Source organism: Salmo trutta, chromosome 19 (genome assembly GCF_901001165.1).
Source record: "Salmo trutta chromosome 19, fSalTru1.1, whole genome shotgun sequence".
In the NCBI taxonomy this organism is placed as follows: Eukaryota; Metazoa; Chordata; class Actinopteri; order Salmoniformes; family Salmonidae; genus Salmo; species Salmo trutta.
Window position 1 is genome coordinate 48,037,254 of NC_042975.1, and position 112,882 is coordinate 48,150,135.

At 42.8% G+C, this 112,882-nt stretch overlaps 6 protein-coding genes across 8 annotated transcripts; 2 read left to right on the forward strand and 4 right to left on the reverse strand.

Moving 5' to 3' along the window:
- The first annotated feature begins 8,022 nt into the window (after positions 1 to 8,022).
- On the forward strand, positions 8,023 to 13,079 carry LOC115154849 (zinc finger protein ZIC 3). 2 transcript variants are annotated; one of them, XM_029701513.1, is made up of 3 exons: positions 8,023 to 9,319; positions 9,552 to 9,715; positions 10,435 to 13,079. In XM_029701513.1, the coding sequence occupies exons 1-3, from the start codon at positions 8,341 to 8,343 to the stop codon at positions 10,630 to 10,632; spliced, it is 1,341 nt and encodes a 446-aa protein (XP_029557373.1). In that variant the 5' UTR covers positions 8,023 to 8,340; the 3' UTR covers positions 10,633 to 13,079. The 2 variants fall into 2 exon arrangements, with proteins under 2 accessions (XP_029557373.1, XP_029557374.1); XM_029701514.1 differs by having other exon boundaries at positions 10,438 to 13,079.
- Positions 13,080 to 13,897: 818 nt separating this feature from the next.
- LOC115154850 (pinopsin-like) lies at positions 13,898 to 21,424 on the reverse strand. Its single transcript, XM_029701515.1, has 4 exons — positions 20,965 to 21,424; positions 19,814 to 20,142; positions 14,984 to 15,217; positions 13,898 to 14,874 (listed from the first exon to the last, which is right to left on the reverse strand). The coding sequence occupies exons 1-4, from the start codon at positions 21,341 to 21,343 to the stop codon at positions 14,641 to 14,643; spliced, it is 1,176 nt and encodes a 391-aa protein (XP_029557375.1). The 5' UTR covers positions 21,344 to 21,424; the 3' UTR covers positions 13,898 to 14,640.
- A 12,901-nt stretch (positions 21,425 to 34,325) lies between these two features.
- Positions 34,326 to 42,436, reverse strand: htatsf1 (HIV-1 Tat specific factor 1). Its single transcript, XM_029701516.1, has 10 exons — positions 42,332 to 42,436; positions 40,670 to 40,834; positions 39,671 to 39,875; positions 39,524 to 39,571; positions 37,988 to 38,142; positions 37,599 to 37,762; positions 37,380 to 37,476; positions 36,468 to 36,557; positions 35,365 to 35,502; positions 34,326 to 35,148 (listed from the first exon to the last, which is right to left on the reverse strand). The coding sequence occupies exons 2-10, from the start codon at positions 40,832 to 40,834 to the stop codon at positions 34,846 to 34,848; spliced, it is 1,365 nt and encodes a 454-aa protein (XP_029557376.1). The 5' UTR covers positions 42,332 to 42,436; the 3' UTR covers positions 34,326 to 34,845.
- Positions 42,437 to 46,359: 3,923 nt separating this feature from the next.
- On the reverse strand, positions 46,360 to 57,039 carry adgrg4b (adhesion G protein-coupled receptor G4b). Its single transcript, XM_029701517.1, has 26 exons — positions 56,943 to 57,039; positions 56,755 to 56,819; positions 56,598 to 56,628; positions 56,413 to 56,450; positions 56,057 to 56,205; positions 55,726 to 55,830; positions 55,500 to 55,576; positions 55,337 to 55,401; positions 54,899 to 54,944; positions 54,699 to 54,721; positions 54,371 to 54,519; positions 54,031 to 54,160; positions 52,343 to 52,443; positions 52,038 to 52,242; positions 51,540 to 51,708; positions 51,246 to 51,386; positions 51,017 to 51,142; positions 50,866 to 50,911; positions 50,609 to 50,712; positions 50,375 to 50,496; positions 49,889 to 50,157; positions 49,643 to 49,748; positions 48,910 to 49,193; positions 48,534 to 48,635; positions 47,030 to 47,185; positions 46,360 to 46,895 (listed from the first exon to the last, which is right to left on the reverse strand). The coding sequence occupies exons 5-26, from the start codon at positions 56,091 to 56,093 to the stop codon at positions 46,741 to 46,743; spliced, it is 2,718 nt and encodes a 905-aa protein (XP_029557377.1). The 5' UTR covers positions 56,094 to 56,205; positions 56,413 to 56,450; positions 56,598 to 56,628; positions 56,755 to 56,819; positions 56,943 to 57,039; the 3' UTR covers positions 46,360 to 46,740.
- Positions 57,040 to 61,437: 4,398 nt separating this feature from the next.
- fhl1b (four and a half LIM domains 1b) lies at positions 61,438 to 82,659 on the reverse strand. The gene is made up of 6 exons (XM_029701518.1): positions 82,509 to 82,659; positions 72,529 to 72,713; positions 64,832 to 65,006; positions 62,510 to 62,679; positions 62,145 to 62,331; positions 61,438 to 62,022 (listed from the first exon to the last, which is right to left on the reverse strand). Exons 1-6 carry the CDS (start codon positions 82,657 to 82,659, stop codon positions 61,871 to 61,873), a joined length of 1,020 nt encoding a protein of 339 aa, XP_029557378.1. The 3' UTR covers positions 61,438 to 61,870.
- A 14,950-nt stretch (positions 82,660 to 97,609) lies between these two features.
- Positions 97,610 to 110,650, forward strand: LOC115154854 (sorting nexin-12). Of its 2 annotated transcripts, XM_029701519.1 has the most exons (6): positions 97,610 to 97,946; positions 98,218 to 98,313; positions 107,040 to 107,164; positions 107,362 to 107,452; positions 108,928 to 108,938; positions 109,726 to 110,650. In XM_029701519.1, exons 1-5 carry the CDS (start codon positions 97,782 to 97,784, stop codon positions 108,931 to 108,933), a joined length of 483 nt encoding a protein of 160 aa, XP_029557379.1. In that variant the 5' UTR covers positions 97,610 to 97,781; the 3' UTR covers positions 108,934 to 108,938; positions 109,726 to 110,650. The 2 variants fall into 2 exon arrangements, with proteins under 2 accessions (XP_029557379.1, XP_029557380.1); XM_029701520.1 differs by lacking the exon at positions 108,928 to 108,938.
- The last annotated feature ends 2,232 nt before the right edge of the window (positions 110,651 to 112,882 follow it).

Sequence of the window (112,882 nt, forward strand, 5' to 3'; positions counted from 1 at the left end):
AACCTAAAATCCAATATCTTTCTCTTCTAATGGCCCATATAATGCAGGTTTAACGTGCCATCCAAATTCTCACCAAGGCTCCTTCGTAGTATCTCATCATAAAGGCTACTGGCCCAAATAGAATCTGTAGTCTTAAGTAAGTTGGCCCATTGTCCTGTATGCTTATATTGGGGATCTTTTCATAGGCACGAGAGCCAGCTGTGAAATATAGAGGTGCTCCTCCAAGGTACTGTACCCTCTTCCCACTTTCTCCTCTGCGATAAATACCTTTTAGAGGGCAAGGGTTTGAGGATGGTTTTAATGTGAAAACATTTGAAATACATGGGCAGATTTTGTGATAATACATTTTTTGGGGTAAGGATTATGTTTAGGACAGGTTACAAGAATGCATGTACAGTGTTTAGTTTCCGTTTTACAAACCTCATCTCGGATTGCAATTGTTCAAATAATAGTCTGTACATTTTGTCGTTGGGTAATGTGATGTTAGCTTGTTCGGGTTTTGTCAATTGTTAGGTTATCGTCAGTACAGGTTTGTCTGTGTTTATGGATTATAGTTTGTGGTATGAATGGCAGGTAATTTGATAAGGGATATTAGAGATAAACTGTATTATTGCTGTCACTGGCAGACAAAGATCTCAGTACTTATACTCAACAAACTGTGAGCAATCACGGGTTGGATGACACATCACTGATAATGTACATGACGGATACAATGTACTTTATTTGACCTCTGAACTGGTGGGTTTGCTGAAATAAAGCGGACATCGACATATTCAAATGCACTGTTTTTTTTATCGAACTATATGTTCGATAAACTACTTTCTCTTCATTGACTTTGTTTTCAAATGAGATTCAATAAAAACACAAGCAATATGTATAGACATATAGTAAATCAATACCTTGTATACTACTGTTGAAGACTCAATAGTAGGGATTTTCCTTTTTTTTTTTTTTTTAAATTAAGTTTCACTATTGACGCTGCTTCTGCTTGTTGCTAATACGAAAACACACAGGGACATGGAAAGTTAACCGTAGTGTCAAATATAATATTTACCCATCAATTATACAATGAGCGTATTGAGACAATGGCGAGTGAGGATCAATTGATACATGTCTCATAAGTAACACAGAAATGAGACATAGTCACAAATATCCTTTGTTCTTACATTGCCACTACTAGTATTGGAATAGTTTCAATTACAAATGTTCTTCCATATCAAAGGCTGTGATAACATTAAACATTACGAAATCAAAGTCACGTCGCGAGTAATATTTCAAATCTTTCTCACGGACAAATATTTGTAATAATATTTCCAACTCATTGAAACATCAGACTCTCACGAAACATGGAGGATCCTGATTAAACAATTCATCCAACCAGGGACAAGAACACCTAAAAATGTCTACCATCCCTGAATCATATTTTGTCTTGACAAATTCATGCAGTGCATGACAGCTCGTAACATAATCTTAGCCTTTATTTACATACACAGACGTCCAAAAAAAGAAAGCCATGTTTTTTGGGGGGTGCGTTTAGGGATGCGTTCGTTAGATCTATTTAATCCGTTGGGCCAGTGAATGACTTTGAACAAATTCTATCTATGCTACTGTATCTGTATTAAAGATCAGGCTCAGAGATGTTTTCAACTTCCTGATGCCTCAACGTCCTTTGTCTCATACTGGTGCCCTTATGATCATGAGAGTGTTTTGAAATTGATTTAATAATGGGACTCGGTTACTATGAACTGAATCGCGTATGCTCGGTACTTGACTTGGACTGAATTAGGTGCTGGTGATGTTTATATTTAGGTGCAGGAGCTCCACAATACTTCTGAGCTAATAATCTATGAGGAACATGAGATCAAGCAGGGGAATATTTGAAGTGCGTGTACTGAGCTCCGGTGAGCTCCTGCCCAAGGCAGGCACTGTGTACGCTGCCTTTTTGAGTTTTGAATTATTAAGGAGCTTGCTATTGAGGCCTGCATTCAATGCTTTGCATTTCGACCAAAGACACAAGGGGTGATCATCACAAGGAATTAATTCACGTTTACTCTGTGGTTGCGGAGAATTCCTTTTCAATGCCAAAGGCCTCTGAATACTAGCTGCGTGAGATTGCCGATGCCTCTGATGCAGAGGCCATTTGAATGAATCTGGATATAACGTCCCGACACGCTAGATTGGTTAGTGCACATGTTTATTGCCTATCACAAACATGATATTACCAATCCAATTGTTTTGTTGTTGTTGCGTGAATTGTATCAATTTTGTTTGCTTATGGGGTTATTGAACACACCCTACTTCTTAAAAATCAGCGAGAGCCCTCGAACCATGGATCACAATAATCACACCGACTCCGCAAAGAGGAAACAGAGCAAGTGGATGAGAAAAACCATCATAACTAGGGGCTGGCATTTCTTAGATGAGAAAGTAGATAGATATCAAAAGGGAGATGCTTCTTGCATCCAAAAAGTAGGTCCATGTTAATGATGGGGAAAAGCTTCAGGATTTCCTCACTTGTGCGCTTTGATCCGCCAGGCCTATAGTTTCCAATGGCTCCAAGCTGTTTTTTTTACAAGAAAATGGGATTACGATTAAAGGCACCATTGGACGTCTTCAAATTTTAGCTCTGTTTTCCCAGAATTAGAAATGTCATAGACCAGGCTACCTGGATAGTTCATTCTTGTATTTGTTTATTCATTTCATTAGAGCTACGGTCTGCCGCACCTGGCACTCTATGTGATAGACTAACTACGGAGGTCCGCCGCAATGCCCCGATCTGATCCGTGACACCGCCTGGACTTTGTTCAACTTTATTGGCACTTAGATTGGAACCGGTGCAATGGTTAAATAATAACATGAAAATAAAGCTATTTGGCCACGCACACCATGTATTTATTATTATTCACTTAACCAGGCAAGACAGATAAGAACAAATTCTTATTAACAATGACAGCCTACCCCGTCCAAACCCTAACCCGGACGACGCTGGGCCAATTGTGTGCCGCCCTATGGGACTCCAGTGGTGGGTTTGGTATTGAAAAACTGAAGCATATGCAGAAAAGTACCTCATACCTACGGTAAAATATTGTGATGGATCTTTGATGTTATTTTAGTCAAAAACTTGGTTGCCTCTGCCAGGAGACTGTCACTTGGCCGCAAGTGGATCTTCCAGCAAGACAATAACCCCAAGCACACATCAAAATCCACAAAGAAATGGTTCATTGACCATACAAATAAACATTTTGCTTTGGCAATCTGTCTCCGGACATGAACCCCATTGAAACCCTGTGGTTTGAATTGAAGAGGGCAGTCCGTAAGCGCAGATGAAGGATATCAAGGATCTGGAAAGATTCTGTATGGAGGAATGGTCTAAGATCCCTCCCAAAGTGTTCTCTAATCTCATAAAACATTTTAGAAAAAGGCTCAGTGCCATTATCCTCGGAAGGGGAGGGCGATGGAGTAGTACTGAAATCAGGGGTGCCAATAATTTTGACCCTTATCTTTTGAAGTTATTATTAAACAACGTCTCTTTTTCTGAGCAATTGTATTAGTATAAAATAATATACACTACCAGTCAACAGTTTGGACACGCCTACTCATTCAAGGGTTTTTCTTTATTTGTACTATATTCTAGATTGTAGAATAATAGTGAAGACATCAAAACTATGAAATAACACATGGAATTATGTAGTAAACAAAAAAATGTTAAACAAATCTAAATATATTTTTTATTTGAGATTCTTCAAAGTAGCCACCCTTTGCCTTGATGACAGCTTTGCACACTCTTGGCATTCCAGCTTCCCCTGGAATGCTTTTCCAACAGTATTGAAGGAGTTCCCACATATGCTGAGCACTTGTTGGCTGCTTTTCCTTCACTCTGTGGTCCAACTCATCCCAAACCATCTCAATTGGGTTAAGGTCGGGTGATTATGGAGGCCAGGTCATCTGATGCAGCACTCCATCACTGTCCTACTTGATCAAATAGCCCTTACACAGCCTGGAGGTGTGTTGGGTCATTGTCCTGTTGAGAAACAAATGATAGTCCCACTAAGCCTAAACCAGATGGGATGGCGTATCGCTGCAGAATGCTGTGGTAGCCATACTGGTTAAGTGTGCCTTGAATTCTAAATAAATCACTCACGGTGTCACCAGCAAAGCACCATCAAACCTCCTTCTCCATGCTTCACGGTGGGAAACACACATGCAGAGATCATCCGATCACCTACTCTGCGTCTAACAAAGACACGGCGGTTGGAACCTAAATTTGGACTCATCAAACCAAAGGACAGATATCCACAGGTCTAATGTCAATTGCTCGTGTTTCTTGGCCAAAGCAAGTCTCTTGTTATTATTGTTGTCCTTTAGTGTTTTTTTTTTGCAGCAATTCAACCATAAAGGCCTGATTCACGCAGTCTCCTCTGCACAGTTGATGTTGAGATGTGTATGTTACTTGAACTCTGTGAAGCATTTATTTGGGCTGCAATTTCTGAGGCTGGTAATTCGAATGAACTTATCCTCTGCAGCAAAAGAACTCTGGGTCTTCCTTTCCTGTGGCGGTCCTCATGAGAGCCAGTTTCATCATAGCGCTTGATGGATTTTGCGACTGAACTTGAAGAAACATTCAAAGTTCTTGACATTTTCCGCATTGACTGACCTTCATGTCTTAAAGTAATGATGGATTGTCGTTTCTGTCCTAGCCATAATACGGACTAGGTCTTTTACTAAATATGGCTATCTTCTGTATACCACCCCTACCTTGTCACAACACAACTAATTGTCTCAAACGCATTAAGAAGGAAATACATTTCACATATTAACTTATAAGAAGGCACACCTGTTCATTGAAAGGCATTCCAGGTGAATACCTCATGAAGCTGGTTGACAGAATGCCAAGAGTGTGCAAAGCAGTCATCAAGGCAAAGGGTGGCTACTTTGAAGAATCTCAAATAAAACATATATTTAGATTTGTTTAACACTTTTTTTGGTTACTACATGATTCCATATGTGTTATTTCATAGTTTTGATGTCTTCACTATTATTCTACAACGTAGAAAATAGTACAAATAAAGAAAAACCCTTGAATGAGTAGGTTTGCCCAAACTTTTAACGGGTAGTCTAATTTTCACACAAAAAATAGCATGCAATATAGCTCAGTGTGTATTATTTACTGTGTAGTATTTTTGCTTATCTTTATCAAGGGTGCCCATAATTATGGACCTGACAGTATATTCCTCAAGAATCAATGGGTATATATCATTAATTTATAAGTCAAAAAAATTGATGTAGCAACTAAGGATTCTAGCTTTTAAAACCTTGAATTAATCACACATGCACCAATGCAAATCGGAATGCTGTCTATTGTTAGGCTATATTTATTGAAATTGTGGTTCAGGTTGATATTGAACTTTATGTAGGTAAAAAACTATGATAATAGGTCAATACAACAGCAAAAAATGTTTTATAGCAACTATAGTCATTCAGCTAACCATAGCCCCTGGGGCATATTTGAATTTTGTTTGTTTGAATTTTTAACTGTTTTGTCACAGTGTTATAGCCTACCACTGTAACCTACACGTGGCAGCAAAACTGGATGAAATTGCTCAATTGCTCTGAAACAGAAGTGATTCTTGGGATAAACAAATATAGTCTAAACCTTAGGCTACATAAAACCTCCCTGAAATGTTCCAATTTTTAGGCCTATGCGCACATAAACAGTCCTTTCAAATGACGTGTAAGTGATTGGTGATAAAATATTCAATAACATATTGTTGCATAAATACACTGAAATGTTTCCTGTGTGTTAAACAGTAGCCTAAGCTAGCAATTATCTCGGTTTTTCGGACATATGGCGATTCGTCTATTGAGGCCTGTCTATAAATTCAGAAAATAACACATATTTACACAATTGATAGGCTACTTGTGTTATGAATTCTGTAGCAAAATATCAGTTGTTTCAAATACACAACTTTTATTTTCAAACATGCATGGGGCCGGACAGGATCAAATGTTCCAGATATTTTTATGTACAGTGAACAAAAACGCAACATGTAAAGTGTTGGTTTCATGAGCTGAAATAAAAGATCCCAGAAATGTTCCAAATGCACAAAAAGCTTATTTCTCTCAAAATTGTGCACAAATTTGTTCACATTCCTGTTAGTGAACATTTCTCCTTTGCCAAGATAATCCATCCACCTGACAGATGTGGCATATCAATAAGCTGATTAAACAGCATGCTCATTACATAGGTGCACCTTGTGCTGGGGACAATAAAAGGCCACTCTAAAATGTGCAGTTTTGTCACACAACACAATGCCACAGATGTCTCAAGTTTTGAGGGAGCGTGCAATTGGCATGCTGACTGCAGGAATGTCCACCAGAGCTGCTGTCAGTGAATTGAATGTTAATTTTTCTACTATAAGAAGCCTCCAATGTTGTTTTAGAGAATTTGTGGCATTACGTCCAACCGGCCTCACAACCGCAGACCACATGTAACCACGCCAGCCCAGGACCTCCACACAAACTGTCAGCAACCGTCTCAGGGAACCTCATGCGCGTCCTCGTCGTCCTCACCAGGGTCTTGACCTGACTGCTGTTTGACGTCGTAACCGACTTCAGTGGGCAAATGTTCACCATGGATGGCCACTGGTACGCTGGAGAAGTGTGATCTTCACGCATGAATCCCGTTTCAACTGTACCGGGCAGATGGCAGACAGCTTGTATGGCGTCGTGTGGGCGAGCGGTTTGCTGATGTCAACGTTGTGAACAGAGTGCCCCATGGTGGAGGTGGGGTGTTGGTATGGGCAGGCATAAGCTATGGACAATGAACACAATAGCATTTTATGGATGGCAATTTGAATGCACAGAGATACTGTGACGAGATCTTGAGTCCTTTTGTAGTGCCATTCATCCGCCGCAATCACCTCATGTTTCAGTTGATAGTGCACAGCCCCATGTTGCAAGGTAGCCTGCATGGCCCCTTGTCAACGTTGTGTACAGAGTGCCCCATGGTGGAGGTGGGGTGTTGGTATGGGCAGGCATAAGCTATGGACAATGAATACAATAGCATTTTATGGATGGCAATTTGAATGCACAGAGATACCGTGACGAGATCCTGAGTCCCATTGTTGTGCCATTCATCCCCAGCCATCAGCTCATGTTTCAGCATGCTAATGCACAGCCCCATGTCGCAAGGATCTGTACACAATTCCTGGAAGCTGAAAATGTCCCAGTTCTTCCATGGTCTGCATAATCACCAGACATGTCACCCACTGAGCATGTTTGGGATGCTCTGGATTGACGTGTACGAAAGTGTGATCCAGGTCCCGCCAATATCCAGCAACTTCGCACAGACTTTGAAGAGGAGTGGGACAACATTCCACAATCAGCCTGATCAACTCTATGCGAAGGAGATGTGTCATGCTGCATTAGGCAAATGGTGGTCACACCAGATACTGACTGGTTTTCTGAATCAAGCCCTTACTTTTTTAAAGGTATCTGTGACCAACAGATGCATATCTGTATTCCCAGTCATGTGAAACCCATAGATAAGGGCCTAATGAATTTATTTTAATTGACTGGTTTCCTTGTATGAACTGTAACTCAGTCACATCTTTGAAATTGTTGCATGTTGCGTTTATATTTTGGTTCAGTGTAATCATTTTGCAACCTGCAGAAATGTAATTTTTATGTGGAGGCATTTTCATGGGCATGGGCTTTAATTAAAGACCTGTCCGGTAACACGTGAGAAGTTACGGTGTAAATACTACAGTGCGGGTTTGGTTGAATTACCCAATACTGAAATTCCATACATTGCCGATCTAAAGCAGCAGCATCATTGCAGGTAGTGGTGGTAATTAGTGTCAAGCGTATAGCAATGACGCGAAGCAGAGTCATGGAAGACATAAAGGTACACTTTCTGATAGACAAGAAATAGGACAGCTTGACGGGTTTGGTGTTACTACAGACGCTTTAGAGGACATGCAGGCTACCAGTTTGCAATGAGGAAATAGCTTGTCAATTAATTCACTGTGCGAAAAATCACGTGCCAAGAGGTTATCTTGGATGTCATTGGTTACTGTATGGGTGCTGTTGTCGTCGTATTTGGGTGGAGTGATTGACTTGATTCGACCAAATACATTTAGGCTACTATAGCCTACGTAATCGAACGTGTTAGGAGTTTAACCCCCGCTCACTTTGTGCCTTCTGAAAACCAACATTTAACAGAATGGAAGCATACATACGATTTTCGCGCAGTATGGCCATGCTGGAGACCATTTGGCTGTTATGAAGCTGTGAAAGGTTTCCGTATTGCTTCATTTGTTTTCCGTCTTCTGCGTTTCAATGACCAAGCTAGTTGACCGTGGTGCGCAATTCTCCGCGCTTGGTGTCGGAGGCGTTGGAATACCAAGACAACATGAACCGGGGGACAACGACCTTCGGTTAGGGATCAGCCCGTATGGAGAGACCTCTCACTTCACAGCCTTCAATCTCATTGCCGCGTGTCAAGACATTGCCCCCGCACAGAAGTCCCAGTTTATTCCCCAAGTCTCTGGATACGCAGCTGCGCTAGGAAGCCACTACGGAGGCCACATCGGCTCACATGGATACAGAGCTATCGATTCCAGGAATTTTACGTTTACCTATCGCACTCCAGACATTGTCGATTCCGCAGCAAGAGATACTCGGCACGGATTTTTCAGCCGCACCGCAACAGGAAGTGTGCGAATTCCCCCAAGGATCTCTGAAAACCGAGCGCACACTCTATTTTCGTCTATAGGTGAACAGAGCGCATCCCCAAATGGATACATGGCGAATAGCAGGGCGCATTTGGGTACACAGGGGGAAATATACGTGGGAGCAGATCCGCATCAACCTGTCTCGGGCCCGCACCCGCATTTCAGTGATACCCAGCGACACTTTGATCACAATGTGGACATGGGCATGAGAGTGACTACACAGACTGGTCACGGTGCTTTCTTTCGATACATGAGACAGCACTCTCAGCAGGATGTCACTTGTAAATGGATAGATGCGAATCAGACGAATCAACTCCAAAAAGCGTGCGGCAAGATGTTTTGCTGTATGTCCGAGCTGGTTACGCACGTCTCCATGGATCACGTCAGCGGTCCAGACCAGAGTCTGCATACTTGCTTTTGGGAGGATTGTCCGAGAGAAGGCAAATCTTTTAAAGCGAAGTATAAATTAGTCAACCACATGCGTGTACACACTGGAGAAAAGCCATTCAATTGTCCCTTTCATGGCTGTGGGAAAATGTTTGCCAGGTCGGAAAATTTGAAAATACATAAAAGGATTCATACGGGTAATGAGCCTGCCATACATGCTATAAAACCAACCTGCATAACACGCAATATTTAATGTTTTATTTGAACTTGGTTGAAGTTACAATGCTCTTTGTTTAAGACTGCTAGGGGTCCAACTTTGGCCAATTACCAGTCAATAGGCCTATCCAACTGCAATTTTGACCTACAACGCATTACAATTTCTGAACTCCACGTCTATGTTAAAATTAGGCTACACATTTTCTTTGGCAGGTGAGAAACCCTTCAAATGCGAATTCGAAGGCTGCGACAGGCGGTTCGCAAATAGCAGCGACAGAAAAAAACACATGCACGTTCATACCTCAGACAAGCCATACATCTGCAAGCTGTGCGACAAAGCCTACACTCATCCCAGCTCTTTGAGGAAACACTCGAAGGTAAGCCATTTTTTTTTCTGGAGAATGAATGCGAATGTACCGGTAACTGCCAAAATAAAGGAAACACCAACATAAAGTGTCAATGGGGCGCTAGGCCATCAGGAGACAGAAGAGCTTCAATTAACCTTGGCATAGAGTGTCTGGGGGTTGCGACACCATTCTTCCACGATAAATTACATCATTTAGTGTTTTGTTGATGGTGGTGGAAAACTCTGTCTCAGGCTCCGCTCCAGAATCTCCCATAAGTGTTCCATTGGATTGAGATCTGGTGACTGAGACGGCCATGGCATATGGTTTACATCGTTTTCATGCTCATCAAACCATTGTGACCGCTCCTGCCTTATGGATGGGAGCATTGTCATCCTATGAGGGCTATCCAAAGTAATGGCCTGCCCAGCATTTTTATACTTTACCCTAAGCACGATGGGACTTTAATTGCTTAATTAACTCAGGAACCACACCTGTGTGGAAGCAACTGCTTTCAATAGACGTTTTATCCCTCATTTACTCAAGTGTTTCCATTATTTTGGCAGTTACCTGTAGGCTTATTTGACCTAGAAATCACGTTTCTGCATTGTTATTTCAATGTTTTTTTTAAACACACAAAAAATATTACAAAAACAACGGAAGGACTACATAGGCATTTTTTTTTATCAATTGGATCAATCAAAAAAATACAGTTTTAAATGATCAAATGTACAATAAATGTTCTCACTTAGCAGGTTCACAAATCTCAACCCTCGGAGAACTCCCCAACGGGAACTTCTGGATATGAGTCGTCCACGCCACCAGCTCCGTGTAGACCTACATCCTCAACCATCGAAGACTCGACAAAAACATCCATGCTGCTGGTCAAGCGTCATAAGTCAATATTCAAAGAGGATCTCTCAACCAATTTGGTTGAATGGTACGTTTGAAAGGTTTAACTGTCCAAGTGTAAACACTAAAACGTCAATAGAATTAGGAACACAGGCCTATAGGCCTACGTTTGCCAAGTTTTCAACAAAGTTACAGAAAACACAGGGTATAGGCCTATGCATTGCCTTAGTGTTACGCTTTAAAGGCGCCGTCATTAAATGGAGTCATTTTGGAGTCATTTTTATTCTGTGTCCTCCCTCCCAAATGTTTGGAAAAGTCTTATCCTTGGAATAGACTACACATTGACTGTATAACAGATGAAAATGTGACCCACACAAAGCCTTTAAATGAATAGACAGGCCTCTATATAAACCTATGGGCTACTGATAAATAGACAAATAAATGAATACACGATGAAAGACAAAAATATACGAAATGAGTAAGCAAAAGCCAAATAGGCCTATAGAAACCAAGTGTATGAAAAAGAAAGAAGGAAAGCAGATGACCGAGGAAGAACAGTCTAGTCTCATTTGCATGTTAATAGGCTAGCCTATTTGAGCTCTTTTGTCAGAATCCGTTTTAAGACAGAAAAAGATAGGTCTACTGTGGTCGACATTCCATGTCGCCTTTAGAAAATAACAACATAAAAATGAATGGCTTTATTTCTCTATCTTGAAATATACAGTTTATAATATCATTTATTTCATTGTATTTTTGTTGGAACGTATTATAATGTTGGTGTATACATTTACGGATATAAATAAATCAATCAAATACAAATTATATTTCTATCACATTCATAAGAGGCAGGCAACTTCAGTCAAAGCTTTAATAAGAAATATGTTTATGAGAATTTTATACGATGTTGAGTCTAATAACATAGATAAGATAACATCCATTTGTGTAGATGTTTAGGCGTTTATTTTTTAGATGTTGGAGGGGTAGCCTACCTTTTGCTAAATGATTCCCATGATCCATTATTTGAGGACAATGCTAAAGTTGACAACCCATTACTGCCCACAAGACACAAAATAATCTGAAAGTATTCAGTTGAACATCAAGGGAAAGATTTTAAACAAGCAATTTAAATACATCTGGTATAGGCCTAGTATGTTGTTCAGCTCGTCAAACTAGCATCAGATTCAGACTCAGGTAGGCATCTGTTGTTTCCGCTGGAATTCAAAAATTAAATGAAAGCTAAATGTAAACTACCATAGAACAAAGCAAAAGTTTAATAAATATCAGGAAGAATAAAATAAATGACATAAATCTGACCTTTAAAAAAAATGGTGGCCTTTAATTTATGGCTCGTTGATTTGTTGGAAAGGATCCCATCCGTGCGGTCTATCCCAAATGGCCAATAAATTGTTTCTACTTTAATTTAGCTTTCCCTGTTTATTTATCATGATGCTGTACATTGTGTAGATCCGTACACTAATCTGCTCTCAATGTAGCCTATGAGATATCTGCTTAGAAAATGAAGAAATTGTGTTGAAATCCCTGGATATCCTTAATCAGATTATTACAATGAATGCACGTTTGACGATGAGCACGGGAGCAGAGAGAACCCATATTTAAATCAATGCACTGCACCGTTCATGTATTATCTATTGCAAGTGTTTCTTTTACTGTTGGCCTTGAACGGGCACACAACACTTACTCACCTCCTCAGCCTACCCTTCATCTCTATTCGTCTAGATCTGCTGGCTTAGCTCGCACTACGTTCTAAGAGGATCAACCGATATAAGCAGTTTCCAACGGCCCTTTGTCACGCAAGTGTCTGTGTCATCGTTGAGGGGGTCTAGTCGTGTTGATTTCTAAAGGATAGCCTGGCTGTGCCAATGTCAACAGACTTCCTGTCGGTTTTGGGGGACAACCTCACAAGTGTCAAATGTATACTCAGTAATATCACCGCAATTTCACAAGCGATTGAGTAATCATGCTTGCCACATATTTGATTTCGATTTTTTTTTATTTCCGAAATTCCCCCATATCTTCATCTTCCCTGTTCTCCTGCTTCCTCTTCACCACAGTCATCCTCATTGCCCTCCACGGCACTGTTCTGAGGAGACTCCTGTCATAGGAGAGGAGCAGTCAGCCATGGTGGTGGTGGTGGTGAAGGTTGTGGTGACAGGCTCGAGCCTGCAGTAATTGCACCCCTGCTGAGGTGCTGGCCTGTCTTGGATCAGGGCCCAGCAGGAGGGGGGCCCCTGACCCTGCAACCATGGAAACAGCCAGGGGAGGAGGATGAGGCGAGGGGCCTAACCAGTAACAGACTAAGACGGGCTCTTCTCTCATACTCACTCAACTGAACAAAAATGAATCTTCCACCTCTTTGGAACATTTGGGAGAGGAGAAACCGATGAGCAAATATTAAATTCCATCTACAGTTGAGGCTGACGAGGAGGGAAGGGAAGTCGAAGAGACCTAGCATTCACAAAACCGTTTATAGTCAACTATTATTTGATTATCTGAAGAAAGAGAAAAATAAACTATTTGTAAAACATTACAGGTCCTCGTCATTCCTCAAAAATGTCGCTCGGCTTTTCTGATTCCAAAGTATTTTATTTTCCTCTCTGTGTGTTCGTGCATGCATTTGTGTCTACTCCTCTTCATTACTTTTAAACTTATTTTCAGAAGTCTCTCCTCTCAGTGGCAGACCAAGGCTCCAGGCTAGTAGGGTACACCTCTACCCCTGACCACCTGATAGGCTCGGTGCACTGGGCCAATCAATGACTCTCTCCCCCCTCCATCACGGCCCCCTCCCTCTACAGACATTTGCTTTGGTCCCTGTTTTTGTCCACTTTCCTATCTTCACATCTGGGTCATTTTGGACAGAGAGATGAGCTATTGCTGTATTATAAAGCCCCCTGGTACAGTAGCTGTATGCAGAAAGAAGAGGAAGAATCAACTTCACAGGACTGTCACATAAAAAAGGGGGCGGATACATCATGAATCACATGGGTTTGAAGTGGGTCACGTCTAGATGGGATTCCAGCTTTTGTCAGCTTGATCTTTAGATGTATATTTTCTTTTTGGCATTTTAGCTAACCCTAACCCTTTCCTAACCCGCCACGTTTATTGTCCTAACCTGCTGCGTAAGTCCTCCTAAACATGCTACGAGAAGTCAATTCTGACAACAGCTGAAACTCTTCTAGCCCCATGACCTTAGAAGTAGTTTACCTCTGCTCGTGGCATTCCATTGTGAGGTGTGGTTCATTGAAGTGATAAAAGCCTATTGGGACTCAGAGTGCCATCTAGTGGTGAAAAGGAGATGTAGCGGGCAGCCTTTCAGCAGGGTGACGGTCCAAATAACACCGAATCTTCCTTTTACACATCATCTTTGTAAAACATCTTTATTAAACAGGTCACCACATCAATGATAACACCAATGTCAAAGTGTAACAATGTTCATCGATAAAGAAAAGGTCAGGAGCCCCCTATCTGAGTCTCTTAATAATAATGTGACAACCATCTTGTAAATGAATGGTGATTCTCGACATGAATACCGGGAGCGTTGGGAACGGTACTGTGTTTGAACATGCGGACACAACAAGGCGTCCGGGTTCTAGTTACACGTGAGAGAGAGAACCCATGATGAACAATGGGGGTTGTCGTCTCGTAATCTACATCGGAAACACTGCCGTCAAGTTCTGCAGACACATCAACTCACCGACCGCTTGGTACAAAGATTATATACGGGAGATTTTACATCTGGTGGTATGTGGGGCTGGGTTTACTAAGACGGGATGGATGTTTTTTTTATCTCTACAGACTCCAACATAGGTCAATGTTACAGCAGGCTGCCACCTTGTGGCCGAACAGCACACATTCAACCGCAGGGTGAAGGAAAAGGTGACTGCGATATAAACGACAGAGCATTTACACATCCAGGTGACAAATAACACCATCTAACGAAAAGAGAGATACTTATGTATCTCCGGATTGCAGCAGAATAGATAACTTCCTCTATCATATCATATTTTGCCGTGTGGGGCATCATGTGTTTTGGCTCTTATGAGCAGGGGAGTGGGCTCTTTCTCCACGGCCCAAAATACCTCTGTTCCTCAAGGGGTGTAGTGCACAACCAGGACCAGGTCAGGTTTCGCTCTCTGCTGACCACATGTCTGAGTCTTCGAGGAGGTCCCACTGCCGTCCAGAGGCTCGCGTGTACCGGGCTCCTCTGGGGCTGGAGAGTTGCCATTAGGGCCAACCACTCGGCTGCTGGGCAGGGTGTGGAGGGTGTGGCTGCCTGCTGGCTCTGACCCACAGCTCACGAAGGCCAGGAAGCACCTGTAGAACTGGCACACATGACATCATCAATGTGTAATAACGAGTAAAAGGTTTCCCCCGTTTCCATATCAAATGAGAAGTAGAAAAATGTCCAGTGTCCCGTTGATAAGCCGTTACCTGGTTATTTAAAAGCCCGTATATGACAGGGTTGAGAAAGGTGCTACTTTTGGCAAGGATGGAGGGGACAATGCTTGTGGTGGGGCTGACCAGGCCAACCTGGCCGAAGGTGGCCAGCAGAGCCACCACCCCGTAGGGCATCCAGCACAGCAGGTAGCAGGACACCATGGAGACAACCATCACCAACACATGGGTCTCCCGCCGCTGTGCAGACGACTGGTTGATTTTGGCCACCTGAGGAGATAACACATTTTATTCCAAGTTACCTTACGAAACCCTGTACCAAAGCCTCAGTACCGTCGGGTCATTAACGTTCTCAGTGGTCAGGTTTAGGTTACAGTGACAGCAGTGTAAAAGGCTGCCTCGTGATTTCAGTATATCAGGGAAGGAACACATAGAACACGCTTATTTAATGTTTACGCAGGGAAATCATATAACCATTACACAGACAGTCATAGGGTGGGAGCTTGAACCTAAAAAAAAAACAGGCATAGAAGCTAGAGGTCATGGTTCATAATGGCTGAAAGGTGGTGGCCAAATCTCCATGGAATAGGCTCGAGACCTGAAATCGAATGGTTAAATGATGGAAAACAACACTGATTCTGAGATGCGCATCAGTCCCCGTTGTGCAGGAAAAACTATATGATCATTTATTTACTCCTTGAAGTCTATACATATTCTGTTTGCCCACTTAAGAAATTATGATGTCATGACCTCTAATGTTTTTCTGCACAAGTATTGTCACGTCCTGACCAGTATAAGGGGTTATTTGTTATTGTAGTTTGGTCAGGACGTGGCAGGGGGTGTTTGTTTAGAGTGTTTCGGGGTTTGTTGGGCTATCTTCTTTGTTAGTCTATTTCTATGTTAGTTCTAGTATGTCTATTTCTATGTGGTGTTTGTTGGGTTGACCTTCAATTGGAAGCAGCTGCTCCTAGTTGCTTCTAATTGAAGGTCCTATTTAAGAGGGGGTGTTTTTCTATGGGATTTGTGGGTAGTTGTTCCTTGTTTAGTGTTTGTTGCACCTGACAGGACTGTTTTGTTTTGTTCTTTTTTTGTATACGTATTTTAGTTGTTTCTCTTTCTTCAAATAAAAAGATGAGTATACATACTCCTGCTGCGTTTTGGTCCAATCCTTACAACCGTGACAAGTATTCCCCATGAAACCCATGAATAATTTGATATGCTGCATATAACTAATAGTTCTCCCTGCATGGTAAACTATAGGTAATGATGAGAATAGTGGGGTGGAGATAGCTTCTTGTTGATGGATGTGGAACAATATTACCCCCCATCAATTACAATTTAGCAACTCAGATGTAGACTACCTGGTAACTAACTTTGTCGCATTTTTCACCAAATAAGAAAACGTGCCTGAAACAGAGAAATCTGGCTAAAAGAAATCTCAACTTGTTTACATGAATGAAAAGTCATCTGTCATCTTAATAATCGAACCACAACAAATATACGGCCCACTGGAGTGGAACAAGCCTTGACAACTGACAGAGGAAATCAAACACAATGGGGGGGTAAATCAACAACCTCGTCAATTTCTGCTGTCGTTCCAACTTGTCAGCCACCTACGGCGCAGTCATTATTGAGTCCTACGGATTTGCTGAGAAAGTCAAGCTGTACTGAAGACTGCCTAATGCATAAAACCACAGTAGGTCTACAGTGTATAAGCGTAGCAAAACTGGTGCTCAAACTCATACCCAAGGGGCATGCATTTGTGGCCCAACGTCAAGAAAACGTGTTCCTAAATGGCCACCGGGAATATCTATCGGAATGAAAGGAGAGTGAACAAAGACTGATACGTTTATGTTAGGATATAGGACAGGCGATCTGGGTGCTCCTCCGAGCGTTTGGTTTCCGAAGGACCTTGAGAAATTCCGGTTACCATCAGAATGTCCTCTACGGCAGTCCGTCTTCTACAAAACACTTCTGATGTTGTCTTGTCCTTGGTCCCGCTGTGTGACACGTGGTATAAAAACAAGGAAGCCAGCGGTACCACAGGTTGTCGTCATTAGTGACCAATGATAGACATATTCAATCTGGATTCCAAATAATCCCCGGGGTGATTCATTCATGAGACCTATACGAGCTCTGGCCACCAAGACGGACGACTTTCAGACAGGTTGCGTCAGCAGCTATCTCAATCAACCTCAGCTCTTCCCGTCTCCCGCCCAACCTTCCGCCGCAAGGCGAAGGACACCACCTCAAAGGGTACCGTGTTGTGGATGAGCCATGTTTTAGTTAAGGCTGACAGCCTGTTGTAAACCTGACTTCTCTAGGTATATTTTTTCCCCCTGGAGGAAAGACATGGTGTCATTGCCACAACCGCTGTTACTCACCTTCTATATATTTTTTCACAAAAATGTGTGAGAGTCAAGCATCCTTTATGTTTTCATTTGTTTATGTCCCAAATGTCTCACTATTGCACTAGTGGAAAGGTGGACTAGCAAGCCTGCCTCGCCTCCAGAGTGAGGACTGCAAGCTGGCAGAACTGAGCATTAATGATGTTGGCCACTAGAATTTCACAGCTGTCCCAACATGACAAATGGTTTCATTGGACTGAACGTGTAGTTCAAGGATTTCTTGCTAATATATTTAACTAAGGTCTGCTATACAAACATTGTGACATTTCCACTTCCTACTTTTTCAATTATTTTCTCTGTCTTTAATATTTCACCGTAACATGTGGAATCTATTCATTCTGCTGTGATCACACAGTCCTAAAGATCACACAGTCCTAAAGATCACACAGTCCTAAAGATCACACAGTCCTAAAGATCACACAGCCCTAAAGATCACACAGTCCTAAAGATCACACAGCCCTAAAGATCACACAGTCCTAAAGATCACACAGTCCTAAAGATCACACAGTCCTAAAGATCCCACAGTCCTAAAGATCACACAGTCCTAAAGATCCCACAGTCCTAAAGATCACACAGTCCTAAAGATCACACAGTCCTAAAGATCCCACAGTCCTAAAGATCCCACAGTCCTAAAGATCCCACAGTCCTAAAGATCACACAGTCCTAAAGATCACACAGTCCTAAAGATCCCACAGTCCTAAAGATCACACAGTCCTAAAGATCACACAGTCCTAAAGATCACACAGTCCTAAAGATCCCACAGTCCTAAAGATCACACAGTCCTAAAGATCACACAGTCCTAAAGATCACACAGTCCTAAAGATCCCACAGTCCTAAAGATCACACAGTCCTAAAGATCCCACAGTCCTAAAGATCCCACAGTCCTAAAGATCACACAGTCCTAAAGATCACACAGTCCTAAAGATCACACAGTCCTAAAGATCCCACAGTCCTAAAGATCACACAGTCCTAAAGATCACACAGCCCTAAAGATCACACAGTCCTAAAGATCACACAGCCATAAAGGTCACACAGTCCTAAAGATCACAGTCCTAAAGATCACAGCCCTAAATGTCACACAGTCCTAAAGATCACACAGTCCTAAAGATCACACAGTTCTAAAGATCCCACAGTCCTAAAGATCACACAGTCCTAAAGATCACACAGTCCTAAAGATCACACAGTCCTAAAGATCCCACAGTCCTAAAGATCACACAGTCCTAAAGATCCCACAGTCCTAAAGATCACACAGTCCTAAAGATCACCCAGTCCTAAAGATCCCACAGTCCTAAAGATCACACAGTCCTAAAGATCACACAGTCCTAAAGATCACACAGTCCTAAAATCACACAGTCCTAAAGATCCCACAGTCCTAAAGATCACACAGTCCTAAAGATCACACAGTCCTAAAGATCCCACAGTCCTAAAGATCACACAGTCCTAAAGATCCCACAGTCCTAAAGATCACACAGTCCTAAAGATCACACAGTCCTAAAGATCCCACAGTCCTAAAGATCACACAGTCCTAAAGATCACACAGCCCTAAAGATCACACAGTCCTAAAGATCACACAGCCATAAAGGTCACACAGTCCTAAAGATCACAGTCCTAAAGATCACAGCCCTAAATGTCACACAGTCCTAAAGATCACACAGTCCTAAAGATCACACAGTTCTAAAGATCCCACAGTCCTAAAGATCACACAGTCCTAAAGATCACACAGTCCTAAAGATCCCACAGTCCTAAAGATCACACAGTCCTAAAGATCACACAGTCCTAAAGATCCCACAGTCCTAAAGATCCCACAGTCCTAAAGATCACACAGTCCTAAAGATCACACAGTCCTAAAGATCCCACAGTCCTAAAGATCACACAGTCCTAAAGATCACACAGTCCTAAAGATCACACAGTCCTAAAGATCACACAGCCATAAAGGCTACATAGTCTATTTAAAAAAAAAAAATTATTAACAAAACACATTAGGAGGTGTGCCCTTCAGTGACACATCAGAGACATGATAGGAAAGAGAGTGTAAGTGCCGCAATTCAAGGGCCGTTTTTAAAAACGTATTTGTGCTGCCTTGATCGTAATCAGTTTTCTACAGGTCAGGCAGCAAGCTGAAGCACTCTGAGCAGACTTTTGGGAGCGGTCTAGGACAAGGCCGTGGCAGATTGATGGCTCTCTGGAGAGGGAGATGAAATATGCTTTTTGAGAGACTGATGCTGCCATCAGAGAGGGGTGAAGGTGTTTACTCGGGGCAAAGCTATTTGAAAACTCCTTCAGCACATCAACGACGTTGTTTGCGTGACAAACAGTCGAAGAGACATAATCAACCTTGACATGATTATCACTTGTGGCCATTGTCATCTTCACATGCAAGCGGTGCCCACCATCATCATCAAAATTCTCACCACGATCAATATAATCCGTACAGCGTTAACCAACGACACTGACTCACCCCACGGACGGCAAAGAGGATCTTCCCATAGCAGAACACCATGAGCAGCAGGGGAAGCAGGAGGCAGAAGATGAAGAGGCAGGTGACATAGGAGATGTTCCGAGAAGAGCGCTGGTGCCACTGCACTGAGCACGTGGTGCCTGGCCCCTCTGGACCGTAGCTGCTCCAGCCAAAGAAAGGTGGCACCGTCCACACCAAAGAGTAGAGCCAGGCGCCCGCGATGGCCAGCCAGGCCTTCTTGTAGTCAGACGGGTCTGCCTTTGTGTAACACAATATCGTGGAGTAGCGCTCGTAGGAGAGGATTGCCAGGGATACTAGAGAAACGATGCCTGCACAGAGAAATGGATGGAGGTAGAGTTGTAGCTGTGGTGAGCATAATGCTACATTCTTGCTGGGGACTTCATCAAACGTAAAGGTTATGCAATAAACTGTCCAGAATGTTTACACGGAGTACATTACTAATTGGCCATTGCAATGCATGTGGCACACACATTCACATGCTTGAGCATAGAGGAAGTAAACGTTTTCACATTGCAGTCCTTAACTCATACCCTTGCGCTCTAAAACCTGTAATATAAATTACACTCTGTCTCCAGATGTCAGAATTTTAAGTCCTGAACGAGCCCAGGTTACTCCACTTGGTATGAAAGGCATGCAGAGCATGCACAAGAGCACAATGTTGATCATTTCCGCTGTGGCAAAAAATCCAGTCTGCTAAGTAACATGTTGGTATGATTCTAACGGTTAGCAGGCGCCTTAACCAAGGTGACAGTTGGTATATTGTTGAGCTATGGACAAAATACAGTGTAAGCTTAGGCCTACATAACAAACAAATACAAACATGTATCAAGAAAGACTGGTTCGACTGGCGAACGTTTGACCCAAAATACAGTATGTCTCTTTACCAGTCAAACTGACTGTGGTGTGTCTCGAAGATCAACACTGTTCGTTGCGTATTTACTGTTATGTTAATTCATCACCCATCACATTCACGACTACATGTAGCATCTCTCACACAGGACAGAGAGCATGGCGTGAGGGGACCTGTTGAATCATGAGATGATGTACTTTTCTCCCTCGGATTCCAGTCTCTCTGAAACGTTACCATTATGAATAGGATAGGAAGCTTACAGATCATCAAGTCAACTCACCGAAAAGCGAGTTGGCGAAACCGTACCATTTGCACCCGTGGGCTCCGATGAGCCATCTGCCATAGAGGCTCGCGGCAAAACTGAAGGGAGTTCCGAAGATACACACCAGCATGTCGCTCACACAGATGTTGAGCAGGATGAGGTTGATGGGCGTCCTCAACACCTGAAACCGCGCAAAGACGAGAAGGACGAATAAGTTGCTGAGGAATCCTAACAGGAAAATGACACCGAGAAACACGGCTACCACTGTGTGCCCTGTCCTGCTGAGTTCGGACTGCTCCCTGGACATGAGAGTGTCGCGGACACTGTCATTCGCGCTGAGGTTCGTCCCCGAGCTGTCCTCGGTGCTAAAATTTAAGTTGCCGCTCTCAACTACCATGGTAGCGCTTGCTGAGTTGGTGGCGCCGGACGAGTAATTTCAAGGGGCTGGGGGAGAGTTGTTCTGGATCTCCCACTCACACCTTGTCAGTGCAAACATGGGCAATAAATATCAGTCGCCTGCAGATTTCAGTTTCTCCTGCTCTCGCTTGCAGCTCTACATATGTAGGCTCTTAATTTGATCACTCTTTTGCTGCTGAGAATGTTCCTGCACAGAAGGAAATACAAATTGATAGTGCATTCGAGGTTTAAAAAGGCTTCTAAAGTTTGTAATATTCACTTTAAAATGTCAGACTTGATTTGCCCTAATGAAAAATGTAACCAGTACAACAAATGTCCATTAGGCCTGATTATAATACTCATAATTCACATTTCCTGTTGCTTTAGGATTACTTTATTGTTGTAGCAAACTGGCTCAAATTAAAATCATACATCTGTAGCTATACACTTCCAAAAGAGTACCAGGCTATCTATCACAAAACGGCCCCAGGCGGCTCAACGCCAACTCTTTATTTATCTCACTGTCCCATTGGCAGTTGTCTTCGTTTTAATTGAATACCATGCTACGCAAAGAACAGGGCATTACTCTAAAATACACTGAACCACAATACAAACACAACATGCAACACTTTCAAAGATTTTATTGAGTTACAGTTCATACAGTATAAGGAAATCAGTCAATTGAAATAAATTCATTAGGCCCTAATCTATGGATTTTACATGACTAGGAATACAGATGTGCATCTGTTGGTCACAGATACCTTAAAATAAAGGTAGGGGCGAGGATCAGAAAATCTGTGTTTTCAAATGGTGTGACATCTGTTGGAACAAATCATGCAATGGAACAAATCTCCTTCGCTAGAGTTGATTGTGGCCTGTGGAATGTTGTCCCACTCCTCTTCAATAGCTGTGCGAAGTTGCTGGATATTGGTGGGAACTGGAACACGCTATCGTATACGGCGATCCAGAGCAAACCAAACATGCTCAATGGGTGACATGTCTGGTGAGTATGAAGGCCATGGAAGAATTGAGACATTTTCAGCTTCCAGGAATTGTGTACAGATCCTTGCGACATGGGGCTGTGCATTAGCATGCTGAAACATGAGCTGACGGCAGCGGATGAACGGCACGACAATGGACCTCAGGATCTCATCACGGTATATTTGTGCATTCAAATTACCATCCGTAAAATGCAATTGTGTTCGTTGTCCGTAGCTTATGCCTGCCAATATCATAACCCCACCTCCACCATGAGGCACTCTGTTCACAACGTTGACATCAGCAAACCATTTGCCCACACGACGCCGTCTGCCCGGGACAGTTGAAACCAGGATTCATCCGTGAAGAGCACACTTCACCAGGGTCCCAATGGCCATCGAAGGTGAGCATTTGCAACGCCGAACTGAAGTCAGGTCAAGACCCTGGTGAGGACGACGAGCATGCAGATATGCTTCCCTGAGATGGTTTCTTACAGTTTGTGAAGAAATTCTTCGGTTGTGCAAATCCACAGTTTCATCAGCTGTCCGGGTGGCTGGTCTCAGACGATCCCGCAGGTGAAGAAGCCGGATGTGGAGGTCCTGGGCTGGCGTGGTTACACGGGGTCTGTGGTTGTGAGACCGGTTGGACGTGCTGCCAAATTCTCTAAAACAACGGTGGAGGCAGCTTATGCTAGAGACATTAACATTAAATTCTCTGGCAACAGCTCTGGTGGACATTCCTGCAGTCAACATGCTAATTGCACGCTGCCTCAAAACTTGAGACATTGTGGCATTGTGGCATTGTGTTGTGTGCACTTTTATTGTCCCCAGCACAAGGTGCACCTGTGTAATGATCATGCTGTTTAATCAGCTTCTTGATATGCTACACCTGTCAGGTGTATGGATTATCTTTGCAAAGGAGAAATGCTCACTAACAGGGATGTAAACCCATTTTATTTAAGCCCATGAAACATGGGACAAGCACTTTACATGTTGCATTTCTATTTTTGTTCAGCGTAGTTGTATTAACCAACGAGGGTAGGCTACGGTTAATAGACTAATGTGATTAGATGAACACCCAAAATCGTTTCTCTTCCATGAAGAAAGCACACTATTGCACTAATGCACAGAGAGTGTATTTTTACCATGAGCCGTGAGTCATGACGGAATACAAGGTGTTCTGTTGAATGGCTAATTCCCTCTTAGTCACAACCTGCACACTTGGATATACCATACTTTTCACAGTCAGATCATGTTACACCTATGTTCCTGTAAATATAAAAATAGCTGCAAGCATGAAGACCTGTGGCCCATGGCTTTTATTTGAATGGAGCTTTTCTTCCTGTGGTTGAAGAAAGAGGCATCTTCTGTCTGAAGTGCCATGATACTGTCCCATCTCATGGGGCATCTCACTTTCCCCATACAGAGACACACTGCTTATCTTTTGACCATGTGGAATCTGATGCCAGCGCTTCCCCCATCAAAACAGAAAGCAAGACAATACACTTGAAATAGTCTGACTATCTCTTTTGGCTGTCAAGTAGAACTGCATTTCAGTGTAAACAATACTATTGTACCTCTAGCTTTGTGCAATGAGGCTGCTCAAAAGCTTTTCAGATTGTTATCCGAGAGAAAGAACTTCTCTGAGCCATAACGCCCACAAGCTTCCAGGGGTCAGGATATAACCCTTTGAGAGAGATACACCCTTGATCTCATCAGTCTCAGCAGTCTATAAGACCAGGTGTCACATCAGTGCAGCTTCCTGATCCCCTCTCTGGTTTGCTCGTCCACAGTGGTAATGAATTGTAAATCCTCAACATCGTCTCAAAAAGTAATCACTTATCCCGGAATAATACAGCAGATCAGTTGATGTAGGAGGTGGGGGCTGAGGCAAGAGGAACGAGGGGCAAATATCAGGGACCTTTAGACCTGTAAAGGCTGAGTGCAGTCAAAAATGTGATTCTCCTGTGTTTTATATATATTTCCACACGACGAGGCTGGAATAATACTGTAGAATTGTGAAAATGATGACAATGCCATTTTAGTGTAAGAGCTGTTTGAAAAGACTGCCTGAAATGTTTGCCTGTTTTGGTGGGACAGAGTTTGGCCTACCTGGTGACATGATTAGGTAATAGACCAATAAGAAAGAGTTCTAAACTTCTGTTCCAATAAGAACTAGTTTTTTTGTTTTCCCCTCCCCACTCAGACTACTCCCAGACAGTCCTAAGCAAAATTCTTGCTTGTGAAATTGCTCTTTCCTAAGGAGCTATTTTTTGTTTCTTATTTACCAATTTAATTTAAAACAATCCCTGTAAGTTACCCAGAAATGATTTTATATTCAGGTAAAAAATGGCTTCATTGGACCTTTAAGAGCAGAGGTCTCATGCCCATAGGATCCCCTCAGTTTTTTTTTTACTTTGTTTGTCATGCCCTGATCTGTTTCACCTGTCCTTGTGATTGTCTCCACCCCCTCCAGGTGTCACTTATTTTCCCCAGTGTATTTATCCCTGTGTTTCCTGTCTCTCTGTGCCAGTTCGTCTTGTATGTTTCCAAGTCAACCAGCGGTTTTCCTGTTCTCCTGCTTTTTGCTATTCTCCTTTCTCTAGTCCTCCCGGTTTTGACCCTTGCCTGTTTCTGGACTTTATACCTGCCTGCCAGACCATTCTGCCTGCCTTGACCGCGAGCCTGTCTGCCACTCTGTAGCAACTGGACTCTGAACTGGTTTTGACCTTTTTACCTGTCTTCGACCATTCTCTTGCCTTCCCCTATTGGATTAATAAACATTGTAAGACTCCAACCATCTGCCTCCTGCGTCTGCATTTGGGTCTCGCCTTGATAGTTGTTCCTCTGTAATACTACTAGCCCCTAAGCAATTTTGTGAAGTTGGCACTAGCTAGCCCAGAAAAGTTTCCAATTCTACAACCTCATAACTAGCTACCAAGAAGCTAGCTGCTTTTAGCAACGCTGAAAGGGTTGGTCCTTATGTGTGGGGGAAATTGAGAATTGAAAACATTAATAGAATGTCATTTAAACAGGCTTTCCAAACGTGGGTCTGTTGTAGACCTACTTCCTCTCCGCTTACCTGCAACAACAAAAAAGCAAGAACTTGTGGGGGACTTATTTTGACATGAGGAAAGCAGAGAGTAACTGACCCCGCTGAGGAACTGCAAAAGAGTGAAATTCTGGAGTCCTATTTTGATATAGCAACAACAGTCTACTTGTCAATCCAAAATTCAGGACAATCTGGTTTAGGTTGCACATAAAAATGTTGAATTATGCATTCCTGCTGATTTGCTATGTGAATGATTTTATAAGATAATTTTTTTCCTATTGTGGGATGCCTTGGCAAAACTTTGGGTCCAACTCATTGGCTGGTACCATCAAAACCTTTCAGCAGGGGAAAAGGTTAGTCTGGAGCCCTGACTTACTATATAATGTAGTATACTGTAGAATACTACTGTATATTACAGGACTGTAGTATCCCTCGATCATGTGTACTCTAGGTAGTACTTACTATAGAATTCTGTGGATAAACTGTAGAAGGCTACACTACACACTGTATTGATATGCCCAAGTTTTAATTTGCATATACCCCGGCCATTCCCGTCCCCCATATCCCAATATGTGCCATCCATGAGTGAGAAACCTATATCCCAAGTATAGACCATGTATTGTGTCCCCTACAGCCATTTAAAACGTGTGTACTTACTTGCAGTGACCTATTATAAAAACAAAAACATGCAGAAAAGCCTTAAACAGGAATACCTATACATCCCAAACTACTTACCTGCGATCCAAACCGCCATGTGCCCAGTGTGTTGCTGCTCTGGAGAAGCCCTGTGTATAATCATCTCAACTAACTACTCCCAATCATAAAGCACCAGGCCTTTCCAGCAACCTGAAGAGCAAGTTTCCATCCCCAATTTTCTTTTCTTCTAATAAAGATATTAAATCCCTCCCCGAACCACTTCCTATTCTCAACCCTACACCCTAAAACTAAACCCTTACCCGAAATCGGGTCTGTATCCCCTACCTAACCCCTCCCTCTTTTTTTTATCTATATTTTTCTTCTTTATGATACAATGAAGTTTGTTATAATTAAAATCAAGCCCCCTTGTCCCTTGGCAAACCTCACCCTTGACTGGACAGACACACTGAGAAGAGGGGTGGAAGCCCTGAGCTATCCCTACAAGCCCCAATTCTCTTTACTTACTTACTACAGCTTATGGAAAATGTGCTCTTTTAGTGTATGTCCAGTGATTTTCCTTAAGGAGAGAGGGCCTAAGGGAAGTGCCAGCCCAGACCTTATGGTCTTGCTCCCTTATGTGCCTGCTTTCTTCTCAGGTTTCCCTTCCTCCCCTCTACAGACCCAGATTCCGACCCAGCATCCAGCCCCGGTTCCTGTTTCCCAGTTCCAGTCCCAGTAACAGCCCTGGACACAGGAGCAGACACCACAACTGCCACCTCCATCCAACCACTGCCAGCCCAGAACCCATCCGCTCCCCCTACACAAGGACACAGACACACCGTCAACCACTCCACCAAACTCATACAAGATTCATTCCTCAACAGACTTTGAAGAGAGAAACAGAAACACGAACAGTGAAAGCGATACTTATCTTACTGATTTTCTTATTTTGCTTTGAAGTTTTTTTTTGTTGCTTTGATGGTGATTCATTGCTTTTTCCTTCTAGGATGACAGTAACCTATGTTGTGTTGATGATTTCAAATCAAATCAAATTGTATTAGTCACATGAGCCGAATACAGACCTTACAGTGAAATGCTTACTTACGAGCCCCTAACCAACAATGCAGTTAAAAAAAAATATGGATAAGAATAATAAATAAAAGTAACAAGTAATTAAAGAGCAGCAGTAAAATAACAATAGCGAGACTATTTTTTTATTTTTTATTTCACCTTTATTTAACCAGATAGGTTAGTTGAGAACAAGTTCTCATTTACAATTGCGACCTGGCCAAGATAAAGCAAAGCAGTTCGACACATACAACAACACAGAGTTACACATGGAGTAAAACAAACATACAGTCAATAATCCAATAGAAAATTAAGTCTATATACAATGTGAGCAAATGAGGTGAGATAAGGGAGGTAAAGGCAAAAAAGGCCATGGTGGCAAAGTAAATACAATATAGCAAGTAAAACACTGGAATGGTAGATTTGTAGTGGAAGAAAGTGTAAAGTAGAAATAGAAATAATGGGGTGCAAAGGAACAAAATAAATAAATACAGTAGGGGAAGAGGTAGTTGTTTGGGCTAAATTATAGATGGGCTATGTACAGGTGCAGTGATCTGTGAGCTGCTCTGACAGCTGGTGCTTAAAGCTAGTGAGGGAGATAAGTGTTTCCAGTTTCAGAGATTTTTGTAGTTCGTTCCAGTCATTGGCAGCAGAGAACTGGAAGGAGAGACGGCCAAAGGAGGAATTGGCTTTGGGGGTGACCAGAGAGATATACCTGCTGGAGCGCGTGCTGCTATGGTGACCAGTGAGCGGAGATAAGGGGGGACTTTACCTAGCAGGGTCTTGTAGATGACCTGGAGCCAGTGGGTTTGGCAACGAGTATGAAGCGAGGGCCAGCCAACGAGAGCGTACAGGTCGCAGTGGTGGGTAGTATATGGGGCTTTGGTGACAAAACGGATGGCACTGTGATAGACTGCATCCAGTTTATTGAGTAGGGTATTGGAGGCTATTTTGTAAATGACATCGCCGAAGTCCAGGATCGGTAGGATGGTCAGTTTTACGAGGGTATGTTTGGCAGCATGAGTGAAGGATGCTTTGTTGCGAAATACAGGGGCACCGGTACAGAGTCAATGTGCGGGGGCACCGGTTAGTTGAGGTAATATGTACATGTAGGTAGAGTTATTAAAGTGACTATGCATAGATAACAACAGAGTAGTGTGGCTGGAGTCTTTGACAATTGTTAGGGCCTTCCTCTGACACCGTCTAGTATAGAGGTCCTGTATGGCAGGAAGCTTGGCCCCAGTGATGTACTGGGATGTACACACTACCCTCTATAGTGCCTTGACGTCGGAGACCGAGTAGTTGCCATACCAGGGAGTGATGCAACTAGTCAGGATGCTCTCGGTGGTGCAGCTGTAGATCCTTTTGAGGATCTGAGGACCCATGCCAAATCTTTTCAGTCTCCTGGGAATAGGTTTTGTCATGCCCTCTTCACGACCGTCTTGGTGTGCTTGGACCATGTTAGTTTGTTGGTGATGTGGACGGTTTAATGTGTTAGAATGTTTGTTAGGCGGTTTAATGTGTTAGAATTTGATTTGTTTATTTTTGACTGTTGATTGATTTGAAACTTAATATTGAATTTGACTATTGCTTTTGATTGAACAGAGAAAAAAACAAAAAGACCCCACTTCAATGTCTAAGATAATAAAACAAAACACTAGAGTAAATACTATATTTTGTTTTTTAACTACAGTATTTATACTATAGTAAACTGTAAATACTATATTATTCTACAGTAATATATCCAACAAAACAAAAATGATGTACTGAGTGTACAAAACATTAGGAACACCTTCCTCATATTGAGTTGTACCCACTTTTGCCCTCAGGGCAGCTTCAATTCGTCGGGGCATGGATTCTACAAGGAGTCGAAAGCGTTCCACCGGGATGCCGGCCCATGTTGACTCCAATGCTTCCCACAGTTGTGTCAAGTTGACTGGATGTCCTTTGGGTGGTGGAACTTTCTTGATACACACGGGAAACTGTTGAGCGTGAAAAACCCAGCAACTTTGCAGTTCTTGACACACTCAAACCAGTGCACCTGGCACCTACTACCATACCCTGTTCAAAGGCACTTAAATATTTTGTCTTGCCCATTCACCCTCTGAATAGCACAAATACACAATCCATGTCTCAATTGTCTCAAGGCTTAAAAATCCTTCTTTAACCTGTCTTCTCCCCTTCATCTACACTGATTGAAGTGGATTTAACAAGTGACATCAATAAGAGATCATAGCTTTCACCTGGTCAGTCAATGTCATGGAAAGAGCAGGTGTTTCTAATGTTTTGTCCACTCAGTGTACAGTGAAAATACTACAGTATACTAGTCATATCAGAAGAAAAAAAAACTTGAATACTACAGTAATGTCCGCATAAACACTGTAATACTACAGTATTTATACTATAGTAAACTATAGTATTTCTTCATGTGGGGCTGGCAGCACCTTGCTCTATAACAAACATAGCCATATTGTACATGTACTATCTACCCCACATTGCCATTTCAGATGAGGCTGGCCTGCGAGCAGGAAAGTAACAGAGCGGCAGGATGCATTGGATAAAACAATACATGCCAGGCTAGCGACTGTCTCTGACGTTCCAGAACACAAAATGGTATAGGGTCAAATTGGTCAGGAGAAATCGGAAGAATTAAATCTTTCATCTTGTCATTGTCCATGTCGATCTAAAAACTTCATCTAGATGAAACAGATGGAGGGAAGTAATTTTAGTGCCAGGGCATCAATAATCTACAAGAAGGCATGTTGAGATGTCTGTCCTTCCATCTGTGGCTCCATTACTGGCAGCCATGCTGGCCAAGCCTATACTGTGTGATGGGGACAGGGGGTCCCATCCAAGCCCAGTCTTGGAGCTTCAGGGTGCAGGGTCATCTGTCGATACAAGGTCATCATCACCGCGGTATCCAGACTGGTCACAGGGTCACGGAGAGGACAATGGCTGGGGCTTCAAGTTCTTCTATTCTACCCCTTTGGTCATTTTAGTGGTTGGTCGTTGGTGTGGCCTATTATTATGGGATGCGGTCCCTTCAAGTAACCATTGCAAATCCAGAATCATTATTTACCTCAGTATATATACAGTGTTCCTGTAAGATTGTTACAGCCCCCCCCCCCCCCCCCCCCATCTACACACAATACCCCATAATGACAAAGGTTTTTAGACATTTTTGCTAATTTATTGAAAATAAATACAGTGGGGCAAAAAAGTATTTAGTCAGCCACCAATTGTGCAAGTTCTCCCACTTAAAAAGATGAGAGAGGCCTGTAATTTTCATCATAGGTACACGTCAACTATGACAGACAAAATGAGAAAAAAAATCCAGAAAATCACATTGTAGGATTTTTTATGAATTTATTTGCAAATTATGGTGGAAAATAAGTATTTGGTCACCTACAAACAAGCAAGATTTCTGGCTCTCACAGACCTGTAACTTCTTCTTTAAGAGGCTCCTCTGTCCTCCTCTCGTTACTTGTATTAATGGCACCTGATTGAACTTGTTATCAGTATAAAAGACACCTGTCCACAACCTCAAACAGTCACACTCCAAACTCCACTATGGCCAAGACCAAAGAGCTGTCAAAGGACACCAGAAACAGAATTGTAGACCTGCACCAGGCTGGGAAGACTGAATCTGCAATAGGTAAGCAGCTTGGTTTGAAGAAATCAACTGTGGGAGCAATTATTAGGAAATGGAAAACATACAAGACCACTGATAATCTCCCTCGATCTGGGGCTCCACGCAAGATCTCACCCTGTGGGGTCAAAATGATCACAAGAACGGTGAGCAAAAATCCCAGAACCACACGGGGGGACCTAGTGAATGACCTGCAGAGAGCTGGGACCAAAGTAACAAAGCCTACCATCAGTAACACACTACGCCGCCAGGGACTCAAATCCTGCAGTGCCAGACGTGTCCCCCTGCTTAAGCCAGTACATGTCCAGGCCCGTCTGAAGTTTGCTAGAGAGCATTTGGATGATCCAGAAGAGGATTGGGAGAATGTCATATGGTCAGATGAAACCAAAATATCGTCGTGTTTGGAGGACAAAGAATGCTGAGTTGCATCCAAAGAACACCATACCTACTGTGAAGCATGGGGGTGGAAACATCATGCTTTGGGGCCGTTTTTCTGCAAAGGGTCCAGGACGACTGATCCGTGTAAAGGAAAGAATGAATGGGGCCATGTATCGTGAGATTTTGAGTGAAAACCTCCTTCCATCAGCAAGGGCATTGAAGATGAAACGTGGCTGGGTCTTTCAGCATGACAATGATCCCAAACACACCACCCGGGCAACGAAGGAGTGGCTTCGTAAGAAGCATTTCAAGGTCCTGGAGTGGCCTAGCCAGTTTCCAGATCTCAACCCATTGAAAATCTTGGAATGGGCCAAAATACCAGCAACAGTGTGTGAAAACCTTGTGAAGACTTACAGAAAACGTTTGACCTGTGTCATTGCCAACAAAGGGTATATAACAAAGTATTGAGATAAACTTTTATTGACCAAATACTTAATTTTCCACCATAATTTGCAAATAAATTCATTAAAAATCCTACAATGTGATTTTCTGGATTTTCTTTTCTCATTTTGTCTGTCATAGTTGAAGTGTACCTATGACAGGCCTCTCATCTTTTTAAGTGGGAGAACTTGCACAATTGGTGGCTGACTAAATACTTTTTGGCCCCACTGTAATTGAAATATCACATTTACAAAAGCATTCAGACTCAGTATTTTGTTGAAGTACCTTTGGCAGCGATTACAGCCTCAAGTCTTCTTGAGTATGATTCTACAAGCTTGGCACACCTGTATATGGGGAGTTTCTCCCATTCTTCTCTGCAGATCCTCTCAACCTCTGCCAGGTTTGATGGGGAGCGTCACTGCACAGCTATTTTCAGGTCTCTCCAGAGATGTTCGACCGGGCTCTGGCTGGGCCACTCAAGGACATTCAGAGACTTGTCCCGAAGCCACTCCTGCATTGTCTTGGCTGTATGCTTAGGGTCATTGTCCTGTTGGAAGGTGAACCTTCGCCCCAGTCTGAGGTCCTGAGCGCTCTGGAGCAGATCATCAAGGATCTCTCTGTACTTTGCTACGTTCATCTTTCCCTCGATCATCCAAGTCCCTTCCGCTGAAAAACATCCCAACAGCATGATGCTGCCACCACTATGCTTCACCGTAGGGATTGTGCCAGGTTTCCTCCAGACATGACGCTTGGCATTCAGGTCAAAGAGTTCAATCTTGGTTTCATCAGACCAGAGTCTTGCTCAGTTTGGCCGGGTGGCCAGCTCTAGTAAGAGTCTTGGTGGTTCCAAACATCTTCCATTTAAGACATTTTTGGTACCCTTCCCCAGATTCGTGCCTCGACGAGGGATTCATATTTTGGGGAATATTCAGAGGTGGAAACTTTCCGTGGGAATTAACGGGAATATATGGGAAATATATGGAAATTAACATTAATACCATTTAAATGTAGATGTTTTTTTGCATTGGATATACACTACCGTTCAAAAGTTTGGGGTCACTTAGAAATCTCCTTGTTTTATAAAGAAAAGCACATTTTTGGTCCATTTAAATAACATCAAATTGATCAGAAATACAGTGTAGACATTGTTAATGTTGTAAATGACTATTTTAGCTGGAAACGGCAGATTTGTAATGGAATATCTACATAGGTGTACAGAGGTCCATTATCAGCAACCATCACTCCTGTGTTCCACTGTCACATTGTGTTAGCTAATCCCAGTTTATCATTTTGAAAGGCTAATTGATTATTAGAAAACTCTTTTGCAATTATGTTAGCACAGCCGCAAACTGTTATGCTGATTAAAGAAGCAATAAAACTGGCCTTCTTTAGACTAGTTGAGTATCTGGAGCATCAGCATTTGTGGGTTCGATTACAGGCTCAAAATGGCCAGAAACAAAGCACTTTCTTCTGAAACTTGTCTATTCTTGTTCTGAGAAATGAAGGCTATTCCATGTGAGAAATTGTCAAGAAACTGAAGATCTCATACAACGCTGTGTATTACTCCCTTCACAGAACAGTGCAAACTGGCTCTAACCAGAATAGAAAGAGGAGTGGGAGGCCCCGGTGCACAACTGAGCAAGAGGACAAGTATATCAGAGTGTCTAGTTTGAGAAACAGATGCCTCACAAGTCCTCAACTGGCAGCTTCATTAAATAGTACCAACAAAACACCAGTCTCAACGTCAACAGTGAAGAGGCGACTCCGGGATGCTGGCCTAGGAGATTTGCAAAATAATCTAAAAACCTGCTTTTGCTTTATCATTATGAGGTATTGTGTGTAGATGGATGAGAACGTTTAAAAAATATATATTTTAGAATAAAGTTGTAACTTAACAAAATGTGGAAAAAGTCAATGGGTCTGAATACTTTCCGAATGCACTGTCGTTCCCGTCCGACAGTCACGAATTCTCCACTTCCATTTCACGTGGACAGAGCACGACGAAATAACTGACAGTTAGGCACCTGCAGGCGTCAGAATTGTCACCCTCCCGACTGGGTCTGAGGGCAGTGTGCGGGAGGAAAAGGAAACCCCGTTTTCCACTTCGTTCCCCTCTCGTTTCTTTACTAAGCTTGTGGGCACACCGCATCTAATCCAGACTATTGAGGCGTTCCCCTCCTCCACGCTAATTGGTCGCCATTCTTAGACTTGAGGGCGTGGATACAAACACACATCCCCTGTTCAGTCTCACCCAACACGCTTCCCATCTACACACAATGGAGGGGCATTATGACGCGGACGTCCGGCTTCTCAGGCTATTTATCCATTTAAGATTTTTGATTTATTTAAAAACATTACTTGGAGATGGACAATCTGTTACAGTTAGAGGATGGGGGCAGCAGCATTTTGTGTGTGAAAGACAATGGGCTATTGGCATGACAGCGCATTAGGGCACATTATTAAGAGGCTGCACGTGAGCTCGTCTGGAAGCTGGAGGTGTTGGTGGCCTTGTACCAAGTGAACCTGCCTTTAGTACAGCCAGCCTGCTACCGGGAGGGTAGACTGATATCTGGCTCTCCCTCCCACAAACGCTGAAACCTCAACACTGCCAGAAACACTTCCACTACTTCCTGCCCTTTCTAACATTCCACAACTCTTACTGTATTTTGATACTTTGTTCATGAGACACACACACACACACACACACACCAAGTCTACTGCCTCATGGCAATAACTACACAGAAATCAATAACATGGGTGAAAGATTACACAGAATGCCATGCATGGTTGCCATTGGTAACGTTGCGTTTATTTTCCATCTCAAAACAAATCATGACAAGACAGGATGGAATTTTAGTTTTAAGGTTGAAATCGAGTTCACTGCTATATTCAAGAGAGACAATGGAAAAACATGGATGTAAATCCTTTCAGTTTAAGACCTCTCCAAAGCTTGCTCCCTAACTGTGTATCCATTCCCAGAGTATTCAAACCAAGACCAAGACCATTTAGTTCATTACACAAATTCCTAGTATAAAAGACATAAAAGTGATGTTGCAAATTATTGAGGTCAATCAATAAAACAGATCATTGTGGAGGGAAAGAATCGAAAATATACAAATAACTTTTTTTTTTATTCATCACTATGTACGCAACAGAGTATTTCCATCCCAATAGCCTTATTCCTCAGTGTGTCACTTTCCACCAATCAAACAAGGTGTGGGGGCAGTTTAGCAGACGTCAGGCAAGACTGTCCTTTTATATGCTGAACACAAGGAGATGTACAGTGATGTCTGTGTGTCTGTCTACGTGTCTTCTTCATCACTTCCTGCCAGGCTGCTGTCAGTGGAACTTACTTCTGCGTCCTCAGAGGTCTTTGGTTCCACCCCAGGGTCTACTGCTGCCTTTGCTCCTGCTTCCTGGCTCTGAGAGTTGGAGGGCTCCGTCACAGGTCCCTCTGCCTTGCTGGATGACTCCTCTGTGGTTGTGGTTGGTCCCTCTGTACTCCCTGGCGGTGCCCCCGGCGGTGCAGGCCCCTTGCTCCCACCCTCTAGGTAGGCTGCCCAGCCTTTCAGTCTCTCCTCTCGCTCCCTCGTGGTTTCCTCCACCTACAGACACGCGTCAACAGTTATTTTCACTCTGGTACATTAACAGAGGTGGTCGCTATGTTCCGGAAACAACTGACGAGGTATTTAAGCCTCTCATAACTTTAATGTGATCGGGACCTAACAACTGTACTACCTGTCGCTGCCTCCTCGTGAGCCCCATCTGTGCTGACATGTGGGCCGTAGCAGCTTCTGATGCTGCATCAGCACGGTTCTTACCTGGTAGTCAGTGGATCCATCCCACAGCTGTGCTGATAACTTCTTGCCGCCAAACCAGCGACCGTCCAGCGCTATTTGACACACATCTGCATCCTCTGGCTCTTTGAAGGCCACCGAGGCCACTCCATCAGGATGTCTCTATGGAAGACATAGGACCATGTCAATAGCTAGGTTTCCCTCCAATTACCAAAAGATTGGAATGCGAAATTTCCCTTACTTCAGTCCGTTCTAACTTACTGGTTGCGAATAAAAAGCGGCACATGTGATGCCACATGTGGCAAAGCACTCTGTCGCATAAAACTTTTATTGATCCATTTAAAAAGTTTGAAGTGTTCCTATTGGATTTTTGACATGGTAGCCTACGTGACAGCGAGGCACCGATCATCATGTCACCATGACTTACTTCAGTCCGTTCAACTCCATAGCCTAATAACCTCCACGGTTATCCATGTCGTAGTAGTGGGAGGAGAACACAACAGAACTAGCTTGACTCCAAGTTTACTTCAGCAAAACATCTCGATTTAGACACACAAAAAAAAAAGCATTTCCACTACCATTTGTTGCATTATCTCAATGACAGAAAACGACCCACCCATATAGAATATATTTTATGTTGTCAACATTCAGGAAAGTTTACCAACAATTTGCTGTTTCCATCAGGCCTGCTGTGAGTTTGTTTTATGCGACAGGTCATTCACTGCATAAAAATGGTTGGATAGAAACATGGCTACTCTCAGAACACTAAAGATATGGTTCCCAATTGACACCTTACGGAGGACATGTTTCGGATTTTGGAGTGTGTTATTTTGCTTTATAAACTGGATGGTTTGAGCCCTGAATGCTGATTGGCTTACAGCCGTGGTTTATCAGCCCGTATACCACAGGTACGACAAAAAATTACGTTGCTAACCAGTTTATGATAGCAATAAGGCACCTCGGGGGTTTGTGATATATAGCCAATATACCACGGCTAAGGGCTGTGCCAAAAAACAGCCCTTAACCGTGGTATATTGGCCATATACCACACCCTCTCGGACCTTCTTGCTTAATTATACCAGAGTGACAGAAATGAAGTGAGCTGATTCTCATCAGTAGGCACTTACATCAAAAATTATGACCTTCTTCACCTGACCAAATTTCTCACATTCAGTCCGGAGGTCGTCTCGGTACTCATTTAACACCAGGGGGTCTTCCTGTGGGACAGAGATACAGTACACAGGTTTACTACAGTGCAGAAAAGGACTGGAGGTGAAGTGTTGGGATGTGAAACTAGAACACAACGATTCCTGATCTCTTACGGAGAAAGACTCAAGCCTGACTCCCTAAAATACCACAGCGCTGTCGATAGGAAGGAGTCTAAATCAGTGTTAGGAGAATTATGTTCTCAATGTTAACTTCAATTAAAAATACTGTCTGCCACCCGGAATGTGTGAGATTCTGGTTGAATGAAACAGACGGAGGCCCAGCTTACAGGACCCAGAAGTGTTTATTCGCGAGGGCGTTCTGAAGTTCATTGTACAGAGACATCATTATATACCAGGCTCCGTATTTACGCACACACATACACACAAACATTAAGGCCCCAGATCCCTTAACACTGTAGATCATTACCCAGCCGACAGTTTCATTCCTCTGAGATTAGGTAAACCTTGAGGGGGACTCCCTCTCATATCTTAAACCCTCAGAGTTCAAGCTAGGTCAGGTCAACCACAGTTGAACAGTTCTTGGTGTTTACTTAAACACACAGTCACCCATTCCTCTCTTACCCTAGTCCAACCTCGTTAGACTTAGGCTTAACCCTTTAGTTACTCATTCTACATGTTATATAGACCATATCCCTAATAGTTAAGTTTCAGGGTAGAATTATTTAATCATTACATTTAAATCCCTTAACAATCAGTTTAAACGACTCATTGCAACTGGGGGTATTTGCTGTCCTCACACCAGTCATCTATATCTATTCACACCAGCTCTTTGTGGTCGTGAGTGAGTGAGTGAGTGAGGTATTTGCTCACCTCAAAGTCACTGGGGTGGAACATGTTCTGGATGATGAGCACGCGTTCATGCCTCTTGCGCGCCTCCCCTTTCTTCTCTGGCCTCCAGTCCAGCTGCCTATCGGTCAGATCAATGGTGAGAGATGAGCCACACAAACGCTAATTAAGGGGACACCTAATGCCCAGAAGCATTGAGCTATTCCAATTCCAGTTACAGAATCTTGGCACGACGGGACATACTTCTGCTGTGCCTTCATCCTCTTGCGATAATCCTTGCTCTTCTTCTTCTTCTTACTGGCGTCGTACTGACCCTTGAGCTCGAACCTGGCAGCCTCCACGTGGAGCTGATACCCCCTGATCTCTGACTCGTCGATCAGTCGCTCAGCCAGGGCAACAGACTCCTTCTGCAAAGGGAGGGGGGAAAAGGAGAAGCACGCTGAATGGAAACGCCACACACGCCACACTACATACACACATCCTCTCATGGAAATAGACGCATAGCAACAGAGATCCACCCACACGTTTCCCCCGCTGACGCTGGGAGAACACTAATCGTCTCGATTACACTCCTCGTAAGACCAAAACACACACACAACGAACCATGACAACGCTAAGCCCAGAGCACTCACCTTTAAGTAACAGCAGAGTCCGTCGCCTTTCTGGTTCCCCTGGCCGTCCCTGTAGAGTTTGACTTTGTACTCCTCAGAGATGGGGTCCCTCATAACAATGCCACACTTAGACATGACCTCAACAAACTCCTCCGTGGTGATGTCCGGTGGAAGACCTGAGGCATAGAAAATAACTTCCCTGACTGAAAGGACAGTAGGAACTTGCCTGAACAATGCATTTCTGCCTAAACAGTGAAATTCAATTGTGTTGGTAGCCATCAGATCTGGGTTCAAAATACACGTGTATTTAAATATTTGTATTTCCTATTTTCGGTGTATTTGAGTATTTTCAAATACACTGGCCAAAGCATAGCCGAAAACAACGACTTATATTTGAAGTAGTTGTAAATACATGCCAATACTTTCAAAACAAGTGTCTTCCTGCCGCTGTATCTGTTTCACTGGGTCCTGATGCTGTGTTGAGCGAGCCACTCTCTCCTTTCCCGGGGGGGAAAAATGCTCCGAGGTAATTTTGTATAAACATTTTAAAAATCCAACTGCGTGTAAAACACAGCTATCCTGTTGTCCCGGTTGAAGAGAGGAGGTTCTCAGATTTCTATAGGTATAAAATGTTTTTTCAACTCTCAATGTTGAGCTCAATAGCAACTATTTTACAACCACATATTTGATATGGCTTTGAGATACGGAGCGCGGAAAACGGGCATCAGCCATTACGATTGCATAGGCCGAATGCATGGCTACTAGCAGCGGGCATTACAATCAGCGCTAGCGATTTCGCTAACGTGTTTTGAGTTTCCATTTACTCAGGTCGTGAATTAGCCTTTGATATTAGTGCACATACACTACCGGTCAAAAGTTTTAGAACACCTACTCATTCAAGGGTGTTTCTTTATTTTCACAATTTTTTTGGGTTTAACACATTTTTGGTTACTACATGATTCCATATGTGTTATTTCATAGTTTTGATGTCTTCACTATTATTCTACAATTTAGAAAATATTAAAAATAAAGAAAAACCCTTGAATGAGTAGGTGTAGATGCAGGCAAATAGATTTCTATAAAACATATTTTTTTTAAAAGAACAATCTGCGGGCCTATTTTAACAGTAAAATATAACAACAAAAGCCTACTGTCAACCCACAATTCATGACATTAACTGGATTAGGTTGCACATCTAAATATTTAGAATCACAACATGTTAAATAAAACAACTTATTTACTGAATACCATCTCATTAGTCTATTACACTTTTTAATAAAGCACTGTGAATAACTTTATACGATGATTACACCTTTTCTAACGCGCGACGCTGCAAAAAACATTGGGGCATGGTGCCACCAAAAACTTAGTGGTACCAGGAGAAAATGTTCATCTGGAGCCCTGCAAATACATTCCAATATTCAACTACTTGTATTTTCAAAAGAAACTTTGTCTAAATAATTGTTTTGAAATGTATTTGAAAGTACTGTATTCAAAATACAGTAAATAGTATTTGAACTTAGGTCTGGTAGCCATATCCAGAGAAGAGAGACTTACCTGACACGTACACATTGGTATTCTTGTCGGTTTCCACATCAAACCAGGCTGCAAAGACAATGATATTTGTTTGAGTATTCCCTTTGAGGGTACATCAAGTCACATATCGATTTCATGCTAAACACATGTCTGTAAAACATCCTGTACCTGCGGTATCTGCCTTCCTTTTCTCTCCTTTCTCCTTCTTGCCGTCTTTCGGCTGCTCCGTGTCAGTGCACTTCTCGGCTTTCTTCCCCTCCTCTAGCTTGGCTGTTGTGCCCGTGTCAGGTGCACACGCAGCATTTGGATCGTGCTCCCCATCCTTTGTGAAGCCGTAGTTAGCTTGATACGCAGCAAGGAAGTCCTCTGTTATCTGGACGAGAAGACCAGAATTAGCCCAACCGCTATTTCACACAACATTATCTCACAACCAAAAGGTGATCAATGAAAACGGACAGGGGGTCGTGGCAATTCTAAAAGGTTCTTGAAATATAACATTAGAACAGGGATGGGCAACTTTGATGGGGGTGGGGGGGCCATCAAAAAATCTGAACTCGTCATGAGGGGCCGCAGTGGCACGGGGGTCATCCCCCATCCTTTCCCGCAATTCTGCACATTTTGCCATGGGGTGTAGAGAAAATGGTGCAGTTTTAAAGCAAGTTTGCGGCAATTCTAAACATTTTGCTATGGGGCGGAGAGAAAAATGTGCTGTTTTACAGCTAATTTCCTGCAATTATACACATTTTGTCATAGAATGGAGGAAAATGTTTGCAGTTTTTTTATATGGAAACTGATGATCAATGGGCCCCACCAAGGTCGGTTATTCGACCATGCTTACAACACGTTAAGATATCTGGCCGCTAGACTAATTAACAAATCTAAAAAATGTTTGCTGACATGGGCTAATTGAATGACTGCTGATGCACAAGCAAATTTCGAAATTGCACCTTGTGAATTCTATTATTCTAACTATCAACTGTCAGTTGAGAACCTGACTGAGTTCCTAAAATATATAATTTTCTGGGGGAGGGGGGGAAATTGGTCCGCAAGCCTACAAAAGACAGGCTGCATCCGTCCGCCAGTTGCCCATCCTTGTACTACAACATCCAGTTGTTGCAGACAGAAATGTAAGGTTTTAGCTAAGCAGAAGACGTGAAGGTAACACACTTTAGGAAACCATGCTTTCTTGTCGTGGTCCCAGTCATACGCGGTCCCATCCTCTGGGTCCACGAAGGTGTTAGGGTCAGCTCCGTCCCCCTGTCTCTGGCCATACAGCTGCTGCAGCCGGAGCTGCTCATGGAACTCCTTATTTCCATCAGTATCACCACTCATCTAAACAACACAGGAAAACACAGGTTGTTACAAGGACATACATTGAAGATCTTGCTTGTTTCGAGGACATGTGTTGTTGTTGAATGGGCCACTACTAGCTAGAATAGTGGGCCAGCCAGCCTGCCAGCTAGAATAGTGGGCCAGTCAGCCAACCGGCCAGCCAGCTAGAATAGTGTGCCAGCCAACCGGCCAGCTAACAATATAAAACAAACGTAAGACTTGTGAACTGTCAAGTCAAGAGTTGCAGCTAGCAAGCTGTCAATAAGCTATGTGGACAGCTAGCTGGTTAGCTAATGTTAGTGAACTAGCTATAAATCTATACTGAACACAAATATAAACGCAACATGCAACAATTTTACTGAGTTACACTTCATATAAGGAAATCAGTCAATTTAAATAAATAAATTAGGCCCTAATCTATCGATTTCACCTGACTAGAGAGGGGTGCAGCCATGGGAGGGCCTGGGAGGACATACGCCCACCCACTTGGAACCAGGACGACCCAACCAGAATGAGTTTGTCCCCACAAAAGGGCTTTATTACAGACAGAAACACTCCTCAGTTTCATCAGCTGTCCAGGTGGCTGGTCTTAGACAATCCCACAGGTGAAGAATCTGGAAGTGGAAGATCAGGGCTGGCGTGGTTATACCTGGTCTGCGGTTGTGAGGCCGGTTGGACGTACTGCCAAATTCTCTAAAATGATGTTGGAGGCGGCTTATGGTAGAGAAATTAACTCTGGTGGACATTTCTGCAGTCAGCATGCCAATTGCACTCCCTCAAAACATCTTTGGCATTGTGCCGTGTGACAAAACTGCCCATTTTAGAGTGGCCTTTTATTGTCCCCAGCACAAGGTGCACCTGTGTAATGATCATGCTGCTTAATCAGCTTCTTGATATGCTAAGCATATCATGTGGATGGATTATCTTTGCAAAAGATAAATGCTCACTAACAGGGAAGTAAACAAATTTGTGCACAAAATTTGACAGAAATACGTTTTTTGTGCGTATGGAACATTTCTGGGATATTTTATTTCAGCTCATGAAATCAAGACTTTACATGTTGCGTTTATATTTTTGTTCAGTATAGCTACAGTAACGTTAGCTAGCTAACGAGTGAGCTACGTTAGCTAGTAGCCCATGGGTGCTGCGTGACAATCTGAAATCAGACAATGAAAAGTATATTATACACATCTTTATAGCACTAACGTTACTAATATCTAGCCAATTGACTGGACCTGGCTAGTTAGCTTTGTTTATTTATAAAAATTGTAGCTACTAAGTTAACGTTAGCTGACAATCAAGCGAGGGTGCCTAGTTAGCTAACTAGCTAACGTTAGCAAGCACTGCTTTGTGTGTTTTGCCAGGAATTCGACTAGAAAATAACGTTACATAACGAGCCAAGGGGCAGCGATGCTTGTCTTTGAAGATCAATTATTTGTATGTGGATTATTGATTAGTTAGCTAATTACACGTTAAAACATTAGCCAGCTCAGCTACCTTTGGCTTTGACGGTCCGCCGCCAACGATGATTGAAGATACACTTCCGGTGTCAAAGAAGAACTTCTGGTAGTAATAAACCCATCGAGTCAAGGTTAGAACGGGTCCAGCTTTTGTCAACTCAAAACGTAAAAAAAAAAAAATGTACATACAAAAATTAAGCATTTTAGCTAACCCTAATCTGCTACGTTAATTCTCCTAACCTCCTATGAAAAGTGAAATTTGACGTAAATTTGACAAAAGCTGGAGGCTTTCTAGCCATGACCTAAACCTGTGTCGTCACCAGGGGAGAACAACTACCTCTCAGTGAAGCCAGAACATATTTGATGAAGCCATGCAATTCAAGGCTGACCGTGGTACTGCAGGCAGGCATTGTTTGCAGAAAACAGGATCCCCCATTATAGGCAACGGGAGAATGGCGATTTTCATGACTTTGTATGGGCAAAGATGGGGGTATGTGTAATCAATAGTCTGTAAAAACAATGGGCAAAGCAATTACTGGTTATGGTCCAAACGCGAAGTAGACAGGCTCCTGAGTGGCACAGCGTCTAAGGCACTGCATCTCAGTGCTAGAGTCGTCACTACAGACCCTGGTTCGTTTCCAGGCTGTATCACAACTGGCTGTGATTGGGAGTCCCATAGGGCGGCGCACAAATGGCCCGGGTTTGGCTGGGGTAGGCTGGTTAACTGACTTGCCTAGTTAAATAAAGGTTAAATAAAAGTTTAAAAAAGACAGCCCTTGAATGACATCGTCACATCCGAATGAGCCTTGATCTGAGAGGCAAAGTCCTTGTTGGAAATCTTGACATTGAGCCTAAAAACAACCAACCTGAAGCTATTGATGTACCTAGCAAGCTATGGTAGCTAGTACTCATGTCAGGTAGCTAGCTACAGTTACCCATAGCTGGCTAGCTAGTTTTATAGTTTGGTTATTAATTCCAAATATATTTTATGTTTATGAAGCTAGCTACGTTTTATAGGTTCCTATGAGTCTGAATGTCATATTCCCATTTGCCTCTGCTAAAAATCAATGCCATCTATATGTATATTTTTAGCTAGCATCATAATTTTGTCTCACATGCCAAAAAAATTTGCGTGTTGATTTAATGCTCCCTCAAAATCAAAATCGAGGACCAAGGGGCAACTTTTATGAATTGGACCGCCACTTAAGATGGCAATCTCACTGCATCCAGTTTCAACACAAATTCCCCCGAGGGAAAGTGGCTAGCATGAGGGCTGAGGGGGTAGAAATAACACGATTGGACCACATCTACTGTATATATGAATGGACAAAGCCATCGATCACTTTACACCATTCATTCAGAGACTCAATAGTGCATTGAAGCCAAATGAAGTCGGTTAAGATGGCGTCTCACGGAGACATGGGGAGCATTCCTCTGCCCGTGTGTTGCTGACGCATGCCAGATCTTACAACGCCTGGATAGGTATTTTAAGTATCAGCTAGCCACAACATATGTTATAGCAATCTGTCAGTCGGTGACACAGTCGTTGACGTGGCACGCAACTATTGGTTGATGCATGCAACGTCTAAGCATTAACTCTAGTTGAAAGCCGACCGGGGTACTGCAGGCTGCCATTTGCAACTAAATTATCCTCATGACTTCTTCTGTGTTAGCAATTTTTTTTATCTGTTCATAATTAAATTGGCAGGTTAAGAGAATGAATGTAGCCGGTTAGGAGAATGAATGTAACCGGTTAAGATAAATTAATGTGGCAGGTTAGGAGAACTTACCTAGCAGGTTAGGAGAATAAGGTTACGGTTAGGAAAAGCTAAAGTGGCAACCAATCTTCACATTTAGCTCTTATGTTTCCATACATACGCCCACTTATGTTGATCCTCCCACTGCTTTCTCAACGCCCACTTTCAGACACACTCCACATATGCAGGTACCCATGACTCTAAACATGCCGCATACCAGAGTGGGAAGAGTCTAAACAGAATCCTTGGGACATCTTGCCAGTGATACTCTAATGACGAGATGATCCAAGTATGGGTAACTGCTTACGAATTCTGCATTCATAACCAAGTAGGAAGGTGGTAATTACCAGTTGTGAAGTCGTAAATACCAGTTGAGTGCATTCACGGGGTGAGTTCTAGTGGTACACCTAACGAAGCCGACTGCAGACGAAAGTCGAGTAAAGTTGGACACTGTGGTGGTTTTCCAACAGCAAGGCTCAGATCAACCAATGCCAATGTCAACATAGCTGCTATTGTTTATAAACGTTTCTGTATAAATGTCGAAATAAACTTTTCTATACCCCCCTATTACACACTCACAAACTGCAAACATAGTGCGTGGAAGATGAATTTGTTAAAGCGAGGTCGCAAATATCACTTTGATGTATATCTCCTGTAGCTTTAGAACCGTGGCAAAGTTGGTTCCTGTTTCAGTCATGTCTTTGGCCACATTCACGTGGGTCAAACAGAAATACCCTAATGATTGGTTGACAAATAGTGCCTCCAACAATGCAGGCGATGGCTGCATTGGGTAGTTGGTGAGAAGCAATTGCAGCTACTTGAAGGCGACTTCATCAAAAACTGCATGTCCTTTGATCACACGATTTTTGTAATGTTCATGCAGTCGTCACGTAGTTGCAAGTCGGACAATTTTTATGCCCATAATGCAACACACTTTTGAAAGGTGGTGACCATTGAGGGTCACCGACTTGACAAAAGTGATCACTCGAACGCGCCCACGTTCTTTGAACTCCTTGAGAAACTCTGATTGGCTAATGGCCAACAAGCTTTGTCAAGCATAAACTCAAAGTGCAGCTATCATGTTTGTAAACAAATCATAGTGTTCAAAAACTATATTAATAGATTGTTTTTTATAAATAATGTTTTGTTGTTGCAGTTAACTGGCGAAAAAACTGTTATCAAGGTAATTTCCTTAGTAGTTGACGTCAGAGGTGGGAGAAGTCAGAGCTCAGGGATGATAGACTAGTAATTATCAGTTGAAGAGTTGTTCAAGTCTATTTTTCCAGTAAATACTACTTTCCCACTTGGTTATGAATGCAGCATTAGAGTGTGTCTGAAAGTGGGCGTGGTGAAAGAAATGGATGGATCAACAGCAATGCGTGTAACATCTGCGCTCCGTTATTTGTTAGACAGTTTTGAGTGAGCAAAGTTTTTTTCTTCTTCTTACCATGCAACTACCATACCACGAGAGTTTGGACTTCTGTTTTGTCTGAGTTGTATTTTACTCTTACAAATAATTGTACATTTTTCAGTTAATAAAACTCACAATTGTTTATATTTGATTAAAAGTACTGATGATGATGGGTGTACTGTTGCTGGTATGTGTGTGAAAGTGATCCCCTCGAACACGCCCATGACACAGATCGTCTTGTCTCGTCCCTCAAAAATAGGAGTCGTTGGGCGCGTTCGAGCGGATCACTTTAATCAAGTCGTGACCATCGTTGGTCACCGCCTTTCAACGTGTGTTGCATTATGGGGATAACAATTGTCTGGGCTCGTTTGAGTGGTCGGGCGTAAGCAACTGACTGTAGACAAGTCGAGGAGTATGTGGATTGGCGGTAATGCACCATAAATAGAAGGCGGAAAGGCAGGCGGCAGGTGGGAGGAGGCAAAATCATGTGGGAACATTCCAGCAAATGAGAGAGCAGATACGCGTGTGCACAGCAGACAACTTTTTGTCAAAGTTGCCGAGGTGCCACGTGCGTCCACTTGTATCAGTGCATTCGTAACTACCTTAACATTACAAAACTATTTGATCAAATCAGATCCAACACTCTCATACAAAGAATCCTTAGTCGGTCTGCTTACCGCTGTATTCTCACATGGACAGATTCTTACAGGTGTGGAGCCTCTCACTTCGCATCATGCTCTCTGCCCGTGCATATAATGCATGGCAGCAGGGGGCAGTAGAGAGCACCATCCGTTAACCCCAGATCAATAAAATCTCCCATCCCAACTTTTCAGGCACATGTCAGCACATACTGGTATTTTTCATCTCACATAAAACTTTGATACACAAATACTGATATTGGAAAAAGATTGCAGTCAATGTCATTTATTGTCTGTATTGCACACATGCATACTAGTCTAATTTGTCACACCTTCAGTACAAAAATAGATCAGTGAAGATGGACAGGACATCATTCATCAGATAGATCATCACAAAGAACTTCATTTTAATTTGCTCCAAGGTAAGTAGAAATTAAAAACACCATTCATATTATGTCCTAAATGTTGCTTTATCATACAAGTGCATTCATGTCCCAGATTGAGTCAAAGCGAAAGCTGCCATGTTACACAGAACCAAGCCTTGTCTGATATTTCAGATTGCACAAGTTACAATCTTTGTTTCTCTATTCATTCATTTAGCACAAATTAAGGTGTTCCTCCTTGCCGTATTTCAAAGGTCTTAAGGAATGGGAAGCCGATGTCTTGGGTGAGATCCGTCTTGCCAAGAGGGCCCCTCGCAGTTCCCCTCCTCTGGGAAAGAGGCACTCTTGTGAGGTAGAGGAGTGAAGTTGCGTTGGACAAGTGGTAGTGCCAAGTTATTCTCATACACAAGGTCTGCCGAAAACAAGCAGAAAATATATTTCTACACCATGCACTCGAGCTCTAACCACTCATTATAACGTCATCATTGGAGTCCTAGAATAATACTAAATCACAACAGTTCTTCCTTCAGAAAAATGGAATCTCACCCAAGTTAGGTCTTCTGATGGAGACCTGTCGTTGACTAGAGTCGGAGGAGGCCGAAGTGCTTTCTGTGGCGCTGGACTTTATGGACCTCACTGAGGGCATGCGCACCAGAGGGTTAGGTCTGGATTTGGCACCAACTGTAAAAGTCTGGCTCCACTCTGAACAACAAGACAAATTACACATTCATAACTAGATTTTCAGATCAACATAATCCATACAGTATCAATCCAAAGTTTCCAAATCCAAATGAGCCGGCTACTCATTTCAGTTTTTATTTTTTATTTTACTATTTTACTATTTTCTACATCAAAACTATGAAATAACACGTGAAATCATGTAGTAACCAAAAATAGATTTTAGATTCTTCAAAGTAGCCACCCTTACTTAGCCTTGATGATGGCTTTGCACACTCTTGGCATTATCTCAACCAGCTTCATGATGTAGTCACCTGGAATGCATTTCAATTAACAGGTGCGCCTTGTTAAAAGTTAAATTGTGGAATTTCTTTCCTTCTTAATGCGTTTGAGCCAATTCGTTGTGTTGTGACAAGGTAGAGGGGGTATACAGAAGACTTGCTAGGGCCAAGAAACATTAGACCGGCGGAAATATGTCTTTGGTCTAATAAAACCAAATTTGAGAGTTTTGTTTCCAACCGCGGTGAGACGCAGAGTAGGTGAACGGATGATCTCCGCATGTGTGGTTCCCACCGTAAAGCATGGAGGAGGAGGTGTGATGGTGTGGGGATGCTTTGCTGGTGACAGTCTGTGATTTATTTAGAATTCAAGGCACACTTAACCAGCATGGCAACCACAGCATTCTGCAGTGATACGCCATCCCATCTGTTTTGGGCTTAGTGGGACTGTCATTTGTTTTCCAACAGGACATTGACCCAACACAGCTCCAGGCTGTGTAAGGGCTATTTGACCAAGAAGGAGAGTGATGGAGTGCTGCATCAGATGACCTGTCCTCCATAATCACCTGACATCAACCCAATTGTGATGGTTTGGGATGAGTTGGACCACAGAGTGAAGGAAAAGCAACCAATAAGTGCTCAGCATATGTGGGATTCCTTCAAGACTGTTGGAAAAGCATTTACAGGTGATGCTGGTTGAGAGAATGCCAAGAGTGTGGAAAGCTGTCATCAAGGCAAATTGTGGCTACTTTTAAGAATCTCAAAAATAAAATATGTTTTGATTTGGTTAACACTTTTTTGGTTACTACATGATTCCATATGTGTTACTTCATAGTTTTGATGTCTTTACTATTATTCTACAGTGTAGAAAATAGTAAAAATAGAGAAAAACCCTTGAATGAGTAGGTTTGTCCTAACTTTTGACTGGTACTGTATGTATGTATATATATATATATATATATATATATATATATATATATATATATATATATATATATAAAATACATTTGTTTTATTCTGATCACGGTCAAACATTCATTGAATTTCTGATTTGAGTGGTTATATTACAGTATATTGATATGTGGTTGCATTACCAGAGTAGTCTTGAAGTCTGAAGCGGCCAAAGCACAAATGGATTCTCCATTGTTTTCTCACATTCTCCTTCATCAGACAATGGAACAGAAATATAAAGAACCCTAAAACACACCAGTGACACTGGCATCAGGTTTATACCCTCTATACATTACACCCTATGATAGGATAGTGCGACATCTTGGCAATTCCATTTTTTCTACTTACCCAGAGTCAGATGAACTCATGGATACCAGTTTTACGTCTCAGCGTGCAGTTTGAAGCAAGCTTAAGGTCATTTCTGGAGCCATTGCTAACTAGCGTTAGCGCAATGACTGGAAGTCTACAAGAACAGCTAGCATGCTTTAAACAAATAAACGCCTGACAGCAGTCACTCACCTTGCAGACTGTTGAGGACACAGAAGAGGTAGAGGAAGGGAACCTTGGCTGGCCCCCAGGCAAAGAAAGCCACAGTCCAGGTGAGACCCAGCAGGAAGGTGAGACTGGAAACCCCCTTCAGGTCCTGCAGAAGGAGGCCGCTGTGGATGCCAGCCGGCTGATTGACCCGCATGTGGCGGATCTGGACCAGGACCACCACGAAGATAGCCATGTTGCACAGCATTACTAGCAGAATGTAGCCCACCACAGACACATAGAAAACCACTTCATCCTGGATCCAGCAGCTGATAATAGGAGAGAGAGGGATTTTATCTACACATCTGAATAACAACCTCAGTCCAGAATCCAGGGGTGTAACTTTCACTGGGGACTGGGGGGGGGACATTCTGAAATTGCATTTTTGTCCCCCGCAGTTTTATCATTGGAATGTGATACAAAACGAGGCGCGGTGTACTTTAGGACCAGGCGAACGCCTCTGAGCTGTTTGGAGTATTTATCTGACTTGAAGAAAAAAAACACACTTCTAAAACCAAAGTTGCCCCCCTGCCAGAATCTACAATACACAGACTCGAGTACCACACAATGATCTACACGTAGCCCAATTTAACAGTAGAAAGTTTTGAGTTGACATTGAGTGTCAGATACATGTCATTCAGTGTCAGAAAACGGTGCTGTTCATCTAATGATAGTGACATGGAACAATAAAGTACAACAGGATGATTCTAATACTTACAACGCCTCGGAGTTATCTAGTGGTTCCATGGACTCACTGCCGAGGGAGCTGCCGTAGGACTCTCTCTTCACAACCAGAACTACGCAGCATATAGCCAGAGGGATTCCTACGAGAGGGGAGGAAGATGGAGAAGGAGAACACGTGATATGGTTCAACTGATAAGAGTGGAAGGGGAAATACGGATAACTGTAGTTTAAAAAAACGTAGCATTTCGCTATTGTTCTAATTGAACAAAGTTGATCTCACCCCATCCTAGGGAGCAGAACTTTAGGATGTATGAGGGCACATAAACATTAAAGACTTTGACCAATGCAAAGTACATGTGCACAGCCTCCAGGCCCATCCAGGTGAAAGAGGCCAGCAGGAAGTAGTGCAGTGTGGAAGCCACTGCCACACAAAGCCCATAGCTGCCAAAGGAGGAGAGCCAGGAGTTGACCAGGAAAACCATGTTGAGACCCAGCAGCGCCAGAGACAAGTTCATGAGGATCTTGGATGGGTAGTCTCTGCGGAGCTTCCTGTGAGGGAAAATGGGGGTATGTGAGATTGAGAGAAAGCTGAGAGGGCAACAATTGAGCAGATGGTGTAAAGTGCATGGAAAAAAGGAGGCTGTGGAAAGAACACTGTAAGTCACTTTACAAAACGCACAAAGGTGATACAGTGTGAAAACAGGAAGAGGGTGCCACTCCAAAAACTGAAGGTGCAGAGCGTAGATGTAACTGAATTGATTCTTACTCAAATGCTGTGTATGTCAATACAGTGATTCCCAGGAAGAGAGAGGATACACCGCAGCCCAGATAAGTGATGATGGTCAGAATTTCCTCGTTTGCTATGTCGATTTGAGTCCTGGATACATCCTACAGTACGAGGGAGGATAGTGGCGTAGAGGAGAACATCGTGGTGAGAACAAAGCTTATGTACCGTTTTGTAAGGTAACCACACTTGGTGCATTTCAAAGAGGGTCATTACCAGAAGTACTCCAAAATGAGTGAGGTGGTCACACAGGCATGTGGTATAGTCAGCACTGGTGTTGTGCTTCCTGCATCCATGCGGTTCCCATCCTCCCTTTCCTTCTGTAGTGAAATACAATATTTATCTACCCCACGCCTCCGCTATACCACACACACACACACACACTACACAGATCAACTCTGAGTACACACTTTCCAAAAATATTAGGATTTCATTTGCTGGATTATTCCTCTGCGGTTTATAATAGGACCTACCATTTTGATTGAAGTCCCAGTAGACACACTGCACCTCCTTGCCAAGCTTCGAGAGAAAATCCAATGAGATCAGGCAGCAAAATATGGGTTTGATTGATCATTTTACAAGTGATTGTTCAGTTGATTTATTGTCAGGAAGTGTTCCACATACTGGATTGGACATCACGTGATGTAGTGTCACCTCAACATCCTCCTCTAGGTCCTTGATGGGGCCACTGGCATTGGTGACACTGGCTGAGACCACATACGTGTTCAGGATCTTCCCATCCGGGTTGTTCTGAAACGTTGAAGTATACAAGATTGCGACTGGACTTCTATCCAATAATACAGTGCCGTTCTGACATAATAAAGACGGCCCTGCAGTGGTGCAACTCTGTTACCATGAAGAGAGTTGGGACTCCATAAAACTGAAACTGAACCCGTGGCTGGGTTCCACTGTGTTGAGGAAATCTGTACTTCAAGGCTGAGGGTAGGGAGATGAAGGCAACCGTCCCTTTGAACGGATCCTTGTTGATATAAATCTACAACACCAAGATTAAGGCCATGATCAGAACAATGCCATCTTAATATCAATGACTGTACAGATGGGTAAAATGGAGGGGTTATATCACCTTGTGTTTAGAAGTATAACTCTGGGGAACCATTTTAATGTTTGGCAATCAATTAGCGCTAACCTCGGGGTTTAGGCCCTCTGCAGCAGACGAGACCCCAAAAGTGAGGACCTGAAACTGGTCCCGGTCTACGTCCACCACGGAGATAGCCATCGCAGAAGCAACCAAAGTGTAATTTGTCTGGTCAAAATAAGACATCTTGTCGCCAACCATCTCTGTAATGTTCAGTATTCTGCAGAGCAAAGAGCAGAGGGCAAAGTTGAGGACACAGTAAATATTGATAGCAGAACGTACAGGAAAATGAGAGCGAGAGAGAGAGAGAAGACGTTATCCATTTGTACAGCTTCAATAGTCCAGGGCTACGTTCCAATATCCATACTAACATTAGCCCAAATATTCCTTCATTCTAATTGGTAGGCTAGTATGGATTCTGGATCGGATCCCAGGCGTATCTCGTACGAGCGTGTGGTTTTGAGGAAGCCTCCTCCTAATCGCCACTCCATTTCTTTAACCACCTAACCTGTGTGGTAGGGATGAGTGCAACAGAGAGAAAACACCCACTGGTTGGTGACATGCTGCAGGTAGCTCTTAGACTCCAACATGTCTGAGATGATGTTGATGATAGCTTTGCCCAGAGGTGGGGTCATACAGCTGATGAATACAATGTTTTTGAGTTTCTTCAGAACGGTGTTAAGTTCAGTGCAGTTGAGGTCTGGATGGTCCTTCAGCAGGCTCTCTATCATCTCCACCACATCCATAGCATTCTCTGAAAACACAAAAAGTACAATGCATTGGTTATTATGGTCACAGACAGTGTGTGTCCCCCAAATGGACGCAGTAGAACTACTCAGGTGAAGTCAACTCACCAGGAGTGACATCAATGTTGTCTAGGTCTGGAATGGTCTCAACCACAAACGGGCATTGGTGCAGATCTGGGATGCCCCAATGGATTGGCAAACCCAACAGACTGTCAGCAGGACAGGTGTGTCAGGCGTCATCCACCCATGGTCAAACAGATGACAGACAGGAATATCAAAGTCAATGAGTATAATATACACTGAACAAAAATCTAAAGACAACATGTAAAGTGTTGGTCCCATGTTTCATGAGCGGAAATAAAAAATCCCAGACATTTTTCATTCGCACAAAAAGCTTATTTCTCTCAAATGTTGTGCACAAATGTGTTATGTCCCTGTTAGTGAGCATTTCTCTTTTGCCAAGATGGGTGTGGCATATCAAGAAGCTGATTAAACAGCATGATCATTACACAGGTGCACCTTGTGCTGGGGACCATAAAAGGCCACTTTAAAATGTGCAGTTTTGTCGCACAATACAATGCCACAGATGTATCAAGGTTTGAGGGAGTGTGCAATTGGCATGCTGGCTGGAGGAGTGTCCACCAGAGTTGTTGCCAGAGAATTGAATGTTCATTTCTCTTCTGTAAGCCACCTCCAACATCATTTTAGAGAATTTGGCTTCACAGCCGCAGACCACTTGTAACCACGCCAGCCCAGGACCTCCACATCTGGCTTCTTCACATTTGGCATCATCTGAGGGGGGATGGGGGGACAGAGGGGTGCTGAGGAGTATATATATATATATATATTTGTTCTTCCAGTTTCGTCGCAGGAGTAAAATAATCCTGCGGCAGGAGGATTTGATTATTCTCAAAGAAGTGCTAATTTGTAACGGGAAATTCATTTTGATAGGCTATGGTAGACTATAGTTTAGGTGTAGCTTACGGCTGCATTTCAGATACACTTGTATGTCGTAGTGGAGACCAATATATATATCTTGTGTTATTAAGCTACAGTATATAAAACAACGTCGTTGATGTGTTTGGAGGCATTTCAGATACATTTTTGTTCATTTGACTTTGGCAGTAGTAGGGTTTACACTAGTAGGACATGTATTCTGTCTGGTGCTTTAGCGTTTGAGCGAGTGAGAGAGAACTGCAGGCTTTCATAAAATGTATGTAAATCACAATTTGAGTTTCCTGTAGCGCAGGAAGATTCTCAGTGACAACGAAGTGATCAAATTAGGATACCACATATGTAGGTTTACAATTTGCAGTGTTTCTTCCCTACACATTTTTATTGTTATGGAGGCGAACAGGTCTCTCAGAGACAAACACTATCACATCCCTCGCAAACAGTATTTAACACCCATAATAAAATTGATCAGGGTTATAATAGAAATATTACCTCTGCTTATTATCTATAACAGATTAATGCTTTTATTGCAGGACATATTCCAGATGTACAGTCATCGATTGATTTAGTCATAATCGTTCAATGCAAATAGCCCTGTTCTAATGTTAAAGAGAGACAGCTTGGTCATTATGTTGCAGACAGCACATAGTTTCTGACAACAAGATGAAATTGGCTATAAAATCAATGAGCCAGAAACGATAAACCTCTACAACTCAGTTGTTCACTGAGAGACACCATTTGAGACCACAAGAGCCCTTTATCATTGGTAATTTGTCATGACCTTGCATAATATACTAACTACATTATGTACTACAATAGTGTAGCTTGACAGCTTGTCTCACCAGAGCCTGCTAGCTGTCTTGCTGGTGTCTCCCTGACATGGCAGCGTGGCAGTCCGGGGGGCCCAGGTGCCTGGCCACACAAACAGGCCCTGTCTGGTCTGGTGTCGGTGCTCAAGACAACTCCCTGGCGCTTGGGGGAACAAGGAAGACAAGGCATCAACTCCTGCACAACTCACAGGGACAAAGGGTGTATTTTCAAATCATTCACATCAAAGGGAATGCAATTTTTGTACTGGTTCTTAAACCCTTAAATCTCTTTTGCGCTTGTCTAGACAGTACCAGAGTCCATTCAATTTCCGTTTTTATGGGTCTCGTTTCAAATCAACAAAGTGAAACTTACGTATATGACGAATGTTAATGTCGTTGGACTTGTTTTCCATGGTTATAGTGCCATTGGTGTATGTCTTCTCCAGGAGGGTACGGATCCTTGTCCTTGTCTCCTCTTGACTTGATGACGTTGTCACCCGCATCTGGAATCGGCAGCCGTGTCTGTGGATGGATGGGGAAACATTGCATACATCTGTGCGACAAACTACTTGCTCCTTAATTTAAATCCTCCAGTGAAGTAGTTACATATGGCTCACTCCATTTAATTATAAATGACATGCGGTGTCTTGTTGTCCTCAGTGTATGTCTGACTTTTGGGGTATTCTTTTGTATGATCATACCTTGATGTTTTGAGCAAGGAAGGCTGTAAGAAAGAATTACACTGTTTAGTGCTTACAAACCTTGAATATTCGAGCAGAAACCGTACGGGTAGGTCAAAGCAGTTTTTCATTTTCGATGGGAATATGTTAACCTCTCACAAATACATGTATTGCTGCCTCAACTACCTGGAGAATAGTTTGTATGTCCTGCCGATACATACCCCATCAGAATCAACCGTGTTTGATCGTGGAGATGGATGCTGCACACTGAAAGATAGAACACCTACTGATTAAACTGATATTCTCTGTGTATCAGTTTTTTCTTAAAAGGCCCAATCCAGCCATTTTTATCTCCAATATCAGATCATGTCTGAGTAACAATTACCTACCGTTCTGTAATAGGTTCCCATTAAAATTGTCAACGGGAAAAAAAACTTTTACAGCGTTAGTTTCATCAGCTCTTTTAGAATATGATACAAAACACAGGAAAGCATCATTTTTACTACACTGGGCCTTTAAGAGGTTAAAATGAAGAGCTCACTATATCCCACAAATGGAATTATGGGAGATTTTATCTTGCTCTTAATTCGAACCTCACAGGCCCAGTGCATTCAAAATGCAGTTTTTCCTGTATTAGTGCGTGTTTTACTGATACATACCTGTATGCCTTTCCCAAAAGCTGGAAGGTCAGAACAGACATCTCATCAGGTAGGGTGACATGCAGCTGAAATTGTCAGAGAACAGGCAGTGTGAGAAGTAACCTGGGTTCATCAGGAAATCAAGGATTTGAATGAAGAAAAGCTGTCCTTTCAGGCTACATACCCAGGTAATGATAGTCAGTTCCGGATGGATACAGAACCCAGTAAGGGTCACGTTCACATCAACCTCAAAATATATGTCTGTGATGAACGACAACATTAAGAAGTTTAACACGGAGAGTGTGAGATATTTGAAACCAATATATTTCAGGCCAGAAATGATATCACATGCTGTAATTAGTTTGGTTGTGGATGGATCATTTCCTGAAACAGATGAGGAAGACACTAACCTGAGAGTTCGCCACCAGTCGTGACACTAAGGTCTGTGGTTGTGTCAGAAGAGGTTCCAGTGGCCATGACAACGGGAGGAATGACTGTGGCAGGGGGGAAGTCCTCTGGGGAAAGAAACAATCCCTCTCATCATCACAGTGGAACCATGGACCCGCATTGGCATCACTCTTCTATATCATATATAGGGCCAGGAATCTGTCCTCCTGACCATGTGACCAGGAAAAACTCTGGACCTAATCATTCAGTAACCTTCCTTCCCCAGTTGGCTACTCTTTAGTTCTGACTTTCTCTCCAGAGGTGGGATTCCTTTTGGAATGGTTTGTGACTTACCTACAGCGTTCACTTGGATGCTCTGGGGGTTAGCCATTAGCGTGAGATATCCGACGTTGTGAGGTGTGTTCAGCAACTGAGAGACCTGTTTCTGCACTCTGCTGACATCAGAGCTGGGGATCACGTTGAGGTGGACCAGGCAGTCAAAGCTGTGTGGTGAATACAGCAATTATCAAACCTCAAGAAGAGCAAGTCCTTTCAGTCCCAAACCTATAGCTTCAATCAGCTCCCGGACATATTAGACAGTGTGTATATTTTTGTTTTCATTTCTGCCAATTGTAGTGTCACAGAGACCATTTAAAAAAAAAAAGGAAACTTGAAACATATGAACCCCACCAGAATAATGTCTTTCTTACCGGTTTGCATAAAATTCAGCCCGCAATATTGGTTTGTCCTGGGGAATTGAAATGGTAGTACATGCTATCATCTGTGCTCTAAACAAGTTGCACTGATTATCGTCAGAGTAAATGTATAACGACGTAACTATCACGTTATTGTGGTTACTGTGTAGTATCGTCGTTCTGTCGAGTTCAACACTTACAGGGGCCTCTTCCTCATATGTCTCACCGGCACTGTCAAAAGTGTGAAAAAGCTTGTGTTGGTGATTGCAATTGAGATGAAAAGATTGTTGATTAGAATATTGCATAAATAAATCCAAGATATACCTGTACTAATTTTGTATTTGGGACTTTCCTTACCTGGTTGACACAGACACAGAGACTCTGTACAAATGATATTTGTTGGATGGTAATATCTGTCTGAGCTGCAAGGACATAAAGGTAATGTAGACATTCAAATTGAGAACATTACATGTGCTGAGTCATCTCGGAACCATTTGAAACACTGTGCAACAAACAGGAAGTGAAATGTGACCACATTAGCTTACCCATTTCTGTGCAAGGTCTCTGGCTTTGTATACGTCTGTACTGTTTCCATCGTAGCAGATGATGGCGATCTTGACTTTAAGTTCGTACAAAGACCAGGCTGACACAAATTAGGAAAATGATGGCATTGATCAGTAGCAATGTATAACAGACAAAGCATTTACCTTGGTGTTTAGCCCATTTACCTTCTGATGTGTAGCTAACGCTACTTAACTTACCTACATATCTACACTGAACAAAAAAGGTAAACGCAACATGCAACAATTTCTAAGATTTTACTGAGTTACAGTTCATATAAGGAAATCAGTCAATTGAAATTGATTAGGTCCTAATCTATGGATTTCACATGACTGAGAATACAGATATGCATCTGTTAGTCACAGATATTTTAAGAAAAATGTAGGATCAGAAAACCTGTCAATATCTGGTGTTACCACCGTTTGCCTCATGCAGTGCAACACAACGCCTTCGCATGTTGATCAGGCTGTTGATTGTGGCCTGGAATGTTGTCCCACTCGTGTTCGTACACGTCGATCCAGAGCATCCAAAACATGCTCATTGGGTGACATGTCTGGTGAGTATGCAGGCCATGTAAGAACTAGGACATTCAGCTTCCAGGAATTGTGTACAGATCCTTGTAACATGGGGCCGTGCATTATCATGCTGAAACATGAGGTGATGGCGGCGGATGAATGGCACCACAATGGGCCTCAGGATCTCGTCAGGGTAACTCTGCATTCAAACTGCCATCGATAAAATGGAATTGTGTTCGTTGTCCGTAGCTTATGCCTGCCCATACCATCACCCCAAATCCACCATAGGGCACTCTGTTCACAACGTTGACATCAGCAAGCCGCATCGCCCACACGCCATACACTCTGTCTGCCATCTGCCTGGTACAGTTGAAACCGGGATTAATCCGTGAAGAGCACACTTCTCCAGCGTGCCAGTGGCTATCAAAGGTGAACATTTGCCCCCTAAAGTTGGTTACGACGGCGAACAACAGTCAGGTCAAGACCCTGGTGAAGACGACGAGCACACAGATGAGCATCACTGAGACGGTTTCTGACAGTTTTGAGCCGCAATTCTTTGGTTGTGCGAACCCACAATTTCATCATGCCGATTGGACATACTGCCAAATTCTCTGAAACGATGTTGGAGGCATTTTATGGAACAGAAATGAACATTAAATTCTCTGGCAACAACACTGGTGGGCATTCCTGCTGTCAGCATGCCAATTGCACGCTCCCTTAAAATTTGAGACATCTATGGCATTGTGTTGTATTACAAAATTGCACAATTTAGAGTGGGGTTTTATTGTTCCCAGCACAAGGTGCATCTGTGTAATGATCATGCTATTTAATCAGCTTCTTGATATGCCACACTTGACGGGTGGATGGATTATCTAGGAAAAGGATACATGCACACTAACAGGGATGTAAACAAATTTGTGCACAACATTTGAGAGAAATAAGCTTTTTGTGCGTATGGAACATTTCTGATGTCTTCTATTTCTCCACATGAAACATGGGAATAACACTTTACATGTTGCCTTTATAGTTTGTTCAGTGTACTTAATACAATGTAAAAGGACCATCTCTAACGACATGAAAACATCTGCAGTTAGCTTTGATGTTTAACAAGTTTAATTATGCACCCTGTGTATGCACCAGTAAAATGAGTACACAAGATCAATATTTTCCAGTCACCTAACAGGAACAGGAGATGAGGCCTCCAGTGGAAACATGACAAAAAGGCTGCTCATTAAAGCGAACACCAATCAGTTTTTCCATAGAGAATGACATTCAACATACATTTATAGACAATCAAAATGGATATAAAATGTTAACGGTCTCCTGCCTCACCACACTGTAGATGTGAGTCTGGGACTGGAGGGCAGCTCAGGGTAAGCCAGTCAACAGCATCCCAGCGCACCTCATCTCCCTCTGTGCAGCTCAGGTCCGACACCTGTTCAGGGGTGCGTGCCTGCCCCCACACGCGGAACAGAGAAACACTCCCATTGAGGTTGGTACCGTTTTCCACATGCATCTCCCCTTGGATGAAGTAGTGGGAGACACCCAGGGTGAGCGTGCCGTGCGGGGCCAGCCTGCAGCAGGACGGGGACAGCGGGGATTCGTTAGCATTGGCTGTAACATCCACACTGGTCCCATTGACATAGAGGGCTGGCTGGTGAGAAGCCCCAGACCAGGTTATACAGATGTAGTGCCAGTGGCCCAGGGGGAGGTGGAGGGGGGCTGACCACCTCATCCCAAACAGCCAGGTGTGGACCAGGCCCTCCTGACCCGCCAGGCCCAGCTCAGCCTGCAGCCCGTCAGGGTGGCGGTACATGAAGGCTGTCCAGGCCGGTGTGCTGATGTGCTGCTGGAGGTGGACGCACACGCTGAGCTCCTCCAGAGCAGGGATGGAGAGGTCGGGACTCAGCTGCCAGTAGCTGCACTCCCCTGTGAAGTCAGCCATCTTCCCCCACAAGCTCACACTGGAACATTCTGGTATACACAGGGCAAATGGACCACTGTCAACAGGCACTTTTGATTTTGTTATCTTCTACACTGAGTGTACAAAACATTAGGAACACCTTCCTAATATTGAGTTGCACCCCCTTTTTGCCCTCAGAATAGTCTAAATTCGTCGGGGCATGGACTCTACAAGGAGTCGAAAGTGTTCCACAGGGATGATGGCCCATGTTGACTCCAATGATTCCCGCAGTTGTGTCAAGTTGGCTGGATGTCCTTTGGGTGGTGGATCATTCTTGATATATACAGGAAACTGTTGAGTGTGAAAAACCCATCAGGGTTGCATTTCTTGACACACTCAAACCAGTGTGCCTGGAACCTACTACCATACCCTGTTCAAAGGCACTTAAATATTGTATCTTGCCCATTCACCCTCTGAATGGCACACATACACAATCCATGTCACAATTGTCTCAAGGCTTAAAAATCCTACTTTTACCTATCTCCTCCCGTTCATCTACACTGATTGAAGTGGATTTAACAAGTGACATCAATAAGGGATCATACTGTAGCGTTCACCTGGATTTACCTGGTCAGTTTATGTCATGGAAAGAGCAGGTGTTCCTAATGTTTTGTCCTTTCATTGTATATCTCCATTATTAACTTACACATCTTACAGATACAGTGTTTCTCAGAGAATTGGCTACGTGTGGCGTGTTATTGATCAGCTGTGTGTGTTATTGAGTGTGAGTAAAGAGTGCTGAGTGCTGTGCAGTGCTGTGGCCAGCTGCTAACCTGGATCCTGGGGAGAGCCACAGCTTAGTAGAGACAGGCTGAGAAGGAGGAGTGTCTTACTAAACTTCATCACGGCTCTGAAATAAACATAAATAAGAATAAGACCCGTTCTCAAGCTTTTACTCGGATGTTTTATCTATCTTTAAAATGTCATCTTTGAAGATCGTATTCTGTAGGACAAAATGTGGTTCTCTGTAGTATTCTATCAATCATTGTATAAGCTTTACATTTGGAGAAGCACTTTACAAAGGGCAGTTATCTAAACTGCTATTATCCGTCACAATACAATATCAAAGCAAAGTAGCTACCCAATTGCACTGTGTAAATGTGTTTGCATATTTTGTCTCTATTGTATTGCTTCCACTGCCGAAGCCTTTCTAGTCCTTTGAGGGACGGTTGAATTTAATTCCAAATGAGACCGACAGTATTTACAGTAATGAACATTTATAATAATCCTAACAGAATTATGGACAATCATAAAAGATGACAATGTATGACATGAATGAGAGATGGCATTAAGATTAAAATGAAATTGAGTTGGAAATTGATATTCTAAACAGAGAATAGAGTTCAAAACATCGCTTTATCGCTGCGTAAACCATTGTCTTAAAGTACATTTTAAAAGGTCAGTAATATAAATGGTAAATTGACTTACCAAATCATTAGGAGGCATACAACAGGCAGCTATCTGACTGCAGAGGGTCCTGACATATAGTAGCCTATTGTATGGTGTTATTAAGCATCGTCTCTATCCCTGAATGGATGGATGAGACCGGTGGTGTTTTCTAGTGTCAGTGAGACCTGTAGGTGTACACACATGGAAAACCCCGACCTGACTGTCGCTCCACCCCCCCCCCCCCCTCACCCCCCGCCTATTCCTTCTTTGCTTTATATGCTGTGACAGTGAATCAGCCTTCAGGGTATGAGCTCTTCTCTTCCCTACATTACTGCTCTCTCCAGACGCTTATAATCAATGGATGTTTGTTACATTTTCAATCTCTTGGTTTTGATGGCACACAAACCGTACAGTTAAATGTCTGTGTTGCTGGATAAATTAGGCATTCGTCCATGGGTCTGAGATTTTGTATTTTGATTTGAATAAGGATGTTATACCTAGTATATACTGAACCCAATATATAACAATTCAATGTAATTACAACGATCACGACAAAAGAAACCAGAGTCCCCTCACAATGCTTGGGAACACAGAAAAAGGAAATCACACAACTTTGTGGAAATATATTTGTTTATTGCTGATTACAGACCCACAAATGGAAGACACCAGACATGCAGTTCATTATATTGGATTTTCATAGATTTTCATTGGCTTTGTGCACGGTAAGTGACAAATGAAAAGTGCTTATAATTACCCATCACATTTACTATTAGCTAAGCAATCTCTCTGGGACACTGTTTTTCCCCTTTAAGACCTTTGAATTAACAGGTATAGTTATGATGTTCCCCAGGGTTGAAACATCTCCTATAGAACATGACTCCAATCTTTAGGAAGATACTAGATTACCCCACTGAATCCACAGATTTCATCAAAATATTTGTATCCCTCGCTATCGCTGTAAAATAAAAAAGTAAAACAATTGCTTTCAGCTTCACACCCTGAAAAGCTGGCATGGCAGACCCACTGTTTCTGTTCCAAGTCCACCTCAGACCTTGGCACAGTCGGAGCAGAAGATGCTCCCTCCGTTGGCCACAAAGCGCTTGTTAGCCAGGCTCAGGGAACACTTCTTGCAGTTGAAGCAGTGCTCGTGCCACGAGCTGCCCTCGTAGTTCACCACATTGGTGGCTTTGCCGAAACCTGGATGGGACGGAGAATAAACAACAAACAATAACAAATGTGTACAATTGTTCAATAGTGGCGTTAGAGAGAGAGAGAGAGTGTGGGTGTGTCTGTCTGTGTGTGTGCGAGTGTGTATTGACCTGTTATGGGGTTCTGGCAGCCGTTGCATTTCTTGGCTACAGTAGTCTTGTAGCAGTCCACACAGAAAGCCTTCTCCTCGTGGGAGGTGAAGCGGGTCCCAGACAGAGGCTTTCGGCAGGAGCTGCAGACAAAACATTCTGAGTGCCATGGCTGCTCCTGGTAGTTCACTCCCCCGGAGGTGATGGTCTAGACAGGGGTCGGCAGAGAGTCAAGTCAGTTTAGAGGAGAATCCTCATGTCATTTATACAGGAGAACCATTGGTTTCAAATCAACCACTTTGGTCCAATTGGCTTATTGAAAATGAACATCCATCAATGATATCCAAGAATTTGGAGGTCATTGAAAAAAATGAAATCTTTGTTACCTGCTTACAGCTGACACAGGTCTTAGCAAACTTCTTCTCATGGCACGGGCCACAGTAGATGTCAGTGCCTTTGGTCAGGAAGCTTTGGGAGCGGATGGGTTTTTTACACTGGTAACAGGTGAAGCAGTCCTCATGCCACACATTGCCTTTATACTCCACATTCTCAGAGCCTTTAGGAAGAAAAAAGCACACATCAGTCTCTATGATGGTTTAAAGGGGCAATCTGCAATTGGTACATACATTTATTGACTATATATTAATGATATATATATATATATATATATATATATATATATATATATATATAGTCGTGGCCAAAAGTTTTGAGAATGACACAAATATACATTTTCACAAAGTCTGCTGCCTCAGTTTGTATGATGGCAATTTACATATACTCCAGAATGTTATGAAGAGTGATCAGATGAATTGCAATAAATTGCAAAGTCCCTCTTTGACATGCAAATGAACTGAATCCCCCAAAAACATTTTCACTGCATTTCAGCCCTGCCACAAAAGGACCAGCTGACATCATGTCAGTGATTCTCTCGTTAACACGGGTGTGAGTGTTGACAAGGACAAGGCTGGAGATCACTCTGTCATGCTGATTGAGTTCGAATAACAGACTGGAAGCTTCAAAAGGAGGGTGGTGCTTGGAATCATTGTTCTTCCTCTGTCAACCATGGTTACCTGCAAGGAAACACGTGCTGTCATCATTGCTTTGCACAAAAAGGGCTTCACAGGCAAGGATATTGCTGCCAGTAAGATTGAACCTAAATCAACCATTTATCGGATCATCAAGAACTTCAAGGAGAGCGGTTCAATTGTTGTGAAGAAGGTTTCAGGGCGCCCAAGAAAGTCCAGCAAGCACCAGGACCGTCTCCTAAAGTTGATTCAGCTGCAGGATCAGGGCACCACCAGTACAGAGCTTGCTCAGGAATGGCAGCAGGCAGGTGTGAGTGCATCTGCACGCACAGTGAGGCAAAGACTTTTGGAGGATGGCCTGGTGTCAAGAAGGGCAGCAAAGAAGCCACTTCTCTCCAGGAAAAACATCAGGGACAGACTGATATTCTGCAAAATGTACAGGGATTGGACTGCTGAGGACCGGGGTAAAGTAATTTTCTCTGATGAATCCCCTTTCCGATTGTTTGGGGCATCTGGAAAAAAGCTTGTCCGGAGAAGACAAGGTGAGCGCTACCATAAGTCCTGTGTCATGCCAACAGTAAAGCATCCTGAGACCATTCATGTGTGGGGTTGCTTCTCAGCCAAGGGAGTGGGCTCACTCACAATTTTGCCTAAGAACACAGCCATGAATAAAGAATGGTACCAACACATCCTCTGAGAGCAACTTCTCCCAACCATCCAGGAACAGTTTGGTGCTGAACAATGCCTTTTCCAGCATGATGGAGCACCTTGCCATAAGGAAAAAGTGATAACTAAGTGGCTCGGGGAACAAAACATCTATATTTTGGGTCCATGGCTAGGAAACTCCCCAGACCTTAATCCCATTGAGAACTTGTGGTCATTCCTTCAAGAGGCGGGTGGACAAACAAAAACCCACAAATTCTGACAAAGTCCAATCATTGATTATGCAAGAATGGACTGCCATCAGTCAGGATGTGGCCCAGAAGTTAATTGACAGCATGCCAGGAAGGATTGCAAAGCTCTTGAAAAAGAAGGGTCAACACTGCAAATATTGACTCTTTGCATCAACTTCATGTAATTGTCAATAAAAGCCTTTGATACTTATGAAATGCTTGTAATTATACTTCAGTATTCCATAGTAACATCTGACAAAAATATCTAAAGACACTGATGCAGCAAACTTTGTGGAACTTAATATTTGTGTCATTCTCAAAACTTTTGGCCACGACTGTACATACCTATTGATTCTTGATGAATATAACGTATAAATGCCTTATGAGTGTAGTTCAACTGTTGTACCCCATCAGAACCCAATATACAAGCTTGTTTGACTCCATTGGTTGACAATAATGTCATTGTAAACAAATACTGAATAGCCTCAAAACATCAATTTTATGGATGGTCAGTCATTCCATCTATAGCTCTGTCTATGCATTTGAAACTGGTTACATTTCTCCAGCCCCAACCCTCAGCTATTTATCAAAACAGTGGTGGGGTGTCCACGTTGTTATTGTTTGAACTGCAGATTGCCACTTAACTGAAATGTAGGAAAATGTTTACTAATCTAAGTTCACGTGATGGAGAGCACCTAAGAAATTAATCATACAGAGGGTATAAATATCACTAGCTTCATTTAATGTCAACGCAAATCAGTGAGTCTTAGCCCATAGTGTCCCTTACCGGCTAGAACGGCTTTGTAGCAGGCGTGACAACGAGGGGCATCCTCCCGGGAGCTGCACTTCCCACACATGATGCGGTCATCCTTAGCACTGAAGGACTCCTTGGCTAACGGCTTGTAGCACTTGTAGCAGCGAAAGCAGTCTGCGTGCCAATAACGGCCTTTATGTTGCAACTCCTGAAGGAAGGAAGGAAGGAAGGAAGGAAGGAAAAAAGGGAGGACGGAAGGCAGCGAGAAGAAGGGAATGGAGGAGGGAAAGAAAGTCAATCTTTTCAAATCAAATCTAATGTTATTGGTTGCGCACACATATTTTGCAGATGTTATCGCGGATGTAGCAAAATGCTTATGTTCCTAGCTCCAACACTGCAGTAATACCTAACAATACAAAACAATACACTCAAATCCCCAAAATTAAAAAGAAACAAATTAAGAAATAGAAAAATATCACAACGAGCAACGTCAGAGTCTGGAATATAAATATATATGTATATGATAGAGTGTATAGACATTATGGAAAGTATATAAATAGAAAAGGTGTGTGAAGCAGTAGATTTATAGGATGAGCCTTGACTAGAAAACAGTATATACAGTTGAAGTTTACATACACTTAGGTTGGAGTCATTAAAACTCGTTTTTCAACCACTCCACAAATTTCTTGTTAACAAACTGTAGTTTTGGCAAGTCGGTTAGGACATGTACTTTGCGCATGACACAAGTCATTTTTCCAACAATTGTTTACAGACAGATTATTTCACTTATAATTAATTCACTGTATCACAATTCCAGTGGGTCAGAAGTTTACATACACTAAGTTGACTGTGCCTTTCAACAGCTTGGAAAATTCCAGAAAATTATGTCATGGCTTTATAAGCTTCTGATAGGCTAATTGACATAATTTGAGTCAATTGGAGGTGTACCTGTGGATGTATTTCAAGGCCTACCTTCAAAGTCACTGCCTCTTTGCTTGACATCATGGGAAAATCAAAAGAAATCAGCCAATATCTCAGAAAAAAATTGTAGACCTCCACAAGTCTGGTTCATCCTTGGGAGCAATTTCCAAACGCCTGAAGGTACCACGTTCATCTGTACAAACAATAGTACGCAAGTATAAACACCATGGGACCACGCAGCCGTCATACCGCTCAGGAAGGAGACGCGTTCTGTCTCCTAGAGATGAACGTACTTTGGTGCGAAAAGTGCAAATCAATCCCAGAACAACAGCAAAGGACCTTGTGAAGATGCTGGAGGAAACAGGTATGAAAGTATCTATATCCACAGTAAAACGAGTCCTATATTGACATAACCTGAAAGGCCGCACAGCAAGGATGAAGCCACTGCTCCAAAACTGACATAAAAAAGCCAGACTACGATTTGCAACTGCACATCGGGACAAATATCACACTTTTTGGAGAAATGTCCTCTGGTCTGATGAAAAAAAAATATAACTTTTTGGCCATAATGACCATCGTTATGTTTGGAGGAAAAAGGGGGAAGCTTGCAAGTCGAAGAACACCATCCCAACCGGGAAGCACGTGGGTGGCAGCATCATGTGTTGGGGGTGTTTTGCTGCAGGAGGGACTGGTGCACTTCACAAAATAGATGGCATCATGAGGGAGCAAAATTATGTGGATATATTGAAGCAACATCTCAAGACATCAGTCAGGAAGTTAAAGCTTGGTCGCAAATGGGTCTTCCAAATGGACAATGACCCCAAGCATACTTCCAAAGTTGTGGCAAAATGGCTTAAGGACAACAAAGTCAAGGTATTGGAGTGGCCATCACAAAGCCCTGACCTCAATCCTATAGTTTACATTTATTTGGCTAAGGTGAATGTAAACTTCCGACTTCAACTGTAGATATAAAGTGGGTAAAACAGTATGTAAACATTGTTGAAGAGACCAGTGTTCAATGCCTATGTACATTGTAACATGACGCCGGAGAAGATGGCTGATGTTTTACGTGCTCCTAACCAACTGTGTTTTTTAGTTAGTTTTTTGTGTGTTGTTTTTAACTTTAAAAAATATATAATTCTGTACATAATGTTGCTGCTACCGTCTCTTATGACCGAAAATAACTTCTGGACATCAGAACAGCGATTACTCACCACAAACTGGGAGAAGCTTTTTTTTCCTTTAACGAGTCAGACGACCCCAACGTGAACGACATACTGCTTTCCCGGGAACACACCCAAATCCCCGTCATTTGGTGAGGAGAATGAAAAAGAGGAAGGAGGTCGGGCTGCCTTCTGAGAATTCGTAGGCGATCGAATAAACCCCCCCTACCTTCCGTTCTACTAGCTAACGTGCAATCATTGGAAAATAAAATCGACAACCTACGAGGAAGATTAAACTACCAACGGGATATTAAAAACTGTAATAGCTTATGCTTCACAGAGTCGTGGCTGAACGACGACATTATCAACACACAGCTGGCTGGTTATACGCTGTATCGGCAGGATAGAACAGCGGCAACTGGTAAGACAAGGAGGGGCGGACTATGTATATTTGTAAACAACAGCTGGTGAACGATATCTAAGGAAGTCTCAAGGTGCTGCTCGCCTGAGGTAGAATATCTCATGATAAGCTGTAGACCACACTATCTACCTAGAGAGTTTTCTTCTGTATTTTTCGTTGCTGTCTACATACCACCACAGATCGATGCTGGAACTAAGACCGCACTCAATGATCTGTATTCCGCAAACAGGAAGACGCTCATCCAGAGACGACACACAATTCATCTTCTCCTTTCCCCTTTCTGATAACCAGGCGGCGAATCGCATCTCTGCATGTCTGGCAGACATATCAGTGTGGATGATGGATCACCACCTCAAGCTGAACCTCGGCAAGACGGAGCTGCTCTTCCTCCCGGGGAAGGACTGCCCGTTCCATGATCTCGCCATCATGGTTGACAACTCCCTTGTGTCCTCCTCCCAGAGTGCTAAGAACCTTGGCGTGATCCTGGACAACACCCTGTCGTTCTCCACTAACATCAAGGCGGTGACCCGATCCTGTAGGTTCATGCTCTACAACATTCGCATAGTACGACCCTGCCTCACACAGGAAGCGACGCAGGTCCTAATCCAGGCACTTGTCATCTCCCGTCTGGATTACTGCAACTCGCTGTTGGCTGGGCTCCCTGCCTGTGCCATTAAACCCCTACAACTCATCCAGAACGCCGCAGCCCGTCTGGTGTTCAACCTTCCCAAGTTCTCTCACGTCACCCCGCTCCTCCGCTCTCTCCACTGGCTTCCAGTTGAAGCTCGCATCCGCTACAAGACCATGGTGCTTGCCTACGGAGCTGTGAGGGGAACGGCACCTCCATACCTTCAGGCTCTGATCAGGCCCTACACCCAAACAAGGGCACTGCGTTCATCCACCTCTGGCCTGCTGGCCCCCCTACCTCTGAGGAAGCACGGTTCCCGCTCAGCCCAGTCCAAACTGTTCGCTGCTCTGGCACCCCAATGGTGGAACAAGCTCCCTCACGACGCCAGGACAGCGGAGTCAATCACCACCTTCCGGAGACACCTGAAACCCCACCTCTTTAAGGAATACCTGGGATAGGATAAAGTAATCCTTCTAACCCCCCCCCCTTAAAAGATTTAGATGCACTATTGTAAAGTGGTTGTTCCACTGGATATCATAACGTGAATGCACCAATTTGTAAGTCGCTCTGGATAAGAGCGTCTGCTAAATGACTTAAATGTAAATGTAAATGTAGTGGCCGGGGACTGTAATGCAGGGAAACTTAAATCCGTTTTACCAAATTTCTATCAGCATGTTAAATGTGCATCCAGAGGGAAAAAAACCCTAGACCACATTTACTCCACACACAGAGAAGCGTACAAAGCTCTCCCTCGCCCTCCATTTGGCAAATCTGACCATAATTCTATCCTCCTGATTCCTGCTTACAAGCAAAAATTAAAGCAGGAAGCACCAGTGACTGAGTCAATAAAAAACTGGTCAGATGAAACAGATGCTAAGCTACAGTTCTGTTTTGCTAGCACAGACTGGAATATGTTCCAGGATTCCTCTGATGGCATCAATGATGTTGTCCCCATAGTGACAACATCACTACACACCCCAACCAGAAGCCATGGATTAGAGGCAACATCCTCATTGAGCTAAAGGTTAGAGCTGCCGCGTTCAAGGAGTGGGACTCTAAACCGGAAACTTAAACGAAATCCCGCTATGCCCTCCGACAAATCATTACAGACTACAAAGGGAAGCACAGCCGAGAGCTGCCCAGTGACACAAGCCTACCAGACGAGCTAAACTACTACTATGCTCGCTTCGAGGCAAATAACACTGAAACATGCATGAGAGCACCAGCTGTTCCAGATGACTGTGTGATCACGCTCTCCGCAGCCGATATGAGTAAGACCTTTAAATAGGTCAACATTCACAAGGTCGCAGAGCCAGATGGGTTACAAGGACATGTACTGCGAGCATGCGCTGACCAACTGGCAAGTGTCTTCACTGACATTTTCAACCTCTCCCTGTCCGAGTCTGTAATACCAACATGTTTTAAGCAGAACACTAAGGTAACCTGCCTAAATGACTACTGACCCGTAGCACTCACGTCTGTTGCCATGAAGTGCTTTGAAAGGCTGGTCATCGCTCACATCAACACCATTATCCCAGAAACCCTATACCCACATCAATTTGCATTCCGCCCCAACAGATCCAATGATGCTATCTCTATTGCTCTCCACACTGCCGTTTCCCACCTGGACAAAAGGAACACCTATGTGAGAATGCTATTCATTGACTACAGCTCAGTGTTCAACATCATAGTGCCCTCAAAGCTCATCAATGAGCGAAGGATCCTGGAACTAAACACCTAAACACTGGATCCTGGACTTCCTGAAGGGCCACCCCCAGGTGGTAAGGGTAGGTAACAACACATCCGCCATGCTGATCCTCAACACAGGGGCCCCTCAGGGGTGCGTGCTCAGCCCCCTCCTGTACTCCCTGTTCACTCATGACTGCATGTCCAGGTACGACTCCAACACCATCATTAAGTTTGCCGATGACATAACAGTGGTAGGCCTGATCACCGACAACAACGAGACAGCCTATAGGGAGGAGGTCAGAGACCTGGCTGTGTGGTGCTAGGACAACAACCTCTCCCTCAACGTGATCAAGACAAAGGAGATGATTGTGGACTACAGGAAAAGGAGGACCGAGCACGCCCCAATTCTCATCAACGGGACTTTAGTGGAGCAGGTTGAGAGCTTCAAATTCCTTGGTGTCCACATCGCCAACAAACTAACATGGTCCAAGCACACCAAGACAGTCGTGAATAGGGCATGACAAAACCTATTTCCCCTATTCCTGCTGGGTCCTCAGATCCTTAAAAGGTTCTACAGCTGCACCATCAAGAGCATCCTGACTGGTTACATCACTGCCTGGTACGGCAACTGCTCAGCCTCCGACCACAAGGCACAACATAGGGTAGTGCGTACGGCTCAGTACATCACTGGGGCCAAGCTTCCTGCCATCCAGGACCTCTATACCAGGCAGTGTCAGAGGAAGGCCCTAAAAATGGTCTGCTACCGCACGGCAAGCGGTACCGGAGTGCCAAGTCTAGTTCCAAGAGGCTTCTAAACAGCATCTACCCCCAAGCCATAAGACTCCTGAACAACTAATCAAATGGCTACCCAGACTATTTGCATTAACACCCCCACCCCCTCGTTTACGCTGCTGCTACTTTCTGTTATTATCTATGCATAGTCACTTTAATAACTCTACCTACATGTACATATTACCTCAATTACCTCGACTAAGCGGTGACTCCATTGACTCTGTACCGGTACCCCCTGTATATAGTCTCGCTATTGTTATTTTACTGCTGCTCTTTAATTACTTGTTCCTTTTATTTCTTATTCTTATTCATATTTTTTCAACTGCATTGTTGGTTAGGGGCTTGAAAGTAAGCATTTCATGTGTGACTAATAACATTTGATTTGATTTGACATAGGTAGCAGTCTTTAAGGTGCAGGGTAGAGTACTGGGTGGTAGTAACAGTGACTAAAGTTGAGGGCAGGGTACTGGGCGAAGGCCGGCTAGTGGTGACTATTTAACCGTCTGATGGCCTGTAGATGGAAGCTGTTTATCAGTCTCTCAGTCCCAGCTTTGATGCGCCTGTGAACAGGCCGTGAACAGGCTGTGGCTTGGTGGCTGAGGACCTTGATCATTTTCTTGGCCTTCCTGGGACACCGGGTGCTGTTGATGTCCTGGAGGGCAGGCAGTGTGCCTCCGGTGATGCGTTGGGCTGACGCACCCCCCTCCGGAGAGCCCTGCGGTTGCGGACAGTGCATTTGCCGTACCAGACGGTGACATGGCACAACAGGATGCTCTCAATGGTGCATCTGTAGAAGTTCATGAGGGTCTTAGGGGCCCTCACCTCCTTCTTGTAGACTGTCTTGTCGTTGTTGGTAATCAGGCCTAGCACTGTTGTGTTGTCTGAAAACTTTATGATTGAGTGGCCACGCAGTCATGGATGAACAGGGAGTACAGGGCTGAGCATGCACCCTTGTGGGGCCCCCGTGTTGAGGATCAGAATAGCGGACGTGTTGTTGCCTACCTTCACCACCTGGGGTTGGCCTGTCAGGAAGTCCAGGACCCAGATGCACAGGGAGGTGTTCAGACCAAGGGCCCCGAGCTTAGTGATGAGGGTACAGAAACTATGGTGAACAGCTTGAAGCAAATTGGGACAGCAGACTGGGATAGGGAGAGATTGAATGTGTCTGTAAACACTCCAGCCAGCTAGTCTGCATATGCTCTGAGGACGTGGCCAGGGATGCCGTCTATGCCGGCAGCCTTGCAAGGGTTAACACATTTAAATATCTTTCTCACGTCGGCCCTGGAGAATGAGAGCTCACAGTCCTCGTGAGCGGCGGTGGCCCACGTCGGTGGCCCGCGTCTGCGGCAATGTGTTTTCCTCGAAGTGGGCAAAGAAGGTGTTTAGCTTGTCCCGGAGAAAGGCGTTGGTGTCCGCGAAGTGGCTGGTTTTCCCTTTATCTTCCGTGATTTTCTGGAGTCCCTGAAACATATGTCTTGTGTCTGAGCCGTTGAATTGTGACTCCACTTTGTCTCTGTACTGATGTTTTGCCTGTTTGATGTCCTTACAGAGGGCATAGTTGGACTGTTTGTACTCGTCCATCATCCCAGTCACCTTGCCGTGGTTAAATGTGATGGTTCGCGCTTTCAGTTCTGCATAAATGCTGCCATCTATCCACGGCTTTTGGTTTGGATAACTTCCTGATGAACACAGTCACAGAGTCAGTGTGGACGTCAATGTTATACTCAGAAGCAACCCGGAACACATCCCAGTCCGCGTGATCCATCTTGAAGCATACATTTCAAGATTGAAAAAACAATCCTTAAGCATAGATTCCGATTGGTCAGACCAAAGTTGAACAGTCCTTACACGGGTACTTCCTGTTTAAGTTTTTATCTTTAGGAAGGGAGGAGCAGAATGGTTTTCTCCCTCACATGCTGTGTAGACAGTGTGCACTCATAAACAAGTCTAGACAGACAGTCTGCAGTCATGAAAACACATGCTGACAGTTTGCAGGTATAGACAAACCCATTTGGAAACACACAAAAAAAACATAACACATGTAATACGTAAAATACATTTCATGCCAGTATATTAGACATGGGAGGTGTCACTGAACACACACACACACACACACCTTGGAGTCGATGCCAATAGGACGGCGGCACTCAGTGCAGTTGTTGGCACAGAACTTGTCATGGCATCGGACACAGACAGGCTTCTCCTCCTGTTTAACGTACTTCTTCCCACTCAGGTCCTCCCGGCAGTATTTGCAGTTCATACTGTCCGTCATGGCAACATCAACAGCAGGGTAGCAAACACCTGGAAAACACACAGGCGTAGAGGACATACTGAGCTGTTGCTCTGTTTATCACAAGTGGTACGTTTCAGGAACTATTGTCAGAATAAAATGGTGTAAGTCCTGCAGAGGTACATCAATACAATTGAAAGCTATCAGATATGGTAATGACTGGGTTTTACATAACTTGGCCACTTGCATTACTTCTTATTGCCACAGAGGGACAGCGTAGCTCTAGTGTGTAGCTCTAACGATATGAGGGAATGAAAGTGAACCGCAAACAAAGAGAGACGGAACACTATTCAATCAAAACCTGCGTCTGGATGTGAACAGGTTAACAACAGCACGAGTGTACTCCGTTCCCAGGGAAACCACGCTGTAATATTTACTGAGGTGTTGATAAGATGCTATTTGTTCAACAATCTTTTAACAAGGAGGAACATTGAACTGGGTTGGAGCCTGGTTGCTTTGTTCTGTAATCACAGCAAACAAAAGGTAGACTGTGCATGTTCCTCACATTATGCTTATCTCCTACTAATATGACTGGCAGGGATGTTGTAAAATGGAGAATTAACTGTGACGGATGGTTGAAAGGGCATAAAAAGGTCTGGAGAAAATCACCATGTGCCCTGCCATAGATCACAAATAGATCACAAATAGATCCTTGATTGTAGGGTTAGGATGACAGAAAATAAATTAAATCCATATGTAAAATGAGTGGAACCTAAACAACGGAGACTGCTGATAGCCTACACACACACCTTTTACTGTATCAGCATGTTCTTGTGCATGTACTAGGTGTGAGCGTGTATGCTTGTGCGTGAACATGCGTTGGTGCGTGTGAACGGTATGTTTGTGCAGGGAGGTGTACACATGATGGAATGCCTGGTATGAATGTGGTGAGATCTGGACTGTTGACACAGCTCTTTGACAGACCCAGCGAGCGTACCCTCCCTTTGGACCCCCTCTGTGAAGCAGAAGAGGTACTAAGGACCCAGAGCATACAAAAACTAGACTCTTCCGTTCATCTATTGCAATGTGTACGGTTATTCCATTGTTGCTATGACAGAAATATGCACGTTTAATACAACAAAATCTATATACTTTGTGCAAACGCTTACAATAAAGAACCGCTGGTGTCTGAAAAAAGAAAATAGTGTTAAAGAGCTTGTTGTTGTAAGGGCAGTGTAAAGCAGTCAGAACCCAGGGAATGTCTGCCACTGCCTTAGACCTGACCACAGACTCAAATAGCTCGTCCCTTTTCACTGCACTAGAATATTTCAGACAGTGGCATTTTACTACAGTCTGAATGCACAAACCAAATTGGAGCTCATTCATGTCACATGTTGTCTCTACCTATCTTCCCTATCATCTCCTCATCTCCCGTAGTAACCTGTAAAAGACTAACGCATCACCTAAGCACACGAGAAAACAAAAGCGAGAGGGGCCAGGGCCCACAGAAAGTTTCCATAATCGAATGTATCTTCTGTTGAGTTGACAGCCGAGGCCAACCCACACATTCTCTGTCTTTTCTCTTCTTCACTTCCTCTGTTGAAATCCTTCTTTTTTTTCTTCTTCTATTCCACCATCGCGCACCCCCCATCTCTTGCTCTCTCTTTCTTTCATAGACACACGTTGATGTTATCCACATTTTCCCCTCCTCTTATGTTGCTTTTACCCCCCCCCCCCCCCCAAAAAAAAGGAGAACTGGCATCTATGTTAAGGTATGACCAAAGAGAACATTCAAATGAAAGAAGTCAATGACTTTTCTTTATCTCTGAGTGAGCCACCACCACCATTATCAGTAGCCCGGGTGGTTTGGCACTCAGAGGTAACTTGAGCTACTCAGAACAATGACCGCCATTCATAGGCCAGCCATTCTGCTCTGTGCTGCATGCTATCATCACTGTTTTCTGGTCATTCCTCGACAAATGCAGACATCTACGCACAGGAACTTAACAATGAGCTCTGACGATGACGTCAGAGGTAATCAAACTTCTTTTATCTGATTTGATCTGATCTCCATGGAAACGATAAGAGTTATTGGGAAACAGAGAAGTCGAGTCTTGCTTCTCTGACATCTCGTGCCAGCATCTGGATCCCAGTTGGGTAATGTGTGAAGGGCTACAGCCAGAGAGGAAACACGACAAAACCAGAGCATCTGTGGCCAGGGCTCTCTCAGCAGAGGATATGCATCAGCCACGGGACTCTACGGAATTCCAGAGTGGTTGGCGAGCCATATACTGCCTTGTGGCCTCTCTCCCCCTCCCTCTCTCTCTATAGTAAAGTTGTTTTTATCCCTCTGGCCATGGAAAAGGGTTTGGTGCTTTACCTCACCCTAACCAGTGGCACAGATGTGGGAGACCTAATTAGAATTGGGACAATGACATCATCTTGTGGTTCAAACAGCTTTTAGGCACATGCACATGCACACATACACACAAACAAACACACACACACACACACACAGAAGACAATTCAGCAGCTGGGGAAGCATTGAAAGGTTCTGGTATGTTGGCATGAGCTTATCACTAAAGAATGTGGAGGAAAGCTGAGAAACAGGACGTCTGGTAGACTGGTGGCACAGTCTGCTTCAAGCTGTCAACAGTCTGCAAAAACTGCTGAACTATTCTCAGAAACTGCTTATAGTCTAGTTCACACACACAAGTACACACTATCCTTCCAGCAATACACTTTTACTAGACATGAGCCAGATATCTATCAGCAGCGGTCTGACACCAACCAACATGGGCATTTTACAACGGTGTGAGTCATACGTTATGATCACTTTCACAGATACTTGTAAAAAGGTTGAAAGTAGGCCAAAACAGGCAATGTATGCCCCCCCCCTCTCTCGGTCTCTCTTGCTCTCTCTCATTACCTCATTCCCTAACGAGCTCACCTGAACTCAGTAACTCATTAACTGAGAAGTTAGGTCGCACAGAAAAGAGCGGACACTAAACAGCTTACAAAACCTTGGGTTGCTTGCATAACCCTGGTTCTGTGATAATATGAGTGAGATGTCTCACAATCGGATTCACTCAGTGGATCACTTATGGCTCGAGTAATGACTCACACAATGTCTGTTGGAGAGGTGAGCCCCTCTCCTCCGAATAAGACGCCACTCGCCCACCCACTGGTCGTTCTCAAGCATGCCTCTGTTCCTTGCACTCTTTCAAGCATGGAAATGCAGTGAGACATCTACTCATATTATCATAGAACCGGGGTTACGGCAATACTCGTTTCCATGTCTCACGATCAAATCAAATCACACTTTATTTGTCTCATGCGCCGAATACAACAGGTGAAATGCTTACTTACAAGCCCTTAACCTGCAATGCAGTTTTAAGAAAAGAGAGTTAAGAAAATATTTACTAAACAGTCCATGACTTGGGTGACTGGAGTCTTTGACAATTCTTTTAGGGCTTTCCTCTGACACCGCCTAGTATATAGGTCCTGGATGGCAGGAAGCTTGGCCCACGTGATGTACTGGCCTGTGTGCACAACCCACTGTAGCTCCTTATGGTCGGATGCCGAGCAGTTGCCATACCAGGCGGTGATGCAACCGGTCAGGATGCACTCGCTGGTGCAGCTGTAGAACTTTTTGAGGATCTGGGGACCCATGCCAAATCTTTTCAGTCTCCTGAGCGGGAAAAGGCGTTGTCGTGCCCTCTTCACGACTGCCTTGGTGTGTTTGGACCATGATAGTTTGTTAGTGATGTGGACACCAAGGAGCTTGAAACTCTCAACCCGCTCCACTACAGCCCCGTCAATGTGAATGGGGGTGTGTTCGGCCCTCCTTTTCCTGTAGTCCACGATCATCTCCTTTGTCTTGCTCACGTTGAGCGAAAGGTTGTTGTCCTGGCACCACACTGCCAGGTCTCTGACCTCCTCCCTATAGGCCGTCTCATCGTTGTATGTGACCACCGTTGTGTTGTCAGCAAACTTAATGATGGTGTTGAAGTTGTGCTTGGCCACGCAGTCGTGGGTGAACAGGGAGTAGAGGAGGGGACTGAGCACGCACCCCTGAGGGGCCCCGTGTTGAGGATCAGCGTGGAAGATGTTTTGTTGCCTACTCTTACCCCCTGGGGACGGCCCGTCAGGAAGTCCAGGATCCAGTTGCAGAGGGAGGTGTTTAGTCCCAGGGTCCTTAGCTTAGTGATGAGCTTTGTGGGCACTATGCTGTTGAACGCCGAGCTGTAGTCAATGAACAGCATTCTCACAATGGGATATGGCTAACTCCCGTATCGCAGACATGTTCTCCGAAGCCAGGGTAGTCCCAACAGCATCACCACTCCTTCTTCTGTAGAAGTCAAGGGCGGTGGGTGGAAATCCATAAGCTCTAAGGCGAGACAATTGCAATTGAAACTGACCTTAGGGGTAATGGCGGGGTTGGGTAACTATGTTACCTTGGATAACCCCGGAGCAAACTTTAGGCACGAGTGGTGGACTGACAGTGCGTGTAGCTTACTCACTCGCTTTGCAGATGTAAGGGCAATCAGCAAAGATGTTTTGAAGGAGAGATATTTCAACTCCAAGCCTTCCAGAGGCTCAAAAGGTTGCTGTGGAATTGCCTCAAGCACAATAGACAGATCCCAAGATGGGGCTAAAGGGCTGGAGAATGGGGGTTAGCGCGATGCGCTCCCGACATGAAACAACATAACAGAAGGTGTTTCCCTATTCTGTTAATGTCGAAGCCTATATGAGATAGCAGCTAGTGTAACGCCCTGGCCATAGAGAGGGGTTTTTGTTCTTTATTTTGGTTAGGCCAGGGTGTTACATTGGGTGGGCGTTCTATGTTCATTTTTCTATGTTTTTGTATTTCTTTGTTTTGGGCCGTGAGGTGGCTCCCAATCAGGCACAGCTGTAGTTCGTTGTTGCTGATTGGGAGTCACACATAAGGAGCCTGTTTTTCCTTTGGGTTTTGTGGGGGATTGTTTCTGTTTCGTGTTTGCACCTGACAGTACTGTTTGGCTGTCGGTTTTCTTGTTTTTGTATAGTGTTCACGTTGTTTAATAAATGCCTGAAGATGAACACTAACTCCGCTGCACCTTGGTCTACTCTCTCTTCCGACGGCCGTTACAGCTAGTTAGACATTAACAATGGAGAAAGCCCTACAAGGTCCTACAAGAAGCATTAAACCTCGGATACAGAGCAATGGTCAGGAATAATCTGTTTTCGGTCCCACAACATGTTTCCATACAGTGAGGGTGTAGAACGGGCTCTGGCACTGTATAGTCTCAATGACTCTGAGAGGCAAGCCTGTTGCATTCCGATTTCTCCTGTCACTGGCGTGGCCCAGAGGGCCATGGTTCCTAGGTGAGGATGGAAAATCTCTCAATTCGCAATGGTAGTTGCCAGGGAATGTCGTAAAGCAGGAGAATGATCTCTGCTAACCAGAGCCTCCCTGGCCATCGAGGGGCTACCAAGATTAGGAATAATCATTGTTCCATCACTCTGTTCAGGGTGGGGAGTATCAAGCATAGAGGAGGAAAAGAGTAGAGCATCACCCTTACCCAAGGGTGATGCCAGCGCGTCCAATCCCAGTGGTGCGTATCCTGCTATTGCAAAGAACAACGGACAGTGCATATCTTTGTGCGATGCGAAGACATCTATGGTGGCTATATCATATCTCTCCCAGATCTGGTTCACCATCTGGGGATGGAGTCTCCAATCCCCGTAAAGGGGATTCCCTCTGGACAACAAGTCCGCTCCTACATTCAGTACACCCAACAAATTTTGGGTGTCAGGGAAAATGTATGGAATAAAAAATACATTATTTTCCTTAGGAATGTCGTGAAGTAAAAGTAAAAGTTGTAAATAATATAAATTGTAAAGTAAAGTACAGATACCCAAAGAAATTACTTAAGTACTTTAAAGTATTTTTACTCAAGTACTTTACACCACTGTACGCAGGAATTGGGGTTAGTGAGTGTTGCATTAGCGTGTCAGTGCTGGGGCAGGAGACCTGCTCGGTTCTCCCTGTGTAAGGGTAGCATCCTCCATGGCTCTAATAAATATTATTCATTGAGCAAAGTGGGATCTAGCTAGTGTTCCAGGTAGGAAAGCTAGACTGATGTAGCTAACCTAGACTGGTGCGTCTGTAACTTTCTCACTCATCATTATTCACGACTCATTCAGGAATATCGGTAATCATGGTAGCATCCACATTAATGTAAAAGTGGTTAGAAACATATTCGATTCTTATTTGCATTAAAAGTGACTCCAAAATGACACAATACACGATTTACCATTCATTTCTATTGGGCACAAAATAATCTGAAACATTTACATTTAAATTTTTGTAATTTAGCGAATGCTTTTATCCAGAGTGATTTACAGTAGTGAGTGGATACATTTTCGTACTTTTTTATACAACCAAAACAAACAGCAAATGCATCCAAAGAGTTGGTAGAGTCACAACCTTGATTTAATCATTGAGTGAAAGGAATATGGGACCAAATACTAACTTTTGACTACTTTAATACACATACAGTAGAAGTGAATTTGTCCCAATACTTCTGGTCCCCTAAAATGGGGGGGACGATGTATAAAAAGTGCTGTAATGTCTAAACGGTTCACCGAATATGGACGAAAATACCCTCAAGTTAAAGCTGACAGTCTGCACTTTAACCCCATAGTCATTGTATCATTTCAAATCCAAAGTGCTGGAGTAGAGAGCCAAAAAAACAACAAATGTGTCCCTGTCCCAATACTTTTGGAGCTCACTGTATGTAAAGATATACAGTACCAGTCAAAAGTTTGGACACACCTACTCATTCCAGGGTTTATCTTTATTTTTACTATTTTTTACATTGTAGAATAATAGTGAAGACATCAAAACTTTGTAATAGCACATATGGAATCATGTAGTAAGCAAAACAGTGTTAAACAAATCAAAATAAATGCTCTAGTTGAGATTCTTCAAAGTAGTCACCCTTAACCTTGATGACAGCTTTGCACACTCTTGGCATTCTCTCAACCACCTTCATGATGTAGTCACCTGGAATGCATTTCAATTAACATGTGTGCCTTGTTAAAAGTTAACGCATTCTTAATGCGTTTGAGCCAATCAGTTGTGTTGTGGCAAGGTAGGGGTGGTACACAGAAGATAGCCCTATTTGGTAAAAGACCATGTCCATATTATGGCAAGAACAGCTCAAATAAGCAAAGAGAAATGACAGTCCATCATTACTTTAAGACATGAAGGTCAGTCAATCAGGAACATTTCAAGAACTTTGAAAGTTTCTTCAAGTACAGTCGCAAAAACAATCAAGCGCTATGATGAAACTGGCTCTCATGAGGACTGCCACAGGAAAGGAAGACCCAGAGTTACCTCTGCTGCAGAGGATAAGTTCATTAGAGTTACCAGCCTCAGAAATTGCAGCCCAAATAAATGCTTCACAGAGTTCAAGTAACAGACACATCTCAACATCAACTGTTCAGAGGAGACTGTGTGAATCAGGCCTTCATGATCGAATTTCTGCAAAGAAACCACTACGAAAGGACACCAATAAGAAGAGACTTGCTTGGGCCAAGAAACACGAGCAATGGACATTAGACCGGTGGAAATCTGACCATTGGTCTGATGAGTCCAAATTTGAGATTTTCGGTTCCAACTGCCATGTCTTTGTGAGACGCAGAGTAGGTGAACGGATGATCTCTGCATGTGTGTTTCCCACTGTGAAGCATGGAGGAGGAGGTGTGGGGGTGCTTTGATGGTGACTGTCAGTGATTTATTTAGAATTCAAGGCACACTTAACCAGCATGAATACCACAGCATTCTGCAGCGATACGCCATCCCATCTGGTTTGCACTTAAGTGGTACTATCATTTATTTTTCAACAGGACAATGATCCAACACAGCTCCAGACTGTGTAAGGGCTATTTGACCAAGAAGGAGAATGATGGAGTGCTGCATCAGATGACCTGGCCTCCACAGTCATCTGACCTCAACCCAATTGAGATGGTTTGGGATGAGTTGGACCGCAGAGTGAAGGAAAAGTGTTCAGCATATGTGGGAAGTCCTTCAAGACTGTTGGAAAAGCATCCCAGTTGAAGCTGGTTGAGAGAATGCCAAGAGTGTGCAAAGCTGCCAAGACAAAGGATGGCTACTTTGAAGAATCTAAACTCTAAATATGTTTTGATTTGTTTAACACTTTTTTGGTTACTACATGATTTCATATGTGTTATTTCATAGTTTTGATGTCTTCAATATTATTCTTCAATGTAGAAAATAGGAAAAATAAAGAAAAACCCTTGAATGAGTAGGTGTGTCCAAACTTTTGACTGGTACTGTAGGTATTTTGGTATTTTATTAGGATCCCCATTAGCTGTTGCAAAAGCAGCAGCTACTCTTCCTGGGGATCCACACAAAACATGAAACATAATACAGAATGACATAAAGCAGAACATCATTAGACAAGAACAGCTCAAGCACAGAACTACATACAATTTTAAAAAGGCACACGTAGCCTACATATCAATGCATACACACAAACATATCAATGCATACACACAAACTATCTAGGTGTCAAGATCTTTGGGGTATACTGCCTACCACTTTACAGGATGGATGAGAGTCAGCTTTATATAGCAGCCATACAGAAATATCAGCAAATTAAGATTTTATGGAGCACTGAGCTCATAGTAATTAATTTTCTGCGAGTGACCTCTGATGTTAGCTCTTTTCTGGGAGCGGGAAAGCTGCTGAAAGAAGCGATCTCTGGGCCAACATCTGTCCAATAACACAATTGGACTTTTAGCCAGACAGACACAGACACACAGAGACGGAGTGTCACGTCCTGACCATAGAGGGCTCTTATTTTCTATGGTAGAGTAGGTCAGGACATGACTGGGGGGTTTATCTAGTTTATTTATTTCTATGTTGTGTTCTAGTTTCTTTTTTCTATGTTGGGTTTTTTGTATGATTCCCAATTAGAGGCAGCTGGTCATCGTTGTCTCTAATTGGGGATCATATTTAAGTAGTTGTTTTTCCCCACCTGTGTTTGTGGGATATTATTTTGAGTTAGTGCATGTTGCACCGCTGTCGTCACAGCTTGGTATTAGTTTATTGTTTCTCTTGTTAAGTTTCACATTCAAATAAAATATGTGGAATGCGGAGAGAATGAGTGCGAGACATAAAGAGAGAGAGAGAGCGATATATAGAGGGATAGGACAGGAATTAACTGAATTGATCTTGGTGATGCATGTTTCTGCCATCACATGCCTCAGTCCCAGAAGTCCATCCCTACACTGAAAAACGTTAATAAGAAACAGATTTTGGAGGAAGATTTTCAGAAGTCAGCATGTTGCATATGATATTTCAGCCAACGCCCCAACCAACTCAACACATTATTGCAAATAGCCTTACAGCATTTATTTAAGTCTAATTGGTTCAAAGGAAATATTATTCGGTGTTTAAAGAAAGATGACGATCTATTAAAGCAGGCATATTCCTATTATTAACGCTGGTGATTTAACTTAAGTCGCCAGAGTTTGCTATGTAATCACCATGGAGCCAATTCATGTGCAGAAAACTATTAATAATAGGCTTGTTAAAATGCGGTATGTATTGCTGATTCTCGAATAAAAGACAGACATGAAATGCAGAAGTCGAAGATGCAAATCAGAAACAATATCAGTCTATGTTGCCATGTTGTATTAGATGGACTGACTAACTGTACATTCGTGTTTACATAGCTTTTACATTCACAATTGAATCGAAAAACATGCCTCGCCAACAGGTCTACAAATAGTTTCTAATGTCCTTGTATTAATCAATAACGACAAGATTCGGATCTGTCCATGCAACTTACCAAATTCAAATAAAGTTATGTGGGACGCGCACGCACTCCCTGATCTTAACAAGCGCCAGTTCTTCTGCACAGGATATAGCCTACTACTGTATAAGGTACCTACAAAAAAATGCAAACCACTCTGGAGGCAGGATATAGGGTAATAAATCATGACAGGATATGACTACCTTCGAATAAACGCATAAGTACTGTATTTCCATGCAGAATATATTGGCCAAGTCTTCAGGAAATGGTTGAATTAACAATACACCTACTTATTGTTCTGAGATGTTGATTGAACTTTGTTTTTAATTGTAGCACTATTCTTTACACAATTGTTTTCAACTGAAAGTGTAGCCTATGTTAGGGGTTTTCAAACTGGGATCTGCGGAGGTACTGCAGGTCTGCGATTTATAAAAATATATAATTGGGAAACTTTTTTTTTTGTGATTTAAAAAACAAAATTATGAATAACGGTAGCTGCAAAAGAATAGCATCATGGATACCATTTGTATGTATTTGCATCCAATATGAAATAAGTTAGAAGTAGTTTCATGAGCCAATGTTAACTAGCGTTAGCGCAATGACTGGAAGTTAGCATGCTAGTGTTCCGTTTCAACGGACTCTGGGGAAGGAGATAAATGGCTTCATTGCCAAAATCTAGAACTATCCCTTTAATATGGAGGAAATTACAGTCATTGGCGCTAATTACTGGGTTGTTTCTGCATAGAAGTGGTAATTCTCGGGATGGAAAAACAGTTAAAACGACCAAAACCAGATAGAAAGCAAGCAGAATTTTTTTTTTATACTATATATATATATATTTAATTATTTAATACCATCTTTGAGAACTAACAATCAAATAAAAGCTAGACAGTCAGGAAGAATCAAAACATGTAAAAAATCAGGCATTCAAGGCACATGGCAATTGATTTTGTTTTGTTTGAGCAGAGGAACATTTAGCCATGGCAAAATGCATTGAGCTAAAATGTCTCAGCTCCATGCCAAACTTGCAGGAAATTAGATTCAAAACTGCAAAATGTTCTCTCAGCTCAATAGAAAAATCTGAAGAATTGCAGAAAATTTGCTTTACAATAGCAACATTTTCTCTACTCCGCCAATATACCTTTAGCTTTCTATCTAGATTACTGAGTTCACACTTGCTCTTCTAATGAACATCGGGGAGTTCAAAATAATGACTGTCTACCAAACCTATTCATTTTAAAATGTTGATTAAAGTTACTTCTACTTTCCATTATCATTCACTTGATGATAAAACAAGACGTGATGTTGTTTTGTTATGCTAACACATGATGGGGTCGCTGATTTGCCTGGGCAGGGGTTTCTGGGCAAGAAATGTTTGAAAACCCCTGGACTATGTGATATACAACAAGTTACAGTTTAACAGTTATAACATACTTGTACATAAATACACACACAGTGAGATGGATTAGCTTTTTTTTGGTAATAGCAACATTTATTTTTATTCACCATTAGATTCACATAAGTATGAAATAATTTAAACTACAATATTTGTTTTTATTGTGCTGTTAGTAACTTTGTCAAGTACAAATGAATAACACAGATCTAAGGTTTTGTTTCTCCCCACATCCACCAATTTAACTTTTATTTTTTGATTTCACATTTCAAGGCAAAAACAAAATATACATCAATATCATGCACCCAAATACGGTTGGAACAAGTAAAGACTGCCTCACCTTTTCAGGTTGAATTTGCTGCTACTTCAACAACTGGCCTTTTATATACTAAATATCTACAACCCCACCTACAACCCTACTTACAGACTAGATTTGTTCCAGGGTAGACTGTGTGAAGCATTCCATTCATATACTGACTACAATACACTGGTACAGTTACCGTACTCATAACATGTGGTTACACTATCTACTGTCTGTGGTAGGGTAGAATTTGTTAGCGCAAGTGGCTTATGTTAAATAAAGATGACAAAAGCTAATGCAAAAACATAATATAGAACAAATGTTAGAATATGTCTATAGTTGTATTCGGCGCATGTGACTAATACGATTTGATTTAGATTTAGTTTCTGCCTACCTGACTAAAAAAGAAAGGGTTTGGCAGGTATAATTCTTTGAAAACACAAACAAATCCTGCATAGCAGAAGCTCGGAGTAAGAGTTCCAGTTTCCTGTCTCGGAGCCCATACACACATTAAGCCAGGGTGTACTCCATAGACAGCAGCTCTGTACAGTATCATACCAAAACCTTCTTCAGGTCAATAGATTCAGTATAAAGGCATCTGCTTATGGATAAGGACATTGTAGTGCACAGAGCAAGACTTGAGTAGACAGGAATCTCCTAACATAAATCTGCTTATGAATAAGTCTACTCTTACACATTATATTCCACAGTGTATTGGTATAACATTGAGCTGGATTTCAAGGTATAATAATCCAAATGATTTCCTGTAAATTATTCATTAATATGTACAAATCACAGTAGGCTCAGCGGGGGGGGGTCGTCCATGGGCAGGACCAGACATGTTCCCTTTACGACCAGTTCATGCTCCCCAAACACCACCACCTGGATCAAGGAGGTCACACCCCTTTTGGAGGCAGATAGGCATTTGTGGTTGGTGGTGCTGGGTGCTTGAGGCATCGGTGCTCATTGTGACGTCACAATACATGGTTGCATTGCCGCCATTCAGTTCGTCAGATACATCATTGTGCAGGAGCCCTTCATTCTGGAGAGTGAACGAATCAAGAACCACTACCATTACATTACCAGTGTGTGTGTGTGGGAGTGTGTTTGCTTGTGAACACTCACCTCATATGCCTGAGGGCTGGTGAGACAACGTGCCAAGGGGCCACAGCAGCCTGGCAGGGTGGCAGTAAGGGATGGGCACCTGTGAGTCAACAGCGGTTTCAGTTAGCTGGAGGAGGCTACACTCAAAGGATCTGATCCTCAAAACGCCACGGATTCCTTTAGCAATTCATTAGGAGATGACTATACATTAGTCTTGGCGTTTTGGCTCTGCTCCTTCGGGGTAGCTCACTGCCAGAGCATATATCATGTAAGATATAATAATAATAACAGGCAGTGAACAATGCATGCTATACCAATCCCCCTGACCGAAACAAAAGCAGAGCCCAAACAGGTGGAGGCTGGGGCGGGTGGTGGGAAAGCAGAAAACGGATATGCATTGCGAGCAACGCATGTTACAGCATTAGAATGTCACCGAGAACACCAGCCATCAGAGAATGTGTGCTCAACCTGGTCGGCTAAATAGACCAGCATATTAAGGGTAGTGTGATGAATCTATTTGATGCGATGCTATCAGCTAATGCAACATTCGGGTTTCCTGTATGAAACTGTTGCGCTTGATTTTATAGTAGTCTGAGCACAATCATCATCAATAAAGGAATAACCTCTATAAAGGCATTCAGTGCCTCGTCATATTTTCATTGATTGTGTATCACATGAACTGACTTTCCTTTACGTTGCAAACGAAATTCAAAGAGTGCCCTCTAGCGTATAATGTTTAACATTGCATCTGCACTATACTGTACATATAATCACCATTGAACAGTGCTTCCTGAATGGTGGGTCCAAGTTGAAGACTGGATTGTTATGGGTAGAACTGTTGTGTTTAGCTAATGAAAAATAAACAATTTAACACCAAAAATCTAAATTCAAATGTCAGGCCAGGCATTGTTTAACAAAAACCAACAGCATGGTTTTAGAGACCAATAGACCGGTATCTGTTCCAGTACCGGTTTGACTCTGTCCTGGGAGTTAGACGAAAGGTCGTTGAAGGTGTAGTGAGCCTGAGTCCTCCTACACAACAACACGGCCGCCGCACCTGCAGGACGAAGCACACACAGACGAGCATGATAGACTCACCTATGAAAGGTAGGCTGAAACCGTGTGCGTACCTGTGGGTAAATATGTGTACCAGTGGAGGCTCTTCAGTCGAGGAAGAGGAGGACTATCCTCCTCAGTGAATTTCATAAAAATAGTGAAAGATTTAAAAAGTTATCCTTTTTAGATAAAACTACACTAAATATCACACATTGTTTCGCAATGAAGGTCTACAGTATCCTCAGCAGCACTCTGTGGGGTAGCACCATGGTGTAGCCGGAGGACAGCTAGTTTCCGTCCCCCTCTGGGTACATTGACTCCAACACAAAACCTAGGAGGCTCTGGTTTCTCACCCCCTTCCACAGAAATTATGACAACTTCCGGAGGATGTCCTTCAACCTATCAGAGCTCTTGAAGCATGAGCTGACATGTTGTCCACCCAATCAAAGGATCAGAGAATGAATCTAGTACTGAAAGCATAAACTATAGCTAGCTAGCACTGCAGTGACTAAAATGTGGTGAGTAGTTGACTCAAAGCGAGAGTCAACGACCAGCATTGTGGAAAAAGTCAATAATTATACCCATTCCTAAAGCATCTAATCCCTCTGTGCTGAATGACTACCGCCCTGTTGCCTTGACATCCTTAGTATTGAAATGCCTTGAGAAAATTGTGAAAAGTCATGTTCTCAGCGCCACCCAGAAGCTCTTCCATCCGTTTCAGTTTGCCTAGCAGCCCAAATGAAATCAAATCAAACTGTATTGGTCACATACGCAGATGTTATTGCGGGTGTAGCGAAATGCTTGTGCTTCTAGCTCCGACAGTGCCATAATACCTATCAAGTAATGTCTAACAGTTTGACAACATATACCCAAAATACACATAAATCTAAGTAAGGAAAGGATTAAGAATATATATATATATATATATATACACACACTGCTCAAAAAAATTAAGGGAACACTAAAATAACACATCCTAGATCTGAATGAATGAAATTATCTTATTAAATACTTTTTTCTTTACATAGTTGAATGTGCTGACAACAAAATCACACAAAAATAATCAATGGAAATCCAATTTATCAACCCATGGAGGTCTGGATTCGGAGTCACACTCAAAATTAAAGTGGAAAACCACACTACAGGCTGATCCAACTTTGATGTACTGTCCTTAAAACAAGTCAAAATGAGGCTCAGTAGTGTGTGTGGCCTCCACGTGCCTGTATGACCTCCCTACAATGCCTGGGCATGCTCCTGATGAGGTGGCGGATGGTCTCCTGAGGGATCTCCTCCCAGACCTGGACTAAAGCATCCGCCAACTCCTGGACAGTCTGTGGTGCAACGTGGTGTTGGTGGATGGAGCGAGACATGATGTCCCAGATGTGCTCAATTGGATTCAGGTTTGGGGAACGGGCGGGCCAGTCCATAGCATCAATGCCTTCCTCTTGCAGGAACTGCTGACACACTCCAGCCACATGAGGTCTAGCATTGTCTTGCATTAGGAGGAACCCAGGGCCAACCGCACCAGCATATGGTCTCACAAGGGGTCTGATCTCATCTCGGTACCTAATGGCAGTCAGGCTACCTCTGGCGAGCACAAAGAAATGCCACCCCACACCATGACTGACCCACCGCCAAACCGGTCATGCTGGAGGATGTTGCAGGCAGCAGAACGTTCTCCCCGGCGTCTCCAGACTCTGTCACGTCTGTCACATGTGCTCAGTGTGAACCTGCTTCATCTATGAAGAGCACAGGGCGCCAGTGGCACATTTGCCAATCTTGGTGTTCTCTGGCAAATGCCAAACGTCCTGCACGGTGTTGGGCTGTAAGCACAACCCCCACCTGTGGACGTCGGGCCCTCATACCACCCTCATGGAGTCTGTTTCTGACCGTTTGAGCAGACACATGCACATTTGTGGCCTGCTGGAGGTCCTTTTGCAGGGCTCTGGCAGTGCTCCTCCTTGCACAAAGGCGGAGGTAGCGGTCCTGCTGCTGGGTTGTTGCCCTCCTACGGCCTCCTCCATGTCTCCTGATGTACTGGCCTGTCTCCTGGTAGTGCCTCCATGCTCTGGACACTACGCTGACAGACACAGCAAACCTTCTTGCCACAGCTCGCATTGATGTGCCATCCTGGATGAGCTGCACTACCTGAGCCACTTGTGTGGGTTGTAGACTCCGTCTCATGCTACTACTAGAGTGAAAGCACCGCCAGCATTCAAAAGTGACCAAACCATCAGCCAGGAAGCATAGGAACTGAGAAGTTGTCTGTGGTTACCACCTGCAGAACCACTCCTTTATTGGGGGTGTCTTGCTAATTGCCTATAATTTCCACCTGTTGTCTATTCCATTTGCACAACAGCATGTGAAATTTATTGTCAATCAGTGTTGCTTCCTAAGTGGACAGTTTGATTTCACAGAAGTGTGATTGACTTGGAGTTACATTGTGTTGTTTAAGTGTTCCCTTTATTTTTTGAGCAGTATATATACATACATATGTCAGAGCGGCATTGGACTAAGATACAGTGGCATAGTATAGAGTACAGTATATACATATGAGATGGGTGATGCAATATTTACAAACAATTAAGGTGACTAAGATACCGTAGAATATGGAGTACAGTTTATACATATGAGATGAGTAATGCAAGATACGGAGACATTATTAAAGTGGCTAGTGATCCATTTCTAAAAGTGGCCAGTGATTCCTAATCTATGTCTATAGGCAGCCACATCTGATGTGCTAGTGATGGCTATTTAACAGTCTGATGGCCTTGAGATAGAAGCTGTTTTTCAGTCTCTTGCTCCCAGCTTTGATGCACCTGTACTGACCTCGCCTTCTGGATGATAGCGGGGTGAACAGGCAGTGACTCGGGTGGTTGATGTCCTTGATGATCTTTTTGGCCTTCCCATGGCATCGGGTGCTGTAGTTGTCCAGGAGGGCGGGAAGTTTGCCCCCAGTAATGCGTTGGGCAGACCTCACCACCCTCTGGAGAGCTTTGCGGTTGTGGGCGGTGCAATTGCCGTACCAGGGGATGATACAGCCCGACAGGATGCTCTCAATTGTGCATCTGTAAAAGTTTGGGAGGGTTTTAGGTGTTAAGACAAATTTCTTTAGCCTCCTGAGGTTGAAGAGGCACTGTTGTGCCTTCTTCACCACACTCTCTGTGTGTGTGGACCATTTCGGTCCCATTGATGTGGATAGGGGGGTGCTTCCTCTGCTATTTCCTGAAGTTCACGATCATCTCCTTAGTTTTGTTGAGGTTGAGTGAGAGGTTATTTTCCAGGCACCATACTGTCTTTGGTTCTAGGTCGATTTTCAACCATTTTGAATGAAGTGCCATTTGAAAGCCAAATGATGCGGCACTTTTAATCAAGTAATCAATCAAATGTATTTATAAAGCCCTTTTTACATCAGCCAATGTCACAAAGTGCTGTTTAGAAACCCAGCCTAAAACCCCAAACAGCAAGCAAGCAAAGCAAATGTAGAAGCACGGTGGCTAGGAAAAACTCCCTAGAAAGGCCGGAACCTAGGAAGAAACCTAGAGAGGAAGCAGGCTCTGAGGGGTGGCCAGTCCTCTTCTGGCTGTGCTGGGTGGAGATTATAACAGTACATGGCCAAGATGTTCAAACGTTCATAGATGACCAGCAGGGTCAGATAATAATAATCACAGTGGTTGCAGAGGGTGCAACAGGTCAGCACCTCAGGGGTTAATGTCAGTTGTCTTTTCATAGCCAATCATTCAGAGTTAGAGACAGCTGGTGCGGTAGAGAGAGAGTCTTAAACAGCAGGTCTGGGACAAGGTAGCACGTCTGGTGAACAGGTCAGGGTTGAAAAGTTTAAACTGGAGGCATGGTCCTAGGGCTTAGGTCCTCCGAGAGAAATAGAGAGAGAAAGAGAGAGAAGGAGAAAGAGAATGAGAATGAGAGAAAGAAAGTGAGAGAATAAGAGGGAGCATACTTAAATTCACACAGGACACCGGATAAGACAGCAGAAATACTCCAGATATAACAGACTGACCCTAGCCCTCCGACACAAACTATTGTAGCATAAATACTGGAGGCTGAGACAGGAGGGGTCGGGAGACAAACGCTGCCAAATGATGCTCCACACCGAAAAGACTCGGATTGAGAATGCTAACTAGCTGGCTAGTAACTTGTGACTCGAGTTCACGCTATTCCGCCAGCCTAACAAACTTCAGAACATCCTGTTGGAATTATTAAATGCATTAAAAAAAGTAGCTCGTCATTAGGCCAAAATAGCGTAACTTATTATTGCAGCTTTACTCATGAACTGCACAAAAATGGGCCTGTTGTTGAGTCGTCAAATGCAAGTGGGACCTGAAACACTTCGGTTGGTGACACCAAAAATACTTTAAAAAATGAAAGTACATTTTTTTTTTTTGCATTTTAGTATCGGCTCGCCAGATATGTCTGGATAAAGATACAGTAGTTCACTCAAGCCCAGGGGCGTAATGTATGGAGATCGATTTCCAGAGGTGTGGACTCGAGTCACATGACTTGGACTCGAGTCACAAATATGATGACTTGCAACTCAACTTTGACTTTAACACCAATGACTCGTGACTTGACTTGGACTTGAGCCTTATATCTCGACCTGACTTGATACCCTCCCCAAGCCCAAATATTAAAAATGATGCTATTAAAAAAAGTGTGCAGTGCATCAACTCTTCATTTAACGGATTACAGTTTGAATCGGACAGCAGCCAATTAAATTGTGCCAGCTGAGAAAAAGTATTATTTTCGGATATAAAGACGATGCTGTATCAACAAAAAACGGATTGCAACTTTCAAAACATGCGGGAAGAAAATTACAGATGGAGGCGCAACAATTTCCAACTTTGTTTGACATTTGAAGCTGCACAAAGAACGGTAAATCGTGGCTAATATAGCCGACAGCTATATATTTTATTACTTGACTAGTGTATCATGTAAGCTACTGTCACGTTAAATCGATGAGCCTCCACACAGTCAGTCAGTGCGGGAACGTGATCATTGCACCCAAGATTGAGCTACAACTGGCTAGGCAGTTGGTAGCCTAAATCCTGCCTGATGTTACTGCTGTTCCTAAAGCCATTGACATACGTTAGCCTACTGTAACCACAGAGAGTGTGTGTGTGTGTGTGTGTTAAGGTTGGGCGATTGTGTACAAGCCTACGTCGCCTGATTGCGCCCCATAGCTATCCTCGATAGTCGATCACTATTGGGGGGTGTCTTTCTCATGGCTACCCATGTATTTCCATGGAAATATAATGTTTATTTGGAAAGTAATAAATATAGAGATATTTTCATCAGCATTCATGATTTGCGTAAATATAATATACTAACTATTACTCTTGTTAAAAATATGAAATGGTATTACATTTGGTGAAGAGCACATTATGACTTGTTTAGGACTCGAAACTCAAAGTTTAGGACTTGAGACTTGACGGTCTTGACTTGAGACTTGACTCGGACTTGCCTGTCTTGACTTGAGACTTGACTTGAGTCTTACTTGTGACTTGTAAAAATATGACTTGGTCCCAGCACGATTTCTATCGAAATGTTTTAAATAGTGAGTCACACACAAACAAAATATATATTGTGCAAATATAGAATGCAACTTTTAAATAAAAATCAGTCTGTAAATGTCGATATACTGTAGTTTCACAAACATGTCACGAACCAAAAGGAACGAGTCATCAGTTCTGGGCCATATAGTGAAAAATGATTGTCAAATAAAAAGGCACAGCCCAGGTCTGGCCTAAATAGGGCACAAAGGTACGGCTGAGTTCCCACCTAGGTCCCTGGTCCACAGGTGGGCCAGATGCAGGATTCCACACAGACCTTAAGGGCTACATTAAACCAGCTATATTCTCCAAATTACATTCAGATACTCTGCTATTAAAATGCTGTATTTAAACAAAAGAGAAGATAAAGAGAAGAGAAGAGCAGTTGCAGATAAGTCAATCAAAAACATCTGGTTTATCACAAGTTGCAACAGGGAACATGCGGTGTAGAAACACAGCACATAAAACCCCATTTAACAAAAATCTAAAATAAGTGCCATTGAATTGGATTTGTGTAACAAATGCTAAAACGTGAGCATTTGAAAACATTGGCCAGGTAAAAAAAAACAAAGCATGGACTGCTGGCATACCTTATCCATAGACAGCTTACAGGGTAAGGACATTTGGGTGAACTATCCATTTAATTACGGTTTACCCTTCCCATGGGAAGCCCTTGGTGTTGATATCCCTGCCCTGGTGGGCTAACATTAGCTAGCATGTCACCACATGGAAAAGTGTGACTACACAAATGGTGAGCTAACACTAACTAGCTGGCTAGCTATCTCACAAAGTACTTGTGGGCTCAATGTTTCCCCATACAAAACACAGAAACGGTTTTGTTTCACGAGTGCATTGGTTGTACATGACTAATCAAATGACCTGTGAAGTCAGTTAGAAATGTCAGAAGGGATTAAAATTAAGCTAGCCCAAGGCTAATACTTTTCAGACTGGGCTAGTAGACAATCTGCCAAACTAGCCTGACACAGCAGTGCAACTTTGCTTTCACAAACATCACATGCCACAGATTTAGGACCTGAATGTTACCCAGGCTAGTAGAAATTGTGATCTGCTGGCCAGTGCCCAAAATCCTTATGTTCCATCTCTGCATGTTAGTCCCTTTCAGACGATCCCTCTACGACTGTTGGTCCTCCTCACGGCTGAGGGTTTTAACTTTCCTCTTGAGAATTAGAATCATAAGAACAGCCGTATAGCCCATCGCAATAATTTACCTCTTTGGGCAATGGTACCCGTCCTGGTCTAGTTGAGCATTCCAGATAATTCCTCCAGCCCAACAGAAATTTCCCATCCAAATGGTAAGATTTTTTATGTGCAGATCGACCAAAGCCCAATCTATTTTACCGTTACTATAGTGAAGTTTGTGGGTTATGGTATTTAAATATAGATGTTACCATTTTAGTAATGAACTCAGCTAGCTAGTAAAATGTAGTTTTTTTCCCCCAGATGGGTGTGCCGGAAACCCAGTGACAACACTCGGGTCTGCAGCTGCCATTTTCCGGTGGGAAAGAGAATTGGTAGCTCATCCACCATGGCAAAAGAGGAAGATCCAGACACATCCACCATGACAGAAGAGGAAGATCCAGACACATCCACCATGGCAAAAGAGGAAGATCCAGACACATCCACCATGACAGAAGAGGAAGATCCAGACACATCCACCATGACAGAAGAGGAAGATCCAGACACATCCACCATGACAGAAGAGGAAGATCCAGACACATCCATCATGACAGAAGATGAAGTTCCAGGCCCCTCGGCAGGCTGAAGAATGTAGGAGGCTGCTGTCTGCACAGTTGCAGAATGTTCTCACTGAGGTGCATCTTGAGGAAACATTAAGTCAGTTGAAGGTTCTACAGGAGAATCAGCTGAATACCCGCAACAGGAATTCAGCATCGCAGCTGTCTGATAAAGTACTTAGGATGGAAACAGGACTTCCAGACAAAGACATTTTCAACATGGTTGTTGATTACTTGGAACATCACAAGGACTGCGTCGTCTACTTTGCAAAGTGGAGTGTCGAGATGCTGTCATTTTAGATCAAGTGCTTATGGCGCTTAGGAAGTTGCGCCACAGCTACACCAACTTGCACCTGACTCAACTATTCCATTGTAGTGCAAGCACTGTCAGCAATGTTACCATCACTTTCATTCATGTCATCCACAATCATTTTACCATTAGCATCATGAAGACTGTTCCAAATCAGGAGAAGAATCAAACGTGCTTGCCTGCATCGTTTCATGGGTCCAGCAGAAACTGCTGGATCGTCATTGACGGTATTGACATAGAAGTTGCTACTCCAAGTCAGATGGATCTACAGAAACAAACCTACTCTGTGTACCGTTCAATGCACTCCTTCAAGCTACTCCTGGGTGTTGCACCTAATGTGATGATAACATACTGCAGTGATCTGTATCCAGGATCTGTGTCGGACGAAGCCATTGTCCAGAAGTTAAGGATTGAGAAGATCTTCATGTCTGGAGACGTGATCTTGGCAGACAAAGACTTCTTGATCCAGAGCTCGATGCCTGCAGGAGTCACTGTAAACATTCCCCCATTCCTGAACCACAGAGGGTTCACAGACAGTGAAATACATCTCTCAAAAGACATGGCGAGAAACAAGATCCATGTTGAGAGGGCAAATGCTTGACAAAAATATTTAAAAATCCTGAGATCCATCCCACCTTATCTATGTTGTTATAGTAATGTGCTGGTGCAGACTTGCTGTGCACTTGTAAACCTCCAAGACCGACTCATCAGAGAAGTAGCTGTTGATTGGGAAACAAGAACAAACAATGAGGCATGAGGATGGGTGTTGAGGGACCACTTGTCACATTGTCCAATGTGGGTTTACGTTATAAACAATGAGTTTTCTGTCCAGATAAAGAAGTTGATACAGCATTGAAAAAGACCCACCACTAACCAAATGTCTGTTTGTTTTCCAGTCCAACAGGAGTGCATCCCTCTGGCCTTCCGGTGCATTGACATCCTGTGCCAGTGTGATCCGAGCACAAGAGTCCAGTTGTAGAGATTACAGCAGAACGAGCCTGTGGATGGACAGGTCAGTATCTCATCAAATGTGATACAATATTGTGTAGAACAGTGAATTTGAAGATATATCTGTGCAGTATGTTTGTCATTAGGGATGCACGATTTATCAGTAAGCATATCAGAATCGGCCGATATTAGCTAAAACTCAACATCGGCCCAATGTCTAGTTTAACGCCGATGTGCAAAACCGATGTCAAAGCTAACGTGCATACCTATATAACGTAGGTAGATGATGTGATGATGCCACAAAAAATACAACGGTACACTTGCAACAAAAAATTATCTAACATAAATCATGTAGCAGATATAGGATATGGTAGAAAAAGTAGGTGGCCTTTTTTGTAACTACAGGCTGGAGATAAAATGTATGACAACGTAATGAGACGGACACTTTTTACATTATGCAGGTTTATCCGATCAAATAGCATAACCTAAATGGCGCCCAATCAAATAAAAGTGCTTTGTCATGTTAACAACAAACAACATATCCTTAAAACAGGACAGGTCAAAGTAAAATGGACAATATGGAATGGACAATCACAACTGTTGTCCAGGAGTTTCACCCCCATTGTCATGATCAGTGCTTTCCATCAAGTTTGTATCCATCCATTTTTGACAAGCTGACCATTGCGAAAAAAAACTACAACTTCTGAATTTCCCGCTGTGTAAACACATTGCAAAGAGGCTCACAATAACTCTTGATGAAGTTGGGTAGCTGATATTCAGAGCTTAAATAGACAAGTTGATCCACATTTTTGCAGACATGGTAGGCTACACCCCAGTAAGCACGAGCCGATGTCTTTTGGACATATTTTTTGGTCCTTGATTTCCACATCCACAGACATTGGTTTTTGGTCTGGTCTAGACAAAATCTGAACCAATCATAGATGTCTATGTTTGGTTCAGATTTTCTCCGGTCTGGACCAGCCTTGATAATGGCCCAAACATAAACGTCTATAAATTACTATAAATTAGTCTTTTCAACTTTTATTCAGAACCAAAAATTAGACTGATTTAAACATCAGGAAAATACGCGAATTCAACGTCCTGGGAAAAAAAAATATTTTAAAGTATGGAAAATACATATTTTCATCTTTCATTCAGAACCTAAATTTAACCTGATTTCAATAACCAGAAATATCATATGACAGAGCCAGGTGCCCCGCTCTGTCAGACGTGAAGTAGTATGATTCTGTGTTGTTTTCCCATGTAAAAGCGATTGCTTTTGATAAAAACGCTTTATCTGCCTTTCCAGTGAAAACTATTTAGAAAATGAAATAATTTATTTTATGGATAATAGATCTTGTATGATTCTGGACAATGCACCATGTAAACAAACTTTTTGCTGCCAGGCAAAAGATACCCTGTGTGTTAAAAAGGTGGATTTTGTGGCGTTCATTGACACAGTTATAAACTGTACGGCACTAGTCTCAAAGAAATCTAAGAAACTGGACATTATTTTGGCTGCTGCAGAAATTCTTTGGGGACTCAGAGGCAGGACTTGCAGCGCGATCTGCGTCACAAATAGAACTGACTTCTATTATACAGGCTGACTACACCGCTCGCATCGCGTGCGCGAGCGTTGCAAAATACATTTAGAAATCTATATTATTCAATTATTGCACCCACACTGCTCGCGTGCGCCAACGAGCGTCTGCGTTGCCAAGGGCTAAAATAGAAGTCAGTTCTATTTGTGACGTAGATCGCACTGCAAGTCCTACCTCTCCCATCTCCTCATTGGTTTATAGAAGCAGGTACCCACGTGCCATCTCCTCATTGGTTATATCCACGTGGGTGACTGAAAAGACGAACAAGGTCAGTAATGCACCGAATTTATGAAAGTTGCCAATCGCAATATAAAGTCAAGAGAAGAAAAAGCCTAGGAGGAGAGATGACTAGAAACGATTCGGTTGACCATTTTATGTGTGGATTAATTGACTGAGTAGAGGACCTTGTGCATAAAATAACTCAATGTTTATATCCCAGGACAAATTAGCTAGCAACAGCAAGCTAGCTAAATTGGACAAATTAGCTAGCAAGTGCAAGCTAGCTAAATTGCCATAAATGTATAATGCTTTTCGACCTGTCCCCAAATTAATGTAATTGGTTCAGAGTTTGTTTTGATATTTTAACCTGCGTTTGGTGTGGGGGGACAAAATAAATTTATGCACGATGGCGCACCCTCGCAGCCGGTTTGGGTTCCATGTTAGCCCTTGGCAACGCATATGCTCTTTGGCGCGCGCGAGCAGTGTGGGTGCAATATTTGAATAATATACATTTCTAAATTTATTTTGCAACGCTCGCGTCGCAGTCAGCCTGTTACAGTCGACTACTCTCTACAATGTCTTCAGCCCAACTCTCCCATATGTCATTGAACTTTTACTTCCCTTGCATCTCGTAATCCAATTACTTCAATGCAAGAACTGAAACCCCATTGTCATTTGTTTAATTAAAATAACTCAACCCCTGCATACAAATCCCATTGGCTATTTGCAACCATTTTAAATCTAAACTCATTAACACATAATACATTTGTCAATACACCACATTTTGGTATTTTGTTCCATTTTTGCGAATCCTGTCTCCATCCCGGACAGTAGGTGGCGGAACGCATATTCCATCGCACAAAAAAAAAATATATAATATAGAAGAAAAAGATTACCGTTCAATTTGAGAGAGCGCTCCTCCCTCCGTTTGTGGTTGCTTACGCCGCGTTAAAATTTGCTGAACACATCAAATTAATAGGGGCGATCTAGCTGAGAATTGTTTCTCACTATTGAGTTTTATAACGTGAACATCCTGCGGGTTGTCGGACAACGAAGATGTCAGATCCCACGGTGGCTGATACTCGCCGGTTAAATTCAAAACCTCAGGACCTGACGGATGCTTATGGTCCCCCCAGCAATTTTCTTGAAATGGATGTTTATGACCCCCAAACTGTTGGAGTCGGGCGGAACCGTTTCACAACGTACGAAGTCCGTATGCGGGTAGGTTATTATAGCTAGAAGTCTGTCGTCACAACATAGTTAGCTAGCTGAACATGTTTGTAGCATTTGCTAAGGTTAGATGGATGAAAATCGAGGCCCAGGACTTGTTCCGGCCTACTAGCTAGTTAGCTTTGTGGGCTAAGGAAGTGTTTAAAATTGCACGTGAGGGAGCCTTTTTAAGCTAAGATGGGTTAGCTAGCTGGCGTTTACTTGTTGGCTGTCTATTGACGAGAATATATAATTGTATTGTTTCTGTTTTCAATAAATGCAGACAAACCTGCCGATTTTCAAGTTGAAGGATTCTATTGTGCGAAGAAGATACAGTGACTTTGAGTGGCTGAAGAATGAGTTGGAGCGAGACAGTAAGGTGAGTGAAAGATTGTAGCTATAGCTTGACTGATTAAATCAGACTGTGATACACAAATTAATTTGAGGGGTGCCCTCCACCAACTTCTGTTTTTAGCTCTTGCCATAGGTTATGGTTGTGATTCAGATCTGGACTTTCCGCTGACTCCTCCAGAATAAGGTGACCAGATTTCTGAAATGAAAACCGGGGACATGTCCAGTTCAGCGGTCAATATATAATTTAAATATCCAATGTTATTAACTATGAAATAAAAAAGGGGGGGACAATTCCGGTTTCATGTATTTAGTCTAACAGGCACACTGTGATAGACAGAAAAAACTATATTACAGAAACACTACAGACAAGATAGAACTGTCCAATCTGAACAGCCATTCAGTGGTCCTGGTAGAATAAGCGCAGAAGAGAACATGAGCAAAATTGAAAAAAACAGACAATAGTATATGTGAAATTCTTACCAATCTCATCAGCATCTTATTTCTTTATTATGTCGTTAACTACATAATATACTTATACCAACCTAATCTGTATATTTCTCAGAAGAATGTATTTTCTTCAGGATTGCTCTGTCTTTGGCCAGCTTCTCCATGAACTCCTGGCAGGGGAGGTTGAGGTTTGTCTTCACAATAAGCATGGCCTTGATGGTAGGAACAGTGAACCTATTTCTTGTTGCTGTCCATATATCATTCATTTGGGAGAACACTCTCTCGACTGGTGCATTACTTCCAGGTAAGCACATAACAGACTAATCTAGCCAGGTTAGTGTGTGGGATGTCATTCTCTTTGAAGTGGGTAACCACCGTGCTCCATCTCTGACTAAGCGGTGTCTCGATGTTTTCCATTCTTCAAGCGATCCCCCCTTTAGAAACTCTTGCAGGCCAGTAACCTCGTCACACAATGCATCCTCATTGATGGTCACATTGAGCATTTTTCCTGCAGCGTGCCTGCTGCCTTCTGGATCTCTTCATGCAGAGGTTGCTTTTTTAAAAGGAGACGATGTAAATCTTTCAGATTATCTGTGTGCTTTCCCCATGATTGCAAGTAATTCACAGCCGTAGTGAAGAATGATCGGGATGTTTTGAGAAAGCTCTCTTTAGACATGGCTCCATTTTCCTCTAGCTCTCTGAGGTCCTCTGACCAAAACTGGAATGAAGTTGTCATCACGTCTTGCAGTCAATTTTGCCTCAACGTTTCTCAGAATTGCAGCGGACTCCACAGCACAGCGGTCCTGGCCTCCAAGCATCTTGATCGTGTCACTGAATACGGTCAGGTTTCCATGGACAAAGACCAGCCAAAGTTCAGTCAGTGGATCTTCGAATATTGTTCACAGGGCTTCAGAAATAAAAATGGATTTCAATGGCACATTTTCAGCACTCTTTCTAGAGCAGGGAGCATGGACATCCAGCAAACATTGCTGTGTCCTAAAATGTTATGGTACTCCTGGCCAACAAACTCACAAAAGCCCTTCAGTCTTTCTACTCTGACGGTGAAAATATGAATATATCCAAATATCTTTGAGCAGGTACTCAACATCATATCCAAAGCTGTTCTGGCCGTGCTATGAATTGCTTAGGTTGTCCTGCCCACATCATTCACCTCCCGCTCCAGAGCATTTTTAACTTTGGTATGGACATTGACCCTCCCCAGCCTATTCAGCCCTCCAAAGTTGGTATTTGTTGCCGGCAGAGAATGTTTTCCAGGTTACATTTTTGGATGACCACCAGGACTTCAGCTGCAATTTCCTCTGTTTCTCCATTCAATTCAACAAAATCAAGCAGTTCTGTTTCCACAGATGTGCTGCCATCATATCTTCCATATCTGACTACTATTGGCAGCAGCTTTTACATGTCCATGATTGGACGCATCAACGGACAGGGACACATTCAACCTGGTCTAGGTCCTGTGTTACCAAAGTAGTTGCCCACGTTGCTAACACGTTACTCACTATAGGGTCACATTTTGTCCTAGCACATGTAAACTTTGGCTCATAAAGCTTCCGTGCCAGTTGTGCTGTGCAGTCCATAGATCTGTAACTATGATTGTGTCGCATAGTGTGGTATGCGAAGACACCCTCCAGCACAGCTAAATCATATTCTTCTTGGGAAGGCTCTACCTTCTTGAAGAATGTGGTGACAGAGGGCATACCAACACGGGCAATCAGAGAGGCTTTATGCTTTTTTTTTGTCTGCTGATGTTCTACCACTGCCTTCTCCGGCTGCCAATTGAAAGAGAGGAATTACAAAGGGTGCAGTGAACCATTCTATCGTCTTGACCTGAGCGTATAAATGGAAATTCTCTCATGTTTTTCATAAAAAGTACATTTCCGTTTCTTGGAAAGAGTCATTGTATGTCCTCTGTCTGTTCTTCACTCTCTGTGTCATTCTTCTTACTCTCAACTTTTTCTTCTCCTCCAATCTTTCTCCTCCTCTTTTCTTCACTCTTCCTTTCCTTCACTTTTCCACCTCACTCTTCTACACTCCTTGCTTCACTCTTTTTACACCCTTAATTTTTCCTTCTCCTTCCTCTCCAATCTGTATTAATAAATAGCATACTATTAGATAAAATACTTTTGGTTAACAGATTCCCATTGCTTGCCTCATTTTTGTATTTTATCTCAAAACGTTGTTTGGAATAATAAATTGGCAGGCTCTGTAACCATATCTTTACCTTTCCTCCTCTGTCTCCTTCACTCTTCTGCCTATCCAGTCTTCCTCCTCTCCTTCCTCTCCACTGCTAATGTTATCCATGAACATTTATAAATATTTTCACACTACTTATTATAATGCCAAACTATTAAAATTGTAATCTACAAAAATATTCTCAGAATTAATTGTGCATTCATTTAATCATATTTTCAAAATAGCCCGTCCACTGCATGTTTACATGTGAACGTTTTTTAACCTAGCTACCATAACAGTAGCTAGCTAACGTTCGCTAACTTAATCTACATAGCTAACGTTAGCTAGCATAACCCATTTAAAACCTTTATAGAGCAGATCATCTAGCTATATAATAAATGGTGACATTATAACATCACTAGCTAGTATCTCAAACGATTGTAACTTACCTGGTTTGAAAAGACGTTTGTGGTGATGTTGTGGATTCACTTGATACTTGCTAGCGTCTGGCCGAGCTTTCCACAGCAGTTTTCACTAAAACTATCGCGAGCAAGTAGTTAGTAGAAGAAGAAGAGTGAATGAAGCTGCGATAGCAAGCAGCCCCCTCTGTTGGCCTATACGAGCACAACGCGATTGAGACGTCAACTGGGAGGCTCTGCTGCCCGGTCTTTCTTGCCAAGTAAAATATTTCACTTTGCGGTCTGTTTTTAACGCACAGTTTAAAAACGGGGACATTTCCGGGGACAGCTCCAGCCAGGGACAGGCCACCAAAAACGGGGACTGTCCCCGGAAACGGGGACGTCTGGTCACCCTACTCCAGAACAGCAGCGTTTCTTTCTGAATAATTCCAGGGTTCTGTTGATGTGTCTTTGGGTTGTTGTCCTGATGGAAGACCCACAACCTTCAACAGACACACAGTTTTTGGACACTTGGTTGGACATTTGGACATTGCACTCCTAAACACATTGATAATCTGATGATTTAATGATGCCTCCCAGTACCAGAGACAGCAAAGCAACCTCTCCATTGTTTGATTGTAGGGAGGGTGTTCTTTTCTTTGAATGGTTAATTTGGTCTTTGGTAAACATAGGAAGAACCCACTGCTGAAGGAGACCCAAGGTAGCCTGATTGAAAAAAAAAAAAATGAACCAAAATTACAGCTCTTTGGCAATACAGATCAGCGCTGTGTTAACTGACGACCAAATGAAGCATTCCATGAAAGGAACGCCCTCCCTACAATCAAACATGAGGTTTCATAATGCTATGGGGTTGTTTTGCTGTCTCTGGTACTGGGGCCCTTAAGGGTGTGCAAGGCATCATGAAATCAGCAGATTATCATGTTTTGAAGTCCAATGTTCAACCCAGTGTCCAAAAACGGGGTCTCTATTGAAGGTTTCGGGTCTTCCAGCAGGACAATGACCCCAAAACACACACCAACCCCCCCCCCCCCCCCCCCCCCCCCCCCCCCCCCCCCGGGATGGTTTAAGAAGAGATGTTGGACTATTCTGGAGTGGCCAACGATTCCTATGAAATTTAGGCTTACAAGTGTTTTAACAATACAACGGCTGAAGATGCGTTTCCCAAAACACCACGCGGAGAAAACGTTCACTAACTGCGTTCACTAAGTGCGTCGTTGAGGCATTTGTTGATACTGATAGGATTGAAAGAAAGCCAGCTCTGCTCTCAAATCTGCTTTCTCCATTCAAATCTTACCTTAGCATTGGAATTGTTCCACAATAGTGATTGATCAGCCCCTAGAGTCCGATTCAGACTTAAGAAATGTACACCTTGCCTACGCACTTCTCAGTAGTTGGTATTCAGACTTGCCTTACACGGGTGCGTAATGGGCTTTGCAGGCGTGGTTGCCTTGCGTGCGCTGAGTACATCAAATCAACCGCTGGAAACCTTCCCACTTGCTGGCCAACAGACTCTCATGGAGTTCATTCATTTGAGTTTTCAGTACATTTATCGAAAGCCATCCCTTTAAATTTGGTGATCCTTTTTAATTATAATTTTCTCGACAAACTGACTACTATATGGAGAGAACGTGCATATTCGTCTCCTTTTCAGGACCAATTGGTTGTTAAAGAAATGTATATTATTTAGGGTTAGGAAGTATTTGTATGAATAATAAAAAAAAACTGGTTTGATGAGCCTTTGCGCACTAAATATATTGGTCAATCAAAAATAGTGGTTTGATTCATCCAGAAAGTTGCCGTGTTCAATCATGACGCAATGAGAGGAGGGAAAGTGTACAATAGGGGTGGGAAAGTGTACAATAGGGGTGGGAAAGTGTACAATAGGGGTGGGGAAGTGTACAATAGGGGTGGGGAAGTGTACAATAGGGGTGGGAAAGTGTACAATAGGGGTGGGAAAGTGTACAATAGGGGTGGGGAAGTGTACAATAGGGGTGGGGAAGTGTACAATAGGGGTGGGAAAGTGTACAATAGGGGTGGGGAAGTGTACAATAGGGGTGGGGAAGTGTACAATAGGGGTGGGGAAGTGTACAATAGGGGTGGGAAAGTGTACAATAGGGGTGGGGAAGTGTACAATAGGGGTGGGGAAGTGTACAATAGGGGTGGGGAAGTGTACAATAGGGGTTGAGCAGTAGTCTTATAACTCTACCCTAATAATCTTCATTAGTCATGGAACTGTTGACAACGGTCCAGTCGTTGTGAACCGTGCGCCAGACTCCAGGTTTAAACTGTTACGTTTGGTGTGCGTTCCATAATGATTCAAATTGGCTACGTGTCCCAAATGAGTACACAACTTTGTAATACGTTAGCCTAATATGATTCACTATTGCTAGCGATCCTCAGGAACAACCACACCAACGTGACGGAGGAAAGAAAGGTGAACTAACAGTGGAATGGAATGATGCGAAATGTAAGGAAACTAACAGTAAAGTTCTGACAGTTATAAATGTATGTGAGTAACCAATTTTCCCTCATTTTCCTGGGGGCACAGAGCAAATTTGAGGTCTTGTGAGCGGAAACTTGAACGTTGTGAGAATTTTGTGCAACTTCCAGTGCGTGTTTTCAGTGAACACTGAGGCTGTGCCCTTACAGTTTTAGACAGTAGCCATTAGGCTAGACAGTAACTATTTGAGCATAATGTAGGCCTACCAACAAAACCAATGGAGCAAATCCCATAACACTTTCACATGGAAATAGCTTTTGATTTCTATGATATAGCCTACAGTAGCTTGACATAAATTAATTTAATTATTTTACTTGGTCTAACACCATGGGCCCAATAGGTGACTGTAAATTGTATTGTATTCTATGATGCAAGAAACCACTTTAGAAAATAAAATGAATTATTACTATTCAGAGAATTAGACAATGTAGACTACCCCTCTGCCTATTGGCTTATTTGCATATTCCAGCCTGTCTGAAAATACAACACTGCCCCTTTAATTAAGATCGAAGCGTTGTCCCTGACTGGCTTTTCAAAGACAGCTTGAATTGTAACCTACACGTTTTGTGTTCTTGTAGGAAGCAGTAACTCCCCATTGCTGACCTATACTTATCTATAACTGGGCGACTAACTCGCTAACTAGTAAAGAATATCAACAAAGGTGCACACGCACGGCTCTGCACTCTTGAACTGATCTGAAAAGCACATTCACTTGTGGGTTATTGAAAGACTGTTCGTGGGTTACCCCCGCCAATAGAATTCTTCTCTGTTGTGCTCTGGCTCTGCCTACAACAAAATCAGACTCAATCTTGCAAAGTTAAATTTGGTTTTGTTTGATGCATTGAAAATGGGCTGATATAATGTTGATTCGATCACAGAAAAAACATTGATCTATATAGTGCAAACTCAGTGAATTTCAATCTCTTGCGTCTCTGCGTGGCATGGCTTTTCTTCTGAGCGGCAGTCCTGGAAGAAGTGTGCGACCGCTCACACACTCAGCTTAGAGGGGACATTTGGTGTAATGGACGGTGGCTACCGATTTAGGCTTGGACGGTATCCAGATGTTCATGCTGTCCTTCTCTCATCCTGGGATTTACATTTATTACCGACATGGCACACAAGGGGGTGCTAAAAATGCAAGAAAAGCCCATTGGGCCTCTATTACCAGAATTGTAACAAAATTAGCACAAACAAATAGCGAAATCAAATAAATCTCAAAATGCTAACGTAAGAAAAATGAACAAATCCAGCTTATAAAGTTATACAAGCCTAGCTTGTAGTAACCTCGGTGAGTGTGGACATTTACAAGCGAAAGTGAATGAGCGAAATGGTGCAAATGAACAGAGTTGTGATGTATGCTTTTCTGAAGGAAGAGCAGCATGTGTACACTGAGTAGAGCGGAGGAGGAAGAAAATCCTAGTAGGAAGCACACGGGAAAAAGGGCAATTACTGATAACTTATCCAGAGCTTTTTGACTTCTGGCAGAAATCCATTATAAGATATCTGATGGCTAACAATTTGTAGTGAATTGCATACACGTGTAACTTCATCACCTCGTGTGCCTCTCAACAGAGACTCACCAATAAAACTTAAAAAAAACTCTTTGGACTCACCAGCTCCCACTTTCTCCCATTGGGCTATTTACAAATGTGACTGGCTCAACTGTTCTTGAGAACTGCGGTAAGCTTCATTATGTAAAATAATTTGATAGGTAAAATTTTAAGAATGCAATCTGCTTTATCGCCTAAGGTATTGCACAAGTTGACTGCAGGTATTAACTTAAAAAGTGTACAAAAATATAAACGCAACGTGCAACAATTTCAACTGAGTTAAAGTTCATATAAGGAAATCAGTCAATTGAAATGCATTTATTAGGCCCAAATCTATGGATTTCACATGATTGGGCAGGGGTGCAGCCATGGGTGGGTCTGGGATGACATAGGCCAATCAGAAGGAGTTTTTCCCCACAAAAGGGCTTTATTACAGACAGACATCCTCCTCAGTTTCATCAGCTGTCCGGGTGGCTGGTCTCAAACGATCCCACAGGTGAAGAAACCGGATGTGGAGGTCCTGGGCTGGCATGGTTGTGAGGTTGGTTGGACTTACTGCCAAATTCTCTAAAACAACGTAGGGTAGAGAAATGAACATTCAATTCTCTGGCAACAGCTCTGGTGGACATTCCTGCAGTCAGCATGCCAATTGGATGGTCCCTCAAAACCTGAGACAACTATGGCATTGTGTTGTGTGACAAAACTGCACATTTTAGAGGTTTTTATTTTTTTTGTCCCCAGCACAAGGTGCACCTGTGTAATGATCATACTGTTTAATCCGCTTCTTGATATGCCGCACCTGTCATGTGGATGAATTATCTTGGCAAAGGAGAAATGGTCACTAACAGGGATGTAAGCATTTCTGGGATATTTAGTTTCTGCTCATGAAACATGTTTATTTTTGTTCAGTATAACAACACTTTTTTGGTTGTTTTACGAGTGGTCTGAGGCAGTCGGTAAATAACAAGGATTTTCAAATGAAACTTTTTAGTAACAAAGGTTTTGGGAAGCTACTCAGCTTTCCAACTATGACCTAAGCCATAAGATGCTTTTAGGAAATCGTCCCTGATCTGAATCACATCTAAAACCTATGGCGAGATCTGAAAACAGCAGTTGGTGGAGGACACTGTAAAACATTGAAGAATTAGAGCAGTTTGCTGCTAAAAGTGGGCCAAACTGCCAGCAGAAAGGTGCAGCAAACTCAATGATGGCTACAATGAGTTATCTTGGCCAAAGGCCGTGCAACCAAGTACTAGCTCCAGGGTGCCAATAATTTTGTCCATGCCATTTTGTTTTAATTTTAAAAATTTAAATTTTGAACTTAAGTTTACAAAAATAAAATAATTCTGCAATGTTAAATCCAATTACAAGATGTGGTGACCCAATTTTTTATTTTTTTCATTTTAACGTATTTTAGAAAAGAAAGGTGGAACTATTTAAGAAAAGTGCAAGGGTGCCAATATATTTGGCCGCAACTATATCTACACTACACATTACAATAGGATTTTACTCCATGGTGAAGTCTCCATAAGTTAGGCTAATTACATTTAGCTAGAGCAACAATTAATGATGTAATTAATGAATCATGATTAAGTGGATCTGCTATGTCCTAAATGCATTGCTATTGATTTTCTTTCCCCAGATTGTAGTGCCTCCCTTGCCTGGGAAGGCACTGAAGAGACAGCTACCTTTCCGTGGGGATGAAGGCATTTTTGAAGATGCTTTCATTGAAGAGCGGCGTGTGGGTCTTGAGCAGTTCATCAACAGGTGGCCCTCAATTTATTAAACATTACAGATGTAATAATGTGAAATAACCTGCATCAACTTTTAGTTTTTTTTGTGGCAGATTTGGAATTGGCTTCTGCTGGTCTGGGTCATTTAAAATGCATTCATTTCTAGACACCATTTTTGAACTGCACATAAATGACTTTTTATGAATTCATGTCTTATGTTTTTTTTTCTAGAATTGCAGGTCACCCTCTGGCCCAAAACGAGCGCTGTCTTCACATGTTTTTGCAGGACGAGAGCATCGACCGCAACTACGTTCCCGGAAAGGTACGTCTGTAGGATTTGGAGTTGGGGTTGACAATGTGGTGTGGAAATGACTGCTTTGTCCCTCTGCTCTGCTCTCTCGTTGTTGTTTTTACACAGAGCTCTTTGCCATTCAAAGTAGTGCAGTACTTTTATTTGATATTTTGTATATAATATTGTGCAGGAATATATACAGTGCCTTCGGAAAGTATTCAGACCTCTTGACTTTTTCTACATTTTGTTACAGCCTTATTCTAAAATTCATCTTTGCCTTGATCCTGATTAGTCTCCCGGGTCCCTCCCGCTGAAAAACATCTCCACTGCATGATGCTGCCACCACCATGCTTCATCATAGGGATTGTGCCAGGTTTCCTCCAGATGTGACGCTTGGCATTCAGGCCAGAGTTCAATCTTGGTTTCATCAGACCAGAGAATCTTGTTTCTCATGGTCTGAGAGTCTAGGTTTCTTTTAGCAAACTCCAAGCAAGCTGTCATTTGCCTTTTACTGAGGAGTGGCATCTGTCTGGCCGCTCTACCATAAATGCCTGTTTGGTGCAGAGTGCTGCAGAGATGGTTGTCCTGGAAGTTTCTCCCATCTCCAAAGAGGAGCTCTGTTTAGTGACCATTGTGTTCTTGGTTACCTCCCTGACATTTTTTTACTTTTTTTAAAAAACATTTTACTCATTTAGCAGACGCTCTTATCCAGAACGACTTACAGTAGTTAATGCATGCATTTCACATTTCATTTAATGCATTTAAAAAAAAAAAATTGGACTGGCCCCCGTGGGAATCGAACCCACAACCCTGGCGTTGCACACACCATGCTGGCGTTGCAAACACCATGCTCTACCAAGTGAGCCAAAGCCTTTCTCCCCTGATTGCTCAGTTTGGCCAGGCGGGCAGCTCTAGGAAGATTCTTGGTGGTTCCAAACTTCTTCCATTTCAGAATGAGGGAGGGAGGCCACTGTGTTCTTGGGGGCCTTCAATGTTGCAGAAATGTTTTGGTACCCTTCCCCAAATCTGTGCCTCGACACAATCCTGTCTCTGAGCTCTACGGACAATTCCTTCGACCTCACGGCTTGGTTTTTGCTCTGACATGTACTGTCAACTGTGGGATCTTATATAGACAGGTGTGTGCCTTTCCAAATCATGTTCAATCAATTGAATTTACCACAGGTTGACTCCAGTCAAGTTGTAGGAACATCTCAAGGATGATCAATGGAAACAGGATGCACCTGAGATCAATTTCAAGTCTCATAGCAAAGGGTTTGAATACTTATGTAAATAAAAATGTAAACCTGTTTATGCTTTGTCATTATGGGGTATTGTGTGTACTGTAGATTGCTGAGGATTTTTTTATTTAATCCATTAGAATAAGGCTGTAACGTAACAAAATGTGGGAAAAGTTAAGGGGTCTGAATACTTTCCTGAAGGCACTGTATGCTAAGTTTTATGTAGTGAGTTTACTGATTTAAATGTATTCTCTCTCTCTTATGCAGGTATGAATGAAGTAAGTTTGACTTTTTTTGACACTCTAAAATCTCTTAGAAGGTTTAGATCATAGCATGGACACAATCATTAGTTTAAAAAAAGTGGACCCCTTATCCCGGAGGGGCTAAAGGTCCCGAAGCACCTGCGCATGTGCGGCATTCTCTATTTACACAGCGTCTCTGCTCTACTCGTAGAGAACAAGCTTCTCTTGCGAATGGTGCTTGTTCAATGAAGTTAGATCAAAGCTGAATCAATATCGGCAACATCACGTTATGATAGTATTATACATAACAGAATCGAATATAATAGCATAGTTTAACGTTACTGTAAGACACAAATTACTGCATTTCTTATGAGATTGTAAGATGATTGTGCGAATGGTCACTAGGCAAAATGTAGGCTGCAGTTTATTAACGTCATCGTCTCAATTTTCTCACCGCACATACCAGTAATTGAAACAACACTGTACATAACCAAGAAGATCTTATATTATGGATATAATGCATATTCCCATGAAACTGATTGAGATCCAATGGTTGGCATGCAGATGCTGCACGGACATTTCACCAGTCAAACTTTTTAAGAATTATAATTCAAGGTTGACAGTGAGAAATGTGAAGGGATGGTGACCACAAAAATGTATTCGTAAAGAAACACAGACCACGATACGGATCTTTTCAGGGGGGCAGAACAGGACAGTTGCCTACAAATCCGCAGTCTCGGGGCCCCCTCAACAACAACAAAAATGAGTCGGACCTGACACTTTGAAGTTAAGCATTTCACAATTTTTGCAACATCTCTTTCAGTAATGGAAAGACCATCTGATCATGTGACGCAATTGTTTGGACTCCAGATCCAGTAATCCAGAGGCAAGACGCGCCGAACACAGACCTGGACCCGTCTGTTTTATCACCTCGGCCCGATTTAAGCATACCGCACCCTATCCCCGTCGTGGCCGCAACCACCTTTTGACAGCTGCCTCTGTCACTCTCTAATGCCTTGTACTGTATACAAAAAGTATATTCTGCTAGTTGCCCCAGCAACAATGGTGCATGTCCCTCTGCAGCCCTGTAATGGGGCTGTTTACTCCAAGAACACTAAATGGTGGGTGTGACAGGGAAGTCACTGCATTGTTGGAGATCTATATAAAAATACATGAGAAATAGAGTATGTTATCCCATCTAAGTATTCAATCATAATGTCTCTGTCCCTTCATACCCACAGTAACCAACATTGTTCCTCCAATTGTATGTTTCCCATGTCTGATGGATGTCAGTAAATGATACCTTCCAAAAGTTAAGCAAAACAACCATTTTAAATGGGAGATTTACTTCCCCTAGTCTTCCTGTAGCATGACATTCCATGTTTCTTTGCACTTCAATATGCTCTTAGTGTGATTTTTGTATTATGAATTTTTTTTTCTGTAACTTTGTTTGCCTTGAGCTCTGCATAAGTTGTCTTCAGTCTGCTTATGGAATGTAATGTCAGGTAACTGTCAGGTAATCAAACCACTGTGAAAACAAGGGGCTGATAAATAATCCACACATTTTTATTGATAAAGCTTTCAGCATCAAGTTATTGACCCAAAGTATTCTTTAAATTCCTTTTTGTCATGTCTTTTACGCTTTCATTATTATGTACATTTAATCATGCAACTTTCGGTTTTCATAAAAAAACTGCCTTGTTTGTACTATCAATAAAATCTCTGCCTGCTGTGCCATGTCCAAAATAGCCTTTTAAATTGTCTTTTCAAATTAATTTCAATGGATGGTATGTGATTCTTTTTTGCATCTTGTACAGCGCATATTGTATGTTTTTATTTTTACTAGTGTATTTCCTTATGTCGCCAGTTCTTATGTGGCCAGCTAATTACAGAAGTAGAATGGCATCTCTGTTCCAAGAGATTATTTTATGGAAACATAGTTCTTAGCGAAAGAAAGTCCATATTTTCTAATGAACCTAGTATTTTCCAGCAATCACAGGCCTTGTAAAAACATAAGCTCTTTGTATAACAACTTAATAGTTTCGCGTGTTTTTACGATTACACTACGTGGACAACCAAAGTGTTGTAGTTTGGGTGGATGTTTGTATGGGGTTACTTTGATAAAGTTGAACCTCTTTCATTTTAATTTAGTAGCGTACTCCAGGAATCGACAGGATTAACAAGGGGGAGGGGAATGTAGTCAAGTGGATTAAATGTACCCCAAAAATAGCTTTTGATGTGTGGCCTTGACCTGTATTTGCATGGTTCAAAAATAACAAGACACAATTTTCCCAAATAACCATCTGTTAAGTTGTAATTGAAAGTAGCATTAAAACTAATAGGATTTTCCACTCCTTTGTAGCCACCTGCATATGCAGTGGTCACTCAGTTACTTTAGCAGGGTATAAAATGTGGGTGGAGGAAATGATTTGCAAAGGGCTGTTCATGAACAACTATTAATAGGAATCAGGGATTGACATTAAAGTCTGAAAGGCACTTGCCCATCTGGCAAATCAGGAGTTTTTTGTTGTTGTTGAGCTGCCTGAAGACTATGATCACTGGCCCAAAAAATGTAAGTTGTCTATTAATATGCAGAAGTACCATATATTGCCTGCCTTTCACCTACAGGCTAGGAATCAAAAATATCAGTACTGGAATTATTTGTATTTTGGTTATCAGCCCAAAAAATATATAATCTCAGGCTCAATTTGCCTGTCTTTCACTTAAACAATGGGTAAGAACCATTGTGTCTTGTCATTTTTAGGCTATTGGAATTCTTTGGTTGTTTCCATTATTCTTTTTAAATCACCTGCCAAATGGGGAAACCTCGGAGCAGGTTCAACTTGCGTGACCCCTCAGTTCACTTTCCCCAGGCAATAGGACAACCATTAATGTCAAGCCCTGGGAATGCTAGGGTTACAAACACAATACACGTATTCATTCAAACATGCATTCATGTCCCCATGTCAAATGTCTTGGACTATAGTGCTATAAAAAAATGATAATGTATGTGTGGTCATATCTGGTTGTGAAGTAAAGTTTAGCTTTTGCAGAACCCATGAAGAAAACTAGAGTGCACGTTTGATGCCAATCGAGACTGACTCAGAATATCTACTGAAGGCAAAAACCCACAAGCCTGTCTTTGATCTCCAGGCCTTGTCCCGTTCAATGAAAGCAGACAGAATGGATGAGCTGTATGAGACAGCAGTGAGATTAGCAGTGTTATGTTAATGGTGCAGATGCCGATACAATCCCAGAATGTAAGGCCGAAGCCTGGTTTTCAGCGGTGACGCTTGTTTTATTTAGGGAGACATGCAGTTTTGTTAGCTTGATAAAGTGGAAGTTAATTGAAAGAGCAACTCCATGCTGGCCTGAAGGGAGGCAGATGTCACTGAGCAAGGACAATAGGTTGGGTATTACCCAATGTTAAAGGGCAATTCCGCCACTTTTAAACCTCAAATTCATTATCTCAAGCATAATACCAGTGTCTACATAATATGAAAAAGGCAAGACAGAAGGTCCTAATTACTGCTTCTCTGTAACCGCGTTTCCATCCAGTTTTTATGCCAGTAAAGTCATAGCGAAAACTGAAAATATATCACAACAGCTGTGATAGGAACAGGACGTTTCGTTAAAAATGTTTAAATGCCGACAGATCATTTGTTAGTTCGACATGATGGGATCTTTTTGGGTCGGTAAAATTAATTATGCGAGAAATGGCAGTACAAGCACCCTTATGTGCAAATATTTCTATAATAACCATCATATCGAAGTAAACTTGGAGTCACCGACTCGGGAAAGATGCCGTTTATTAGGCTACAGATAAAATAACTTATGAACTTCACAGGGTGGTGAAAGTGCACGGTGATCTTGATGCTCCTTTCCAATAAATATCTATCGATGCTTGACTGACGTTTGATAAATACAAATATTCTCGCTCTTAGGCTATCCATAATAATCTCATCATGTAGATTCGTCTA

Coding starts and splice junctions, on each gene's coding strand:
- htatsf1 (XM_029701516.1), bottom strand. CDS start 40,834: ATGAGTGGTGATACTGATGGAAATAAGGAGTTCCATGAGCAGCTCCGG. Junction 38,143..39,523: donor TACCAATGTGTACGTGTCAG/GTAAGTCTCTCT, acceptor TCTATGCCTCAG/GTCTTCCACCGGACATCACC. Junction 37,763..37,987: donor GACTCTGCTGTTACTTAAAG/GTGAGTGCTCTG, acceptor CTCCCTTTGCAG/AAGGAGTCTGTTGCCCTGGC.
- LOC115154849 (XM_029701513.1), top strand. CDS start 8,341: ATGACCAAGCTAGTTGACCGTGGTGCGCAATTCTCCGCGCTTGGTGTC. Junction 9,320..9,551: donor ACATAAAAGGATTCATACGG/GTAATGAGCCTG, acceptor TTTCTTTGGCAG/GTGAGAAACCCTTCAAATGC. Junction 9,716..10,434: donor CTTTGAGGAAACACTCGAAG/GTAAGCCATTTT, acceptor GTTCTCACTTAG/CAGGTTCACAAATCTCAACC.
- LOC115154854 (XM_029701519.1), top strand. CDS start 97,782: ATGTCAGATCCCACGGTGGCTGATACTCGCCGGTTAAATTCAAAACCT. Junction 97,947..98,217: donor CGTACGAAGTCCGTATGCGG/GTAGGTTATTAT, acceptor CAATAAATGCAG/ACAAACCTGCCGATTTTCAA. Junction 98,314..107,039: donor AGTTGGAGCGAGACAGTAAG/GTGAGTGAAAGA, acceptor TTCTTTCCCCAG/ATTGTAGTGCCTCCCTTGCC.
- adgrg4b (XM_029701517.1), bottom strand. CDS start 56,093: ATGGCTAACCCCCAGAGCATCCAAGTGAACGCTGTAG. Junction 49,749..49,888: donor GTTCTGCTCCCTAGGATGGG/GTGAGATCAACT, acceptor CCCCTCTCGTAG/GAATCCCTCTGGCTATATGC. Junction 47,186..48,533: donor CAGACTTCAAGACTACTCTG/GTAATGCAACCA, acceptor CTTGTTGTTCAG/AGTGGAGCCAGACTTTTACA.
- LOC115154850 (XM_029701515.1), bottom strand. CDS start 21,343: ATGGTAGTTGAGAGCGGCAACTTAAATTTTAGCACCGAGGACAGCTCG. Junction 15,218..19,813: donor TCCTCTTTGCCGTCCGTGGG/GTGAGTCAGTGT, acceptor TTATCTCCTCAG/GTGGCCAAAATCAACCAGTC. Junction 14,875..14,983: donor ACGGGCTTTTAAATAACCAG/GTAACGGCTTAT, acceptor CATGTGTGCCAG/TTCTACAGGTGCTTCCTGGC.
- fhl1b (XM_029701518.1), bottom strand. CDS start 82,659: ATGATTTATTACCCTATATCCTGCCTCCAGAGTGGTTTGCATTTTTTT. Junction 62,680..64,831: donor CTACAAAGCCGTTCTAGCCG/GTAAGGGACACT, acceptor TTCTTCCTAAAG/GCTCTGAGAATGTGGAGTAT. Junction 62,023..62,144: donor CTGCCAGAACCCCATAACAG/GTCAATACACAC, acceptor CGTCCCATCCAG/GTTTCGGCAAAGCCACCAAT.